This window comes from Leopardus geoffroyi, chromosome C1, assembly GCF_018350155.1.
Source record: "Leopardus geoffroyi isolate Oge1 chromosome C1, O.geoffroyi_Oge1_pat1.0, whole genome shotgun sequence".
Classification (NCBI taxonomy): domain Eukaryota; kingdom Metazoa; phylum Chordata; class Mammalia; order Carnivora; family Felidae; genus Leopardus; species Leopardus geoffroyi.
In genome coordinates this window covers 77,323,065-77,467,243 of record NC_059328.1, presented here as the reverse complement: position 1 = coordinate 77,467,243, position 144,179 = coordinate 77,323,065, and the positions used below count along the sequence as shown (strand labels likewise).

General features: G+C 36.3%; 1 protein-coding gene and 2 pseudogenes across 11 annotated transcripts; 1 reads left to right on the top strand and 2 right to left on the bottom strand.

The window, feature by feature from the left end:
- Positions 1–29,163: 29,163 nt before the first annotated feature.
- HFM1 (helicase for meiosis 1) lies at positions 29,164–121,675 on the top strand. Of its 11 annotated transcripts, XR_006712449.1 has the most exons (40): positions 32,084–32,150; positions 32,986–33,083; positions 37,340–37,452; positions 38,656–38,968; positions 47,817–48,082; positions 48,465–48,512; positions 54,054–54,124; positions 54,589–54,721; positions 55,368–55,519; positions 56,338–56,415; positions 56,875–57,033; positions 59,469–59,669; positions 59,753–59,841; positions 64,463–64,506; positions 64,614–64,715; positions 65,118–65,263; positions 66,157–66,251; positions 66,889–67,022; positions 67,985–68,032; positions 70,994–71,089; positions 72,930–73,021; positions 75,135–75,241; positions 75,333–75,380; positions 75,981–76,078; positions 76,162–76,293; positions 78,792–78,877; positions 79,759–79,842; positions 79,999–80,156; positions 81,574–81,677; positions 82,282–82,428; positions 99,654–99,734; positions 99,952–100,067; positions 102,218–102,297; positions 103,276–103,379; positions 109,534–109,779; positions 111,158–111,248; positions 116,849–116,960; positions 117,053–117,207; positions 117,883–118,036; positions 121,484–121,675. XR_006712449.1 is itself a non-coding variant. In XM_045478250.1 (39 exons), exons 2-39 carry the CDS (start codon positions 33,013–33,015, stop codon positions 117,950–117,952), a joined length of 4,470 nt encoding a protein of 1,489 aa, XP_045334206.1. In that variant the 5' UTR covers positions 29,164–29,261; positions 32,986–33,012; the 3' UTR covers positions 117,953–118,481. The 11 variants fall into 11 exon arrangements, 9 of the variants coding, with proteins under 9 accessions (XP_045334206.1, XP_045334208.1, XP_045334209.1 ...); XM_045478250.1 differs by lacking the exons at positions 32,084–32,150; positions 121,484–121,675 and adding an exon at positions 29,164–29,261 and having other exon boundaries at positions 117,883–118,481; XM_045478248.1 differs by lacking the exon at positions 117,883–118,036 and having other exon boundaries at positions 32,083–32,150.
- On the bottom strand, positions 90,453–91,803 carry LOC123598218 (annotated as a pseudogene).
- A 3,547-nt stretch (positions 121,676–125,222) lies between the features above and the next one.
- LOC123600026 lies at positions 125,223–128,712 on the bottom strand (annotated as a pseudogene).
- Positions 128,713–144,179: the final 15,467 nt, after the last annotated feature.

Here is a 144,179-nt window from a genome sequence, read left to right as displayed (position 1 = left end):
ATTAATGCTCAGGCCCCAAATAATTGCAAGTTCTATGCATGTAAAAGGAAAGAAAATTATATTGAAAGTATTTATTTATTAAAGAATTTTAATGCTTTATCAACTCCAAAGGATTTTTATGAAAGAGACACTGACTTTTTTTTTAACCATGAAGCCTCTTTTCATTTTTTTTTTTTTTTTTTTCCTAATGAAATGCTTCAAAGACAATGAGCGTCTTTCTGATGATTAAGCTGTAACAATGTGGTTTGGAAAAATGTGTGATAATTAGACAGCTTATTCCTAATGATTACCATAGCAAGATATTCTGAGAATTTTAAAAGGCAGTGGGAAAAAAATAGCATACCAAGTTGGAAAAAGATAAAATGGAGAGGAATTAATTAAAATATATTAGTAGAAGTGGGCATAATTTTTTTAAAGAATCAAGTAAAGTCAGAGCATATTTATTACAATAAAAATATATCACTCTCATACAACTACTTGAATTTAGTCCTCTTTCTTTGTAAGGCAGTTAGTGCCAGAACCTCCAATATTAAATTGCTCTTACTCATTTTTTGAGAGGATCAGGCCATCTAGTGGTAAGGGGATTATCACATGGGACATTGTAAATTCACTGGGGTTAACATTTTTGCTAAATGAGGGTGGGGGTTATTTTGAGTCAGTCACTTATCTTTTTACAGCAGAGAACTATGACACAAATATCACCTTAGCCCCAGACAAGATTTTGTAAAAGCATATCATTTTTCCTAGTGTAAAGAAAGGGAGAAATTCATCACAAATATTGAAAACAATACAAAAGTGATATCTGATTTGATAGTAGAAAGAAATTACTTTTATAATCAAGAATCAGTTTCCTGTGGTTGAGTTTCTTTGATCAAATTAAATGTTGGAGCATCCAGGTTGCTGCCCAGTGGCTAAGATTTAGTCCTGACATATTTTTATTTGCATTAATTATTCATATCATCTAATAATTATAATTCCAAATAATCAAGGTTTATTAATCGACTAATTTAGCAAATAGTTCTTATGTGCTGGGGGGTAAAAATGTAACCAATTTATCTAGCAGTTTGAACTCACTGGGAAATAAACATGAAGTGATTTTATTTTTCTCTAATCATTGCTCTCTCAACAGACTCTTAGGCAAATGCATAACTTTGCAGTCAACTTCAGTTAAAAATCCTAATCTCACCTTCTCCCTCCAATTACCTCTGACTTGACTGTGGCTCAAAGGACAAGGATAGAGGGACAGGAGCTGTCTTTTTTACTGCTCTCTCCTTCCCCTCCCTTGCCAAGCTCTCTTGGGCTTGAGGGCAGGGAGGAGAGGCAAAGGACATCAATCTTTTTATTTAGTTGAACCCTTTGCTAAAATTGTGGTACATCACTGCTTCCCTGGTTAATGTTGACTGGGCATTTGTGTCCTCTGTCTGACAGATGTCCATCTGCTGGTTTCAGTGGGGGCACTTACGGTATCCTTCAGAGGAACCCCTTCCTTGACACCCTCAAAAATGGTGTACACCATTGCCTTTTGCTGCTGGGGTCACTTCAACCAGCAGAATTCTCATCCAGCTGGAGTATAAGTGAGATGGCTTAAAGTCCTCCTGCTCTCCTGATATTTGACCCATATGGAACTCAGGCACTGTTGCTAAGCCTATTCTCCCAAGACCCTTTCTCTCTATTACTCTACAATTGTTTTTTTCCTGCTCATGTAAGATCATGTACAATCAAAAAGACCACTGCCTGGGGCGCCTGGGTGGCTCAGTTGGTTGAGCATCTGACTGTCAATTTTGGCTCAGGTCATGATCCCAGGGTCATGGGATTGAGCTCTATGTGGGGCTCTGTGCTGACATTGGAACCTGCTTGAGATTCTCTGTCTCACTCTGCCCCTCTCCTTTGCTTGCACTCTCGCTCTCTCTAAAATAAAAACAAACAAAAAAAGACCACTGCCTAGGAAGATGCCCACTCAGAGAATGTGATTCCGGTCTCTCTGTGTATCATGAGTACCCTGGTCTCTATAAATTATAGAGTTTGTAAGTTATTAACTCCAAAAGTTGTTGTTGTTAGTGATCCATTCATGACTTGGGGGTAGGGTATGCTCGGAGAATTTCCAGGTCACAACACAGGAAGGGGGAACTCAGGTGAAATCTGGAAGAATCCCTGAGATGAGAAAGTAGATAGAACTGAGAGTCCGGGGAAACCAAGGCAGCTAGAGTTCACAAGAAAGAGTATTAGAGAGAAGTGATATACACAGAGAGAACTTCAGACACCTGCAAAGGATCCTCTCAAATATTCAGCTGTGTATGCATAAACACAACCATGAAAGGAGAAAATTTTACCTGTGGCCAGGAAGTATGTGCCTTCGGCTGGGAAAGAATCACCCAAATGGATTCAAAGTAACAGGGCTAGGAATAATGCCCATGCCCCATCAGCCAGACAGGAAAATCTCAAGGTTTAAGGGGGACTAGACAGTGGAGTATATAAAAGCTTCTTGCCTCAATAGTGGGGCATAATTAGCTCTAAACTCAGTGCTACTCTGCTTCTGTCTACCAATCTTGTAAGCAGGACACAAAACGATTAGATTGTTTCCAAGTAATTTAGCCTGTATCCTAGAACACAGCCCCAAAATATTATAGAAATACAAAAGTATCTGGTATCCAAAAGTTAAAATTCACAATACATCTAATCCAACATTACCAGCTATATGGAGAAGCAGGAAGATATAAATTATAATAAGGACAAACTTAATCAATCGAAACTGGCCCCAGAGCTGACAAAATTAGAATTAGCAGACAAAGGCATCAGAATGATTGTTATAATTGTATTTCACACCTTCAAAAAGTGAAATAGGGACATTGAAGATGCAAAAAGACCTGACTCTAATTTCTAGAGATGAAACAGTATGCAAAACAATAACATACTGGATGAAATTATAGAAGATTAGGCACTGGGAAGAAAAGATTAGTGAACTCAAAATTACTAGAAACAATCTGAAATAAAAAAAGAGAAAAGAGTTAAAAAAAAAAAAAAAACAGAGACAATCAAGAAGTCTAATATACATGTTAATGGAGTCCCTGAAGGAGGAGTGAGGAACAGAAAAAAATATTTGAAGACATAGTAGGCAAAACTTTTTCAAATTTGCTGAAAAGTATAAACCAACGGAGCCAAGAACCTCAATGAAGCCAAAGTGCAAGAAACAAAGAAAATTACACAGAGGAACATCATGCTCAAACTGCTCAATCCCAATGAATAATAATAATAATATAAAATAATAAAAATATATAATGTATTATGTTGATTATAAAATAAGTAGAAGTAAAGGGCGCCTGGGTGGCTCAGTCGGTTAAGTGTCTGACTCTTGATTTTGGCTCAGGTCACCGTCTCACAATTCGAGAGATTGAGCCCCACATTGGGCTCTGCACTGACAGCGTGGAGGCTGCTTGGGATTTTCTCTCTCTCCCTCTCCCTCTGCCTCTTTTTCTCTGTCAAAATAAATAAATAAACTTTAAAAATAAATTAAGTAGAAGTAACATGACGGCAATAAAGTCACAAAGGCTGCGTGGGGGAGGGAGGGTAGAAATACATCATTGTAAATTTCTTACACTACATGTGAAATGCCAAATATTGCTGGAAGGTAGACTGTGACATGTTAAAGATGTATACTATCAACGCTAAAACAGCCCTAAAATAACAATACAAAAAAACATAGCTAATAAGCTTAAAAAAGGAGAGGGGGGTAAATTATATTAATATAAAATGTTCAATTAGTACAAAAGAAGGTAGAAGAGGAGAATAAAGGGAAAAAAACATAAATGGAAAAATAGAAAACAAATGGCAAGATGGCACATTTAAACCTTATTATATCTAAAATTGCATTGTAATTTCTTAGTTGTTAGGAGAAAATCTTAAATAATACAGTTATTTTCTATTGTATATTCTGTGAGGAAAAAATAAAGAAGGATTGAATTAAGCCAGCCTATCCAAGTGAGGAAGAAAATTAGGGGAGACTTTAAGCAATGATGTGCTGGGTTGATGTTAAATAAGGAACTCCAGGGAAAACAGGGCAGAAGTTAAAAACAAGGCAGCAGCAGAATAGTATAAGAAAAAGGGAAAGGGGTAAGGATTAACTTTTTCTAAAAAAAATACTTTGGGATAGGGTAATTTTTTTGTCAAAAATTTTTAATATTTATTTATTTTTGAGAGAGAGAGTGCACATGTGAGCGGGAGAGGGATAGAGAGAGAGGGAGACATAGAATCTGAAGCAGGCTTCAGGCTCAGCTGTCAGCACAGAGCCCAACGTGGGGCTCAAACTCACGAACTGTGAGATCAAGACCTGAGCAGAAGTCAGATGCTCAGTCGACTGAGCTACCTAGGCACCCCAGGGATGGGGTAAGTTTAATTACATGTAAGAAAGAAAGTCAGGAGTCAGTATATTAAATTTTCTAGATAATATTATAAGGGTAAGCTGGGATAGTGCTTATCATGGATGCAGGTCTTAGGAAGATTTTTTTTTTTTTTTTTTCTAACTTGTCCTTTGCTTTACTCTGGTTTTATAGCCTTGTTAGGCTGAGTCATTTCATTTAATTATCAAATTTACAGAATATCACTAAAGAAAGAATATTAAAAAGTATAATGTGACCTTCATTTGGCTCTTTCCAATGGATAACTTATTACCTCTGGTGACAGAGAAATGTATTATAGGGTAAAATTTAAAAGCCAGAGGAAAAATTAAACTATTGTTATTTAACCCAGAACCTCAGAAGGATTGAGTGGATATTACATAAGCCTCTGGATTGTTTTTGGTTTTGCATTTCCCCTGTCAGTGCTAGTCCTGATTCCATACACATGTGAATATACAATACATTATTTTTGATAATTTAATGTTTAAATCTGATACTTCAGCATATTCTGTAGAAAATGACAGGTTTCTCATGGTCTTCATACCACATGTAGGAAGTGCTAACTTAGTATGGATACAGATGGCATACCTTTATAAATATATTAACACTTAAGTTCTTTTTCTCCTCTGACACTTCAGTCATTTGATAATAATGGCAATGATAGTAACAATATTCAGTTACAATGTTCACATTGGAAGTTACTGGGCCAAGTTTATTTATTTTTGTATTTATTTTTGAGACAGAGAGAGACAGAGCATGAACGGGGGAGGGGCAGAGAGAGAGGGAGACACAGAATCCGAAACAGACTCCAGGCTCTGAGCTGTCAGCACAGAGCCCGATGCAGGGCTCGAACTCACGGACCGGGAGATCATGACCTGAGCGAAGTTGGACGTTTAACTGACTGAGCCACCCAGGCGCCCCTTCACTGACACTTTTAGAGTTGGTATTATTGCTTCCCTTTTATAGGTGAGGAGATAAAGGCCCAGAGAAGTCCAGTGACTCATCCAGGTGCTGTCGGCTCTAACACAGGTCTGGATAATGCCAAAGCCCACACTCCTAGCCTCACCCTGTGCTCCTCTCTGCCCCCTCCGTATAATAAATGCAATGATGAGTTTGAAAGTCCAATTTTAGAGTATAGTAAGTAATCAGATGCTTATAAAGCATAATTATTTCAGGCCTATGAGAGTTTCAAGGATTACTTGGCATAATACTGATTCTAGAGGAAGAAGGAAGAACCTCCCGATGGCCTCAAAAGAAAGTAATTAATGTGAATCTGTTAAGCACCTACTAGGTTCAAACCTTGGAAAACACTATTTCAAGTTATAGTTTTTCCACAACATAGTTGAGTCTATTTAACTTGAATTTTTAAGAAACCAAAATCTATGAACTTTTCAGTCACAAAGATTATGGATTTTCAAAGCTTTTCCATTGTACTGCTTGGGCCAAAACTAAGCTATAATAGGGTTTCTGCTTATTTTTCATTCACTTTCAATAAGAAAAAAAGGTAGAGGATTTATAAGAAAATTATTTTAAACCCCAAGATAGAACAAAGAAGCACATTCAGAGAAAATCTGCCTTACCCCTAAATCCAACAGCTTGTCAGAAGTATATAGAAATCTCAGCAGGCAAATGTGAAATGTTTTTGCCATACCCAGCAGACCATGTGCTGAAACCCTGAGACACAAAGTAACTCATCAAAGCAGGAATCATCTAGAGAGAGGAAAATAACCAGTACATCACTTAAGGCATTGGGTTTAAAATATTAAAGATGAGGCAATACTTTAGAAAGGACTCTGTGGCTATTGTTAAAATGGAATTTGCTTGGGGACTATGGTTTAGTGTTCCAAAGTAGCTAGTTCCCTGAAGCTGTTCCAGTCTATCCCCACTCTTCTACTTCTATTCTAGGAGCACTATGATTAAAGGGCTACAGAATCACACAGAAAACTTTGCACCCTGTTTACTTCTCTTAACCCTTGAAGTTCTGTATCCAGTGAGCATCATAGTATACTATGGCCAGGCCACAAAAACAAAAAACAAAAAACAAAAAACAACCAGACAACTAAAAAACCTTTTTCAGCATTAATGGTAACAATTTTAGTGGCTTTTAATTTTGAATAAACTAGACAAGTGTTATATAGAATTCTTAGTTTTACTAAATAATGATAGTAACTTACCAACACATTGTTATGAAACATTTAGTTGGTTGGTATGATGTGGCCTGTTTTTCTTTTCTATTATTTGGCATTGGAATTATGTTTACTCTTTTTTCGCAATGATGATAAGGTTTCGTATTAATTTCAGATTACAAAAATTACAAAAGAGATATACATACTTTTCATATTTAAAGAAGTTATTGTCTTCTACTAGGAATTAATGAACACAGTTTTTAGAAAGGTGGTGTATGCTTCCCTCCATCACTAATAAGTCTTGCAGTATAATATACGCTGTGGCTCTGGCTCTGGCCAGAAGTAGCAGGCAGTTCAGAACTCAGTGTTCAGTTTCATCTTCAAAATGGTCCTCAGAGCACAGAACTCATGACATTGGCGATGGCTCCTAATGAATGGTTGACTATATATTGTGGCTCAGAACTTAACTTCCTACAGATAGTCAATCACTTTTTAAAAGTCGATGAGAAAAAGACATCTTTGTAAAAAGTGCTGAAAGTTAGTAAGATGCCCAGAATTTTTTGTTCTCTCTTAAAAACCAGTACCAAAAAGTTTTAAACAGCTTCTTATTCAGAACCTGACCAAATATTTGTCACTATTGAGCAGCGTTTCTCAAGTAGTGGGCAGAGATTCTATATCCACATTCAGGAAAGGGTAATAAACCATGTCCAGCGGTTAACTTACCTACCATGGGAAAAAAAGGACCTAATTTAACTTGATATTTAACAAAATGAAGGGTGCTAAATATTGGTTAAAAGGGATTACCACTTCCTTCCAGTAGGAAACAAATATTCGCTATCCAGGCAAATAGACGTGAATGGTATCACTGATCAGAGCAGCAAACTGGAAGAATATAAATATGGCATTTAAATGAGTCTTCATGGAACGACTAAGACTGCAAGGAATCCCTACCTCTGAATAATTCTCTGGAGCACGAGAAGAGAGACACGGGAAAGCCAAACAATCTGGGTGGCTGGAGTCCTGGGCCCTGGCAATTATTTCTGCTGTACCCTTAGGCAGAGCCACTCTGTTTACTGCTTGCTGAGTATTTTGGGCTTTTACACAAGATTATCTTTGAAAACAGATTAGTACCATTTTTTTTTTTTCTTACAAAAAGCTTGGGAACTATTGGTGCAGAAAACCTTCCCCTATGTGCTGAACAGGAATAAAATGTAAGAAATCTGGTCAATGTTGCCCTCATTCCCAGTCAAGGGCAAAGTTCATTTGAAGTTGAAATTATAATTCACATCATTGCTTTCAGGGCCCCCTATTCTTATCCATATCTGTACCCCATGTTCACACCCTTACTCCCACATCAGTAGTAAGAATTTTAAAAATCAGTATATACTAATTTCTTTTCACTTTTTTTCAATGACGTTTCTATTTTACCAATAGGATTCTCTCACCAATTTTTCAAACAGAATTTTTTAACTTGGTTTATTTCTAGAAATCAATACTTAGACTTAAAATTTATTATGTGTTTGATCCTGTCACTTTTCCCTTTACCCATCTTTTAGCATTTTAAGTTTGTTGAATCAATTTGTTTGATCCTCCCCAAATACTGATACTATGTTATTGGTGAAAGAAAGTATGAATATTATTAGAGATATTAAACATATAGTTCATATTAATAATCTTTTCCAGACATCATCATTTCCTTTCCACTGGCTTGAGTAGAAGGGATGTCAAATCTTTCTGCAAACTGTTATCAATTCAAAATACTTATTGTTCTTTGTTTAAAACTAAAATGTAGCCTTTCATCTGTGATAAGATTCTTTTGATTTCTTCTGACATGTTTGCTAAACTTTTGAATGTTCTTTGCTCTTTGTCAAACTTTTACCAATTTCAGTATTCTGTCATCAATCCTCAAATAACACATCAGGCTTGTAAAAAATATTTAAATTTAAATTTCAGCATTTCACTTGTGAGGTGATTGTTTTGACTACACTTGAGTTCCACTGCATTTTTTTGAACACCATTTTTACTTTTCTAGCCTTATGATATTTTGGTTATTCTGTCTAATCCATTTACATGCTGGTCTGTGTTAGATGATAGGTTCAGCACCTAGATTGAGACCCAAATCAACAATTGCTTAACCAAGGCAGACACTCATTTCTTCATTTCTTCTTATGAAACAGTCTATTGGTGTGCTAGTGCTAGAAGGGTAGCTTTGCTCTATGAGGTTGTCCAGGAATCCAGATTTCTATCCTGTTGCCACAAGGTACTTCCCATGTACATACTACCCCAAATTATTCAGTATCACTTCTGTATTCCAGCTGGCACAAAAGGGTATGGAGGGCATATCCTTCCCTTTTAAGACTAGACCAAGAGGTATGTTTATTACTTCTCCAATTCCATGGGCCAGAAGTCAGTAGCGTGACGATGCTAGCTGCTTAGCCGACTGGGAAATGTAGCTTTTATTGTGAGCAGCTAAAATTCAAAGGTTGCATTACAAAGTGAAGAAGGGGAGAATGGATACTGGATAACAAGCCTCTACCATACAGCCTTAATTGCATGTTTCTAAAAATTGGTAACCAAAATATTTCCTCTTCCTATTGATGAGGTTGTTCTGGATAATTTCTAAGCAATTTCATGTTTAGGGTGAATGTAAATCAGATTTGGGGCTCTCAGTTGTATTTAGGGAAAAAAGACAAAAGGATTTGGCTGTTGTTCATGTTTCAGCCAAGCCCAGTTTCTAAGGTGCGCAAAATCTGGGCATGTTGGTGGCACTAAGGAACCTTAAGTGGCTGTTGGAGCGTACCCTCACATCTGCTCAAATCCTGATGAGATTGGAAATGTTTTAATAAAAACGGTCATTGTCACATGAAAAGATGCTCAACATTGCTTATCATCAGGGAAATAGAAGTCAAAAACCACAATGAGATACCACCTCACACCGGTCAGAATGGCTAAAGTTAACAACTCAGGGAACAACATATGTTGGCGAGGATGTGGTGAAAGGGGAACATGATTGCACTTTTGGTGGGAATGCAAACTGGTGCAACCACTCTGGAAAACAGTGTGGAGGTTCCTCAAAAAATTAAAAATAGAACTAGCCTACAACCCAGCAATTGCACTAGTAGGAATTTATCCAAAGGATACAAAAATGCTGATCAAAGGGGCACATGCACCCCAATGTTTATAGCAGCACTAGCAACAATAGCCAAAATATGGAAAGAACCCAAATGTCCATCAACTGATGAATGGATTAAGAAGATGTGATACACACACACACACACACACACACACACACACACACAATGGAATACCTCTCAGTAATGAAAAAGACTGAAATCTTGCCATTTGCAACAATGTGGATGGAACTGGAGGGTATTATGCTAAGTGAAATAAGTCAGTCAGAGAAAGACCGACATCGTATGATTTCACTCATATGTAGACTTTGAGAAACTTAACAGATTAACACAGGGGAAGGGAAGGAAAAATAAGATAAAAACAGAGAGAGGCAATAAGAGACTCTTAAATACAGAAAACAAACTGAGGGTTGACGAGGGTGGGGGGTAGCAGTGGGGAGTGCGTTAAATGGGTGACTGGCATTAAGGAGGGCACTTGTTAGGATGAGCACTGGGTGTCATATGTAAGAGATGAATCACTGGGTTCTACCCTTGAAGCCAAGACTACACTATATGTTAACTAACTTGAGAATTAAAAAAAGGCAGGGGGGAGGTGGAATAACAAAACAAAAATAAATAAAAAATCCTAAATAAATAAATAAATTAAAAGGGTCATTGTTTTCAAGGCTCCTTTAAGTATTTCCCTCTCCTCCTCTCCTCCTCTTTTTCCTCCTCTTTCTCCTTCTTCTTCCCATACTAACAGTTACCACTAGAGATGTGAATTATCCTGCTCTGAAAATCTTTAATAGAAGATCAACAGTGGCCACACCGTTCCAATCTCTGTCTCTATCCTCATATCACCTTCTCTGTGTGTGTCTTCTCTGTGTATCTCTAATAAAGACATTTATCAGTTGCTAAGAAATATCATTTAAATAAAGTATATTTTGAACATTAGAAATATGAAACAGAAAATGCAAATGTTAGAGCGCTACTCATTGCTGTCCAGACAGTTTTTAAGGAACTCCTGGGTGGAAGTCCCAAGCTGTCCTCGCAGAGGGTCAATATTGGCCTCTATCCACTCACCACACAGGCATAGTAATGGTGATGTCTCTTGTCTTGACACCAGTGATACACTTCTGCCTCTGGAGAAAGCCACTTGCATCTTAATGTGCAAACACAGCTGTTTTTCCAAATAGTGAATCTACAGGGAAGGAAAGTTGTCCACCCACTCAATTTTTGGCGAAAGAAAATAAAGATTTGCTCTGATATAAACATCCATAGTGAATGAAAGGGAAAGAAAAAGTAACCTGATAGACATTTTAATAAGTTTGCAGATTTGTGATGGCCATGTTTTTCCATATGATGGTCTGCTATGGTCTGCATGTTTGTGTCCCCTCAAAACCCACAAGTTGTAATCCTAAGGCCCGATTAGAAGGTGGAGCTTTGGAGAGGTGGCTGGGTCATGAGCGTGGAGCCCCCATTTAATGGGATTAGTGCTCTTATGAAAAAGATCCCACAGAGTTCCATAGCCCCTTTTGCCCAAGAAATCTACATTCAAAAGAGGGCACTTATCCAACCATAGTGGGACTCCGATCTCAGATTTCAAGACTCTGGAACTGTGAGAAGTAAATTTCTGTTGTTTATATGAAAAAAAAAAACACTTATCATTGAATTTAGGGCCCAACTGTGTAAGCCAGGATGATCTCATCTCAAGATCCCTCATTTAATTATACCGGCAAAGATACTTTTCCCAAAAAAGGTAACGTTCACAGGTTCCAGGGTTTTGGAGGTGGACATATCTTTTACGGGACCATCATTCAACCCACTGCACAGGCTCTATAGTCTTTTTCAAAACTACTCAATTATGCAGTTGTAGCACCAAAATGGTTGTAGAAAATATGTAAATGATGGATGCGGCTATGTTCCAATAAAATTGTAGGGGCTGGCTTTGGTTCACAGTTTTGGTTTGCTGACCCCTGATAGCATGAAGGAAGAATTGGAAGGCAACAGTTAAGGTAATTAATCAAGTCAGGAGGGATTTATAATGCTTAACAATAAGGTTGAGAAAGAATGAATAAGACAAAGGCAGTAGAGATGGAGGGAAGAGGATGGAATAGAGAGCTAGTAAATAGTATCAACAGGATTGGGCACCTGGTGGCTCAGGCAGTTGAGTGGCCAACTCTTGATTTCGGCTCAGGTCATGATTTCATGGTCCTGGGATCAAGCCTGGAGACCAGCTCTGCACTGAGCATGCAGCGGCTTGAGATTCTCTCTCACCCTCTCCCTCTGTCCTTCCCCATCTTGTGCATGCATGCACATGCATAAGTGAGCACACTCTCACTCGCTCTCAAAAAATAAAAATTAAAAAAATTAAATTAAAAAAGAATCCACAGGATTGGGTTGTAGACCTCAGGGGAAGGATCGTTGAGGTTCATTACAGCGATGAAAATCATTATTTCACCCTACAGGCTAATACTTTTCAGGTTTCCAAAAGAACATCTCGATAGTTTTCAGCTTTCATTGCTTGAAAAGTGTTAGTTTTACCAAGGCAAAGTTGTGTAACCCAGACAGATGAGTAGTAAATACAGAAAAGCTCAAAAGTGTTGAAAGGTTTTACCGTGCAGCAGAAGAATAGTGTATGCAATGTTTTGAAGTCAGAGAAGACAATAGTTAGCCGGTTGGTTTACTTCTTAGAAGGAACAAAACAGCAACAGGAAGGATGTCCTTTCCCATTAAACACTGCAGGGTGTAAATAGTCCCTCCCATCTTGCCAAGAGTGGGGTGATTGTGGGGTGCCTTGTTGGCTCAGTTGGTGGAGCGTGGGATTCTTAATCTGGGGTTGTGAGTTCAAGCCCAACATTGGGTGTAGAGATTACTTAAAAATAAAATCTTTCTTTTTTAAATGTTTATTTATTTTTGAGACAGAGAGAGACAGAGCATGAATGGGAGAGGGTCAGAGAGAGAGGGAGACACAGAATCCGAAGCAGGCTCCAGGCTCTGAGCTGTCAGCACAGAGCCTGACATGGGGCTCGAACTCACGGACCATGAGATCATGACCCGAGCCGAAGTCGGACACTTAACCGACTAACCACCCAGGCACCCCAAAAAGAAAATCTTTAAAAAAAAGAGTTGGATGATTGAGGTTATCTATTATAGTGACTGTGTATGCATTTATATGGATGCATATATATATATATATATATATATATATATATGCGTATATATATAGTGACTGCTTATAAAATTCTGAAATGATACATCATGTCATTTGATTCTCACAACATTTATGAGGTAGGGAGGGCAGGTATTATTATTATACCTGAAGTGAGAAGTTAAATGATATTTCCAATGTCACACAGACAACAGATTTTGGTTTCCCAGTTCAAAATTCCCTAAATCTTGGGCTATTTCCTTTTTTCCTTTTCAACTGTCTCTAAAGTTGGATCAGAGAACTGAGACAGTGTGTGGCCCCTGTGGCTGGGGTGGTCAGCATGACCAGAAAGATAAAGATGAGATTAATGAGGTTCTTGATTAGGCAGCCAGGGTGGCCTTCTGGTGGTCCTCGGAGAGCAGATGGCCAAAGAGAAAATGTGGCCTTGCGAGCAAAAGCAGAACACAACATGGGTAGTGATGATAAGAGTAACTGGACCCAGAGCAGCGTTAAAAAAAATTGTGGAGTGCAGAGATAAAGCAGCCATGTCATGAATGTGGTCCAAGGGAGTGGAGGCCAAACTCATGAGTGCAACAGTTACTTGCAGGGTTTGTTAGCAATGCAGCGTCCCCAGTTCCAATGTAGGAGTCTTCTGATTCAGCCAATCTGGGATGGGGGCCATGGAGGACCCCCCTCAGGAATTCTGGTAGAGAAGGCCCATCGAACAATCCAGAGGATAAAAACAGCAGAAAACATCTGGAGAGATGTTTGATGTTAGAGTAGAAAAGTGTTGACAATATAATAACTTCTATTTTTAAGAAACAGAAGAGGGAGACTAGGCTTCTTTTAGAAAATAATGTAATAATTTTTTTGACACTGGCCTTGTACAAGGCTGCCAGGCCAGGTACTGGGGGTATAGAAGTGAACAAGAAATTCAGATATGCTTGGTTCTTGTCCTCTCACAGCTTCTATTCTAAGTGGGAGACTGATGTCAAATAACATATAATATTGCATAGTAACTAGTATTACTGTATAATAGTAGGTAGGTAAGTGTTGAAAAAGAAGTGCAGGGTTTTATAACAGGGGAACCTGACCCAGACTGAGAGATCAGAGAAGGTCCCTTGACGAAATGGCATATGATTTCAGATCTGAAGGATAAGTTGAACTGACCAGGAAATGAGGAGAGGAGGACAAAAAAGGTATTCTCAGAACATTAACTAGCTACTTCACAAAACATTCACTGAGAACCTACAGTGTGCCACATATTCTTCTAGGTTCTGGAACACAGTAGTCAGCAAAGAGGACAAAGCTTCTGCTCTCATGGAGTCTACATCCCAGTTTCAGAGACAAAGAACTTTTTTTTTTAATTAAAAAAATTTTTTTGAAGTTTTATTATTATTTCTTTAAGAGACAGAGAGGGACAGAGCATGAGCAGCGGAGGGGCAGAGAGAGAGGGAGACACAGAATCAGAAGCAGGTTCCAGGCTCTGAGCTGTGAGCACAGAACCTGACGTGCGGCCCGAACTCATGAACTATGAGATCATAACCTGAGCTGAAGTCGGATGCTTAACCGACTGAACCACCCAGGCACCCCTGTAAGTGCTTTATATTTATCTGTTGTCTGCTTTAGTTATTTTCACTTAATTACTTTGATTTTAAAGTTTCAATTAGAGGATATTCAGGTATAACGGAGGGAAAATTATTTGGTGTGTTAGGATAAGCTATGCTATGACATAATAAAAATGTTCCTCTCCCCACATGCCCAAATCTCAGTGGCTTAAAACAAAAGTTTGTTTCTTGCTCCGTCAGTCTAATTAGATGTTTGGCAGGTGATGTTTCAGGGGCCCAGGCGCCTTCTGTCTACTAGCTCTGCTTTCCTTTAAGATCTTGAGTTCCTCCTGGACTCTCTCCATCTGGCCAGCCAAGGAGCAAAAACAAAGAGTGTGGAGAACACATACTTTCTCCTAACTGTCTTGGCCCCCAAATTCCTTCTAATTATATAATGAGAATTAGTCACTTGGTCCTATAAAATACAATGGGGCTGGGAAATGTAGGATGCTCTGTGGTAAGGAATAAAAAATGATTTTAGTTATCCTGCAGCCATCTCTGACAGACCCAGAGCCCAAGGCAGACCATAGGTCACTATAGAAGTGCTCAGAAAGGAGCTGCTGGGGATGGGGATTCTAACAGGAAGAGTTACAAAGTGGCATCTTAATCGGCAATCTTGTTGCATTCAAAGTTATAAAAATGAAATTGGAAAAAGAAATCCTTTCACGATTTGAGGGAAAGAGGTTGTTGTAAGAGAGGTATTCATTAGACAAAATTTCAAAATGGAGACACAATTGCATTGGAGGAAGAAGGTGTGCAACAAGGTTAAGTATTTGCAACAGATTCTGGGAGGTTAGTCAGTTCATGAGATACTGTACAGATCAGTGGGTCTTTAAGATGAGACAGATAACACAGGGAGACAAATCAGGCAGGACTACGGAATATTTTGCATTCTTTTGCTCTCAAAAGTAAAGTAAGCCAAGAACATGGTACAAATTTAAGCAAGAAGAGTTAAATTCTCAGGGTGCCTGGGTGGCTCAGGTTGGTTAAGCATCTGACTCTGGATTTCAGCTCAGATTCCTGAGATTGAGCCCCGCATCACATGGGGCTCTGGGGGCTCTGTAGGCTCTGAGCTGATAGTGCCGAGCCTGCTTGGGATTCTCTTTGTCCCTCTCTCTCTGCCTGTCTCCTGCTTGAGTGCCTGTTCCCCTCCGCACCCCCACCCCCTGCAAATAACTAAGTAACTTAAAAAAAAGAAGAGTTAAATTCTCACAAGGAAAGCTGAAACTTACAGCCATCTCCAAATGTCCCAGACAATGGGACTTGAACTTAATGGTAATAACATTATAATAGGGAAAAACACTTGTAGGAAACAGTAATTAGACTCTGATGTAAAAGGCAGCTTCTGGGATTGATGGAAATGGTGCTCCTGAGCCTCTTAGCTTCACTTTGGGAGAAGTCTGGGGAGAAGTTGGGCAGGTTTGGGCCAGAGACACAGAATGAGGTCAGGAGGGGAAGAATGTGAGTTATTTTAAGAAGGTTAATTTTAACTCTCTTATTTAAGAGAGCTTCTGGGAATGAGGCATATCTGTTATTTCTTATGTTGACCTTGGTCAAGTTTCTGTAGACAATAACTTCTGGCTACATTGTTCCACTGCCTAATCAGCTGACACAGTTGCCTGGAAGGAGTCTCATACGTGGAATGACAGGTGCTTTTTCTTCTGGTGCCTTGTGTAAAAGGGAGGGGGGCAGAACAATTGTAGAATCTGTGGCTTAGACTAGTCTCCCTACCTGTACTATTACCTAGAAGATTTGAGACCAAACTCAGGGCATATTAGTTAGGGAAAGGCTGACCTATTGAAATAAAGACACCTACCACTAATTCAGTTTCTTAAAGAAGGTAAACATTTACTCTTCTAACCTATAATAGTGTGCTGTGAGTGTTCCAGGCTGGCAGACAACCTTTCTGGTTGTGATCATTTACGGACCCATGGTCCATCCACCATATAGTGCTATCATCCTGGGGCATTGTTACCATCTGCACGGTCAAAACTGGGTCACTGTGGGTCCTGGCTGATGGGAAAGAGAGTGTATCTTTAGATCTGTGTTAGAAGTGACACACTTCATTTGCATCACAGTTCTTTGGTGGGACCTCAGTGGCTACACTTAACTACAAGTGGGAGTCACAAATGTTGTCTCTAACTAGATAATTCCAGTGGTAGCTTTGCATGGAATGTAGAAAAAATGGGTCTCGGTAGACATGAAGCAGTACCCATCAAAAGAGAATAGAGGGAATAAAATAGAACCAATAAAATTATTTAAAAATGTTTAATGTTTAGTTATTTTTGAGAGAGAGAGAGAGAGAGAGAGAGCAGGGGAGGGGCAGAGAGAGAGGGAGACACAGAATCTGAAACAGGCTCCAGCTGTCAGCTGTCAGCACAGAGCCTGACGTGGGGCTTGAACTCACCAACCATGAGATCATGACCTGAGCTGAAGTCAGAGGCTTAACTGACTGAGCCACCCAGGCACCCCAGAACCAATAAAATTATTTTATAAATATTATTAAAATAACACACCTATGAGCTTTGTTTGTATCTGGGCTACGTATACCATTTGTTGTAAAATATTCTCAAATCCTGAAAATTATAATTGTTTTGGAAGTACTAACATGTACTACAATTTCAGTTTTATTCCTATTTCTGACTTATCTGTAAATAGCCAAGATTTCTAAATCTATATCTTAACAATTTTTTGTCCCTTTCTTTCCAAATTCAAATTGTTAATGATAAGTTGAATAATGATAAATATTCAAATACTTTGAATGTTAGGAGAGGTGTAGTTATTAAAAGAATGAAGGTAGACATTCCTTTTTAGAGTAACTCTCTAATGTAATCATACTGAAGATTGTGTTCTGAAAGTTCATATTAGCATAATGAAAGTGTAAGAGTGTTAGGACAGAATGGGAGGTTGTTGTGATTTAGAGTACATAGAGTAACTACAGAAAAATAATCTTACTTTCTGGTTTTGGTTTTGGGTTGTCACAAGCTCTATCCTAAGAAAGTTTTGTATAAATCATAGTGTATTTAAGGAAATCACATATTTGGGCCCATTATTTTAGTAATATATAAGATTTAAGATGGTAAGTCCTTGTTTGCTTTTGGTATGGAGAATTTGAGTATCTAATGAACCAGTCCTTTCACAAACAATAGTGTAAACTGAACAGGGTATAGAAAAACATCACTACCTGAGTATTCTGTAGACTGAACAAAGCAGAAAGATTTTGGAGGCAAAATTTGGACTGTGCAACTAGAACAAACACTTCATTCATTCATTCCTAGCTTTATTGGGATATAATTTATATGTAATATTGTATAAGTTTAATGTGTATAACATGTTGATTTGATACATTTATACATTGCAAAATGATTACCACCATAGCATTAGCTAACACCTCCATCCTGTCACATGATTCCCATTTCTTTTTTTTTTTTTTTTTGGTGGTGGAACATCTAAGATCTTCTTTTTAAGCAGCATTCAAGTATACAATATAGTATTGTTAGCTATAATCACCATCCCAGAATGTGTTAATCTTATAACTGGAATAAACATCCCTGTAGTTTTGATACTTTGTTCCAAGGCCAATGCAGTCATAGTGGAGGCAGGTGGTATAGAGGTGGATGAAACTTCCTTAGAAAATCTGCCATCTCTCTGGCTAGAGAACTCAAGGAAGGGATCCTGGGGCAACTAGGGCCATAGTAGAGAAAGGAAGTGTCACAGCCATGAGAATGAACTTCACAAACAAATTGCTACATCTTACATCCCTTACCATATCTACTGCCAACTTAAGGAGATTCTTATTAGATACAGAATTACAAGCTTCTAATTCTTTTCTTTCAGCACTTGCAAAATGTTATAACACTTAATTTTGGCCTCCATGGGTTTTGATGAGAAATCTGCTGTCATTGAAATTGTTTTCCATCTATAGATTATATGATGTTCCTCTCTGGCTGCTTTTAAGATTTTTTTTCTTTGTCTTTAGTTTTCAGAAGTTGATTATGATGTGTCTTGGAGGGATTTATCCTATTTGGGATTTCCTTAGCTTCTGGAATATGTGGGTTTATGTCTTTTGTTAAATTTGAGAATATTTCAGCCAGTATTTATTTGATTACTTGTCCAGCTCTGCCTGCTTTCACTCTCTTTCTGCCACTCTGATGACCTAAATACAAGATCTATTAGAGTTCCCCAGTCTCCTCAGGCTCTTCTTCCAGTTCTCCTCCTCCTCCCCGTGTCCTCCTCCTCCTTCTTCTTCAGTATATTTTTTCTCTGTTGTCCTGATTGCTTAATTACCATTGTTCTATCTTCCACTTCAAGATGCTTTCCTCTTTTCCATTTATTTTGCTGTTAGACAATCCAATGAATTTTTTTATTTCAGTTATTATATTTTTCAGTTCTAAAATTTCTGTTTGTTTCTTCTTTATCTTATATTTCTTTGATGAAAAGTTCTATTTTTCAGCTGTTTGCCTTTATTTGGATTTTATTCTATTTGGGCCTTCAGGGGGCGAAATGGTGCCTGATCACATTGGTGAAAGTGGCTCTTCTTTACACATTCTACCAAATCAAATGCTAACCTATTCTAGAAACACTTTCACAGATACAACCTAAAATAAGTTTTACCAGTTATCTGAGCATCCCTTAGCTCAGTTAAGTTTGTGGGTTGGGCTTTTGGCTTTGTCCAGCAAAGCCCAGGATGGCAGAAAGGGTTACTCAAGACTCCATAAGTCAGCAGAGGTGAGAGGGAGGCTAAAGGAAGTCTCCCTGGGTAGCTCTCAAGCTCCCGTATTTATTAGACATACATTATAGGGAAAACATTGTTCAATATGTCCATGGCTACATGCCAGTAAGAACGTGTAGAAAGCATAGAAAGCATGCAAAAAACAAAAACAAACAAACAAACAACAAGGCGTTTCCAAGACTGCAAAAGAGCAGATGCCTAATGCAGGGTAAACAAGATAAGATATTCCATAGATAACATGGTCTAAGGAATTCATGAGCACAGGTAGGACCCAACTCCTAAACATGCATTAACTAGATACTGGTCAGCTGTTTTCAACATGGCCAGAAAGCAGTGTAATGTGTAATCTATACATAATCTCCCTATAATCTCCCTAACCAGGACATAGCTATTTGATTTCCCACACAAATTGACACATAAAATTAACCGCCACAACTGGACATATAGGAATGGAGATGACAGAAGAGTTAGTAAACTAGAAGACAAGTCCACAGAAATTATAATATAAATTTATATTATTATATCTGAAGAAGAGAGAGGAAAAAAGATTGAAAAAGACTGAACAGAATCTCAGGGACCTGTGGAACAACGACAGCAACAACAAAAAGTTCTGATATACGTTAACTGGAGTTAACTGAGCCATCCAGGCGCCCCTAAACTAAATACGACTTTTAAAAGCAAAAATTAGGGGCGCCTGGGTGGCGCAGTCGGTTAAGCGTTCGACTTCAGCCAGGTCACGATCTTGGGGTCCGTGAGTTCGAGCCCCGCGTCAGGCTCTGGGCTGATGGCTCAGAGCCTGGAGCCTGTTTCCGATTCTGTGTCTCCCTCTCTCTCTGCCCCTCCCCTGTTCATGCTCTGTCTCTCTCTGTCCCAAAAATAAATAAACGTTGAAAAAATAAATAAATAAATAAAATAAAATAAAAGCAAAAATTAGAGGGGGCGCCTGGGTGGCTCAGTCGGTAAAGCGTCCGACTTCGGCTCAGGTCACGATCTTGCGGTATGTGAGTTGGAGCCCCGTGTCGGGCTCTGTGCTGACTGCTCAGAGCCTGGAGCCTGTTTCAGATTCTGTGTCTCCCTCTCTCTCTGCCCCTCCCCCGTTCATGCTCTGTCTCTTTCTGTTTCAAAAATAAATAAACGTTAAAAAAACTTAAAAAAAAAAAAAAAGCAAAAATTAGAACATTGTCTTGAGGGGTTTAAAATAGATCCAGAAGTAATACATAGAACAGCCATAACATAATGAATGGTAGGGATAGGAGTAAAAGGACCTATATAGCTGTGGGGTATTATATTAACTCTAAGTGGACTGTGAAAAGTTTAAGGTATATTATAATGCCAAAAGCAACCACTAAAACAATTAAGAGGTATAGTTAAAAAGCCAAAAGACAAGTTAAAAATAAACATCTAAAAAATATCCAGATAATCCAAAAGAAGGCAGGAAAGAAAGCACAGAGAAACAAAAAATTGAGATGACAAAGAAAATATTAATAAAGTTATAGACCTAAATCCAACTTTAACAATAATTACATTAAATGTAAATTGGCTAAACACTCCAATGAGGAAACAAAGATGACCATAACAACTTAAAATGCAGATCTAACCATCTGCTAACTACAAGGATGCACTTTAAATATAAAGATGCACTGAAAATAATACATAGATAAGATAGAAATATAGATGGATGCATTAATGGAATTAGAGGGTCCAGAAAGAGAACCACACACACATATATGATCAAAAATTTTCAGCAAAGTTACCAAAGCAATTCAATGGGGAAAAGAAAATTAACGAACATTGCTGGAAAACCTGAATATCCATATGGAAAAAAAAAAAAAAGAGCATCAACTCTTACCTCACACAATACCCCAAATTAACTCAAATGCATCAGAGATCTAAAGGTAAAAGCTAAAACTATAGAACTATCTGACTTAGAGTAGGCAAAGATTCCTTAGGATACAAAAAAAGCATGAATCCATTTATAAATTGGACTTTATCAACCTGAAATATTTTTTCTTTGAAAGATACTATAAGAAAACAAAAAAGCAAGCCACAGAATGGTAGAAAATATTCTCTATCAAATACATAACAAAGAATGACTGGTGTTTAGATGATAAAGACCTCTTCAGCTCAATGATAAGAAGATGAACAACTCAGTAACATCTCTTGAAAGACATCTTATTTTGTGTACATGAAAAGACACTCAACCTTATTTGTCACCAGGGAAATGGAAATTAAAACCATAGCAAAGTACCATTATACCCGTTATAAGGGGTAAAATGAAAAAGACTAACAGTAACAAGTGTTGGTGAGGATGTAGATTAACTGGAACTCTCATGTACTGCTGGTGGGAATGTAAAATGGCACAGCTACTTTGGAACACAATATGGAATTTTCCTTAAAAAGTTAAACATACCTCTAACGTACAGTCTATTCATTTTACTTCTACGTGTAACCCAAGAGAAATGAAAACACCATGTCCACACAAGTTTTTTACTTTTACATAACTGTTCATTGCAGCTTTATTCACAATAATTCAAAGTTGAAAACAACCCAAAATGTTCATCAGCTGGTGAAAGGGTAAATGGAATGGGGTGTATCCATTCAGTGGAATAATACTAAACCCATAAGAAGACTGAACTACTCATATACAAAACAATAGGAAATCTGAAAATCATTAGGCTGAGTAAAAGAAACCAGACATAAAAGAGTAAATGATGTATGATTCCATTTATATAAATTGCAAACTACTATAGAGTAATAAAAAAGTGTATCAGTGGTTGCCTGTGTTCCAAGGGCAGAGAAAGAGATTGGCTATAAAGAGAAGGAGGAATCTTGGGGGTGTGGAAATGTTCTGTATTTTTATTAAGATGGGAATTTCATAGATGTATGCAACTGTCATAACTCATTGAATTGTATATTGCAAATGGTTGTAGTTTACTGTCTAAAAGTAATTTATTAATACATTTGATAAGAAAACATGGAAAGGCCTTTTCTACATCACTCTTCCTACCCTAATTCTGTGGTCCTGGTTCTGCCCAGTGAAACCACACCTAGAAAATTGTGAACAAATTACTTATTCCACTACAAGAGTCCCTCAAATACTTGAACAGAGCCTGTGTATTCCTCTATGTCTTTCCCCCCTCCCCATATTATATACTATTCCTCTCCAACCTCTGCCCCTTGCCTGTTTCTTTAGATATTCTTTAAGTCCTAGGCTTTTTAACACTCTTGTTTTCCCACTTTTGAGCAAAGTTTAGTTTGTCAACTTTCCTAATCAAATGAGTCATCCAAAACTGAATGTAACACTCTATGTGTAATCAATCCATTGTCTTGTTCAAGGGAGATAGTATGCTTTGTAGAAAGAGCAGGGGACCAGGGGTAGGGAAGCATAAGTTGTCTGGCTCTGCCAGTGAATGACAAGCGTTTTGATCTTAAGCAAATCAGTCACTGTGGATTTCTCAGTATAATGAGGGAGCTGGAATTATTTATTTAGCCTATAAATTTGTATTCATTTTTAGCATCCAGAAATGAAAGCACAGGTAGAAGATCTCTGAGAAACTTTCTCAATTAGGAAATATAAATCAACTGAGACATTCTGCTTACAAATGACTGAAGCTGACAAAAAATGTTTTGTGACTTGAAAAGAATAGTTTAGTTTTGTATCAGATTTGTTTTTGGAGGGTTGTACATTTTTCCATTTGCGTGTGGATCAATGACCCCAAACTTCTGATGTTAGAGATTTTCCAGTCATGTGCTTTAGATCATGTAGGTTTGTGACTTGCTATGTAATCTCTGTGAGTTGGAAAAATTCAAAAAATATGGCAGCTCAGATGTTAGGTTGGGAGAAATTAAAAATTTAAAAATTGCAGAGCTGTTTAGAAGATGCATTGGTATAAACATATATTTTATGTGATTTGTATACATGAATATGTTGAGAAAGATGCCACTTGGGAGGGAAGTCTAAGGAAAGATATATCTTCTTTATACTTTAAGTCTGCTCTAGGTTACAGCAGATGTTGCAGGTAAAATGGGAATTTGTTCAAAGCCAGAGATTTAAAAAATATACATTTTCTAATGACCATATTTAAAAAAACAACAACATAGCAAAAAATCAGCAACAACTGCTGTTCAGAGTCAACCGTCTGGTTTGTAGAAAGAGCCTGGGACCAGGTATAGGAAAATTCAGGCAAAATATCTTCACTATGTTAGATATCAAATACTTATTTCTAGGATATTTCCTGATTTGGGGAAATTTTCAGCTAAACTCTGTGAACAGTACTTTTATCTAGGAAAAAAATAATTTCTTTTTTTTTTTTTTTTTTTATAAATTTTTTTTTTTTCAACGTTTATTTATTTTTGAGACAGAGAGAGACAGAGCATGAACGGGGGAGGGGCAGAGAGAGAGGGAGACACAGAATCGGAAACAGGCTCCAGGCTCTGAGCCATCAGCCCAGAGCCCGACGCGGGGCTCGAACTCACGGACCGCGAGATCGTGACCTGGCTGAAGTCGGACGCTTAACCGACTGCGCCACCCAGGCGCCCCGGAAAAAAATAATTTCTAATTCTCCAGTATTATAGGTCATAGCCTACAAAATAGCTTGTTTAGTCAAAACTTCCCCAAATGATTTGTGATACAAAGCATCGTGCTGGAAAAAGAAGTTTCCTACTGGTTCTTTGCCCATTCTTACACGTGTGGATGGAATAGAAACTGTGAAAACAGGCTGTGGGGTTTGGCAGGTCTTCTTTTTAGAGTTAATTCTATAATTGTTTCCACCCTAGAATAGCATGTTTTAAGTGTTTTGTTAATTAAGAGATACATAAAATAGGTGAATAAAGTTCCTAGTGTTCAATAAGGTCTTATAATTTGACAGCTGCTTTATTCCACAGGTACCTGAAAAAGTTCTAACAGTACACATTAGCTCATTTCACTTTCATATTTATCACTCTCTTAATCTTACTTGGTGTTTCCTAGGTTGAGGGTTTTAATTTCCTTTCCAGCCTCTATGTATTTTCTTAAATCCATAGCCTTCACCTTTTGGGCTGTTTTACCTGGACTTGTTTTAACCCACATGTGTCTGTTTACTAGTGGAAGGACAATGTTCCTTCCACTTGAATATGTAATTTATTTTCCATCCACTTGGTTCCACTGCCCTTCCCTAACACCCACATGCCATGAATCTACTCTCTCCTTCATTCACTCAGGGCCAGGCCCGCACACACACAATTTGTATGAATTATCAGAACTTTCCCTACATCCATTAAATGGATAGATTTTCGTGAATTCTAGAATGCTATGTGAATTTTGTTGTGACACTGGTGTTTCCACAGGTCACTAATCTGAATTATATAAAGTTAGGTAACAATGTAGGTTAACTCTTTCCCCACAGAAGATAATAAAACACATTATTACTCTGAAACTGTGCCTCCTCATTGTTGGAATCCAGCTTCTCTGACGACCCCTGCCCAACAGTCTCCTGTTTCCCAGATGACAACGGGAGGAAGGGGCTTTGTAAACTCTCCTGGCTTCAGCGGTCAGTCTTAGTACACCCTTATAAACAGCATATACTTTTTCATTAGCCAGACTCACTTTCCCGGCTGATTTCACAGTTCCTCCTATGCCACCATAGCCATAATCATAGCTCTGCTGCCCATATCACTGCCTTTGGTCACTGTTCTGATGCCAGCAGATCTTTCCCAAGACAGGACTTTTCCCTTTGGAAGGGAATCTTGCCTGGGGGTGGAGGGGCAGGCTAGAAGCTTGGAGCGGCCTGTGAGCATGGCTTAGCAGCCTCTTTTCCATAACCTGGTCCCTGTGGCTACTTTTTTTTTTTTTTAATAGAGAGAGAGAGGGGCGGGAGAGGGCAGAGGGGCAGAGAGAGAGAGAGAGAGATAGAGAGAGAAAGAGAGAGAGTCTCAAGCACAGCTCCAAGCTCAGCGCAGAGCCCCAGACAGGGGCTCGGTCCTACAGCCCTGGGGTCAGAACTTGAGCTGAAATCAAGAGTGGAAAGCTTAACCATCTGAGCCACCCAGGTGCCCCGCCCTTGGCTACTCTTGCTGCTTCCTGCTGAGTTGGCTGCTCCCTGAATGGGAAAGAATCTTCCTTATAGAGTGCCTAGCACTGAGGCTGAGGGGGGTCCTAACCTGGGCACTGAGCTACTTTTATTCCTTTTGCACTTCAAAATGCCCACTCTACCTCCAGAAAGCTATCCTGTGTTCTCTGAACTGCTGGGAGCCATGAACAGCCAGAATTTCTAAAGAATATCTTTAGATTTAATTTCTTTTCTTCCCTGGCCATTATTAATGGTGGTAGCTGTTGTGAGAAAACTGTGTCTATTTCTCTTTGTGGTGGCTTCAGTTTCTGGGCAGACAGGGATATAGCACTCCCAACTTTGTTCCAGGGATCATTCAAAATGCTAAAATATACGCTATTATCTGCACTGTGCTTTCTCAATACTTTGACATATTTAAACATGAGATTAACCTGTGCTTAAATGTATCATAACTCAACATATATCACAAATGAATAATTATCTGCCAGTTGCAATAGCATCTCTTACCAATGCCCCTACCACACTCCCTTTTGGGAAAGGACTCTACGCAGATGAATTATTCCTGTTTCTTCATGGTGTTTTTTATTTCTGTAATTCTGTCCACACCCCAATCTGCCCAGGATCTTAACTGGTTACTTGTATCATTGCAAATCTCTTTGTTAACTACAAAATTATATCATCTCTAGAAACTGTCTTATTTCTAAAGAACATATAAACAATACTAATTAATCTTTGATCATATTGCTGCAAGATCCTGCCAATTATTTTTAGATAAAAAATAAAACAAAGAATGCTTGTTCTTAAAATTTGTTTTATACTCTGATTCTTGACATTTAAATAACTTGAAAAGTGTTAGAGTGGCTTTAAAAACTTCTTTCAAATAATCTTTTTGCAGGTATAATGCATCCCATGTTTCATTAAGATAACATGTAAGATTATATAAGATTCTGTATGTGAGAACCTTGATTGTAAGAGTCAGGTAAAGTCTACTTTCAGATACTAACCACGTGACAGAATGTGTTAATTCTTATTTACCCACGGATTTTATCATAATGGCAGAAGACTTTGCTAAGAACGGTTAAACAAAGTACATACCACAAGAAAAAGTATGTACAGTTTATTGCACAAATCTAAATACAACTGCCCACAGAGACTATACGCTAGTTAACCAGTTTCCATTTACTCCTCCTGATACAACTGATATTGATTTTTAATTAGGAAATAATTCTATTACAGTGTGAAATACTGCTTGTTGTCCCAAAGTTTCTGTGCTGGGATGTTTGCTTCTTACTTCAGGGGTTATGTTACCACGTTTTAGATACGACGGTGCGATTACACAACAGCTGTTGAATACTGAATCTTTATCAACTGACTTCTATGGCTTATATTCTTTGTAATAATACTCTCTGGCTAGCTGTGGCTGTGGGTTTGGTTCACAGTCTAATTGGAGCACCCTGACAGTCCCATTAGAATTAACATTCTTGGCTTTAGAAAACAAAAGATATTTTAAATTCATTTGAGCTGGAGGAGTCCATTTCTTCCTGAAAAACAAACAGATCTCCTGAAATATGGGTACTAGGGTCTTGTACATCATCATTAAACATACTCCTGAGCAGCTGGAACTCAAGGAATTACTTTCTAATCAATTTATGTCTATTTTCTTGGTTCCACTGAGACTTAATAAATCTTTGCCTAAAGAACAATTATCCATTGATTTGGTCTTCACTCATTTATGGTGTTGCTAGTTTTACACCTACTAAATGCATAGATAACATTGGACTCCCCTACACAGAATTGTACATGACCCCCTAAAGTTTTCTTTCCTCCCAAGTATCCCATCGTACCAGACTACATTTTCTTCCCTTCCCTCCCTCCCCTTCCCTTCCTTTCTCTTTCCTTTTCTCAGACATTAATTCTACAATTTTCAGATTCTTCCAAAATGGTCTCTTTACCTTCTCTTTTTCAAGTCTGACAATAGTGCCACACGGTTCTGGCTGTCACCCAGAGAAAAATAGTCTTGAAACATTTCTTGCTCTAGAGCACTAATTTTTCAATATCAACTCCTCTTGAACAGAATTTAAGCAGAGAGGGGTTACAAAGTAGAAAAAATTTTGGTTATGTTGATTCGAATTTTTGAGCCAGAACCTATGGTATCAGTTGTATTAGCAGAAATGCATCTTGTTCTTGTGTCTCGAACACCTATTATTTGCCTTTCAAGCTCTCCCAGTCTTTCTGGAAACTATATCCTCCCAACCCTTTTGTTTGAAATGGGCCCCTCTACTAACCTTACTCTACATGAATAAAACTTACTAGTCCATTGACAGGCCCAAAATAGATCAAAGACCTACATTTAAGAGTTAACCCTATAAAACTCTTAGAAGACATTTCAGAAAATCTTTATGATACTGGATTTGGCAATGCCTTCGTGGATATAACACCAAAAGCTCAGGCAGCGCAAGAAAAAAATAGATAAGAACCTTTGAGCATCAAAGGATACTTTCAAGAAAACAAAAAGACAACCTACTGGATGGGAGAAAATATTTGCAAATCATGTCTTACAAGGGATTAATATCCATAATATATATTTTAAAAACTCTTAGAACTCAGGGGTCCCTGGGTGGCTCAGTCAGTAGAGTGTCTGACTCCTGATTTTGGCTTGATCATGATCTCATGGGTCCTGGGATTGAGCCCTGCACTGACAGTATGGAGCCCGCTTGGGATTCTCTTCCTCTCTCTCTGCCCCTTCCCTACTTATATTCTCTCTCTCTCTCTTTCAAAATAAATAAATAAATAAACTTAAAAAAAAAAAAACCCTACCACTCCTACAATTTAATAATAAAAAGATAAATAACAAAAAATTGGCGCAGGAGTTGAATACATATTTCTCCAAAGAAGATACTCAAAATGGCCATTATGCACATTAAAAGATGCTCAGCATCATTAGCCTTTAGGGAAAGGAAAACCAAAACCACAATGAGATACTACTTCACATCTAATAGGATGGCTAGACCTTTGTTAAAATGGAAAATAACTTGCGGGCAAGGATGTAGAGAAATTGGGCCCTCTTGCATTATTAGTGGGAGTGCAAAGTGATACAGCAGTTGTGAAAACATGTTTAGTGGTTTTTCAAAAGGTTTAACTTAGAGTTACCATATGACTCAGTAACTGCACCCCTAGGTAAATATCTGAAGCAGCGAAAGCGGGGACTCAAACAGATATTTGTGCATGAATGTTTATAACAGTAGCGAAAAGGTGGAAACAACACAAATGTCTATCCACAGATAAATGGATAAACAAAATATGATACATACACAATGGAATACTCAACCTTATAAAAGAATAAAAAGAATGAAATTCAGATGTATGCTACAAATGGTGAGCTTTGAAGACATTACGCCAGATGAAATAAGCCAGACACAGGACAAATACTGTGTATTTCCACTTACATAAGTTACCTAGAATAGGCAAATTCATAGAGAGGAGAAGTAGCATAGAGGTTATGAGGCGCTGGGGGAAGGATTTAGAGCTTTATTTAATGAGAATAGGCCACAGAACACGGAGAGAGCAACGCAGTCAAAGCTAATAGTAACTTTTGGAGCTAAAAAGTAAGAGGCGGGAAGGGAGAGGTCGGAGACCCCTGCGATCCATTGCTTGGAGCTCGCTTAGCCAGGCTGGGGGTCCTCCGAGGGGCCGGTGAATAGGCGCTCCGCTCTGAGAACTAGGCGTCCGCACGCCGGGTGAGGAGTGGGGTCTGGTCGGACGTCTCCGGGAGGCAGTTGGAACCGGAGAGCCGGGATCCCACGGGGAGGTGGGGACGGCCGGCCGCCGGGGGAAGCGGTCGACCCTCGGCGACTCCGAGTTGCGGGCGGGCGGCGGACGGGCTTGGTGAGTTGAGGACAGCGCCCCCGGCCGGCGCCCGCGCGGGCGCTCTCTCACCGCGTTCCTGTCAGAAGCCGCGCGAGGCCTGAGGCGCTCAGTGCGGGGCGACCCCTCGCGGGGCGGGGCTGGCGGGAGGACTGCCGAGCCGCTGAGCGGACGGAGCTGGCCGACTCCGGTTTTGTTGTGGCGGTTCCAGGACCCGCTGTGTTCATTTCTAGGTGTGTCTGTCCCCCCTGAGCGATTGCAGGTGGGGGCTGCGTGTGTAACTGTGGCCACCTTGCTCTCTTTCTAGCGGAGGGAACCTTCAGGGGAGGAGCGATCGGCCCCGGCGCTGGGGTCTTGGGCCACGCGCGGGTCCTGAAGGCTTCTTCCTTCAGGAGTGTGGGGTGGGGTCTGCTTGGAATTCGGGTATTCCCGGAAGGGTATTTTTGCATCGAGCCCTGATTTGCTTCCGGGCTTGCCCCGTGGGAACCCCAGGGGAAGTGATGCGGGTCAGGGGCCCGGACTGGTAGGGACCCCTCCCTGGCCCAGGCTCCGTGACTTCGACTAATTTGTTTGCTTGTTTATACTCTTACCCTGTCACATTCCCTGCGGTCTCTGTGATGTTTTTTTCCAGTGAATGCTGATTTCAGCTTCTTTATGGACTACTAATTTCTGGTCAGTTAATACTTTATATCTGAGTTTCTGAACTTTTGAAACAAGGAGTTTTTGTTTGTTTTTAAATTCTTTTTTTTAACGTTTATTTATTTTTGAGACAGAGAGAGACAGAGCATGAACGGGGGAGGGTCAGAGAGAGAGGGAGACACAGAATCCGAAACAGGCTCCAGGCTCTGAGCTGTCAGGACAGAGACCGACGGGGGTCTAGAACTCATGGACCGCGACATCACGACCTGAGCCATAGTGGGACGCTCAACCGGCTGAGCCACCCAGGCGCCCCAAGGAGTTTATTTCTGAGAGTACAAATCGTAAGGAATGACTAATAGATCAGAAACGTTTATATAATAAGCATTATAGAAGAGAAGAAAAAGCTAAATTGTCACTAAGTTATATAAAATGCGGGTCATCTCAACAGGCAACAAATGATGTAGTCACACACACAGTTTAAGTATTTTAAGAGTGGTTAGAGCAGAAGCAAACATCTAAAAAACTAATTTTATACCACATGCTGAACCTAAAACTTGGTGAAAAATGATCTAACATGGAAACTTAGAAAATCTGACTCTAGACCTGAAACTTTAATTAATTCAAAGTCTAGCATCTTCTACAATCACAAACTCATATTAAAATGTAGCAAAGTTCCTTTTAGGGCCTGTGTTTTAAAATATTTGTTTATGGTGGTGCCTGGGTGGCTCGGTCGGTTGAGCGACGGACTTCCGGCGCAGGTCATGATCTCACCGTGTGTGGGTTCGAGCCCTCCTCGCACAGCCTGGAGCTTCTTCGGATCCTGTGTCTCCCTCTCTCTCTGCCTTTCCCCACTCTCACTTTGTCTCACTCTGTCTCTCAAAAATAAACAAATGTAAACAAAAAAAAAATTAAAATATTTTTTTATGTAATGAAAGTGTGAAATTAATAGCCTTTTAGAACCTTAAAGAATTCATTGCACGAATCTGGAACTGGAAAAAAAATCACATTTTCTAAATTGAATATTAAAAGTTTGGGGTGAAATTCTAAGTTTCAGAGCTGATGGAAATATATTTTTATTTAAAATTATTTTTATAAGCTGGTCATTGCTAATGCGTATATCCCACAATGAATTCTTATGGATTATTTACTATGTGCCAGGCACTGTTCTGGGTTATTAGAATATGTTAGTAAACAAAAAGTTCCTGCTCACTCAAGAGGGAGAAAAAGGTAAATAAGCTATAATGTAATGCCAGTTGTCAGTTAGTGTTATGAAGAAAAATAATGCACGGTAAGGATGGAGACTTTTAGATAAGTGGTGTTTTCTTTCATAGAGGCACATCAGAACAAAAATGCATACATATTTCTATTCTGAACCAAAAAAGTTATATTCTCTTTTATGCCAGAACTAGAAACTGAATCAAAAGTTCTTTTGAATATATTTGCTGCTTGTATGGGAGGTTTATTGGTTAGTTTAGGAAATAATTGCGTTTCCAAAACAAATATTTTTAATTTATAGGTTTGCTTTGTTTGCAGTTTCCTTTAGAATGAAGAATCGAAACACATACATGTAAGCCTTAGGATTTTCTACTTAAATTCTGAGGTAGCAAAGCCAGCAAAGGCCACATAAAAGTGGCCTGGTGAGTTTTAATTTTCAAAACTTTTTTTGTTGCTTAAAATTATATAGTTCTCCTAAGATGAGAAAGGGAATGTTTTACTTGTTACTTTTTGGACAGTATAGTAAGCAGCATGGTTAGTATTTTCATTTATACTTTCATCAGGTAATTGTTATCAAGTTCTGAAATTGATTACTTACAGATATTAAAGACTCCTTTAGCATATTTCTGAAGGACTCCTTTCCATCTCCTACCCTGTTATCCTAGGTTTCTGTTGTTAATATAGTCAATTGTTTTAGACATTTATGGAACCATGGTAATTTGTTTCAATTTCACTGTGTCTTTTTGTTGGTGACTAAGTGATTAATAAATTCAAAAAAACAAAGAGGGCAATTAAGTCAAACAGATTACAGGGAGAAAAAATAACTAAAACAATGAAAAATCCTGCAACATTCTGGATAACTAAGGACAGTCATAAGATACGCATATAGTTAGTCCTCTTACCAGTAGAATTTTGTCAAGGGGTGCGTGTGGCAACATTCCTCCCTCCTCCACATACTCCCATGTGTATCTTATCCCCACATCGTGGAAGACTCAAAATTGAAGGGGCATTATCTGTCTTGGTTATATGGATTTGCCCACAAGATGGCACTCATATAGTTTCCTGGATTTTAGGTTCTATCCTAAGGAAAGATTTGCAATGTATTAACTATCACAGAATAAATAGAAATGTGATTTGTGCTTTGTAATTTGTGCATCTATTTCATGTTTTGTCATCTAGAATTTTCTATCATGTTTCAGAATTCAGAAAAAAAATTGGGATGCAGTGTTGATGTGCAGGAGAAAGAATGGCAATCTGAATGGAGCAATGTATGTGTCTGTAGACATAGTTCTTTATAGTCTCCTGTCAAATTTGAGGCTTTGTAAAGCCCTAGAATTTTATTATATTCCCAGGTGGCCAATGCTGATTATTTTTATCCTTTACATTTAGATACCATCTATGAATGTAAAAATTGTCTTTCTATATGTTTTATGTAGTGTGAATGTAAATATACATATAGATGTTAAACTTGACAATTTTTTTTTATTTTGGAAAAGTTCAAACATATATACAAAATTGGCAGAACATTATACTAAACTCCATGTACCTATTATATAGCTTAACCAATAGCAACTCATTGTCAGTCTGGTTTCATCAGTGTCCCTCTACATCTCCCCATTTATTTTGAAGCAAACCTTTGCATAATTACCTGGTATATTGTTAGAGACACACACATTCGTGGTAAAGTACATTATCCTAAATAAAAAATAATGATATGAACAAAATATTGTAAGAGCCCCAAAGAAGCAATTAATTCTGCCTCAGAGAACAGGACAAACTCAGAGAAGCCTTTGAAGAAGGAATGACATTTGAGTTACACATGAAGGATGGGTAGGGATTTGCCAAGTAGAGAATGGAAGAAATCACATTGTAAGCATTGATGCAGTATGAAGAGAGGGGTACAAATGTGAATATGCATGAATGAGTGGAGAAGAGGGAATAATGTATTTGAATATTGAGGCACTTTGGAGGAAGCTGCAGAAGATACAGCAGAAAGATGGTCTGTGGTTATTCTGGGAAACTAATGATTATAGTTAATGTGTATAGAAATATTTTTATAGCTTTATAAATAAAATATAAACTACTTTTTCTGTATTTTGGTAGGTTTATGACACAGTCCAATTTTTAACAATGCTGAAATCAAATGACTCCTTGTTTGCTTTGGATACTTTGTCTTTTGAAAGACCAGATGAAGCTGAGAAGTAAGTCTGCCTTAAAGAATGATAACGTAGTATATTATTTTAGACATTTTTTATTTTTAAGGGGTTTTAATTTTTTCTCTGGAAATATACAAATGAAAAATGAGGGATCAACAGAATGATGTTTCAGGTAAACATGGAAATCAGATAAAGGGAGTAACTGAAGTTTAACATCTTAAATGTTATAACTTAAAAAATAGAGTAGATTCTGGCCTGTTTGGCTTTCATGTATTCGCATTTCTGTGTTTTTTTTCAGATTATTTTTGGCCAAGGTAAATACTTGAAGTAATGGTCAAACAGTAGCCCTGGACAAGGAGTGATGGCACCTTTTGGCAACGGAATGGGCATTGTGCCAAGGGCCAAGTGTGTTGGCCAGATTCAGGGCAGGCAGGAAGTAGGGGTGGAAATAAAGATGTGGCACTAAAGGAAATAAGAATGGAGAATAGATAGTATGTTAAATACAGGCTTTTATGGATTTTCACATGTGAATTATTCTCAATTCTAAGTTTTCTGTGTATTCTCTTGTGTTATCTTTTTGTAAAAAAAAGATTTTATTTTATTTATTTATTAAAAAAATTTTTTTTGGTGTTTATTTTTGAGAGGGAGAGTTTGTGTGAACAGGGAAGGGGCGGAGAGAGGGGGACAGAGGATCCAAAGTGAGTTTTGTGCTGACATCAGCAAGCCTGATGTGGGGCTCGAACTCACAAACCCTGAGCCAAAGTTGAACATTCAACTGACTGAGCCACCAGGTGCCTCCAAAAAGATTTTATTTTTAACTAATCTCTACACCTAATATGGGGCTCAAACTCACAACCCTGAGATCAAGAGTTGCATACTCCACTGATTGAGCCAGCCAGGTGTCCCTGTATTATCCTTTTTTTAAAAAAGGAAGCATTGTGTAAAGTATTTATTGCTTTATTTTTTTCATTCATTCAAATATTCAAATATTGATTGAATGCTGAAAGGGGTATAAGAAGGATGAAACAGACTTTTACTTAAACAGAACATAAAACTGAGGAGATTAAGCACACATATGGAAAGGCCATTAATAAATAATGGGACCATGGAATTCATTATCTAGAGTAGGACACTTTGAGAGTGAAAGAATGCATCCATTTGCACAACACGTGTTAATCAGGACTGGCCTGCGCAATCATATGGTTGCCAGGATTGGCAACATATGGTTGCCTTTCTAACAATACAATGTCAGGAAAGGGTGCAAAGCAAATGATAAGCATATTTTCATGCAATGAAATTTCAGATTTTTTTTTTTTTCAACGTTTATTTATTTTTGGGACAGAGAGAGACAGAGCATGAACGGGGGAGGGGCAGAGAGAGAGGGAGACACAGAATCTGAAACAGGCTCCAGGCTCTGAGCAGTCAGCCCAGAGCCTGATGCGGGGCTCGAACTCGTGGACCGCAAGATCATGACCTGGCTGAAGTCGGACGCTTAACCGACTGCGCCACCCAGGCGCCCCATGAAATTTCAGATTTCAAGGGAGACCTGGTACAGACTGATCAGGTTAGGCTTTATGGTAGTGGGGAGAGACGTCAGGAGACTTTGAAGGATTTGATAATTCTGAGAAGCAAAGGGGAAAAGTCCACTTGAAGGCAGAGTTTAACAGCAAGAAAAGAGAATGGAGGTGGGGCAATTTGCAGTACTTTTAGGAGATAGTGTGTAAAAAATTTCCTGGAATAGAAGATTCATAAAGGAGAAACTGTGGGACATAAAGTTAGAAAAGTAAACTGAGGATAGATTGTGGTGGGAGATAAATGTCAGAATAAGGATTTTGGACATGATTGTATGTGTTGAAAGCCACAGAACTGAATCAACAAACATTTATTCACTAATATGCCTAATTATCTAAAGGACTGTGCTATTATTGATGTGAATGGAGGTAAATCAAAACCCTTGTGTGTTTATGATCTGGGGGTGGTATCAGACTGATCTATCTGTCCATCATCAATGTTTTTATTACCTCTATATAGACCTACACACAGACACACACAATGCAGTAGGACTGTGATAAATATTATAGGTTCACATAGTAGTTACAGAGAGAGAAGGGAGACAACCTAGGAGGATTTCATGAGGATAGGACTTGAGCTGGATTTCAAATGAACATAAGCTCTAGAACACAATACTCAGTGAATAATTATTGAATAGGTTAATGAAGGAATGAAACAGTTGAACTTCTATGGGTAGATAGGGCAAAGGGTTATGTACAGTGGCAAGCAGTGTAAAGGAAATATTTTTGAACAAAGATGAGGGACAGAATGTAGCATCTATTTGGCATACAAATAGTTCACTTTGGTCTTGACTTATGGTAAGTAGTGTAGGAGAATTAAAATTGTAAGGTAGCCTAAGGCCACTGGAAGTTTGGCATTATTTGGAAGCCACTAAAGTATTTTGAATGGAGTAAATATGATGAAAACAATTCTAAATTAATGTGACAGGAGTGTGTAAAATATATTAGAGACAGCTGGAGGCAGTGAGGCCAGTGAAAACCCTTTTGTTTTTAAGCAGACATAAGTTGATTAGAGCCTTGATTAGAATGGTGACAGTGGAAAAACAAGGAAATGATGAATTCAAGAAGCATTATAAGAAGATGAAGTAAGACGTATACGTGTGGTTATAGTGGTAAAAGATTTTACTGTGATTTGGATTCTGGATGGCTGAGAGAAAAAATAGGCAAATCATAAAGAAGATTTGATTTTATTGGTGGGGGCTGAATAGTAGAGCTAGATGTGTGCTTTTTGTATCTTGTTAACATCTTTCTTAGATTTTCTGAAATAGTCTCTGTCTAGAAAAGAGTTAATACATCAGGCCTAAACTGCTGTCCTTGAAAAAGTCCTGCTTGCAAGAATGGCCTTTGGCTGGAGTCAGAACTTTAGGAAAGTTCCCACCATTTACTGATAAGAGTGGCTCAGTGCCTAAACTGTTTATACAGATAATATGGTTTATGCTGAACATCTGCTTTTCTTCTGAGAATCTAGAATTTAGGTATGTTCCAGACAGGGGATGCCCACATGATTAGTCCTCAGTAAAAACTCTTGGCATTGAATCTCTAATGAGCTTCTCTCATTGTCAACACTTCACACATGTTGTCACAGATTGTTGCTGAGGGAATTAAAGGTGTCCTGTGTTACTGTACTGGGAAAGGATCTTTGGAAACTTGTGCCTGATTTCCCCTGAACTTTGCCCCATAGTCACGAATAGAACTGAATGATGAGTCCTGTGAATCAGCCCACTGCATCATTGGCTCTGGGGTGATCTTGGGGACCCTCTGACATAATACTAAATTTCAGATGTTTTGGCCTATCATCAGACAGTCTGTCAGACATTGTTAGATAACGTGTTGTAGGTTTTTGATTTGGAAAACATAGTTGTAGTAGCTATGTGTTATATGCTGTGAAAGGCAGAAAAGTAAAAGGCTGGGTCTCACTTTTGAGGGCTTAAAATTCTAAATGAAGAGAGTAAAAAGCAAATCATAAGATCCTTTTAACTTGGTGTAGGCAGTATATGTGATGCTTTTCTCAACTTTATTTCCTGTCGCTTAATACTTATCTTTTTTTCCAATGAAGGACAAATCAACTTTGATTGGAAAGTAAATATTAAAGCATTATATGTTAATAGGATCATGGGTGAAAGATAAGGAGAAGTAGTTCACAGTGACAACAGAGTCACAGAGTGGCAAAAATATCAACAATTACTGTAGGTTTACAAAGGGATTGTCAGTTTCAACTGGTTTCTTGGATTTTCTGGGGTTTGTAGATGGTTCTGGATCAAGAATATTTGGATTAGTACATTAATTTGTAATAATGTTTTAGGAATGTTCTAGAGTACCAGCAGTGGTGTCATTTACACACTGATGACCCATGATTAGTTGTAAGGTGTGTCATAAGTAATTTATTATTTGTGATAGTTAAGATGCTAATGTTTCAGAATGATTTACTATTTTTTATATTGGAGAAGATTTAAGATTCTTGTCACAAGCGTTTGAATTAGACAAAAAGAGACGGAGTTATAGCCATTTTTTAGGTAGCATATCTCACATAGCAGTGCCATTAACCCTATGACACACAAGAAAAAAAAGATTGAGCACACTGCTGTGTACAGGGATACATCAAAGTCACCACAGAAAGTTAATTTATAGGATATTTATCTAAGAGTCTGTAATTGAGTAATGTTTAATTAATAGATAGTTTCTGATGTAACTTTATTAACATATATATTCACACTTTTATATTTTATACAGCTATCCAGACATTGAAAAATCATTGGATTGGTTTCTCCCACCTGCGCCATTGATATCGGAAATTCCAGATACTCAGGCATTAGAGGAGGAAATAGAAAGTCATAAACTGTTAGGTAAACTCTCACATATTTGTTATGAAAGTCATAAACCGTTAGGTAAACTATCATGTAAACCCATGCAGCTTATGTCAGTGTAAAAAATCTAGTAACACACTAAAGTGTTAATTCCTTTATTTTAATGGAATAAAATAAAGGAGACTTCTTTTATTGAAAATAGTGCTCACCAAATCTTAAAATCTAAAACATTTTTCATCTCATTACATACATATACATACATATGCATATTATATGTTTACAATACACTGTTGCACATATACATGTTCTATTGTATGAATTTGTTTCCTCTTACCCTTAAAACTGTCATTGTCATTTAGTTTGTTTCTTCCCCTTTACTAAAGATAAAGGAAACCTTTACCAAAACAGATTCCAAAAAACAATATACAGAATATTATATATAGTTTGGTACCATTTTTATAAAGCTAAAAATAAGCATACTCAATATATGTGATCTAATGTGATATTGTTGATAAAACTTTTATTTTTAAATTAGGTGATAGTTCGTATATGTATATTTTCTTAAGCTTTGTAATTTGTATATATTTTGTATATGAAAATGTACATTATTTATATTCTTGTATGTACCAAATAATATATAGAATATATAGGCTATATATACTATATATAGTATGTATAAAGTATATATAAAGATGGAAAAACAAATTTATGCCCTAACAAGGCCTATAGACTCCTGACTTCTCAAAGATGCTTGTAAAGTCTCTGTAAAGAAACCTTTAACATTTTGTCACCTTGATGAAAGCATTCCTTTATTTTTATTTTAGAAGCAATATTACAAAGTTAAAAGGATTGTATCATGTATTTTAATACTGAATCAAATTCAGTAACATTTTGTGATTGCTCATTGTATTTCTGTGTGTAAATTAGTTATATAAATTTTCAAATCTTCGTAATTGTATAATTATATCATTTCTAGTAGATAAAATACTTAAATATTATAATTGTGGCTATTTCTGTGAGTCAGGAATTAAACCTGTCCTATAATATAGTTTTTATATAAATTTCAAATTTCAGTAATTCCTGATTAATTTCTGAATGCCCTTCAGTGATATACTATACATTAATAGTTACAATTACCTGTGTCTCAAACTTTTGAAAAATTTTATTACAATTTTTCATGGTCATTTTGAAAATTTGTTTTCATGAAGAACATGTATTAATCAATATATTCCATTTTTGTAGGTCAGGAAAAGAAGCCAAAAATGTTACCATCAAATTTAAAGATAACTAATGAAGACACAAATTATATTTCACCAACACAAAAATTCCAGTTTGCCTTTTCCTCAAAAAAATATGAAGAAGATTATCTGAATTTAGGAGGGGCAGGTAATGATGACTTATCACATGTTCCTGGCAAGCTGACGTATGGTTCTTCTCAGAAATACAAAAATCACATTGGCACTGAGATAGCACCTGAGAAAAATGTTCCAGATGATACAAAATTAATTAATTTTGCAGAAGATAAAGGAGAGAGCACATCAGCCTTCCGAAAAAGGTAATTAATTAAATGAAATACACACTATTCAGTGATAAAGTTAAATGTTTATGTGTCTTTCCAGAAGTATGAAGTATGATAGAATCTAAATGGGAAAAACATCAACAACAAATAGAATCTATATACCAGATGCCCTGTTAACTCTGGGATTGTAGTCATAGGTTCTTGCCTTCAGAGTGGTACAACTTAATGGGAGAAGACAGTAAATAACTAAAAATAATTGATTAAATGCTTTGTAGTATGACAATTATTTTGATGAAATATATGGTTAAAACAAAGGTTCTCAAACTTTTTGTTGTCAGGACCTTTTTACATTTAAAAATTATTGGGAATTCCCAACAGTTTTTGTGTATGTGATTTATATCTATCAACATTTAACCATATTAGACATTAAAACTGAAAAATTTTAAAGGCAAACATGTTAGTAATATTATGAAAATTGTTTTGACCTTATGAACTCTCTGAAAGAGTCTCCACCATCCTTGATCTCATGGTTCATGAGTTTGAGCCCCACTCGGGATCTGTGTTGTTAGTGTGGAGCCTGCTTAGGATTCTCTCTTTATCTCTCTCTCTGCCTCTCCCCCTCACACCAGCATGCTCTCACTCTCTCTCTGTCTCTCAAAATATGTAAATAAATTTCACCTTAAGGAGATACAGAATTAAACTAAGGACAAATAAAGAAGGAGAGCATTCCAGGCAGAAGGAATACTATGTGCAGAAAAGACCTAAGGTAGCACAGAGCTTGGCCTATTCTTAGAAAAATTCCTTTTGTTTAGAATCAGAGGGAATGCTGAGGGATAAGGTTTGGAAAGGCCGGGTCATTCAGAGTCAGGTAGGCATGATAAACTTTGTGCTTTTTCTTAAAGCACTGTTTCTTTTTTCTTTTTTCTTTTTTTTAATTTTTTTAATGTTTATTATTTTTGAGAGAAAGAGAGAGACAGGTTGTGAGTGGGGGAGGGGCAGAGAGAAAGGAAGACAGAATCTGAAGCAGCCTCTAGGCTGCGAGCTGTCAGCACAGAGCCTGATGCAGGGCTCGAACCCACTAACCGAACCGTAAGATCATGACCTGAGTTGAAATCTGACACTTAACTGACTAAGCCACCCAGGTGCCCCTTTTAAAGGCACTGTTTGTTAAACTGTGGCCTGTGGACCCACTGTATCAGAATCACTTGGAGTGCTTACTAGAAAGTTGGATTCTTGGATCCTACCATTGACCTATTGAATCATAGTCTAGATAAAGGTAAGGATGGAACCCAGACCATTTTTAATAATTTTTTTAGATGATTGTTGTGCACACTAAAGTTTGAGAACTAGTGTGCTGAGGTCCTGCATTTTAAGCAAAGGAGTAAAATTAGATTTTTAAAAAAAATTTAAAGTCCATCTTGGCATCAGTATGATGAATTAGAAGGGATCTAGGATGCACTGTGAAAAGTTACTTAGAAGGTTGTTTTATTAGTCCAGGTGAGAGAGAGTGGGAGCCTGATGTAGACTGTGGTAGCAAGAATGAGAGTTCAGAGTGATTTATGAGATCATATCCCATAGGACCCAAAGGATTATTAGATATGACACCTGGACTCCTAGTTTTCTGGCTTGAGCCTGAATGATGTAGGAGGGTAGTGCCCTTTCGTGATCTAGAAAACTAAAGGAAGAACAGGTTTAGAAGAAGGCGATGAGTACAGATTCGGACATGTTGGTTTTTTGTTTTTTTTTTTTTGATATGTTGATATTAAGTACCTATAAATTGTCTAAGTAGAGAATTGGATGTATGGGTTTAAGATTCAGAAGAGATCTAGTTGATAGTTTTTGTGTTCTCTGTGACATAAGAGATGAAGTTATTTATGGAGTTTGAGGGGAAAAGGTATTAAGCAAGCATGAGAAGGGTAGAAGAGATTATGGAAAATGGGAAAGCAATTCACTTAGAATAATAACAGGATTGTTGGGTACTCTAAAGGGCCTGATTGAGGTTTATGTCTATGCATTTTTGTATAATAGCTCTATTAACATATAATTACATATAAATTCACTCTTGTGTACAGTTCATTGGTTTTTAGAATAGTCACAAGAGTTGTGCAGTCATCACTACTATCCTCAAAAGAAACTCTGCATTCATTATTGATCACTCTCCTTTCCAACTCATCATCCTCCCCTCTCCCCAGACCCTGGCAACCATTAATCTTTTTGTTTCTATGGATTTACCTATTCTAGACATTTCATGTAGTGGAGTCATACAGTGTCTGGTCTTTTGTGTCTGGCTTCTTTCACTTAGCATAATGTTTTCAAGGTTTATCTGTACTATGTCATATATCAGTACTTCATTCTTTTTATGGCCAAATAATATTCCATTGTGTGGACAATGCCATATTTTGTTTACCCATCAATTGTTGCACATTTGAATTGTTTCCACTTTTTGGCTATTACTAGTAATGTTGCTGTGAACATTCATATACACATTTTTCTGTGAACATATTTTTAATTTTTATTTATTTTTATTTTTTTGAGAAGGGGGAGGGGCAGGGGGAGAGAAGAGGGGGCAAAGAATCTCCTCTTGGAGACTCCCACGGAGGAGCCCCTATGGAGCTCGATCCCACGACTGTGAGATCATGACCTGAGCTGAAATCAGGAGTCAGGTGCTCGACTGACTGAGCCACCCAAGTGCCCCATTTTTAAAAATATTTTGAAATTCTTTTGGATTTATACCTAGAATTGGAATTTCTGGGTCATATAGTAACTTTATACTTAACTGTTTTGAGGAACTGCCAAAGTGTTTTCCAAATTAACTGCACCACTTTACAATCCCACAAATAATATGTGAGGGTTCCAGTTTCTCCACATCCTTCTTAGCAGTTGTCTTTTTTATCATAGCCAGTCTAGTAGGTGTGAGTGCCTCTCATTGATTAGCATTTTCCTAATGATTAATGATATTGGGCATCTTTTCATGTGATTATTGGCTACTTTTATATCATCTTAGGAGTGATGTCTATTCAAATCCTTTGCCTGTTTTTTTTTATTGTTGAATTATAAGCATTCTTTATATATTCTTTATAAAAGTCTCTCATCAGCTATATGATTTCAAATATTTTCTCCCATTCTTTGTGTTTTTTTTTTCACTTTTTAAAGCAATTTTTTAATGTTTATTTTTGAGAGAGAGAGAGAGAGAGAGACAGACAGGCAAACAGAACCAGAGACAGAGCATGAGCAGGGGAGGGGCAGAGAGAGAAGGAGACAGAATCCGAAGCAGGCTCCAGGCTCTGAGCTGTCAGCACAGAGCCTGACATGGGGCTTCAACTCATGAACCATGAGATCATGACCTGAGCTGAAGTTGGACACTTAACTGACTGAGCCACCCAGGAGCCCCTATTTTTCACTCTTTATCAGCTTAAAAGTTTTTAATTTTGATGAGGTCCAGTTTATCTGATTTTTCTTTTGTTCCTTTGACTTTTGGTGTCGTATCCAAGAAACCATTCCCTAACCAAGGTTGTAAAGATTAACTACTACATTTTCTTCTAAGATTTTTATAGTTTTAGCTCTTACATTTAGGTCTGTGATCTATTTTGAGTTAACTTATATAATGCAAGGTAGAAGTCCAACTTCATTTTTTTTTTGTATGTAGATATTCAGTTGTTCTACACCATTTGTTGAAAAAACTATTCTTTCCCCATTGAATGTCATAGCACTTTCATTGAAAATCAGTTGACCGTAAATGTAAAGTCTGGGGGGTTTTCTGAACCCAGCAAGTTCTCTGAATCTCTGGTACCAATGGGTGTCCAACAATTCAATTCTATATTCACACTAACTCCTAGAGTTAGCATTACACCCTATATGTTAAGGACTCAGTTCCATAAGACTGCCCCATTTCAGATGCCATCCACAAATAGGGTGCCAGGCTACCCACATTTCTGCCCTGCAGACTACAAATTTGGGGTTCCCATAATCCCCACACTAGGTTTAATAACTTGTTAGAATGACTTATAGAACTCAGGAAAACACCATACTTATGTCTACTGCTTCATTATAAAGGATACTATTCAGAAACAGTCAAATGAAAGAGATGAATAGAGCAAGATATTCAGAAGGAGGGTGTGTAGAGCTTCCATGCCTCTCCAGGTACATTACCCTCTGAGCACATTGGTTTGTTCACCACCTTGGAAGTTCTCTGAACCCCCTGTCATTTAGGGGTTTTTCCTTTATGGTAGTTTCATTAGATAGGCATGATTGATAAAATCATTGGCCATTGGTGATTGAACTGCCTCTCCATCACTCTCCCTTCCTTGGATGCCACAGGTGAGGCTGAAAATTCAATCCTCTAATCAAAGTTTATTTTTTCTGGCAGTTAACCCCAATCCTGAAACTATGTGGGGGTCCTACAAGATTCACCTCATTAGCATAAACTCAGGTGGGATTGAAAGGGGTTGTCATGAATAACAAATGATGCTTCTCTTACTCCTATTACACAGAAAATTCTAAGGGTTTTGGGAGCTCTGTGCCAGGAACTGAGGACAAAGTGAATACATATTTCCTATTATGCTAAATAGGAAATGTCCTACTATACTAAATAGTTAACTGTATACTAAATAAAGGTTTATTTCTGGACTCTGAATTCTATTCCATTAACCAACATGTCTGTCCTTATGACTTGCATAAGGGCATATCCCACACTGTCTTGATTGCTGTAGCTTTGTTGTAAAGTTTCGGATTGAGATGTGTGAATCCTCCAATTTTGTTCCTTTTTTCAAGAATTTTTTTTGGCTCCTCTGGGTTCTTTGCATTTTCATATGAATGTTATGATAAACTGGTCAATTTCTGCAAAGAAGTCAGCTGGAATTTTGATAGGGATTGTGTCAAATCTGTAGATCAACTTGAAGAATATTGGCATCTTAATAACATTAAGCCTTCCATTATGTGAATATGGGATATCTTTCCGTTTATTTAGTTTTTATTTAGTTTCTTTCAATGATGTTGTGAGGTTTTCAGTAGACAGGTCATACTTACTTTGTTAAATGTATTCCTAAGTATTTTATTCTTTTCGATACTTTTTAAAATAAAATAAAAATTTTTTTTCAGATTGTACATCGCAAGTGTATAGACATCAGCAATTGATTTTGGTATATATTGATTTTTGTATCTGCAATCTTGGTGATGATGACTCTGAATTTTTTTTTTTTTAAATGTTTCTTAGAGAGAGAGAGCGAGAGAGAGCGTGCGTGTGCACGTGAGCTGGAGAGAGGCACAGAGAGATGGGGAGAGAGAATCCCAAGCAGGCTCCACACTGTCAGCACAGAGCCCAACATAGGATTCGTTCTTATGAACTGCGAGATCATGACCTGGGCCGAAATCAAGAGTCAGGCACTTAACTGACTGAGCTGCCCAAGCACCTCCTCCCTTTTTTTTTTTTTTTTTTGTGAATTTTAATGTTCAAGTATTATATCATCCACCTAACTGCTTTTTCTAGGAGTGTTCCCCTGCCTAGCTGCAATTATTTTAAATTTTTTTAATGTTTATTTTTGAGAGAGAGAGAGAGTGAGCAGGGGAAGGGCAGAAGAGAAGGAGACACAGAATCTGAAGCAGGCTCCAGGCTCTGAGATGTCAGCGCAGAGCTTGACGCGGGGCTCGAACCCACGAACTGTGAGATCATGACCTGAGCCGCAGTCGTATGCTTAACCGACTGAGCCACCCAGACGCCCCTCCAGCTGCAATTATTTTATTTTATTTTTTTAAAAATGTTTATTTGTTTTGGAGAGAGAGAGAGAGAGAGAGAGAGAGAGAGAGAGAGAGAGAGGCAGAGTGCAAGCAGGGGAGGGGCAGAGAGGGGGAGGCACAGAATCTGAAGCAGGTTCCAGGCTCTGAGCTGTCAGCACAGAGCTGTATGCGGGGCCCGAATTCACAAACAGTGAGATCATGACCTGAGCTGAAGTCGGACCCTTAACTGACTGAGCCATCTATGTGCCCCAAGCTGCAATTATTTTAAAAAGTACATGGATTCATCCAGGATTGAGGTTTTGCAAGATAAGTATGTTAAAAGGATAAAGGAGAATTGGAGTTTAGAATATTGGTAAAAAAGAGTGGTCAAAAAGATAGGCCATGGAATCTAAGTTCATTAAAGATATATGAGAAAAGAGAAGGGAAGATAGTTTGGGAGAAAATAAAGAGGTTCATTAAAGTAAATTTGTTTTTGTTTTTGTTTTACCTCATTGGTACCTTGTGCAAACAAGCTAAAAGGATAAGAGGTTGTGGTCAGAGAATGATATATCAGAATGATTGATATGAGAGGAGGAGCAGTTCTGGATAATGACAGTGTTTAAGATGATAGAATAGGTGGATGAGATTGTTTGAAGAAGAAAGCCACTGGAGATGAATGCCTAAGAAATGGAGGGGAGGGGATTTTGAATGGTTCATCTACATGAATGTTGAAGTAACGCAGATAGTGGCAGAATTTGAGATTGAGAGGAAAAGATTCTAAAGTGACCAGAGGTTAATATATGATAAATGCCATGAGGAGGGTTGCAAGGTGGTGTAACTAGATAGCATAGATATTTTTGTAAGACAATGGAAGAATAATGATGCAGATTTAGGGTAGAGGAGGCACAGACTCTGAACCTTCAAGTACATTGGATGTGGAAGATTTAACAGTTTCTCCTTAAGATTTGAAGAAGCAAGAGTTTTTTAGCGTAATGCAATATTTTTGTTAAGATCAGGAAGTAACTGTAACAATCAGTGAAGAAGCTGAGAACATGGAGGAGTATATGGATTGGCAGTTCTGGAGGAACTAGGAAGAATCTGAGGTCTAGAGAATTTAGGTAACTAGCACATGGATAATATTTTACTGTTTGAAAAACTTATTTTTAACTTTAAAGTCACACAGCTAGAAAGTAGAGAGCTTTAGATTTATTTATTTAAAAAATTTTTTTTAACATTTCATTTTTGAAAGGCAGAGAGAGAGCGCGGACAGGGGAGGGGCAGAGAGAGAGGGAGACACAGAAACAGAAGCAGGCTCCAGGCTCCAGGCTGTCAGCACAGAGCCTGACGCGGGGCTCGAACTCACGGACCGTGAGATCACTACCTGAGCCGAAGTCGGCTGCTTAACCGACTGAACCACCCAGGCGCCCGAGAGCTTTAGATTTAAACCCAGGTTTTTCTGAGGTGCCGGGGTGGCTCAGTCAGTTGAGTGTAAGACTTCAGCTCAGGTCGTGATCTTGTGGCTCGTGGGTTCGTGCTCCACATCGGGCTCTGTGCTGACAGCTCAGAGCCTGGAGCCTGCTTTGGATTCTGTGTCTCCCTCTCTCTTTGCCCCTTCCTTGCTCATGCTGTGTCTCTCTGTCAAAAATAAATAAACATCAAAAAATAAAAATAAACCCAGGTTTTTCTGACTCCAAAGTCTATGCTTTTAACTGATAATGACAGCATACAGCAAGGAGTTATCCTGTGGCATAAGTTGTTTAAGTTGTTTTTCTTGTCCTCGATACTATTTCATAATCAGATTCTATTATATTATCCAAGGCTAACCATCTGCTTTTGAATTTTCTATCTTCAAAGAGAGCTGCTAACTGAGGGTTGATGGGGGGTGGGAGGGAGGGGAGGGTAGGTGATGGGTATTGAAAAGGACATCTTTTGGGATGAACACTGGGTGTTGTATAGAAACCAATTTGACAATAAATTTCATATATTAAAAAATAAATAAATAAGCATTAAAAAAAAAGAGAGCTGCTAGTGTTGGAGGATGTGTACCTACAGTTTTCTCTCAAATGTATTTCTCAATCTATAGTGTTTTTAAAGACTCATTCTTTCTTATATGGAAACATGTCATTAAAACTAATAGTAGGGGCACCTTAGTGGCTCAGTTGGTTGAGTGTCCAACTTTGGCTCAGGTCATGGTCTTGTGGTTTCTGAGTTCAAGCCCCATATCAGGCTCCATGCTGACAAGTTTTGTCTGCCTCTCTCTCTGCCGGTCCCCTGCTTGTGCTCTCTCTCTCAAAAATAAATAATAATAATTTTTTTTAACTGATGGTAAAAATAATTTAGAAAGTGTCTTTTATTTGCACAATACTTGTTTGGGTGTCATTTCTTACAGAATTTTGATACCTGCTGTCATCCCTATTATTTACTTTGTAAATGTTATATTAAGAAATTAATGGTCACTTCGTCCCTTAGGGCCCTGGTGAACAAATTAGTTGGTGGGTTGTCTTTTGATCAGTTGAATATAATAAATTACAATCCTAAAGATGGCCTGTGTTTTCTAGAACTTTGCAAAAAAAAAAAATGTTTCTTTGCAAAGTATTCTTGACTTCTATACTTCTTTAGTATTTCTTATACTAAAATGATTATTGGATATTTGGGACGTTGATGCAGTTACTGACAAGAGGCCGCAATACCGGTCTCTGTGGGCCTCTCCATAAAGTTGCCTGCGTATTCTCATGATGTAGTGACTAGCTCCTCTGAGACTGAATGATCCAAGAGACCATGCAGAAGTGACAGTATTGTTTATGACCTAGCCTTGGAAGTCACATACTTATACTTCCATCATATTCTTCTAGTCTGATGAGTCAGTCCTGACTTGAAGTCCTAGCTTGAAAAGGGTGTCATAGCAGGAGACAGGGATCATTGGGGCTGTCTTGAAGGTTGGCTACTACAAATGGATTTATTTGGGTTTTAGAAAAGTGAAAAGACATAATTCAGTGGTAAATTTAGCAAGTCATATTTTAGGGGAGTGATTGAATTTTATATATGAATAAACCACAGTCTATGGATATTTTTAAGGGACCAATTTTATGTTAGTTTTTTCCATTCTAAGCAGCTGTTACAAGTGCAAATGTGTTTTTTTTGGTGTTTTTTTTTTTTTTTTTTTTTTTTGCAGATTATTTAAAATATCTGACAACATACATGAGGATGTTTATTCTAATGACAGTACAAACCTGGCCTTTCCTGTTGCTTCAGTGAAAATTGTCCCAACAGAAATGAACAAAGGGGGATCATGGAAATGTAGCAATAATAAGCAGAGACATCAATATTCAGACATTAACATGTTTACAGCAAGTGACGTTTTTTCTCATTCTGAAATCAGAGAAGACATATTCAAAGCACCAACTTTTTCAGTTACATCCCAGCCTCATGAAGTTCAAGGTAATTCCTTGTTTTTTTTTAGTTAATTTTAAAACAGTACAAACAAGTCTATGTTTCTCAGCATAAGGAAAAGTTAAAAAATAGTAAATTTGAGTAGATTATCTATGTGTAGTTTTTGCATTTCTTTATCATACTGTATTTTTTAAACTATGATATAGGGGCACCTGGCTGGCTCAGTCAGTAGAGCATGTGACTCTTGATATCAGGGTCATGAGTTCAAGCCCCATGTTGGGCATGGAGCCTACTTAAAAAATAAAACTACAATTTAATATTTTTTAACTGCGCTCTCAGTAAAAAGTTATGCTACTTTTATTGAAGCAGTTTGTATGGAAGAGGTTAAAAAATACCTATATAAATATGTAGAAGTTTTTTTTTTTTTTAGGAGTAACAGAAAATGATTTAGATTCCTTGAAGGCTGTCACAGAAATCCGTATCCTTTAAGTTATTTTACTACAACAGCTTTATATTTGAAATCATAATTTGTAAACATGCTGTTTCATTGTGTCTATGTGTATTTTGGTTGACAAAGAAAAAGAGGGAAAAGTAAATTTTTGGGGTCATATAAGAGACCCAATGCGTGTGATAGTCAATGCTACTCAGAGTGTGGTCTGCAGACTGTGCCAATTTGTGAACTGCTTGTTACCAGTGACAAGTTATCTTTGTGACAAGATAAGTACAAAAACAAGTTTTGTGTTATTGGCTAAACTCTTAGCATATTTACTTACAAATAGATACACATAATTTCTTATACTTTGGGTAAGGAGAGCATATTGGGATAAACATGGGTAGGGGAAATAAATGAGAGTGGGACATTCTGTGGATTGGGAACATTTTTACAAATCTAGTATTTTTTTTTTAAAGAAATTTGTAGTTTCTACCTATAATCTGATTTACATGTCTGGGCATTTCCAATATAAATATTTTGAGTACATATGTGTGTTCTGGAGGTAACATCCTCTTTGCTTTTTTGATACCCTGTGTGTGTCTGTAACACAGTGTACTTACTGTTTTTTTTAATTATAATTCATCAGCTGTGACTATTGTGTTTCCCTGTGACCTATGAACTCCTTGAAGGCAAGGGCCATCCCTTATTTATCTTACTATCGCCAAATACGTTGAAAAGCAGGTAAAGTAAGGAAGTTGTTCTGGCAAAAAAGTAGTCATGTGTGAGGATGAGGAGAATAATGTGGAATATGTTAGAAGGGCCAAGCATTCCAGTTTGGCTGAAATGAAAGCTATGATTCCAGGACTAGTCAGAAATAATGATTGATATGTATCCAGGATCAGGTTATTTAGTGCCATGGATACCAAGGTGAAGAGGTTTTTTTTTTGTTTTGTTTTGTTTTTGGTTTGTTTTTGTTTTTTAATTAAGCACTTAGGAGAAACCATGCAGTATTTTTTTTTTCATTTTTTTTTAAATTTTTTAAAAAAATTTTTTTTAATTTTTGAGGCACGGAGAGACAGAGCATGAACAGGGGAGAGTCAGAGAGAGGGAGACACAGAATCTGAAACAGGCTCCAGGCTCTGAGCTGTCAGCACAGAGCCCGACGCGGGGCTCGAACTCACGGACCGCGAGATCATGACCTGAGCCGAAGTCGGCCGCTTAACCGACTGAGCCACCCAGGCGCCCCACTTTTGAAGAGTTTTAAAGACTTTCATGCTATATTAGCACAGCTAAAGTTCTGTTGTTTTTGAAGAACAAAAAAAAGTCCAACATAGCTAGAGGAGATTAGTCAGATGCAAGAGTAGTAGGATATGAGGTCAGAATCACAAAGATGGAGAGGAGAGGCAAGATCATGTAGAGCCTTGTAGCCATATGCTTTAAGAGAAAGCAGGGAATTTGAGCAGAGAAGTAATACGTCCTGATTTAACTTTTCAACAAGATCACTTACTACAATCCATCAATTTTTATAGATCTTCATAAAAATATAATTGCTTAAATAATAATGTATTTGTATTTTTAGATATATTATCTATTTTATGTCTCTTAATAGATTATAACAGCCTCCATTGTAGGAACTCACTTTTCTTCTTTATAGCTTCCCCCAGCTTTCTAAATCTAGTAATGTATTTTGCATATAGCGTTTAATAGATGTAGTTGATAGATGTGACTCAGATTGAGAAGAATACCATGTAAATACAAGTATCTTCCAAACTGACAACAGGCTCACCTTGGAGAGGGGACAGTCTATTCTCCATATCTACTAATATTTTTGAGCTTTCTTACAGAGGAAGTACAGTATAAGTTCTTATTCAGCCAGTATGTGATTAATTGCATTTAAATCCACCACTTAGTACAACCAAATTGTTGATAACAAAGGGATTCAGGGTTAGGTGACCAGAAACCCACATCAGGTAATGAAACACAGTCAACATTAAAAAGTGAAATTTGGGAGACACCTGGGTGGCCCAGTCGGTTAAGCATCCAACTTCGGCTCAGGTCATGGTCTCATAGTTCGTGAGTTTGAGCCCCATGTTGGGCTCTGTGCTGACAGCTCAGAGCCTGGAGCTTGCTTTGGGTATCTCATTGTTGTTTTAATTTGCATTTCCTTGATGATTAGTGATGTTGAAATCTTTTTCATGTATTGTTGACCATTTGTGTCTTCTTTGGAAAAATATCTATTCAGGTCCTTTGCTCATTTTTAAATTGCTCTACAGAAGCTTTTTAGTTTGAAGTAGTACACTTGTTTATTTTGCATTTTTGCCCTTGCCTTTTTTCTTTAATTTGAGAGAGAGAGAGAGCATGCAAGCAGGGGAGAGGGACAGAAGGAGAGAGAGAGATAATCGTAAGCAGGCTCCATGCTCAGTGTGGAGCCCGACACAGGGATCAATCCCAAGACCCTGGGATCATGACCTGAACTGAAGTCAAGAGTGGGACATTAAACCAACTGAGCCACCCCGGTGCCCCTTGCCTGTGGTTTTAAATCTAGAAAAATAATTGCTAAGACCAATGTAGGGGAATTTACTCCCTGTGTTTTCTTCTAGGAATTTTATAATTTCACATCTTACATTCAAGTGGTTAATCCACTTTGAGTTGATTTTTGTATATAGGGGTCCGGTTTCATTATTTTGCATGTGGATATTCAGTTTTTCCAGTATCCTTTATTGAAGAGATCATCTTTTCCCAGTTCTTGGCTCCTTTTTTGAAAATTTATTGACCATATACGCACAGATTTATTTCTAGGCTATCTCTTCTGTTTCATTGATCTAGGTGTCTGGTTTTTATGCCAATACCATCCTGTTTTTGATTACTGTAGCTCTGTAATACAGTTTGAAATCAAGAAGTGTAATGCCTCTGGCTTTGTTCTTTCTCAAGGGTGCTTTGGCTGTTCGGCGTCTTTTGTAGCTCCCTGCGTGATTGCTTTTTATATTTCTCTGAAAAATACAATTGGAATTTTGATAAGAATTGCATTGAATCTGTAGATTGCTTTGGCAATTTACAATTTAGCAATATTCTTGAATCCTTGAAGAGATATCTTACCATTTATTTGTGTCTTCACTTTCTTTCATCAGCATCTTCTAGTTTTCAGTGTACAGATCTTTTGTCCCCTTGGTTAAATTTATTCCTTAGTATTTTGGTTTTTGATGCTATTATAAATGGGATTGTTTTCTTCATTTCTCTTTCTGATATTGTTATTAGTGTAAGGAAATGCACCTGATTTTTGTGTATTTATTTTGTATCCTGTAACTTCACTGAATTTATTAGTTCCAATAATATTTTGATGGAGTCTTTAGGGTTTTCTCTATATTATATCAGGTTGTCTGCAAATAGAGACTGTTTTACTTCTTCCAAGTTGGATAACTTTCATTTATCTTTCTTGCCTAAATGCTTTGGTTAGGATTGCCATTACTATGTTGAATAAAAGTGGTGAAACAGGACATCCTTGTCTTGTTTCTAATCTTAGACAAAAAGCTTTCAGCTTTTTACCCATTGAATATGTTAGCAGTGGGCTTGTCATATATGGCCTTTATTATATTGAGGTACATTCTTTACCTAGTTTCTAGAGAGTTTTTTATCATGAAAAAAATACTGCATTTGTCAAATGCTTTTTCTGCATCTATTGATATGATCATGATTTTTATCTTTAAGTTTTTTTTTTTTTTTTAATTAAGCTCTATGCACAATGTGGGGCTTGAACTCATGACCCTGAGATCAGAAATCACATGCTCTACCAGTTGAGGCAGTCAGGCACCCCTATCTTTAACTTTTTAATGTGGGAGTATCTTGCTGATTGATTTGCGGATGTTGTACCATCTTTGTATCCCATAAATAAATTCCATTTGTTCACGACGTATGATTCTTTTAATGTGCTGTTGAATTTAGTTTGCTAATATTTTATACAAGATTTCTGCATCTATGTTCATTAGGGATATTGGCCTGTAATTTTCTTTTTTTGTAGTATCCTGGCTTTGGTATCGTGTAAAATAAGTCCCTTAAGCTATCTTAATTTTTTTTTTCATTCTTTTCTCATTTTGCTCCTTTGACTGGATTAATGTCATTGCCCCTCTTTGAGTTCATTGATTCTTTCTTCTGTTTGATCTGTCTGCATTTGAACCCCTCTATTGAGTTTTTCAGTTCCCTTATTGTACTCATTAGCTTTATGATTTCTGTTTGATACTTTTTTGTATCTTCTATGACTTTGTTGATATTCTCACTTTGTTTATGCATTGCTCTCCTAACTTTGGTGAGCATCTTTATGCATTTTTTAAAAATATTGAGTAAATCACTTATCTCTATTTCATTGAGTTTGGTTTCTGGAGATTTATCTTGTTCTTTTGTTTGAAACATATTCCCATTTCTTCACTTAACTCTCTGTGCTGCTGGTTTCTACACACTCGATAAAATATCTGCCTCTCTCAGTCTTGACAGGCTGAGCCTCATCAATTAACCTAACCCAAGCTCCTAGCTGCCTTTCAGACCTTTTTGATTGCCCAACTTACTGTCTTTGTTCTTAGTGGCTTCTAGAAGTTGAGGGTGTGCCAAAATTTATCAGTGTCCCAAAGGGGAGGGTTGTAATTGGCATCTACGTGCAAACTAATTAGAAGCCAGGACCTGAGGCAGCAGCTGAGAAAGTCTGCAGTGGAAATCCTTTCTAGGTGGAAACTAGGGATGAACATTTTTGCTGCTTTATCTGCACCAAGCCTAGATGTGTACCTGTAGAGGAATGGAAGTTGTTCCTGTGTCCATTTAAGAATTGATTATTTGTGGGGGTGCCAGGGTGGCTTAGTCAGTTAAGCATCTGACTCTTGATTTCGGTTCAGGTCATGGTTTCATGGTTTGTGAGATCGAGCCCCATGTCAGGCTCTGCGCTGGGTGTGGAGCCTGATTGAAATTTTTTCTCCCCCTGTCCTTCTGCTCCTCTCCCCTGCTCATGCGCACTCGCTCTCTCTCTCTCTCTCTCAAAAAAAAAAAAAAAAAAAAAAAAAAAAATTATTTGTTTGCTATAGTCCTATGGGACTCATGAATGCAAGCCCTTTTGGTTTACAGAGTTAGGTGTTTGGGGATTTTATCCTTTGGGTGGGAGCCTTAAAGGTTGGAGCTATAGATGTGTGGTCCGAAATCTTTGCTCCTGAGAGAGAAGCTGGGACTTGAGAGTTCCTTCCCAATTGTATGGTGCTGTGCCAAGGATGGGATTTAGGGTAAGAGTTGTCTCAGCCTTTCCTACCTTCATCATAGGTATTTTCATTTACCCAATGTGTAGAAGTCACTTAAATAATTTTTGAATTTTTTTCAAAATTGCTCCATGTGTAGCTATGTATTTGGTGCATCTGTGACAGGAGGGGAAGTTAAAGAGCCACTTGCTCTGTTGGTCCTTTCCTGTATACCTATTAATTCCTTTCTTATGATGTTAAAATAGCAAGTATTAAAGCCTCATTATTAAATACTGTCAGTTAATTAACTGAATTTTAAAATTAAAAGTAACCAATTCTTAAAATTCTGAAATATTTGACTCCTTAATGCTATTCTAAGCGTCAAAATTTAGAAGTATTTTCAAAGAATTCCCATATTTTAACTATATACAGTCCAAAGCCTTTGATGATGTAAGTATTTTATTCTGATTTTTACTTATCTGCCTCTTCTTACTAGATAGTGTGTTCTTTAAGGGCAAGGACTAGATAACATTCATCTTTATGTTTCTAGTGCTATGCTCAGTGACTGGTACATTACAGGAACTCAAAAACTGTTTGCTAAATGAATGCATGTGATTTTCATAGGTGGGTTTGTTTACATTTATTATATTTCTAAAAATTTCTCTGGAAACAAAAGAAATTATTTTCTTCTAGGTCTGACATATTATTTTCACATATAAAATAAAATGATAAATTTTTAATAGGTTTTTTTGAGAGTTGTAGGTCTAGAACAAGGTTAGAATTTTAATAAGCTTAGAGGTAGAAATAATTTGAATTATTATTCCAGAGAGTCTTTCTTACATATTTTCTAACAAATTGAGAGTGTGAATGAAAAATTCTATATATATCATGATTGATTACATTTTTTTTTTTAGCTTCTTTACACAGATAGAAATTTTGTGATTTGTGCTCCAACTGGTTCTGGGAAAACTGTAATGTTTGAACTAGCTATAACAAGATTGTTAATGGAAGTACCATTGCCATGGTCAAACATTAAAATTGTTTATAGTAAGTATTTATATATTGTAAGAGTGATTAATTATAATAATGAAAAACCACTAAGGCAAAAGTAAGAAATAAATTCAAGTTCAAGCCATAGGAATTAATATTTGGTTCTCCATACATTTTTAATGAAGACACATCACATTTGCTCTTGTCTGTTATATTAAATTCAACACACATTTTCCCAGAGTTGTAAATAAAAAGTAATATTTGAATTGAGTATTTATTTTTAAAAGGACAACAAAATGAACAATAAATTGAAACATTTTGTAATTCTAAAAATTTCCATAGGAACCTCTACTCTCCTTTCTTAGGTATATATGTATTTAAAATTTTTCATCAAAGTAATTTATGTACATGGTTAAAAAAATCAATTATCACAAAAAGGCTTGTAATGAAGACCAGTAATCTCCTGCCTTACCTTTCTTCATTCTTAGTTACAGTTCCCTGAGCACGCACTTCTTTTTCTATTTTTAGTTCAGTTTGGTTATTACATATCTCTAAATAATATGTTTATATTATTAACTCTCAATTAATAAATATTACACAGCACCTGGATGTATAGTTTTATCCTAATTTTATTAACCAATGTTTGTGAAAGTAATTTTAAAACTGTACTGACATTCAAAGTAAATATCTCATATTGTTGTAGTGGCACCAATAAAAGCCCTGTGTAGTCAGCGTTTTGATGATTGGAAAGAAAAATTTGGATCAATAGGATTGAATTGTAAAGAACTCACTGGAGATACAGTAATGGATGACCTATTTGAGATTCAGCATGCCCATATAATAATGACAACTCCAGTAGGTGTTATTTATACTCTTATTTTTTTGGTTTATTAGAAAATATGTTTCTCTTCACCAAGAATAAAAGTTAAAAGAAAATACAAAGTAGAAGAATATATTTGCAATGTAAAACAAACAAACATAAAAAGTACTAGTGTTCAGGTTATATAAAGAATACTTACTAATCAGCAGTAAAAGACAAATTACCAAATGGGAAAAATAAGAAAAAGATATGAATAAGCAAATTGTTATTTAGGATAATTTGTAATGATACTTTTTGCTTGCTTTCTTTTATCCAAATATTATGTATCGCAGAGGGAAGAACTTGGGAGGGCTTAAAAAGGCAATTAGACTAGAATTTTGAATATTTTTGGTTAAACTTAAAAATAAATGGGGGTTTAGTTTTTTAAGCACTTGTAGGACTATCAAAATCCTTTAAAGTGTTTTTAATCTTTACATTTTTTTCAGGATACTTTTTTTTTTTTTTTTTTAAGTTTTTTTTATTTATTTTTGGGACAGAGAGAGACAGAGCATGAACGGGGGAGGGGCATAGAGAGAGGGAGACACAGAATCGGAAACAGGCTCCAGGCTCTGAGCCATCAGCCCAGAGCCCGACGCGGGGCTCGAACTCACGGACCGCGAGACCGTGACCTGGCTGAAGTCGGACGCTTAACCGACTGCGCCACCCAGGCGCCCCTTCAGGATACTTTTAAGAACTAAAAGTTTGAACTAAAATATTGCCCATGATTTGTATCATGTTAAAATTTTTTATTGATGTCTTAATAATATTTATTATAATTCTTTATCATGTTAAGCCACTTGCATTTTTTCTCTAGGAAAAATGGGATAGCATGACTAGAAAATGGAGAGACAACTCTTTGGTCCAGCTGGTTAGACTGTTCCTCATTGATGAGGTAGTGAACACATTTTCACTTTTAGAGATAAAGGTAAAATGATTAGAATGGATAGAAAGAAACAAGACATTTTCTTTTTTTTTTTTTTTTTTTTAATTTTTTTTTTCAACGTTTATTTATTTTTGGGACAGAGAGAGACAGAGCATGAACGGGGGAGGGGCAGAGAGAGGGAGACACAGAATCAGAAACAGGCTCCAGGCTCTGAGCCATCAGCCCAGAGCCCGACGCGGGGCTCGAACTCACGGACCGCGAGATCGTGACCTGGCTGAAGTCGGACGCTTAACCAACTGCGCCACCCAGGCGCCCCGAAACAAGACATTTTCAGCTGAACTATATGTTTTATCCCTTCAAGTGGAAAAGTTTATTTTTTTAAGGAAGAGTGATAATATTAAGGATTTTAATTGATTAAGGAATTTTTTAATTTTATAGTCAATCATTTTTTCTTGATTTCTTTCTTAGGTACATGTTGTAAAAGATGAAAATCGTGGACCAACTCTTGAAGTTGTAGTCAGCAGAATGAAAACTGTACAGTCTTTATCTCCTGCTTCAGAAAATAGCAGCACAATTATTCCAATGAGATTTGTAGCTGTATCTGCAACAATTCCAAATGCTGAGGATGTAAGTTAGAATTTTAGTTTGTCAGATTTTTTTTTAATCACTGGTGCTGGTGGAACATTTTGTCATTTTAATCTTAGAGGAAAATAAAGGGTTTTTTCCTGAAAATTTCAGAACCAGTTTAGTAGGAAAGTATGTTGTAGAAAGCTATGGCTGTATCTCATAGATATGGCAGTATCAATATTTGGTTGATTTGTTTAATAAAACATTTTTGGGATAAGTCTATTGTTTACTAATATCTAAGAGTCTTAGTTTTTATGAGTTTCAGATGCCTCATAATAACTTGACTAATAACTTGTTACGGTTGTTCTAATCAGCTGACGCTGGTTGAATAGCAAAGTACAATAGAGAATAAAATAATTGCTTAAGTGATTACTACCCACCTTTCCACATTCTATGTGAATGGCATTATGGTAAGCACTAGCAATAGATAAAAAAGTGAAAACATATAGACCCTGAACTTGAGGATTTCATGGTTAATGGGGTACACAGACAGGTAAAGAAATAATTGTATGCCATATAATACTTGCTGTAATGAATATATATCCTAATTTTTTTCCTCAATATTTAAGGAAACTTCTTGAAAAATAATTATTATTTCTCCCTCTTACTTACTTCTCAGCTTACTATAGTATAACTGTTTTCTCCCACTACTTAGAAATTTCACAAATTGTTCCCATGTTGTCTAATACAATGGAAAATTTTATCTTTATCTTTAATTTGGCACCATTAAACATTTTTTTGTTCTTAAATTGACAACTTGTTTTGTTCATGCTCAAGAATAATAAAGAAAAATTTTAAGTATATGTAATCAACAGAAACCCAGTGTTTGTCATTCTAGATGTATAGGTGGCATCAAAATGTACATGCTCTTTTGTGACTTGCAAGTCACCTACAGTCTTTTCCATGTCATTAAGTATTCTTTTTTAAAAAAATTTTAATGTTTAATTTTGAGAGAGAGAGAGAAACAGACAGAGTGTGAGCAGGGGAGGAGCAGAGAGAGAGGGAGACACAATCTGAAGCAGGCTCCAGGCTCTGAGCTGTCAGCACAGAGCCCGATACAGGGCTCAGACTCACAAACCATATGATCATGACCTGAGCCAAAGTTGGATGCTTAACCGACTGAGCCATACAGGCATCCCTAAATATTCTTTTTTAATACAGTTTTTGTGGTTTTATTGTAATTTATTTAGCTTTAATGATAGAAGATTATTTCCATTCTTGCTATTGTAAATGGTGCTAAAATTAATATATCTTTGAAAACATGATTATTTTTCTAGGATGAACTTCTCGTGTAGAATAACTGAGTGAAAGGATATATTAAACTCTAAGGACGTAGTGCTTTCAATAAATGGTACAGGCATTTGTACTTCTACCATTAGCCATTTCTCTATTCTAGCACTGGATATTATAATAAGTTATTATTGTTATTATTACATTTAAATAGTTGTCACACTTCTTGTTTAAACGTACTTTACTTTAAAATTTTATACTGCTTTGATTTTTACTGAAGTAAATATTTTAAAAAAATTAATTACTTTAAGTTCTTTTTTGCAACTTGCCAGGTCATGTTCTTTACCCTTTTTCCACATTGGGATAATAAACTTTTCTTTTGATTTGTAAACAGTCATTAAATATTAGTACTCTGTAATTCTTGAAATTCTTTCCCCCTTTGTGATAATTGCTACATCTGTGAATGCTACTTTTCTCTTTGTACAAATCCTCTTCCTCAATTTTCTCCTTCTGCTCCTTTCAAATTAAATTCTTGTGTGATCTTATTTACACCCATGATAGTCTTGAAAATGTTTTTATATTTCCTTCCTGTGCAACTACAATTTCCTGTAAAAGCAATGGTCAGTTTCAGAGCAGGGCATGAAGTCTCATTACTAACCGGGTTATGTGACAATGAGGTCTGGTCACAATAGTTCCAGAAATTAGTGACTTCAGCATTGAGCCTGTAATGTGCTTTTGGCATTGCCATTTCTCAAGTATTTATTTACTCTTTGTTTAAAAATTGTCAGCTCTTGCCAATCTAGGCCAACCATTACTTTGGTATTCTTCGGCTGTTACTTAGCACAACTCAAAAGTTGTGTCACCCATATCTAGGCATAGTTCTGAAAAATAGGAAGGTTATAATGATAGTGAGAAATTCAGTTTCTCTGCTGAAATCAATTTTGTAGGAAGGAAAATAAAACAAAATAATTATAATTAATTGGGAATTTATCATAGTGAAAACGGGGTATAATCTTAAAATACTGCTACTGATAATATTTACCAATATATCAATAGAGCAGTGTCAATGGAATATGTAATACTGAAAAAGACTACTTGATTACATATTTTTATACCTTGACTTTAAGGTATTCTGTTATTCGGTTATTTTTAGCCATAAAACTTCACTAGACAAAACTTTTAATGTATATTTCTGTTATTTAAAGATTGCAGAATGGCTTTCAAATGGTGAAAGACCTGCTGTATGTCTGAAAGTGGATGAGAAACATCGGCCGGTGAAACTTCGGAAAGTGGTCCTTGGATTTCCCTGCAGTAGTAACCAAACCGAATTTAAGTTTGATTTAACCCTCAACTACAAAATTGCCAATGTTATACAAACATACTCTGATCAGAAACCCACACTTGTGGTATGGATTGTTAGTTGCATATTTTTGAGTGTAGTATTCAGTTTTTAATATGATTAATCCAAGAATTATTCATTTATTTTCAGTTTTGTGCAACAAGGAAAGGTGTGCAACAGGCTGCTTTGGTTCTTGTGAAAGACGCTAAGTTTATTATGGCTGTGGAACAGAAGCAGAGGTATTTTTTTTCTTTTTTTTATTGGAGGTAGAAAGACTTTTAGGGATTACCTTGATGAGATGAGAAATCTGGGTTCATTCCTTAACCTTTTGAAGTTACTCAACCTCTCTAAGCCTCAGTTTCCTTGTCTATAAAACAAGGATAATAGTAATTTGGAAGATTGAGAGACTGAATCTTAGTGACACTATGATCTTGTCTTTATTTCATAGCCAAGTTTCTTGAAAAATTACTCATATTGCTGTCCTCATTTTTTTTCTTTTTTTTTTTTTTTGCCCATTTTCAATTCAGCATCTGTTGTAATCTTTCACTAAAACTAATTTTGCTGTTGATCTCTCAGCAGCCTCTAAAACATTTGGTCCCTCCCACCGTATTTAAAAACTCTGGACTCTGTGCTTTCAATATCATCCTCTATCAGATTTCTTCCTACTTTGCCGGCTGCTCATTCTCAGCCCTCTTTTCGCCTCTTCTATTCAGCTCTTAAATGTTGACATTCTAGAGGTTCTGTCCAAGGTTCATTCTTTCGAATTCCACACTTCTGAGTATTTGTATCTATCACATGGGTTCAAAGAATATACATACACTCATATTTATATATGTCTGAATTTATAGCTCCAACCCAGATCTCCATTCTGAGTTCCAGGTCTATGGTCCATGCCTAACTGACATCTCCAATTACATATCTATGGGCATCTCAAACTATTAGAAACTAATAGTGATTTGAACTAAGGAGGTGGCAGTGTTGATGGAGGTAAAATTATATATTTAACATATATTTAGAAGTAAAAATCAACAGGACTTGGTAATCAATTACCTATGTGGAGGAAGGTGAGGGAGGTGTTAGTGTTAGGTTTCTGCAATGAGCAACCAGGGAGTGCTATATAATTCAGCTGGGAAACACTGGAGGAGGAGTTGGTTTGAGAGAAAGAATCATAAAATAGAATTATTTTAGATACATTGAACGAAAAGGAATGGAATGCCATTTTGAGTTGGTGTGGACCAGGGAAAGAGACTGATGCTTACCTCAATTTGCCTTTAACTGCTCACATTCTAACAACTTCTACAAGACTTCTTTTTGTCCATCAATCCCCAGATTCTGTTACTAAGGTTTCTAAGTCTGTCTAACATCCCCAGCTATGACCTATTTTGTACTGTGGTTTCTTTAGCTTTTTATTAAATACTTTTGCTTCTGTTTTTACATATTTATTTAAAAAATTTTTTAAAATGTTTATTTATTTTTGAGAGAGAAACAGAGGCAGAGTGTGAGTGCGGGAGGGGCAGAGAAAGAGGGAGATACAGAATCCAAAGCAGCCTCCAGGCTCTGAACTGTCAGCACAGAGCCTGATGTGGGCCCCGAGCTCACAGACCGTGAGATCATGACCTGAGCCAAAGTAAGATGCTTAACCCACTGAACCACCCTTGTGCCCCTGTTTACTTATTTACTTTTGAGAGAGAGAGAGAGAGAGAGAGAGAGAGAGAGAGAGAGAATGAGAGAACGAGAACGTTGGAGGGGCAGAGAGAAAGGGAAAGAGAATCTTAAGCAGGTTCTGCACTGTCAGCACAGAGCCCAAAATGGGGTTCGAACTCACGAACTGTGAAATCATGACCTCAGCCAAAATCAAGAGTTGGATGCTTAACCAACTGAGCCACCCAGGCACCCCAAATACTTTTTCTGTTGTAGCATACATCCAAATAACAAAATATTTCTGTATTTTGAAATTTCTTAATTAACTTCAGGAAGTTAATTGGTAGTATTTTCATAATGAGAATGTTTCCTGAGCTTTTTTTTTTTTTTTTAAGTTTTTATTTTAATCAACTAGTCTGAGCCTTTGGTTCTAATCAAGAAAACAACTTGGTTGTTTATGTGCCATGATCAAGCACATTGGGAGACTGTATGCATCCATCAGGTCATTTTGCTAGCACAAACCTTTTCTATGATCGAATCACAATTGATAGTTTTCAAACCAGCAGCACTTGGTTTTATAACATTCTTGAGTATTAATTTTCTAAATGTTTTCAGTAAAGATGGTGTTTCAAAAACTGATTGACCAGGTCATTATAAAACTAGTAATAGAATAAATGTAAACTGGGTTTAAAAAGAAAAAAAAGTAGGTATAAAAAGACTCTAAGTAGCAATGACTAATTTGAAAACTACTTGGGTGAATAAACTAGTTGATCAAGTTGGGTCATGTGACTTTTAGTGAGAAACACATGTGGCTGTCAAGCAGTGAAGCTTATTTTCTTGATCTAAAACTAACTCTGAAGGAAATTTTTAAAAACTTATAGAATTTTTTGTGTAGTGGTGGCATCATTAATACAGAATGACTATATAGCCTCCCAAAATGAATAATTAATAATTAGCATTTTGGACCTGAGCCTATTTATAGGAGTAAGGAACTGAAATAGTTAACCTTTCGGCATCCTTAAAACTAATTTCCATTCCATCCTCTCCCTTTTCCTCTGTTGTCTGCTGCACACAAAGTAGCTAATTTTGTTTCAGATAATCATTTTCTTAAACAGAAGCATGTATCATACTTCTCCTTTTCTCATTTCCCACTCTTACCAAGTAACTCAAGAAAAATTGCTCTTTTAATTCCCTGCTGTCTTCACTCTTTGTCTCTCCTTTTTTTTTTTCTTTCGCCCCCTTTTTTATTCCTGTTTTTTTCAGGAATGAAATGGTAGTGTTAGAAACAGCATGAACTTAGTGACCATGATTTGGATTGCAGTGTTGCCACTTTACTGGCAGTGTATCATTGGGCACACCTCTCCATTTCAATTTCTTAATCAGTTTCAATTTCTTAATATGGGAGTCGACTATCTGTATCACTATGTTATTGTGAGAATTAAATAAAGCAACATTTCTAAGACACTTAACAGTGTATAGCACAGAGTTTGTGCTTAATACCAACATGTCTTTTCTTCTTGCCTTCTCTTCATTACATTATGAATCCTTAAAAAAATTGTGAATGTTATATTAAAAATAATGTGTGCTAGTGTCATTATCTGCAACAGTGAAATGGAAAAACACAAATTTGGTGGTTCTTAGACATAAATAAGAACCAAGCCCACCAACCTCCAAAATCTTCTAAAGTACCCAGAATTCCTTTTCAGATTGTCAAGAAACTCTCTTAATTTCCTCTTCTCTTGATTTAACCTAGTTTTCTTTCTTTCATATCTCAGAAGACTATAAACAACTACTTCTTATTTTTATCTTTTTTGGCTTACTAGTAATATAGTAGAGATTTAAAAATTGTTACTCCCTGTGAATATTTTCCAGGCAAATTATGGGAATAGACTTATATTCTGACCCCTGAATGTAATAATCACCATTTATGTTTTTTTTCTGGTGGAAAGTGAGGTTTCCAAATTCCTGTTTTAAAATGAGCTTCAGTGTTACAGCTGATAAAATAGGGACTTGTTTGTGTGTGTGTGTGCACGCGTGTAATTTGTACCCTTTTGGGAACCTCTTCCTGTTTCCCCCAGCTTCAACCTCTGGCAACCACTTTTCTACTCTGTTTCTGAGTTCCTTTCTTTTCTTTCTTTCTTTCTTCCTTTCTTTTAAGATGTCACATGGAAGTGACACTATGCAGTACTTGTCTTTCTTTTTTTGGCTAATTTCACTTAGGACTATACCCTCTAGTTTCATCCATGTTGTCAAAAAAGGCAGAATTTCCTTCTTTTTTAAGGCTGAATAATATTCCTGTGTGTGTGTGTGTGTGTGTGTGTGTGTGTGTGTGTGTGTGTGTGTGTATGTCACATGTTCTCTGTCCATTCATTTGTCTGAGACTCTTGTTTGGCTGTCTTGGTTATTGTGAATATGTTGCAGTGAACATAGGAATACAGATATCTCTTTGAGATACTGATGTTTCCTTTGGATATAATTCAGATATAGAATTTCTGGATGATTTAGTAGTTCTATTTTTAATTTTTTGAGGAATCTTCATACTATTTTCCATAGTGGCCATACTAGTTTACTATTCTCACCAACAGTGTGAAAGGGCTCTCTTTTCTCTAGATCCTCTACATTTGTTGTCTCCTGTCATTTTGATACTAGCTATTCTAACAGGTGACATCTCATTATAGTTTTGATTTGTATTTATCCCTGATGTTTAATAATGTTCAGCACCTTTTCATGTATTATTGGCCATTTGTGTCTTTTCTGGAAAAATGTCCTTTTAGATCCTTTGCCCATTTTTAAATTGTTTTTTGATTTTTGTTTTGTTTTGCTGAGTTATGAATTTAGGGATGTTTGAGTATCAAAGTTAGATATTCTTTACTTCTTGGGGCCCCCGGGTGGCTTAGTTGGTTAAGCATCTTGACTCTTGATTTGGGCTCAGATCATGATCTCGCAGTTTGTAGGATTGAGCCCTCTGTTGGGCTCTTCACTGACAGTGCAGAGCCTTCTTGGGATTCTCTGTCTCCCTCTCTCTCTGCTCTTACCCCCCTTTCATAAATAAATAAACAAACAAACAAACAAACATTTAGATATTCTCTACTTCTTAAAGATGATTTCAAACAATGATATTGTGAAACTGTTTTGATATCTGTACCTTCACAATAATTAATAAACTAAGAGTTTTTATATTAGTGAATAACTTAATAATTTTGTGATTTTTTAAAATAGGTTACAGAAATGTGCATATTCCTTAAGAGATTCAAAACTGAGAGGTAGGTTTAGAGATTATTTTTGAACTGCATTTTCAGCTATAGATAAGAGGAATCAATTATTGATGCAATATTAACAGTGTATAACAGATTATATATTTCTGTTATAGATATCTTAATCTATGGTGTTGCTTATCATCATGCTGGTATGGAGCCGTCAGATAGAAAAGTAGTTGAAGGAGCTTTCACTGTTGGAGATCTACCAGTTCTTTGTAAGTAAAACAAATTCTTGTGGCTATTATAAGATATTTTGGAAAACTATTTATTAAGAGAAAAAAAAAAAAGAAAAAGCCTAATCATTCTGACTTATTTCTGCTTTTCTTCCAAGATTCTAAAATTATGTAACTACCTGTGCATACACATGCTACAGTAAACTTTTTGGCAGTTTTAGTTATCATGTTACTGAACACAGTGCTACTTGAAAAATAAGAATTTAATAGTTTTTAGATGTGTCATTATTTTGCATTGTAGTGTTCTTTTCCTCTTTGTTCTTCATAAATTCCCTATGTATGAGTTTTTATTACATTTATAAGAATATATATCTTATAAGAAGGTATCTACCTGAAGCAATAAAGTTATAAAGCTTGAAAATACTATTTCTTAATCCGATGCAGTTACTACCAGTACTTTAGCTATGGGAGTAAATTTGCCTGCTCACCTAGTAGTTATAAAATCTACAATGCATTATGCTGGAGGAATGTTTGAAGAATACAGTGAAACAGATATTCTACAGATGATTGGTAGAGCGGGTCGACCTCAAGTAAGTGACAATGTTTATTTTTGTAACTTGTTTTAAAACGAGGTAAAAAGCAAAAACTCTTTTTGTGTACTTTTTGTTAAACAGGAGATTAACATTTCCTATTTAGATTAAGTTTAAAAATAAATGTAATGGAAAATCTACTTTAATAGAAGTAAAACAAGTCTTACCAAAGGACACATACTGCTCTACTCCCTCTGAGTTTCCATTGGCTGATAGTTGGATTTATGAATGTGTGTATGCTGTTAATGCTTTTTTTGGTTTTGAGGATTTTTGTTTTTTTTGTTGAATGGGGATGCTATTTGCATTTTAGATGGGACAGTGTTTCATTGTGTAGGACTGTCATAACTTGCAAAATGTGTAGTATCCCTGAGTCTTAGCACAAAATGCCAATAGTGGTCCCCAGGTATTGTGACAATTAAAAATTGGCCCATATATATTGCAAAACATGTCCTACTCTAACAAATACTTATAGAAGTCATTCGTATGGGTAGTAAGGGAACGTGTAGGAAAAATAATTTTTCAAAGAATGTCAAAATACTATGTTATCCAAATCCATGATTTTTATAGGATCAATTAGATTATATGTAAAATACACCAAATCTTACAACTTTTATCCAGTTGCCTAAGTTTGTTTTGATTTTACCATTGCCAAAATTATATTACATTGAAACCAAGTGATAGTTTTGCATCTATACTCTTGGAATGTTTTAAATTACATTTTCAGTGAACATTCAAATTCAGAAGTATTTTTAAGGCCCTTTTGACCTATTGTTTAAGACAGAGACTGTTTAATATAAAATGAAATTCTTGAGTTATTGAAGAGGACTGGTACCAACATGTACTCTTTTTTACTACATTTCTCTGTGTCTGTGTGTGTGTGTGCTTTTTTCCAGTTTGACACTACAGCTACTGCAGTTATTATGACTCGGTTAAGTACAAAAGAGAAGTATATTCAGATGTTAGCTTGTAGTGACACTGTAGAAAGCAGGTAATACAGAAAATATTCTAAAAAGATGTTAATATAGCCTATATTTTTCCTTTTCACATATAAAAGGAAATTTGATTAGGAGATTTTCTAAGGCTATTTTCTTGAAATTTTTCAATAATCTAAGTGGAAAGTTTGTATCCTTTTAAAAAACTGAGTAGTAAAAAAAAAAAAAGACAACATAATATTTTTATCCAGTAGTTTCTTAGCATGTGGTAGCATGTATCCTTGTTATAAAAGGCCAAATTAGTAATAAGAGGAAGACTATAATTTTCACATCTCTTCACATCTTTAAAATTTGTTTAATAATAGATAGGCAATCTGGGACCTTTTAGTAAAGTATATAATTTTAATACTCTGGGAGAAAATTCACTCCCCACTGTTTTTTAAGTAATAATGTCTTCTAGAGGCATGTAGTAGAGAAAAATCTATAATTTTTTAACAGTTTAACTCATTTGTTAAAGTTTTCTCTTATATTTTGAAAATTAAGTTATCTTTCATGAATTTTTATATAGCAATGAGTATATTCAATTATATTATTGAATTATTCAAAATATTATTGAAGCTTTAAAAAAGTAAGTGTTATGGCATTGAAATACATGTTACTAAGGCAAAGTTGTTGTTTTTTTTTTCCTGTTAGTTTACACAGACATCTTATTGAACATTTAAATGCAGAGATAGTGCTGCATACCATCACAGATGTGAATATTGCTTTGGAATGGATACGATCAACTTTGCTTTATATCAGAGCCTTGAAAAATCCATCTCATTATGGTTTGTTACTTTGATTTGAAAAAGTAGTAAATTTTTCAAGCCAGATGGTTCTATATTTATACTATTAGGCATAGTATTAGGTCACAGAATAGATTACAGACACTAGTAGGTAACAAAAGCAAAAAGTAATAGCATTCAGAAATACATTTAGAGGCAAGAGTAGACAAATGTGAGAAATCTTTATCTTTTATGCTTCTAGTCTTTTAATAAGGTTAGAAATCAGCACCATTAAAAATAGATCTTTTAGAAAAAAATTAACTCAAATAAAAATTTAAAATATGCCTAAAATTATTTTTAAAAAGTTAAAATAAAAAATTCCTGAATTTTGTCTGAACTAATGTTCACATCAAAGTGTGTAATACTGCTCTTGCTGCTGGAATTTGAATCCTGCTTCTAAAGCTAATATACATGTGGTTATATTGCTTCTAGAGGGTTCTTCATGTGGTACAGATTATAAAGTAAAAATACTTACAATTGCTGAATATCAAATTAAAACCTGACTTGCTGCAATACTATTCTAATGCACACACGTTTGAAACTTTAAGATCTCCTACCTTTCCATTTATTTGTATCTTCTGTAATTTCTTTCCTCAACATGTTGTGGTTTTCAGAGTAGAGATCTTTAATTAAATGTATTCCTAAGTAAAAAAAAAACAACCCAAAAACAAACAAACAAACAAAAAAAAATACAAAAAACTTTAAGATCTCCAAGGGAAAAAAGTACAGAATGCCTGGTCATGGTTATAAAATACGCAAAAGATAGTCAATTGATATTGAAAGGATTTCACAACAGTGGTTATCTTCTGTGGATAGTTAAGTGTTACTTTAACTCAGTAAGCTATTTTTTTTCCCAATTTAAGATTTAGATTACTCTTTTCTAGTTAACCAGCTGTAAACTGAGCCTATAAAGTGAGTTAAATCCTCTCTATTCTATTTTTTATCAATTTTCATAACTTATATAGGTTTTGCATCTGGATTGAACAAAGATGGAATTGAAGCAAAATTACAAGGTTAGATGCATTTCCTTATAAAAAAGTATATTTTACAAAGTTTAATGAAAAAGGTTGGTTAGAGTGAAAGTAAGAATACTTTTTGGTAAATTATTTTTTAAAAGTATTTTTAATTTAAAATTTAATTTAAAATTATTTTTAAAAAGTAAACTTGTTTCCTCCAGAAAAAAAAATGAACTATTTCTTTTTCACGTGCTAATAAAGTTTAGCACATGTACTTTTTTTCTGAATTAATTAATTCTATCAGAATATCTTCCTTTGTAAAATATGTTAACTTGGTTTGTTTTTATTTTTACAATGATCCTTGACTTTGAAAATATTGGCTGTAGATACACAACTCTTCATTTTTTCTTTTCTAGTTTAATTTTAATTGAAAATATAAGCCTACCTTGATTATGGGCTTCTTGTCCTAATCTGTGCTAATGGTATATTCCCCTCAATCCTTAGCTTCATTCTAATTAATCACTCAATACTTCATGATCTCTCTTTTAAGATGTCAAAAGATAGTTGAGCATTTATTAAGATTAGAAATTGTTACCTTTTCATTGTATTGAGACTCTCAGTAGAAGAAAAAATGTTAGATTCACTAAAAATATTTAGCCATTTTTGGGGTACCTCACTGGCTCAGTCAGTAGAGCATACATCTCCTGATCTTAGAGTTGTGAGTTCAAGCCCCAGAGCTTCATGCTAGGTACAAAGACTACTTTAAGAAAAAAAAAAGGATCAAGGAATAGATATTCATCTACAGAGCAACAATACTAGCCTGGACCCTCACCTGGTGTAGATCTAAAAATATTTAGCCAACTTTTATTTATTCTTTACTTGGATATACACATATGCATATTAAAATGCAGAGATAAGGATGAAGCAGTAAAACTGTATTGATTAAAGAATAAATATATTTTTGAGGCGCCTGGGTGGCTGAGTCAGTTAAGTGTCCAACTTCGGCTCAGGTCATGATCTCAGAGTTCATGAGTTCGAGCCCCGCATCGGGCTCTGTGCTGATAGCTCAGAGCCTGGAGCCTGCTTCAGATTCTGTGTTTTCCTCTCTCTGCCCCTCCCTCATTTGCCCTCTGTCTCTCTCTTTCTCAAACAAAACAAAACAAAACAAAACAAAACAAAAAACCATTAAAAAGTTAAAGAATGAATATATTGTTGAAACAAGGTGATAAGTAATAGCGTATATTCATAATGCTGCTGTTGAGAAACAGATCTATAAAATAGTTGTATTGTCCTTTACTGGGCAATTTTGAATGGAGTTTTTTAAAACATATTTTGATCATAAGGAACACAAGAAATCAGAGATAGTCCAAAAAATGTCTTGCTATATTTTGACAACTATAATTTAATTAAGTTTAATTTAGTTTAATTAAGCCTTAATTTAACTTCATTAAATTAGTAGAACCACAGTTTATATTTGCCTTATCTTTGGTCATTATAGGGTAGTTAAGTTTGCTTATAAAGAATAGCCAAGTTTATTATATAACTGAATATAATGTTTTGGTATCCTTGGAGATCTGCATTAAATCTCTTAGAAAGGATCCTTTGTTTTCCTAAGTTTGTTATGTTTTACTCAGTATGCCCCAATATTGTTATATTGTTAAATATTGCTAAATATTGTTGTATTTGCTCAGTATGCTCCAGTAGCTCCCTCATCACTCTTAGAATAAAATGCAGACTTTCCACCAGAGCCCACAAATCCTTCTTGATATCTCATTGCCTGTTTCTCTGATTTCATCTCTTGTCACTTTCCCCCTCCTTCATTCTGTCTCTAAATTGGATCTCTTGTTGTTCCTTAAACACACCAATACCTGAAATCTTATTGTTGTTAAACTGTGTACTGATTGTTTCATTCAGTAAAATGTAAGTTCTTTTGAGAAGGAACCTTGTCTTGTTCACTGCTTTAAACTTAAAGCTTAGAATAGTGCTCTCAGAATGTAATGTAATAAGCATTCCTTTGACTGATTAACTTACTGAAAGTTATTAGTGAAAAATTAAGACAATTAGCAAAGACCTCAAAGCCTTACTTAAACAAATACTTAAAACTATCAAGCTGCCTAAGCAATGTTGCTTAAACTGAAGTATTTCTCAAAGAATTTTGCCTTCCAAGGGCTGTGTTTTTGTGAGTGGCTACTCTCTTTAAGATTGAGCAGGTTGTGGCGTTTCCACTCCCTGCTCTGAACAACCTCCAGTCTTCTGAGCTTATAGCATGGAACAATGAGAGCACTGTAAGCAGCAGGCTACTATAATTGCTCTGATCTTCATCAGTCAATGAGAGTGAACTTCCTGTTCAAAAGTTCCTTCCAGGTAGCAATAGTGGCATTTTAGAGATGCCGAAGTAAGTACTAAAAGCATCAGCTGAAATGTTCTTAAGTGGCGAACTCAGAAAAGTGGCAAACTCAAAAAAGTGGCAAACTCAGAGGAGGGAAAAGACTGGTGTTTTTTTTGAACAATCTTTATAGATCTATTTGACTCTATACTTCGTGTGTATACATGTTTGATAAAAGTTTAAAAAAAAAAAAAGGAAAAAAAAAAGAAAACCATGCCATATAGAAAGTGGTTGCAAAGACCTTGAGCAAGTAACCTAGCCCGTTTCTTTGTTTCCTAGCTTGTATATCAAATAATATTAATACTTAACCTCATTGTGTTATTTTGATTAAATGAGGAAATACAAATTTCCTTATTAAAATTAAAATTTCCAAGTTGTAAATGTTATTTTATCACTTAATGAATGTTATTTTGATTATTTGTATTATTGTTACTGTTAGAAACAATACTTTTTAGCCTATTAGCTGGCTCTTTTATTTAATGAGTTTTTTCTTACCACTTAAGTAGAGACTATAGTTTTTCCCACAGCAAATATACAGAAACACCACTTGAGCATATTTGATTATCAATTCTATTTTGTGCTACTCCCTTATCTTACTAAAATAGAAAAATATGTTTCTTATTACTGAACAGAATTGTGTTTGAAGAATCTGAATGATTTATCATCTCTGGACTTGATTAGGATGGATGAAGATGTTAATTTCAAACCAACTGGTAATTTTTCCATCAGTTAGTAAATTTAACACTTGCTTAAAACTAAATTTTAAAATATGTTCTACTAAAATTTAGATGATGCTAAAATTAAATTGTGATCGCAGTTAAATATCTCATTAAATATCTCGATGGTAACAGGGTATCATCGTTGTTAGCATGATCTATTTATACTGTATGAGTCCTGTTTATAAAATTAATAGAGCTTCTTTTTCGCAGGCACAGACTTTGTCTTCACTGATTCTGGTAACTTGAGTTGAAATACTCAAATCTTAGGGTCATTTCAAATCTCTTATAACTCTTGTAGATGCTCTTTTTGCCAGTTCTTTGACTCACTTGCTTCATGGCTTCCTTTCTAAGTTAATTTTATCCCTTACCTAGGAAACTTTCATCCTTTCTAATAAGCCAGCAAGTATCAAGTCTTTTCTCAAACATTTCATTTTCTCTGGCAGGGAGAAACCTTTTATTAATTTATAAACATCTAGGATAAGAGGAGCATCTTTAAATGTATCCTACGGGTTAATGTACTAGTTCCCATGGTAACCATAGTCTCTATATCTCACACACTGCTCCCAGATGCTCCCTTTTATGAACCACTGCATCACCTACATTTTGGCTGGACAAATCCATCAGGATCCTAATTGATAAAGTGACTTCTAAGCTGCCCTGGTTACTTCTCTATTCTTGATTCTTAGTTCTTTCTACTCTACCATGTCCTTGATGCCTATATGTCTGATGGGATGTCAAATTCTTCCCTTCTTCAGCAAAACCTGTAGCACATACATAAATGTTAGCCCTTTCCTTGAGAAGCAGTATGCCATTTTTCTCTTCCCAGCTGTTTTCTGTGTGTGTGTTCACAAGACTCAAATTCTTTGTAATGCTTTTAACAACCTGTAATTGAAACCAGTAGCTTTTTAAATGAATTTCATTTCATCATTTACTCACCCCCACTCTACCCATCTTGGTACCCCCAACCAACTCAAAGTTCTATTTCAAAACAATTTATTTTCAAACTTCAGTTTAATTACAATTTGCTTTATAATTTTAAGTGGTCCTCTGTTATTTTACAAATCAAATCCAAAATCTAAACTCCTTTAATAGTATTTCCAGACTCTTCAGGCCTTCATAGTTTATTATTCATCATGGTTTGGCAATAAAAGTAGGCAGTATTTATTTAATGTTAGGCACTCTGCTAAGTACTGTATATGTATTACTGCATTTAATCTTCACAAAAAATCTATGACATACGTACTTCTGTTATCCCCACATTACATTAAGAAACTGGTAAAATAACCTGCACATGATCACCTACTTAGCAAGTGGTGGAGCAGTGATTTGAAGCAGGTCAGTTTGACCTGAACGCATAGTCACTGTTAAGCCATATCTCTCATTACAGTGTTCTAAAGATAGTCTTTTTTATTTTTCTAAAGATAGTCTTTTTAACTTTACTCCTTTGATAAACAAGGCTTGATTTTTACTGAGGTTATGACAGCTTTATTTTCTTTCTACCAAGGCATATTAGTTATTTTAAAATCCTGCTCAAGCCCCATTTTCTCTACCAAGCCGTCCCACACTGACCATTCTCTTAGGTTTTAATTTCCTCTGAACTTAAGGTTGTATATATAAACATTATCATTAACTGGATTTTGTCCTCTAGTCTAGCTATTTTGCATGTAGCCATCTCCCTAGTCAACCTATAAATTCCAGACACTGTGTCTTCGAGATTTTTTGGTGTGTCTTTTTACCTGATGCTGTTATAGGTACAGAATACATGTTAAGGAATCTTTGTTAAACTGATGAAAAAGCAGGTTGCTTCAACTGATGGAGTCAATGTTCCTTTTTTCATCTTTTTCCACAGAGGCAGGAAGATTGATGGCTTGGTATTATATTACATTTGAGACAGTGAAGAAATTTTGTACCATCAGTGGAAAAGAGACTTTATTAGATCTGGTAAATTAGTTGTCACTAGAAAATAAATATGTAATGACATAGTATAAAATAATATTGGGGAAACAACTAATTTGCATATCTCTTGCAACTTAAGATTGAGCAGATAAGAAAGCATTTTTTTTTTTAACTTTTTAATGTTTATTTATTTTTGAGAGAGAGAGAGACAGACAGAGCCTGAATGGGGGAAAGGCAGAGAAAGAGGAGACACAGAATCCAAAGCAGGCTCCAGGTTCTGAGCTGTCAGCACAGAGCTGGGTACAGGGCTTGAACTTGGCCAAGTGTGAGATCATGACCTGAGCCGAAGTTGGATGCTTAACCAACTGAGCCACCCAGGCACCCAAGAAAGCATTTCTAATAGTGCTTATGTCTCCCAACCTTATATACCTTTGATCATTAGATATGGAATATTACTCTTTATAATGTATTTTCAATTGTATTTCTGTATCGGGCTAAGAAAATTTATATACATACCCGAAGTATGGATGGAAACTGCCTTTCAATTTATGTGATAATGCCAATTACCTTGGTAGTGGCTACCAAGTATGCTTTGTTGAGAAGGATCCAGGATGATATGGCATGATATATTAGACCAGTCTGCTGTGAATGACGGATAGTGAGGGGCAAGTGTGCCATGTACTTGTAATTCTTCCCTAAATCTTTTGCATAAGAGTAACAATAATAGTAGAAATAGAATAGTATTGATGATAGACCAGAGAAAAGCAGTGATTGTGGAGAAAATGGGAGTGAAAACAAGGTTATACTGAGATATCAACAGGGGGGACAACTTTGCAGTTACAGCAGTAAATAGTACCATAGTCTTGTTGTTGATACCTGACAACTGTATTGGTCCTTTCTCTCTTTACAGGGGACATGAATATGCAATAAGGCATTTATTTTTATTCTCAAATTTAACCATTATTTTTTTAAGTTTATTTATTTATTTAGAGAGAGAGAGAGTGCACAAGCAGGGAAGGGGCAGAGAGGGAGAGAGAAAAATCCCAAGCAAGCTCTGTACCATCAGCACAGAGCCAGATACAGGGATCAAACTCAAAAACCGTGAGATCACAACCTGAGCCAAAATCAAGAGTCGGGCTGCTTAACCGACTGAGCCACCCAGGTGCCCCAACCATTAATTTTTATTTAAAATATCTACGTTGATTACTGAGATAAGATTATTATATGAAAAAATGCACAAAATTGATGAAAAGTAGAATGCTTGTATTTTATGTAAATATTATTCTTAACTAAGAAGAAATCAAGAATAATATTAAATTCACAATATTTAATATTAAACTAATATTAAATTAACTCATCTTAATTTGAGTTCAGTAAGTGTGGAAGAGAATTAGAAGGGATGTGAGTTTCATGTTACAGATATGAGAAACCAAAGTACAAAGAGTGCTTTGCTCAGTCATCTGACAGAACTAGGCTCTATAACACAAATTTTTTAATATCTAAAGTACTCTTTTCATTACAAAATTAGTCTCAATCAGGATAATGTTTTGCAAACTACAGAAGGGTGAATAATAATGTAATAGTAGTAGAAATGAAAGCTACATTTATTGAGTGCTTACTATGTGGTAGGCATGGGACTGAATATTTAAAATTTTATTTTGTTAACCTTTACAATTTTATTGGCATAGTCCCAGTGTGTAACATAATGTCTACCATATAACAAGTGTTTGTAAACACTTGTTAATGAATGAATGAATGAATCCTTTAAAAAGCAAAATATATAAAGTAAATCTTTAATTCTGTTATGCTAAATGACAAAGCTGTGATGTCCCAAGGCAGCATGAAAAATAAGTAAATACTGGGGTGCCTGGGTAGCTCAGTTGGCTAAGTGTCTGACTCTTGATTTCGGCTTAGTTCATAAATCTCACAGTTGTGAGATTGAGCCCTATGTCAGGCTCTGTGCTGACAGTGTGGAGTCAGCTTGGAATTCTCTCTCTCTCTCCCTCTCTCTCTGCCCTCGCCCTGCTTGCTCTCTCTCAAAATAAATAAATAAACATTTAAAAAATTAAAAAAAAGAAAAAGAAGTAAATACATAGAGTATGAAAGGAAAGAAGTAAAGAATGGACATAAATGAATGAGCAAATGTGAAATTTTATAGGTCACAATGATAGCCAGCTGCAAGGAATTTGTAGATGTGCAGTTAAGGATAAATGAAAAGAAAACATTGAATACATTGAACAAAGATCCACATCGGGTAACTATCAGGTATGGAAATATGTTTTAAATAACTTTTAAAAGGTTTTATTTAGTTAAAATAAGTAGTAATAAAAGTTTTGCCTTGTGTTTTTATTTACAGATTTCCAATGGAAGGAAGAATTAAAACAAGAGAAATGAAAGTAAATTGGTAAAGATGATTGTTAAATGTCTTAAAATACTGACTACTGTTTGTGATTCATATTTCTGAAAGTTTTTTTTTTTAGTTTTAAACCTTTAAATTTGTTTTCTTTAATACAAAAAGAACATATTTACATAAAACAAGGATATATATCAGAATATAGATGTGAAATTAATGTCCAAAATCTCTTAGACTTCAGTTAAAATAGATAATTTGTGATTTTTTAAAATCAACAAACGTTTTTTTGAGAGTGTGTTCTGCTGAAGCAAGGTAAATGACAGAAAAGAAGCTAAGTTTTTCATCATCAGGAGCTTTCAGGTTGGCTGGAATGAGATTCATGTATATAAAGATAACAGTATAGAAACACATGTAATAAATGTGTATTGAATGTTAGTGGCATTCTGGGAGAGACAAAGAAGGGGACTTTTAGACACTGGAAAGAGAAAGTCAGCAATAACTTGTGACAATAATGATATGAGGTATAGAATCATCTAGTGTCACAGAGATTAAGGCAGAGAGATATTTAAGAAGAGATAACTTCAATAAATGATATCAAAAACTATGAGATAATAGTTTGTAAAAGGAAATCATGAAATTTCTTTCCCTCAGCCTTATTCAGGCTCAACTAGGATGCATTCCCATACAAGACTTTGCTTTGACCCAAGATACCTCGAAGATTTTCAGAAATGGCTCACGAATTACAAGATGTATGTTACAGGATTAATGGATTTTTCAGTATTTTTTCCAGTAAACTAGTATACTAGATTTAACATCAGAAAATTTTTTTTAGGGTTGTCAGATTTTGTGGCTGTTCAAGAAAAGAAGTTTGCTGTACTGTTGAACAGTTTGATTTTAGCTAAATGTTTTAGATGTAAACTTTGGGAAAACTCTCTGCATGTATCAAAACAGCTGGAAAAAATTGGTAGGTACCAAATACAGGCAGGCAATTTGTCAATGTCTGCAGTTTATTTTATTTTTTATTGTTAGGAAAATTATTCTGTGGTGTTTATAGACTTTGAGAAAAAATGTGTTTGTAGGCCTAAATAAGTACTGTACTTCTCTTGAAAATCCGAGTTTTGTTTCCTCCTTGAAGGATTCTATTTGAAATCAATTGGGAAACCCAATAAAAGTGAATGCTTTTATTTTTAAATTTGTTCTCAAACTAAGAGTGAAATTTTGTTTTAGTGATTGGGTAACTCTGTGTTGCTCTCTCTTCCACTTTTATGATTATTTTGGTTTGATCTTGATAAGGTACAGAGCTAGCAATCCTGGCTATTCCTAATACATTACAGAAAATTATGCCATCTAATTATATCTTAACTTTTCCTCTTTTTTTTCAGTAACAGCACAATATTTATACTTATCTTCATAGAGACTCTGCAGACAAAAGATTGTGCCTAATTATTTCCTATCTATTGAGATCTAACTTGGGTATGAACTGAAAAACTATGGAGTATGTCAATTACAAAGATTAGGGTATAACTAAAGTCCTCTAGAGTTTTCCAGCTTGGTGCCTTTGACTTTGTGACCCTTACTCTTTCCTAGATACCTAGAACTCTAAGAAGAGAGTTGTTATATTCCATGACTGACAGCTTTGTTAGCTTTATAATTTTACATGCATCTTGGGGACATTAAAAATTATATAATGGGTTATTAGGGATTGTCTCATTATTCCTTAGAACAAAGTTCTCCAGTTATTTTGTGAGGAAGTCCTTTTTTATTTCCTTGAGGTTTGAAATCAGTGGGATGGCAGAGGACTAATTAGTCCTCTGGGGGGGAAATAGAAACTGGGGGGAAATAGGGATTGGCTGGTGAAAGTAAGGTCAAATTAGAGGAAAGGTTCCTGACATTAAGGTTCACCTTTCTGTGGAGGTCCTGGCAAACCAAATGCTGCACCCATCTCACAAAGATGAGTTCTAAATTGAGAAGGATGTTCCATACAACATTAGGAAATGGCAACTTATAGAAAAATTTTGAAATTAGATTAAATGATTACTAATAAAATTACTAATGAAAAAGCCAGCCTGTCTGACTTTCTAGAATATTGTCAATCAGGGATCATTTGCATTCTTTCCCTTCCAAATTGTCAAACACTAATGTATTTTTCATACTTACTTAGTACAGCTGAAGAGAAAGAAGCAAAAATCGCCCAGCAAAACTCATATAATAGAAAAGTGAGGGATTCCAAACAAAAAAGCAAATCTAAGTTCTTATTGAGTATCAGGGGGAAAAAATGAATGCATATTGGTTTTCAACAATGTTTATAAAAAATTAAAATTCAGGAAAAGTTTTAAAGGAAAATGAACATGAAGGAATTATTAATACTAGGAGTTGTATCTTAAGAATGAATAAGAGAAATTCCCAAGGATAGTTAAGGATCTGGAAAAAGAATAGTGTAATATTCCCACCAGTAATGTATGTGCCTTAGACAACATGGTAATGTTTTGGAACTTTGTACTTCTGACAGTATCTCCTATTTGGGGGTTTGGTTAAATTCATTTATGAGTGTAAGAATTTTAAATTCCAGTTTCTTAAAGCATAAAGAAACAGGGAAGATACAAATATGGAAATGAACTTGATGTACTTGAAGAACAAAATTAAAACCAATGTGACTAGAGAGTTAGTCAGCAAGAGAATGGTAGGAAATTAATTAGAGGGATAGGTAGACTGTGGTCAAGTCAGATAGGTAAGGGATTTTGGCCATGGTAGGAAATTTTCACTTTATTCTAAATGTAATGAAATTTTAGACAGAAGAATAAAGTTATCTGATTTCAGTACAGAAACAGAGAACTCTTTCTAAGATACAAATGTTCAGATGGGGCAGCTGGGTGGCTCAGTCGGTTAAGCATCCCAACTTCGGCTCAGGTCATGATCTCACAGTTGGTGAGTTAGAACCCCACATCGGAGTCTGCTGTCAGCACAGAGCCCACTTTGGATCCTCTTTCTCCCTCTGCTCCTTCCTTATTCTCTCTCTCCCTCTCTCTCTCCCTCTCTCTCTCTCTCTCTCTCTCTCAAAAATAAACATTAGAAAAAATGCTCAGAGAACGATAGCTTTATGAAGCAATATTCCCATCCATGAATCATGTTTTTTTCAAACATGAGTATAACAATAGGAATCTCTTGGTACTTGCTCTGTGGATGACATATGATAAAAATAAGGGTTGAGTCATCATGTGGACTAGAGTTCCTTTTCTATAAAATGAATACATGTTTTATTTTAGTTTGAAAAAATAAATATGAACGATTGAATAAATGTCACAGCCCAATTAATCCAACTGAAAACTTAAAAAAAAAACTTTAAAAATTAGTTCTTATTCTAGATCTTTTAAAATATTTTTTTTTACTATTGTTGAAAACTTAAGTATAGATTTAGTTTAAAATGGATTGTTTAAAAACTGCTATTTGATTAATTTTCCACAGGTATAACATTGTCAAATGCAATGGTAAATGCAGGTTTGACCTCCTTTAAAAAAATAGAAGAAACAGATGCAAGGGAGCTTGAGCTGGTATTTAATATTCACTTATTACTAATGTTATATGAATTTTATCTAAATTTTAAAGCCTACCTTTTATTTATTTTTATGTTATATTATTTTTTTAAATTTACATCCAAATTAGTTAGCATATAGTGCAACAATGATTTCAGGAGTAGATTCCTTAGTGCCTCTTACCCATTAGCCCATTCCCCCCCACACCCCCTCCAGTAACTCTGTTTATTCTCCATATTTATGAGTCTCTTATGTTTTGTCCCCCTCCCTGTTTTACATTATTTTTGTTTCCCTTCTCTTATGTTCATCTGTTTTGTCTCTTGAAGTCCTCATATGAGTGAAGTCATATGATATTTGTCTTTCTCTAACTAATTTCACTTAGTATAATACCCTCCAGTTCCATCCACCTAGTTGCAAATGGCAAGATTTCATTCTTTTTGATTGCCAAGTAATACTCCATTGTATATATATACTACATCTTTATTCATTCATCCATCGATGGACATTTGGGCTCTTTCCATACTTTGGCTATTGTTGATAGTGCTGCTGTAAACATTGGGGTGCATGTGTCCCTTTGAAACAGCACACCTGTATCCCTTGGATAAATACCTAGTAGTGCAGTTACTGGGTCGTAGGGTAGTTCTATTTTTAGTTTTTTGAGGAACCTGCATACTGTTTTCCAGAGTGGCTGCACCAGCTTTCATTCCCATAAAGCCTACCTTTTATATCTTTATTTCTTCTAACCTTTTATATCTTTATTTCTTCTAAAAAATACTTTCTTTCTTGTGGTCATAAGTTATTTAAAGTTTTGGATAATAAGCATTTTTAAAACTATTGACTATTTTACTAAAAGAACTTCTGGTGTTGTGGTAAGAATATAATGATATAAATGTTTTTAGATTTTAAATAGACACCCTCCTTTTGGAACGCAAATAAAAGAAACAGTGATGTATCTACCAAAATATGAACTTGAAGTGGAACAGGTAAATATTTTGGTTTTGTTTGTTTGTTTTTGTTGTTTTTTAGGTATTTTCATTGTCTTTTCAGGAATGAATCTACCCCTAGCTGACTTGGAACTGAATATGAGCAGTAAGGTTATTTTTAACACTTTTTATTCCTATCTTTTTTTTTTTTTTAAGATTGCAAGATATAATGATACCATGGCAGAAATATTAGTGACCATTATATTAAGAAACTTTAAACAGCTACAAACTAAAAGAACAGCGCCAGATTCTCACTATGTTACCTTAATCATAGGTGATGCAGATAATCAACTGGTTTTCAAGCACAGAATTATGTAAGTGTATAATTTCTATTTGATTTTATTTTTAAGTGTATACTATTAAAAGAAAAATTCTGAGAAAGAGTAATAAAATCACTGGCAGATCAATTAAATTACATTTTCCTTACACTGTAGTAGGGTTGTTTCTCCACTTGTCCTTTAAGGAAGTTATTAACTCTGGGTTTGTTGTTAGTACTCAAATGAGTAAAGTGTGAAACCTATCACCATGGTTTGAAACAAGTGAATAAATGGCCATTAGGGGTGGCTGTAGTCCATTGTTGCTGAACTTTCTTACTTTGTTGCTTTTCTCCATTCATGACTTTACTACTCTGATTATCTTTCTCCTACTCCTTTAAGATACATCTTCTATTTCCAAATTAAAATGTAACAACCTACTGTAGCTCCACTGTAGGATCCAGGCAACCAGATCAAATATGTAAAGGAGGTACCTTCATGCTAGTTGTCTAGCATGCCATTCTGTAATTCTTACATCAGCCTTTTTTCTAATACTGTTATTTTCTCCCAGGATGTCATAAGCAAACTCTAAGGATATCAGTTATAGCTATAGCTAATAGTTTTTGAGCACTTAGTAGGTTCAGGTATTGAATTATTTAATCTTTGTATAGATAGGTGCTATCATTATCTATATTTAATAGAGAAGGAAATTGAGACTAAGAGAGTTTAATTAATTTGTCCAAGGACATATAGATAGTTTATAGCAAAGTCTAGATTTGAGCCTAAGCATTCTGAGTCCAGAGGCTATGTTCCTAATTATATTGATTTACTTATAAGTTCAGGAATGGCATTGACTCTGAAATGGGAAACTCCTCATTGTTGCCAGAGTACTGGAGGATACGATCCTGAAATGTTCTATGCAAGATTCCTATAGGAATTACAGTGTCTGATAGGATATCCCTTTCACTGTTAACTACTCTCCTGCAACTAGCCATGGCACATTTGTAGAGAATATGTCATTATGCAAATCTTTGTTCTCTGTGAAAATTAAATCTGATTATAGTCTTGACTATTTAAGGCTAAAATAAGTTCAGTCACAATATTGGTTGCTGGTTTGTGATGTTACTGGGTATGAGCTATTTTATATTAATTTTAAAGATACTAAAGTTCTCACAAATTTGTGTAACCTGTGTATAGCCATTTAAAAGTGGTAGTGATTTAGGGGCAAGCTCTTGTGTGGTTGACAGCAGCTATGTGTTCAGGTGGGCCTGAAATGAGGCAATGCAGTTTGGAATCAGCTGTTTGGTCAATGGTTGTGGTATCTCCATTGCACCCCATTTCTCCCCTCAGAATTTGTAGCAAGTGATTTTCAGTATTGACTTTAGTTTACTATGAGATAGGACTTATCTAAGGGTCAATAATATTATTTCATTTAGTATTTGGATCACTATTTAAATGATAACTTATTCTTTTTCAGGGATTCTGTTTTGCTAAGAGCTGGAAATTGGACTAAAAAGATTGATGTGAGGAGAGCTTTTAAATCTGAAGATCTTAGCATAAATCTAATTAGTTCTGAATATGGTAGGTTCATCGAAGTAATGAACACATGAATGTAAAGCATGTGATAGCATTTAAAAGTTATTTCTTTCATGCTGAAACAGAAAAACAATTTAAATGATATTGTGTAAAAATAATTCATTTAAATACTATGAACAATTTTAAGGGAAGTTTCATGTATTTAGAGATATAAAAGGTAGCATGGACTAAGATAACAAAATTAAAATTTTATTTGTTCATTTATAGGTATTTTAATTTCCAAGATAAATTTTGAACTTGTAGGAACTTTGATTTTTATTTTTATGATGATAGATGTATAAATTTCATTATATTTTTAATGCCTTTTTTTAAACATTTTTACTTCCTGGACTTGTTGGCTCTTTCATTTCAAAAGGTATAGAAATGGGTGATGAGTATTAAGGAGGGCACTTGTTCTGATGAGCACTGTGGGTCATATGTAAGTGTGTAAATTCTACACCTGAAACTAATATTACACTGTATGTTACCTAACTAGAATTTAAATACAAACTTGAAACCAACTCACCAACAAATAACAACAAATAGATGGTCTCATGGCTAGATTTATACAACTTAAATTAGCACTTGTATACTTTTTTCCTTTTTCCAGTTGGACTTGATATACAGCAGAAATTTACAGTCTTTTACTTAGGACCTAAGAGGTTTGGAAATCAAATAATTATGCAAAAAAAATCAGAAACAGAGATTTCCCATTCTAAACATTCAAATAGATCTACTATAACAGGATCCAATAAAGGTAAATAGCTATATTTATTCTTGTTTTGCCTTAAAGCAAAGTTATGGCTAGGGAGGAGTATCAGTGTTACAGTTCTGTTCCATTCAGATGTGGATACTCTGGAATTAGATGTTTAAGCTTCATAATAATTGAGTTAATAATATATAGCGGGAATTCTTTCTTATAATTAATATTTGTCATATTGGAGTGATATTTGTAGCACAAATTATTTGGCTAGTTTTTTGATATACAGTGCCTCTTTTTTATACCCACTATATTGTTACAGCCATTGTTGGGGGAGAGCAAGTGATTTACAAAACTGTAGATTTGATGAGGTAAACCAGATGACAGTAAACTCAAAAATTTTTATTATGGGACATTTCAACTATGCACAAAAGTAAACAGACACGTATAATGAACCTTTATATGCTCATCACCCACCTTAAACAATGATCAACTCATGGCTTATATTGTCTATACCTCTCTTTAGTTTTCCCCTTCTGTAGTTTGAAGAAAATCAGGTATCCTATCGTATCCTCTGTAAATGTCTTAGTATATATTTGTAAAAGGTAAGGATTTAAGAACAATTATCTCATAAGTGCAGCTTTATCATCTTAATACTATCTAGATATACCAGATTGGCTCCTGAATCCTTTTGGTCTGTCCCTAGTACTTTTGAGAGCTTCCTTAATGTATGGGATGCTATGATATTCCAGGCTTATCATGTATATTTCTAGCCCCAAATCTGTAATAAGCCTTTTCTCCAAGGATCCTTGGTTTCTTTTAGTGATAAATACGTTTCCAAGATCACAGTCTGTGGGCTAGAGGAGCTCATTGCTATTATGTGATCTTTATCTCTTGGCTTTTTTTTTTCATGCACAGAATTAGGAAATATGTGATTTTTGTTTGTGTTTAGAGATAAAATACATAAGTAACCCATGCTTAAATGTCTAAGTCAAATTCAGGGCTATAGGGTTTATCCTTAAATGCAATTATTAGTATAACCTTCTTGCCATGCTGAGAAATTTGCTTCTCAGTGACTCCAGAAATGATGGAATGTCACTCATTTTCTTTATTCCACATTATACACACAACAAATAGTCTCAGAATAACAAACCAAACTACCATTCTTAATATAATTGTTAAAAATAGCTTAAGATTTTTGTGGAGATATTTTTGTTCTTAGAATATAACTCACTAGGCATGTATAATCAAATTACTGTGTTTTAAGTTACTTAGAATAGATCTGTATGTGGCTGTGCCGCTAACTGGATACATTTTGTTTTGATTTTATTTATTAAAAAATTTTTTTTAATGTTAATTTTTTTGAGAGAGGGAGAAAGTGTGCTCAAGCAGGTTAGGGGCAGAGAGAGGGGGACACAGGATCCAAAGCAGGCTCTGTGCTGACGGCAGTGAGCCTGATGTGGGGCTTGAACCCGGGAACTGTGAGATCATGACCTGAGCCAAAGTTGGGTGCTTAACCAACTAAGCCACTGAGGTGCCCTTGTTTTATTTTATATTATATTTTATTTTATGTTTTTAGAATAACTTTTAGGAATTTTCTTTTATAGTAATGTAAAGCATTTACATGGTTCTATAGTTAAATCTATAAAGCAAAACTGAATGTTGTTAACTTGAGGCATCCAGTTCACTGCTTTGGCACAGTAAGGGGAGCAATTAATAGGTACTGGGAACGTGAGAGCAATGGCTCCTACCAAAGTAACCTAAACAACTATGCTTTCTGAATAGTATTGGTAGTTATGAGAAATAGTAACTGCAGAGAGGGGCACCTGGGGGTGGTTTAGTCGGTTAGGTTTCTGACTTCGGCTCTGGTCATGATCTCACAGTTCATGGGTTCCAGCCCCACACACTGGGCTCTGTGCTGACAACTCAGAGCCTGGAGCATGCTTCAGATTCTGTGTCTCCCTCTGTCTCTGCTCCTCTGCTGCTCATACTCTGTCTCTCAAAACTGAATAAACGTTAAAAAATGATTTAAAAAAAAAAAGCAGAAGTGAATGAAATATAGAATGCAAATGTGCAGCAGAAAAATCAACAAAGCTAAGATTTGGTTCTTTGAAAAGAATAAATTTAAGAAGCCCTTATCAAGACTGATAAAGAAATAAATATAAATTAACAATATTAGGAATGAAAAGGGGGATACCATTACAGACATCAAAAAGTTAAAGATATTATGAATAAATTTATACCAATAAGTCTGACATAATTTGGGTAAAAATGAATAAATCCTTGTGAAGCAAAACTTACCCCTCACAGAAAAAATAGAAAATTTGAGTAGTCTAATACTTCTAATGAAATTTAAGCAATTGAAAATCTTTCGACAAAGAAATCCTAAGCGTCAGATGATTTCACTGGTAAATTTCTGCAAACATTTAGGAAAAAATATCAAACTTACCCAAACTTATTCAGAGAATAGAAAAGAAAGAATATTTTCTAATGTTTTAATTTTTTAAAGCAAGTCCAACATGATCTTTATTTCAAAACCTGACAAGGACATTAAAAAAAAGGGGGAAATTATTCACCAATCTTTCTCATGGATGTACATCCAAAAGTTCTTAACAAAATATTAGCAAGTTGAATCCAACCATATATTTTAAAAGCATAATATAGCACTATTAAGTATGGCTTATTCCATGTATGCAAGAGTATCTTAGCATTCAAAGATGGATCAGTGTATTTCACTACATTAACTGGCAAAAAACAAAACAGAACAAAACAAAAAACCCCCAACCAACCATGTGGTCTTCTTGACAGAGATCAGAAAAGTTTGACAAAAATTCAGTGCTCATTTTTTTTTTTTTAATTTTTTTTTTTTTTCAACGTTTATCCATCTTGGGACAGAGAGAGACAGAGCATGAACGGGGGAGGGGCAGAGAGAGAGGGAGACACAGAATCGGAAACAGGCTCCAGGCTCTGAGCCATCAGCCCAGAGCCCGACGCGGGGCTCGAACTCACGGACCGCGAGATCGTGACCTGGCTGAAGTCGGACGCTTAACCGACTGCGCCACCCAGGCGCCCCTCAGTGCTCATTTTTATTAAAAAATATATACATGTAACAAATGTCATACACAGTAGTGAAATAGTTTAAAATGTTTCCTATTTAGATGGAGAATGATACAAGAGTGTTCTCTATTACAATTTCCATTTAACGTTGTGCTAGAAGTTCTGCTCAGTACAGTTATATAATAAAAAAATAAAAATGGCAAGGATTGGGAAGAAATAAATAAGCTGTCATTACTTGAAAGCAACATGATTATGTATCTAGAAAATCCAAAAGACTAGAGACACACTGTTAGAATTAACATGGAAGTTTAGAAATACACTGGATACAGAGTCAATATTAAACAAACCTGTGCAATAGCATTAAAAAGAATAAATTATTTAAGAATACATTTAATAAAATTAGTGTAAGATATGAATAGAAACTACAAAACACTATTGAGAGAAGTTAAAAAAGACGTAAATACATGGAAAGATATCCCATGTTCATGGATTGGAAGTCTTAATATTGTTAAGATGGCAACATTTTCCAATTCACAGATTCAGTGCCATCTCTGTCAAAATCCCAGCTGTGCTTTTGGAAGAAATTCATAAGCTGGTTTTAAAATTCATATGGGAATGTAAGGGTCCAAATTAGCTAATCAGTCTTGAAAAAAAAAAAGAGGACTCATAATTCCTGGTTTCAAAGTTTATTTATGTGTTTTGAGAGAGAAAGCAAGAGAGCACAACCAGAGAATGGGCAGAGAGAGAGGGAGAGAGAGAATCCCAAGCAGGCTCCACACTGTTGGGACAGAGCCCAACATGGGCTTGAACCCATGAACCATGAGATCATAATGAGCTGAAATCGAGAGTCAGATGCTTAACAGACTAAGCCACCCACACACATTCTTTGTTTTTTAAAGTTTATTTTGAGAGAGAAAGCGAGGGAGCAAAAGCAGCAGAGGGGCAGAGAAAGAGGAAGAGAGAGAATCGCAAGCAGGCTCCACACTTATCAGCACAGAGCCCACATAATTCCTGATTTCAAAACTTATTACAAAGCTATGGTAATCAAGACAATGGGGGACTGGCATAATAATGGACACAGATTAATGAAATATAATTAAGAGTACAGAAATAAACCCATACATCGGTGGTCAACTGATTTTGGGCAAAGATGTCAAACCACTCAAGGGGGAAAGAATAGGCTTTCAACAAATAGGGCTAGGCAACTTGATATTCAGTTGCATTAATTATACCGTAATTACTTTATATCATTTACAGTATTACTTCATACCATAAATACTTCATACCATATATAAAAATTAAGTCAAAATGGGTGAAAGACCTGAAAGTAAGAGTTAAAATTATGAAACTCGTAGAAGAAAACATAGGTTTGTATCTTCATGACCTTGGATTAGGCAGTGGTTTCTTAGATATGATACATGAAGCTCAAGCCGCTAAAAAAATGAATTGGACTTTATCAAGATTAAAAACATTTTTGCTTCAAATAATACTATCAAAAAAGTGGAAAGACAATCTAAAGAATGGGAGAAAAATATTTGCAAATTATATCTGATTGCAAATTATGTATAGACTAGTATAATCAGAAGTCTTATAACTCAACAATAAAAAAGCAAATAACCAAATTCAAACAGGCCAAAAGATGTGAATAGGTATTTGTGCAAGAAAGAGCTACAAATGGCCAACACACACATGAAAAATTGCTCAACATCATTAGTCAATATGGAAATGCAAATCACAACCACAGTGTGATACTACTTCCCACCTACTTTAGTCAAAAAGGTGGACAATTAAAAAAAAAGGCAGACAAAAATAAGTGTTGATGAGGATGTAGAGATACTGAAACCCTCATAACACTGGGAGTGGGAATGTAAACTTGTCCAGCTGCTTTGGAAGACAGTTTGCCAGTTCCTCCAGAAGTTAAACATAGAATTACCATGTGACCCAGCAATTCCTTTTCTGGGTTTATAATTCCGAAAGAATTGAGAACATACAAAAACTAGTACATGAATGTTATAGCAACATTATTCATAATAGCCAAAAAGTAGAAACAACTGAATGTTCATCAACTGATGAATGGATAAGTAAACTGTATTAGAACTATATAAGGGGATATTCAGCCATAAAAAAGAATAAACTACTGATGCAAGGATGAATGCTAAAACGCTATGCCAATGAAAGAAGCCATTCAAAAAATATCAGATAGTGTTAGATTCCATTTATATGAAAAGTCTAGAATAAATAAATCTATAAAGATAGGAAGCAGATTAGTAGTTGCAGAGGGTGGGGTAGGAAGAAATAAGGAGTAACTACTAATAGGTATGTGATTTTTTTTTTTAAAGTGATAATGTTCTGGACTTAGATACTGATAATGGTATACAACCTTGGGAATATACGAAAAACCTACTGAATTGTACACCTTAAAAGGGTGGATTTATAGTATGAATTATATTTCAACTAAAAAATTTGAAAAATAATTACCACATACCAGCAAACAAAAAAGAGATAGAAATCATAATTTTAAAAATACCATTTATAGCATCAGAAATCAGTTTAAGAAAGACAATTTAGAATTAGAGCTGCACAAAGATAGTATAAAGTCAGAGCTGTCAGTTGGCCATCCTTTACCACATGCAGGATCACAGACAGCTGGACTATGGAAGAGAAGACGAAAGTAGAGATACAGAGAGGTGCAAAGGTAAAAATGCCAGAGCTAGGTTTCTGATGACTTTCAGTTTCTTGGTTTCAGTCCCTTCTGATGCCTAGCTGAATTGCTGCTTTGGATTCTGTGACGTATCTATGTTCACGTAACACATTTCCCCCACTCACCAGCTGTTTTTCTTTAAAATAGCTTGAATTGTTTGTTACTTACAATGTAGTGAGAAGTTGGAATGTTTACTATACTTCCTGCTAGCTTGAGCCTTTAAAAAAAAATTTATTTTTGAGAGAGAGAGAGACAGAGCGTGAGCAGGGGAGGAGCAGAGAGAGAAGGAGACACAGAATCTAAAGCAGGCTCCAGGCTCTGAGCTGTCAACATAGAGCCCAACTTGGGGCTCAGACTCACAAACTGTGAGATCATGACCTGACCTGAAGTCGGATGCTTAACCAACTGAGCCACCCAGGTGCCCCAAGCATGAGCCTTTTATGAGGGCAAAAGTTCCCCACATATTTAGAACAATTCTGTGGAAAACAGATAAAAGATGCTTCCTATCATACAAATAATGTTTTATTACACACACTCACTTACACATGCACCCTTCACATACACATACACATAACCATCCCAAATCTTATGAACATTCCAATTATAGTAAACCCTTGATTTGTGCACATAATTCTTTCTGGAAACATGCTTGTAATCCCAAGCACTTGTATATCAAAGCAAATTTCCCCATAAGAAATAATGGAAACTCAGATGATTCATTCCACCACCCAAAAATAGTCATATAAAAATGATTACAATGCTATAATATAATACAAGATAATAAAGAAAATACAAAATATAAAGAAAAATAAACAACCTGCACTTAACCTCTGAAAACCTTCATGGCTGGTGTGAGGGAGACGAGAGAGGAAGGTTTTTGTGCAGGATGACTTTCACTGTCACTAATGAAATCATTGCTGTCTGTTGACTCAATGGAATCTTTTTCTTTTCCTGCAATTTTAACAAGGAACCTATCCAATGACACTTTTGCCTCCTTCTGAGGAGGAAATGTGACATTGTGTTGTCATTAAACAGATTCATTGCTCGCATTGATACAACCTTAGGGGGTGCTTTTCTGTAAAATTTTGTACTGCTTACCACATTTTACACATCTCTCTAGTCTCATTTTAAGTGAGGGATTCTCTGCCTTTTTCTCCTCCCTGTTTGCAGATGAGATGCACATGTAGACCCTCTTATAAAATCTTGGAATTTCGGCCACTTGCATACCTCATTTGTACTTCTCGATTATTTCCTTCAACTGTAATCATCTCCTTCTCACTGCCTTTCTTTTCAACCTTTATCTGCATGGGGGCCATTGTATACGCTCACACAGATGTTGACTACAGTACAGTATTAACAAACTCTTGTCATATAGTGTACTTAATGTAATTGGCATTAAGGCAGCAGATGAAAGGGTCTATGTTTGCAGGCAGCCTGACCTAGAATGAAGCAAAGCATTCCTAGGCTTATTCTTTTATGGAAAAGCAAAGGACTGTCCATAGGTGCTTTGACAAAAAAATACACTGGTGCCTGTATGGGCATCTTCCAACATTCTGAAAAATCACTGATTCCTGCCAAACTGAGCATCTGAGCATGGGAGATGATCACCCACAATCCCGCAGAGAGAGAAAGAGAGAACCATTAGCTCAGTTGTGATCATGCAACATTCAGTGTCACGTACTACTCGTATTGCAAGACATTGCTCATTTATCAAGTTAAAATTTATTAGAAATCTTTGCTCATCTTGTGGAACACTCGCAGAGTAAGTTACAGTCCAAGGTTCTACTGCATATAAAAATAGAAGTATGCACCTTAATTTACATAATATAGTTAAAAACTATTTTCATGCTTCCTGTAAGTCTTTGAAAGCATTCTTTTCTTTTTTTTTCAAGATAAAGTGGGTATTTATTTGTACTTAAACCTATAAACCACCAGCCAAACTGGCCCTATTATCATGATACATTAAAATATAAAACAGCTTTCTACAAATACTGGTTATAATGAACAGGTTAGGAGTTGGGGCAGAGAAAATCAGTGACACACATTATAACTTAACCCTCCACCATTAACAACTGAGGTTGTTAACAAGCCTCACAATCTCAGAAAATACAAATAATCCTTCATCACATGTCTGTGTTTTTACTTTCTATTCTTGAGGTTAAATTCTGGAGCCTAAAGATATCCAAATTAGTATTATATCTAGTTATCTATAGCCAGAAACATCTTTTAGCATGTTGTCCATAGCAGCCAAAGCTATGGAATCCTCTTTGGTTAGACTCCAACTGTACTCCCTTGATTGACAGAATAAGCATAATGAAAAACAATATCGAGGCAGAGATACTGGACCCTAAAAGACAAATCCCAGGAGAAGTAATATAGCCACCACCCAAATGGAGATTGGCTAATATACTCATCCTCTCGCATCTTCAGGCTGTAGGTTCAGAGGTATTTGGGAATAAATCTATTATTTGCTGAACATTAAAATACTTAGTGGTTTGCTGTATTACACTATGGCTTTCCCGAGCAGTTTCTAAGATGGACTACAAATTGCTGACAGAATTTTGCTAGAACTGGATCTGGGGCTGCAAGGATTCCTCTCCACAGTCATGCAGCTGGTTGTTCCAGGCCTGGTCGTTCCAGGCTTGGGGGCACCATGCCTGACTGTTTCAGGAATGGTTGCTCCATATTGGAAGGTTTCCAGAAGTGTTCATCAGGTATCCCTGGTGATAGGAATAGAAGCCTGGGTATTCTGGAGTTGCAGAGCTGTTCTGAATCACACTGTTATTATTATCTGGACAGTTGCTTTTCTGCCACCTCTTACATTTCATTTTCTGGTTCTGGAACCAGATCTTAACCTGCTTATAGCTAAGGTTCACAATGTTGGAAAGTTCTTGCATCTGCTGGAGATTGAGATATTTCTGCCTCTGAAATCTATCATTGAGTACATATAGCTGGGTCTGAGAGAAGATGGATCTTATCTTCTGTTTCTTGCCCTGACCTGGATCTTCCTTCTTCACCATGATCTTTGCAGAAGTGGGTAGCACTTTTATTGTTGGACTGGTGAAAGAACCTGGGTTGTCCTGAATAAACAGATCCATGGAGGAAGGAAGAGGAGAGACAGTCTCCGGGGGAGGGGGTGAGGGAGGGTCTCAGCAGATGACATTTGCAAGGATGCATAATTTTCTTCAGGCCCATAAATCTCAGGCATTGGAGAAGACTCCCTAGAATTGGGGGCTTCGGGGCAAGGCAGGCATTGGGGCTGAACTGGATCCACGCTCATATTGGTGAGCTGAGGGTAGAGAAGAAAAAAAAGAGGGAGATACAGGCTTATGTATCTAGATGGAAGAACTTAGAGAAATCTGAAGATTTCCAGATATGAGAGTATCAGGAAAGACAGGATGAAGTGGCATCACCACTGAAGTAGCCAAGCGCCACCCAACCCAGTTTAGCAAAAAACCCGAAAGCATTCTTTTAGCAGTAGTTTCTCATATGTGACAGTCCAATAGATAACTCTTTTGTTAAAGGAAAAATAATTTTGCTCTTTTTAAGATATAGCAATGTGAAAAATACACTTTTTGGTTTTAAAAAGTTTTAAATATTTTCAGGTCAATTCTTTTTTTTTAGTGCTTATTTTGAGAGTGTGTGTGTGCATGCAAGCATGCACTTGTGTGTGAGTGGGAGAGGGGTAATGGGAGAGGGAGAGAGAGAGAACCCCAAGCAGGCTCCAGACCCATTGCAGAGCAGAACCCGACTCAGGGCTCAATCTCACAACCAGGAGATCTTGACCTGACCACAATCCACAGTTGAATGCTTAAGCGACTAAGCCACCTAGGCGCCCCAGGTCAATTCTTTTTTTTTTTTTTTTTTTTTTTCAACATTTATTTATTTTTGGGACAGAGAGAGACAGAGCATGAACGGGGGAGGGGCAGAGAGAGAGGGAGACACAGAATCGGAAACAGGCTCCAGGCTCCGAGCCATCAGCCCAGAGCCTGACGCGGGGCTCGAACTCCCGGACCGCGAGATCGTGACCTGGCTGAAGTCGGACGCTTAACCGACTGCGCCACCCAGGCACCTCAACCCAGGTCAATTCTTAATATATGAGGTTTAAGCATTTAAACTTCTTATTCTTTAAATAGATTCATAATAAGAAGTATGGACTTTGTTTAATTTGAAGAAAATTGATTTGACACTAATAAATTCATTTGCATTTACTATGCCATTCTGAGTTGAAAATTTAATATATTTGAAAAGTGCAAGGATGAAACAAATGCCTGAGCACTGTGAAAGTATGCAGATTTAAATGCTAGTCAAAATGCATTTAGTTGTTCTTTATACCTTTTGGTGTATAAATACATTAAATTGCAAAACCAAGGACTCCAATTCATAGTGTTAACCTTTTCCTGATAAATAACAAGATGATAGTATAAGATTTGACAAAAAATTAAGAGGAGATGTTCTCATTTAAAAAGTGAAGTTATAAAGTGCATAAATCTGATTAGCATAAATCAGAAACTGCAAAAGTCAAAGTAATATTCTTTTAGAAATACTAACTTCAGTAGCTTAGGCACAGACCACTTATTAAATTTATAATTAGGATGTGAAGCTAAGTGCATCAGGGATTATGTGCCTACTATTATCAGTTTTCCTTGAGATTTTTTTTTCAAGCAACTAACCCTTGCCCCACCAACCCTTATTGATCCTCTTGAAGTCATTTTATTTTATTTTTTAACTTTTTTTAAAACTTTTATTTATTATTCAGAGACAGAGCATGAGCATGGAAGGGGCAGAGAGAGAGGGAGACACAGAGTTGGAAGCAGGCTCCAGGCTCTGAGCTATCAGCACAGAGCCCGACGCAGGGCTCAAACCCATGAACTGTGAGATCATGACCTGAGCCAAAGTTGGATGCTTAACAGACAGCCACCCAGGCGCCCTGTCTTAAAGTCATTTTAAATATTTTCCTTAAATACTGTTCTAGTTGACATTAATACATTTATGTTTTAAATAAATTTATTTTACTTTAAATACTTAGAATTAGAGGTTTAAAAACATGTAAATTCATATGTGACAAATCTGTGAAAATGTATGTATTTCAGATTATTATAGTGATGGAGTTAATGGGTCTCTTTAATTTTTTTTTTTTTTCCGTTTATTTATTTTTGAGACAGAGAGAGACAGAGCATGAACGGGGGAGGGTCAGAAAGAGGGACACACAGATTCTGAAACAGGCTCCAGGCTCTGAGCTGTCAGCACAGAGCCCGACGCGGGGCTCGAACTCACGGACCGTGAGATCATGACCTGAGCCGGAGTCGGTGGCTTAACCGACTGAGCCACCCAGGCGCCCCATGATCTCTTTAAATTATACCTGAGTACAGCATAGGCCAGTTTTCTTTGAGAACCTAATTAATTTTTCCAATTATCAGTCTCTGTAAGCTTAAGTTTATATTTGCTAACAAGACAAATTCAGACAATTCTCAGGATATGGGAGGTGGGTGGGGATGGGGGAGCACTTACAGTTTCTAAGTACCATTTCTAACAGAAATAAAGTTTTTCTCCCTTAGATAATTAACATCCATGTGCTAATATTCTATAAAGAAATTTGTATACAGTCCTTATTCCTGACAAGATTTGCCAACTCTGCCTTGAATTTTTTGGGATTCTCCAGAATCTCTAAAATTCAGCTCCCAAATGGTGGTTTGTAACCACTGGGAGTAAATATGTGTAGTCATTGTGCACCATCTTGTGGTGACATTTAGAAATACATCTATTAGGAGTCCTTGGATTAAGAGACGAAAGCAATTCCTTATCCCTTATTGCAAAACAACAAGCTATAAGGCACTTCCTCTTACTTTTCCCATCTCCAGCTCCTTCTATTCCTAAAAAATTTTTTTTTTTACATTTATTCATCTTCGAGAGAGAGAGACAGAATGTGAGCAGGGGAGGGGCAGAGAGAGGGAGACACAATCAGAAGCAGGCTCCAGGCTCTGAGCTGTCAGCACAGAGCCCCGACGCGGGGCTTGAACTCATGAACTGTGAGATCATGACCTGAGCTGAAGTCGGACGCTCAACTGACTGAGCCACCCAGGTGCCCCTCCTTCTATTTCTTTACTAAATAAATTAAATGCATTATTTGGAGAAGAACTAAGGTAGCTAGTATAACTAGGGAGGCAGATTGGTTGAGAGATAAGGCTCTGGAATTAAACTACCTTAGTTAGAATCTCAGATTTGATATTTATTATCTGGATAGTCTTGAACATATTACTTAATCTATGTATGAACTACTTTTCTCATCTGTGAAATGGAGATATAATAGGACTGCCTTATAGACAGATAACCAAAGATGAGACATTTGAGGAAAATCTGGAGTATATGAAAGAAAGCCCAAAATAAGTAAACCAAAAATGGATAAAAGAACAACAGGATAATTCAGGAATGTAATAAAACATCATATGAACAAATTAGTAACATCAGAGAAATTAAAGATTTAATTGCAAACATGATACAGAATAGGATGCCATGGGGAGGGAGGAAGAACAATTAGAAAACAACAGTGAACACAGGGAAGTAAAAACTATGGGAAAAAAAAAAAAAGCTGGAGAACCAGAAGATAAAGTCAGTATGATCTAAATGAAAGGAAAAAGATGAGACAGAAAGTGTAGGAGATAAAGGGAAATATAAGAGTCTGATAGCTGACTAATAACTGTTCCAGAAAGAACGAACAAATCAGAAATAATTTATGAAAATTTCCTACCCTTGGAGATATAAATCTGCAGATCAAAAAGGCTTACTCAGTGCTAGTTAGGATAAATGAAAGAATATCTACAAAGGGGGAATAATTGCAACATTTTAGAACATCGTGGATAAATCATAAATACTTCCAGGGAACAAAAATTGAAATTTTATTAATCTTTATCAGCAGCACTGGATGGTAGAAAATTTAATAGACTTAAAAATCCAGGGGGAAATGATTTTCAACCCTGTGTTCTATACCCAGCCAAACTAGTAAGTGTGAAAGTAATCTTAATACATTCAAGGATTTGGAATGTTTAACTCATAAACATCTTTTCCAAAGCAGTTGCTTGAGGATGAGCACAAGCAGTTAACCAAGAAAGAAAAAGTCAAAGAGGGGTGCCTGGGTAGCTCAGTCAGTTAAGCGTCCGACTCTTGATCTCAGCTCAGGTCATGATCTCATGTCTTGTGGGTTCGAGCCCTGCATCGGGCTCTGCACTGATGGCATGGACCTTGCTTGAGATGCTCTCTCTCCTTCTCTCTGCCCCTCACCTGCTTTTGTGCTCTCTCTCTCTCTCTCAAAATAAACTTTAAAAAAAGTCAAAGAATCCAAGAATATTGGATTCAGTCAAGAAGCTAAATGAAAGGAAGTTCCTGGATGACAACTATAGGACAGGCCTAGATTGCATTAGGAGGAAGATACAAGGCTCAAGGAAGGAGGTATCTATGAGGGGGAGAATAAATGGCTGGTGTTTCCATGTATTTGTCTTTGTCTTTAAAATATCAAATACACTTAAAAAAAAAAACACTTTAGCTATTGCTAGACTAAAAGAAAGGCAGTAAAACTTGAGAGAAAACAATGTGCTGCTCAAGAAAGAAAAGCACTTCACTTGGTTCTGTATTAAAAATATTTTTACTTTCTGTATAGCTCTTAAATCAGTCCATTCTCTGACTCCACTACTACCATCACTCTAGACTGAGTTACCATCATTTTTTTTTTTCCTTTTGCCTAGACTCCTATGGTAGCCTTTTTTCAAAATGCAGATTCAGTTATGTCCCTTCCTTGGTTGAAGCTTTGTAGTAACTCCCCATAGGTCTTAGAATAAAAGATCCAAATCATTAACATCCCTACAAGGTTCCATACTGGGACGTGTTTGGTCAGTTCCTAAGCAGCAGTAGGGTGGCAGCCGCTAGGTAATCTCGCCCCACCTCCATAGAATTGCCTGGTAAGGACATAAGAAACCTAAATGGATCTAGGTAGTGTATTATTTACATAAACAGCAAAACAAGATCATAATGTTCTCAACTGCTTACATTCCTAACCCCACAGGATAACACTGAACTGGAGGGACCAGATGACAGAAATGGTGGTTTGCTTTGTTTTTGAGACATCAACCATAGGCTGTACCTGTACCTTGCAAGATGCAAGGTTGAAAGTCCAGTGTCTTAGTGGAACCAGAGGTGGATGGGAAACTGCTTCATGGCAGTCTCATGCAAGATATGGAGCCTCTTGCAAGCTAAGGAGACAGATGAGAAATGGTTTTTAACACCTCCTTATAAGACTGCCTATCTAGAAATATCCCAAAGAGGATCAGGAGGCATTCTGAAAATGATTGAGTCTTACCAATGTGGCCTAGGTGGAGACCTGGAATTCCCAGGGTACCATGGTGGAACCATTCTCCTACAAATGTAGCCTGACCTTTCTCCACTAATCTCATTTTGTGTACTCTCTCTTAGATGCTAAGCATCAGCCACACTGACCTTTCAATTTCTATGATATGCCATGCTTTCCCTTGTCATAGGGCTTTTGCATATGCCATCCTCTCTGCCTGAAGTACTCTTTCTCCTACCTCTGCCTTCTTAACTCCCATTCTTTTTTTTAATCCTCAACTCTGTTGTTGCTTCTTAGGAAAGCCTTCCAAGACATCCCCTAACCAGAACAGTGCCTCCTGTCGTCATATAGCATTGTGTCCCTCTCCTTCATAGCACTCTGAACAATTTTAATTTTATAGTTACTTGTATAATCTTTAAGTAATGATAGTAAAGATAATACATACTCTAATATATTAGTTTATCACTTAATTTAAACATGCTTTCAGAGGCGCCTGGGTGGCTCGTCAGTTAAGTGGCTGACTTCAGCTCAGGTCATGATCTCATGGTTCATGAGTTCGAGCCCCACATTCGGCTCTATGCTGACAGCCCAGAGCTTGGAGCCTGCTTCTGATTGTGTTTGTCTCTCTCTGCTCCTTCCCAACTCGCGCTTGTGCTCTCTCTCAAAAAAATGAATAAACGTTTAAGGGGCGCCTGGGTGGCTCAGTCGGTTGAGGGTCTGACTTTGGCTCGGGTCATGAACTCGCAGTTTTTGAGTTCGAGCCCTGCGTCGGGCTCTGTGCTGACAGCTCGGAGCCTGGAGCCTGCTTCCTCTCTCTCTGCCCCTCCCCCACTCATGCTGTGTGTGTTTCTCTCTATCAAAAATAAACAAACATTAAAAAAAATTTTTTAAATGAATAAACGTTTAAAAACTTAAAATGCTTTCATATACTTAATTTCATTTTATCTTTTCATCTCTGAGATGAACAAAACAGGTATTATTTTTAATGTTTTTTACAGATAAGAGCCTATATTAAGACTCATGTTTTCTATTTATTTATTTGTATATTTATTTATTTAAAAGTAGGCCACACCCAACATGAGGCTTGAACTCATGACCCTGAGATTGTAAGTTGCATGCTCTACTGACTGAACTTGCCACACACCCCCCAAACTCATGTTTTCATACTTTAGTTTAGGGTACCTTGTACTTCACCACTGTGCTTTTGTGTAAATACATTTCATGTAAGGCAGCATGCTGTGAGCCAGAGGGACAAAGAAAATGCTGGAGGGGCTCAAAAGGAGGGAGAAATCACTTCAGATGGATAAGGATAGATCATGATAAAAGTGCCATTTAAGTTGGCCTTGAAAGTTGATAAACCTCTGATGGATGAAGAAGTGAGGGGCTTCTAAGACGAGGTAATATCAAAGGTACAATCATAGAAAGTCTTGAGACTGTTTGAATAATGGCAAGCGAATGTGTTCTGATGAATTAGGGTTAATATGGGTGCCAGAAAGGGAGGCTAGAATTACATTGTGGAAGACTTTAAATATGGAATTAATTTTGTTGGCAGTAGGAAGTAACTAACATTTCTAAGTGGGCAAATGATCTGATCAGAGTTGAACTTTAGGAGGACTAATTAAACAACAGCATGGAGAATAAATTGTAGCTTGGTAGGACTAGACAAGGAGACCAGGTGACTGAGAGATGAAATTATGAACGGGGGCAAAACTTCTAACCAGTAAGCCATGGCATATCTTGCAAAGTATAATATTGAAACCTTTCAGCCAAAGACCACTGGGAATACACGTATATTTGAGGAAAGTTGATTAAGTATTTTTAAACTTGCTATAGCAAAAGAGCACAGCTGTGGCAGAGCTGTGGGTTATCTCAGGGAGTTGAGAGGAGCTTATTTATAGGATTTCAGCTTGTGCTGGTGATTCTTGGGAGAGTTTAGGGAGAGCAGAGGTCAATTGTACATTGGATATTTTCAAAAAGTGGAGTTGGATATTTTGGTATCTTATCTTAGAGATGGGAGGATTAAGGAAATAGTAGTCATTTGTGTTAGCCAGAAGAGGGGGATGTTTAGTTATTTTTGTGGTTCGTGAGTGTCCTTGCCTCTAGTTTCAGAAATAATTACACAGTAGTTTTTATCTCTGTCTTTACCACAGTCACAGAATGGTCTTATCTGAGTATTGTTTATATTCTGCCAAAGTTGATTGTATTCAGTTGGGAGCACTATGGTCCAGCTGTCAGCTTGCAGTTTCATTACTTTATCACTACCCAATACATTGATCTGCTGGCCCTTAAGGCATCTAACCAGTTCCCTCTTGTGGTGAGTAGACTTATCCATGTAGTCCAGGATGCTATACAGATGTTATCGTTATCCAGATATGTCATGTCTTGAAAATTAAGAGTAAAGGACCAAAAAATGATTGTAAAGGTTTTCAAAATTCTTCACTATCTTCAACATTTCTAGTTAAAATCTGTGCTCCAGCAAAAATAAACTTATTTCTATTTCTACAGTATGTGGTTTGCCCTCTTTGGGTATTATGCCCTCTATGTGAACATGTTCCCCTGGTCCCCTTCTCATGTCCAGATCCTGTCTATCAATTCAGATGTCTGTCCCTTCCCCCATGTTACTAAGATCAAGAAAAAACCTACTTAAAACATTATGAAGAATAAATTATGTATTTGGATATACTAGCTCAGTGGGTCAAGCAGGCAGCAATCTCTTTTCTTTATGAATTCATATAGCAAATTTCTTATACCCCTAAAACACTTATTTCAATGTTTATTAAATACGTATGGTGTCCTCCCTACTAGAAACTATCACTGATGCCATTAAAATGACATGACGTTTGCTTCTTTCCAGGTTCTTCTTAAGTGTAAGTATAAAGCAGCAGAGAAGTTTAAAAACTCCACCCTCATTCTTACCTCATTCAAGATAAGAGTTACTGATATTCTGTGGTATTTGGCTCTATTTATGTCAGGGAGGTTAAGAGAAGCTTATAGGTGGGTCGATGCTCCTTGCAAAAAGCTGGGATTGGGCAAATAGCCCAATAGGGACTAGCTGTTATCAGAAATACCATTTTAAAATATTAAACGGGTTAACACTTGAGGAAGTGTAAAATCATAATCTTTTTGTACTGTCTGAAAGGAAATAAATTCTAGTAAAAAACAGGTTTTTTTCTTATATTAATTTAGGAATGACTGCTTGCAAAAAACCTGGGAACCGAGAATGTAATCATCACTGTAAAAATAAACATACATGTGGACATGACTGCTGTGAGTTCCATAAAAGATGTTTATTTCAGGTTTTAAAAATTGAAAGGTCTTTGAATAGTAATAACAGCCTAATTATCTATGTATGATATTTATATTATGCAGTTTATAATTCAAATGATTTTCTTTCATGAAAAAGATTAGAAATTATAAAGAAATTTGGCTTTACATGAACACTACCTAAAGTTTAACCTAAAGGATCTAGAATTTCTTCTCATAGGTAAAACTGGAGTTGCACAAAAGTCAGTAATGAAAGAGTCAACAATCTCTTCATATTTATCTGATTTAAGAAATAGGAATGCTGTTTCATCACTTCCTCCAGTTAAACGTCTCAAGGTTAGTTTTAATAACATTTATTCCTTGCTCTGTAATTTAATATATATGAATATTCTTTTATATTCTTTCTGTATATCAATTAGGTAGGTATCTGCAGTGTACTTTAGTTACTTCAGGGCTGTATTTTCAAAATACTTCTTCTGAAGGAAAATATACTTCTTAATAATGAATCTGTAAATCTACTTTTGGGACACAGTTCTACATAGTCCCTTATTAGTCTTTTTGTTGTTGTTAATCAGCAATTGAAACTAGAGACACTTACCCTTTCCTGTGTTCTGTTTGTGTTGAAACTGGTGTGGAAAGTCTGAAGTTGATTTTGATTCATGTACTTGGATGAGTACTGAGCAAGAGCCTGCTTTCCAAGTCATGAAAGAATGGTAGCTTATACAATTGATAGGCTAGTCAGTAGCAGACTTATTCTGAGCCTGCATCATCATATCCAGGGCAAAATAATTGATCAGGCCACAGAAGAGAGGCAAGAAAATAGCAGAATGCCTGTTTCTTCTGTTTCTCTTCTCTTCTTTAACAAGAATGAAGATTTTAAGTCATGAGGCTTAAACAAGGGGAATATTGGGAAACAGGGAGTGACATGCAGTTTGAAACAGCTACCACCTTCTCTGAGATAATTTTTTAGTAGCCCAAGCTTTTCCTCCCTCCCTTTCTCCCTCCCTTTCTTCCATCTTTCCTTCTTCTTTCCTTCTCCATTCCATATTATTCCTTCTTTCTTTCCATATTAATTTTTTAAGTTGATTTATTGTTTTTAGTAATATGTACATCTAACATGGGGCTCAAACCCACAACCCTGAGATCAAGGGTCTCACACTCTTCCAACTAAGCCAGCCAAGTGCCCCCCTTCCGTATTCATTGAGCACCAAGAATATGCCAAGGACTGTTATAGATGTTAAGATACTGCTGTGAAAAAGACAGCTTTAGTCCCAATCCTCATAGAGCTTATAGCTGAGTAAAGGATATAGATAGCTAAATAGGCTTTTTCAATGTAGTGTGATGGATGATTCTATGACAGAAATTTAAGATAACTTGAATTTGGATAGAAAGTGTACTCATTCCACATTTGATAGGCCAGGAAGGGATTCCGAACAAACATGCCTGAGACTTGAAGCCAAGTATGGAGAGGGAGGCACCATAGTGGTGGTGGAGAGGGATAAAAAAGTATTCCAGACAGAAAATGTGCAGTGGTCCAGAGCTAATAAAGAGCCAGAGGAGATCTTTTAAAACACTGAAGTTATACAGTACGTCTGGAGTTCAGTTACACGTTGGGGAGTGGAGAGATGAGGGTGAAAAGGCTGAAGAGGTAAGTAAGAGCTGGATAATGAAGGCCTTTTTGCTATTTTAAGGATTTGGACTTTATCCTGAAAGTATTGGGAAACCACTAAAGGGCTTAAAGCAGTGACATTACCAGAATTGCATTTTATAAATTCACTCCGGATGCAGTGTAGAGAATGGATTAGAGGATGATAGAAAAGGAACATGAAGACTCATTAGATAGGTTTTGCAGTAATCTAGGCAAGATTGGCCTACTCTAATGTAATGGCAGTACCAGTGGAGAGTAGTGGCTAGGTTTAAAATATTTCTCAGAGATAGAATCAACTACCCTGTTACTTAATTGCTTATGAGGGGTGACGTAGAAGGATCAAGATGATGACCAGCTTTCTGGGTTGAGCAGCTAGGAACAAAGTGAGGCTTCACTAGGGTAGGAATTCCAAAGGAAAAACAAGTTTAGAGAAGTAGATATACATTAATTTCAATCTGGTAAATGCTGAATTTAGAAACCTGCAAGATGTCTAGGTAAAGATGTTCCACAGACAGTTGAATATAACAGAAAACCAGGAGAAGGAGCTGAGTAGAAATACATATTTGAAAGTCATTCACATGTAGATGATAATTGAAGCCAGGGAAGTAAGTGAGGTGTTTGAAAATGTGTAGAGGGAGAAGAGAAGGCCTAGTAAAGAACCATGAGGAAATACCTACGTTTAAGAAGTGCCTGAGAAGGAGATTTGATTTGAAAACTAGCCTGAATTTCTCATAATTCATTGATTTTGGGACTTTATGTACTGGCAGGAATTTTGCTGTTTGGCTTGTTAAAAAGTGTTGCTATGAAATTGATAGTTGAATTTTTTTTTCATTAATAGATGCAAATGAATAAATCTCAAAGTGTGGATCTTAAAGAATTTGGTTTTACTCCAAAACCTTCTCTTTCCAGCATATCAAGGTATAAATATAATGTTAATATCCAAGGTAGAATAGTCCTCATAAATTCTTTGTTTCTCCAAATAATCATGTGTTCAGAGAAAGGTGAACACTGGCTACATTCAAATCACAGTAATCATGTAGTTCTGTAATGAAGTAATGGCATCATAAGAGTTTGGTTATCTAAATTTATTTAGAACTCTGTAGTTATAGAATATTTTAACATTCATTGAATCATCTCTTTTGTGGGAAACTACCCATCCTATATGTCATGCCCTCAGGCTTTTTCTGCCTTCTAAACTTAACAGGAGACAAAAGTATATTTTAGAAAGAGAAATCATGTTGCTGTACAAAGTCTAATCTTTTCCATTTAGGGGCCCACTCTATATTAATAACACTTCAGATTTATAAAATAATTTACAATTTAAAAATTGCACATTGTGCATTATCTCTTTTGACCTTAACAACAACCTAGCTCATAAAATGAGGTATTTCTATCCCATCTTATAGATAAAATAACCGAAACTCATATTCCTGGTTTTAAGGAGAAGACCCTAGATGATAACTCAGCATTCTTTTCCTATATCATGATGCCTAGAAGGCAATCGTATATGTCATTTCCCTTCCAGATAAGGGTATTCTATATTCAGGGATGACATTTAATATACTTAACAAACAGTACAGAACAGCCACTGACCAATCAGAACAGATGCCAACACTACTTCAAGATATCCTAGCTTTTGTTATCTAATTGAAAGTAGCATTAGCAATAGATTTTTAAGGCTGTACACAGATAGCAGATATCTACCTATTTGGGACATGTAAAGATGACTAAGTATCTTGCTTCCATTAAACACCTATTTTTTTTACCCTTTACTACCCAGGCTAATGCAGTCTATCATAAAAGTGTTGATTTTAATTTTAATTGTTGATCTAATTTTGATTTAAGTGTTGATTTAATTTTAATATTTAATATTTTTATGGCTTTATCTTTATAAAGGTCAGAGTGTTTAAATATACCTGAATTGTCTATAATGGAACAGAGGGATCAGCATGAAATCTGTGCAAAAGTTCAACAAGAACCATCTGAATATCAAGACAAAGGTAAATTACCATTGATACTGCCTTGAAAGAGAAAATTATTTATTATTACTTCAGAATGACAATGTTATTGAAAAACCAGCATCTGAAATTACTATGATTAACTTGGCAACATTTTTCTCTTGGGTTATTGGACCAGTTTCAAATTCTTAGGTCTGTTATTTCAGATGGTCTTGCTATATTTGTCACAGATTTTGAAAAAATCTCTGCCCTACATAGCATTGACTATTTTTATTTAAAGATAATATGAGGAAAAGCTGAGAAAATAAGGGATCTCAAGATACACAAAGTTTTAAAATGCTGAACTATTACTTTTATATGTCTTTAGAATTATTTAAAATAATTTTATGTTTATAAAATTAGTCCAGTTTTACAAAATATCTGTGTGACCTTGGGAAAATTATTTAACCCCTTTAGGTCTTAGTCTTATCTTTTAAATTAGGGGATTAAATTAGGTGTCCTTTAATATCTCTCCAGTTTCTAAACCTATGATTCTTACAACTTCCATGATAATAAGAGAATATAACCTAGTTTGTGGAATATAGCTTGTATGTAGTCTAGATTTGCTTTTCATCTGTGTCCGTCATTAAATTCTTTTTCAGCATTGGGATTGGTTTATCAATACTCTGGATCCTGATATTAATAGCATCCTTTGTCTGGGTCATGCCATTAATAGCCAGTCTGTTAAAATGTGTGAGAAATAATCCTGGCTATAGAGTTGTTTGTTTGAGTTGCTGTATATAGAAATGGTAAACTTGGGGTTTCCCACAAATAATTTCATGTGTGTGACCTTAGCATCTGTTGACACTCTTTCTTTCATGCTGTCACTTAATGCTTCCTCTGGCCATAATTTAAGATCTTAAGTAGGCAAGGGCTGGCATACCAATCACCTCTTATGACATGGCAGTCATTAGGCCCAAATAAGAACAAGAAAAGTCCCCTAATCTCACTTAGAGTATCAGAGCATTTATCCAACTTCCTCAAAGCCTGAATATCATTACAACAGGGAGAGAAGGTATGAGATTATCAACTCTTATTTTTATATCCCTTCAACCTATAGCCCTCTAACTTATTCCTTGTTCTGCTGCTCTGTTCCCTGCACTTCTGCTTACTTTAATTATCCCTCTTTACTTACGTATCCCTCTGTTTACTTTCATGCTGTCTTTACATAGTTTCCCTACTTTGATTTCTTTCCCACCCCCATTCCAAATCCAGTTTATATTATAATATTAAAGTCTCATTAGACATCATTGATAATTGTATCCCTGTTTTACTGAATGGGCCACTTTTTTTTTTTTAATAGAAGAAGCTGTGTAGTATAGTACTTAAATTCACAGGATCTATAATAATCTGTCTAGTGGTGCCTAACTGAATCAGTTGGTAGAGTATGCGAGTCTTGATCTCAGGGTTTTGAGTTCGAGACCCTCATTGGGCTTAGAAACTACTAAAAAATAAATGCTTAGAATAATCTGTCTAGGTTCAAATTCTAGGTCTGCCATTTATTAGTTGTGTCACATTTCATAATATATCTAACCACTTTATCTCAATTCCCTCATCTGCTTGTGTTTTAGGGATTTTACAATTAAATGAGATAATGTACACAAAGCTCTTAGCATAGTATCTGGTACTGTTAGTAATTGAGTATATTCATTATTCCTTTCACATATTAATTTTGCATGGCAAAACATACTTTATATGTATTCAAATATTGCTCTTGAGAATGTTTTAAGAAAAACATGCCAATTTTTGTCATCCTAATTCCAATTTCAAGAAAGGAAAAAGAAAAATGTCAGAAACTATATGAGAAAGCATGTTGAATCATAAAATTTAAATTGTAAGGGACCTTTGTGTAATTTTTCATTTTATCGTGAAAGAAACAAAGACTCTGGGAGATTAAATTACTTGCCTAAAATCACATATCTAATTAATGGCAGGACCAGAAATAGATTCTATATCTCTTGATTCCCAGTCCAATGCCATTTCTATAAAATGAAATTGACTTTTAGTTGTCAGTGGAGAATTGAAAATTGAATCTATATGAACTCTTTCAACTTTCCACTGTACAACTATATATTTCTCTATTTCTGCATCCATCCTTAACTCTGTCTTAAAAGAAGAATTATCTTTTATTCTATTCAAGGCTTATCTCTCCAGCTGTAGTTTTAATCTTTCCAATCCTGCCTCCCCTTAGAGAGGGCCTTAGGAGACCAGTATCCATTTCCTCTTTCCCATATTGTCCATCTCTCTTCCTTATTTCTTTCTCTTCAACATATAAATATGCTCATGTCTCTTCCTTCTTCAGCTCCCTGTTCTCATCTAGCTACTCCTGACCATTTTGGTGGTAAGTGGCAGAAATGCTACTCAAAGTGACTTAATCACAAAAAAAGAAGACCACTCATGTAAACTTGTAAATCCAGACATGCATCTGGCTTTAATCTTGCTAGATCCAGGCACTATGATTTTAGTCATGCTTCTAGTTTTCTCTCAATCTTTTAGATATGCCTGTTACTACTTGGCTTTATTTTTTTCAATAGTCTTTCTCACATGACAGGTCACCCCTAACTCACATCTTCCCAGTTTAACAGACTTGGTAGAAAAACAGTCTTCCCCTTTTACCTTTGGTAAACCAGAGTTCATTCTAACTGGCCTCAGCCTGGGGATTGGGTCATATGTTCCCCCGCTGTAGCCCTAGGGACCAGGGTACCATGAAAGACATCCTCACCAGGATCACATGGAATGGGTGGAGGCAGTTTCCCCAAAGGATGAAAAAGATACTCCTATTAAAAGAAGTGAAAAGGGGCACATGGATTGCTCAGTTGGTTAAGCATCCAACTCTTGATTTTGGCTCAGGTCATGATCTCACAGCTTGTGAGTTTGAGTCCCATGTCAGGCTCTATGCTTACAGCCTGCACGGAGCCTGCTTGGGATTCTCTCTTTCCCTCTCTCTCTGCCCCTTCTTGCATCTCTCTCAAAATAAATAAACTTTAAAAAAAATTTTTTTTAAGGGAAAGCATGTCAGGCAGACAAAAAAACAGAATCACCAGAGTCTTTATGTACTTTAATGTCTTGCTTTCCACATCAAAACAAAAATTCTTCAAAAGGCAATTTATACTCACTGTGCTCATTTCCTTACCTCCTAGTCACTTTTCATTCACTAAAATTTGGATTCTCCATCACTCCTTTGAAACTGGTTTCATTTAGACCATTTAGTGATCTTCTAAGTTCTGAATTCAGTGAACTCTTTTCAGTTTTTATTTTCTTTGACCTTTGTATTTGACACATTTGGTCTTTCCTTCCTTTTGGAAATCTCTCCTTTGGTTTTAATTAAGCCATTCTGCTTCTCCTACTACTTCTTGAATTGCTTGGGCTTTTCTTCCTTTTGATATTAGAAAAGTTCCTTTCTTGCTTCTTTATTCTTCTTGCTTTGTAAACTTTTCTTATTCACTGCCACTCAAGTCCATGTCTACAATTACTAACTATATTTAGATGATTTCTACATCTGCATCTGTATCTTTCTGTCTAGCCCCTGACCCATCTATACAATCACCTTCCTGGACATATCCACCTAAAAGTTAACATATCAGCCTCTGAACTCTTTCTGTCTTCTCTGTATCTCACACTGCTCCTTTTCTTTTCTCCTTAGGTTGGTGAATGAATTCTCTTCTTTTCTAAGCTGCTAAAGGCAGAAAAAGAGTCATCCTAAGTATCTTACCTTACATGCAAGTAACCGCCATGTCCTATCTATTTTGTCTCCTAAACATCTCTCATATCTGTTCTTCTTCTCTCTCCCTTCTGCTGATACTCTAGCTTAGACATTCAATGTCTTTCCCATTATAATATGTCTTACTTTTCTCTTTGCTTTCAGTCTCATTATCATTCCATCTGTAACTATTCTGAATGATCTAACAGGCATCTCCCATCACGTAAACCTCTTGCTAAAATATCTTCAGTAGTTATCCATTGCCTATATGGAAAAAAAATTAATTCCTTAACATTGAAGTTAAGCATCAACATAATTTGGCACTTAAATGCTTGTGCGGTCTCAGTGAGCCCTTTTCTTCTACTTTGTGCTCTAGAAATCCTGAAAACATAGTTTACCAAACATTCTCTGGTCTCCCATACTGCTGTGTCTTTCACATGTTGCTCTCCCCTCACAGAGTATCTTGCCTTCCCCTCTTGCCCATTTCTGCAGGCACCACTCTATCAAGCTCAAATTCCAACATTAACTTCTAAGCATTTTCCCTCTTAGAGGTGTCCCCTCTGACCTCGTTATAGGTTTAAGTCCTGTTTCCTTTGCATTCTCATTGCACTTTGTGCCTACTTCTATTTTTAGTATGTATTATATTGTGTATGTATATCAATGAACAGAAGTAGAAAAATGTGAACTGGAGTTGTAGAACAGTTGAGAGATAATGTAAGATTTGGCTAGGTGAAGAAAAGTGTAGAGGATATTTAAAAGTGAAGGAAACTCAGTGCACTGGAGCAAACTTGTGCTGGCTTGTGAGAGATGATTATTCTTGGGAATCGTTCAGCCATTATTAAAAGTTTAATTATATAAAATTTCAATTAAATAAGTTATACTAAAAACAAAGACTGTATTCAGAACTAATATTCTACCATATATTACTGTTTTCTGTGTTCTTGAGATTATTTACCTCTATATTTGTATCTGTATGGTGGAAATACTATATTATGGGGTGCTACTATGCATTTCTTCTCAACTTTACTTTTAGAGATATTACATTGGAAGCTTGAAATTAATCATAATGGGAGTGTTTATACCGTAGAAATCAGCAAACACTACAAATTAGGACTTGATTTATTGTTTTGTTTAGATTTATGAAAGTGATGGATAAAATGTTAATAGCGCAGATTAGAGGCACCTAGGTGGCTCAGTTGGTTGAGTGTCCACCTTTGGCTCAGCTCCTGATCTCATGGTACGTGAGTGTGAGCTCCACATTGGGCTCATTGCTGTCAGCGCAGAGCCCGCTTTGGATCCTCTGTCCCCCGCCCCCCTCCCCCGCCCCTTTTCCACTCATGCTCTCTCAAAAATAAATAAACATTAAAAAAAATCATGCAGATTAAATTTAATAGTATGTTGTGTACATAGCTATTACATGGAGAATACCATGAAAAATTGAAGGAATATTGTAGTATTTGAAAACCATTGTCTAATTTAGCGAAGAAGTTGCCTAAGTCAGTGAATGAATGAGTAAAATCCCAACCTCTGTCTTTGCTATTTTACTTTCATCTTAGTTGCTAAAGTCAACAAGAATGTTAAATAGCATTTATGTGAGAACTGTATTCATTTGTTAATTGTAATGATAGGTTGGCTATAGATGTAAGAGTTTGGCAAAACTCAATGAAAACATTCAGTGAAAATCAGATATATGGAATTTATAATTATGCATGTTATATATTTTATTATTATTTGTAAATCATGTGCTACATATCTTTTACCTATAATAAATACATATAATAAACACATGTATGTATATAAATGCATACATGTTTTGAGAAGCAATTTATTAAACATTTATTAGCACAATTACTTTGGAAAACTGCAAGAGTTAAAGGCATTTATTCCCTACAACAATGTAATGAAAAAGGTACTTTTATAATTCCCATTTTGCAGAGGAGAAATGAGGCTCAGAGACTTTAAATTGCTTGTCTAAGATTATACAATGAGAGAAGTGGAATTTTTCACCCAGGTAGTCTGGTTCTAAGCCCAGGCTGTAAATAATAGATAACACTGAGGATTTTTTAGCAGGAGAAAATTAAGATCTATTTTGGATAAATATATTTCATAACAATATTCAAAATTCACCTGTAGGGAAAAGAGCTGGGGGGAGGAATACCATTTTAGAAATTATTCATTTTTAGAGTATGGCTATTCTCATCTAGAAATTAATAGGGAAAATTAATTCTGTCTGAAAGAATCTATTGAAAATTCAATTTAGTGCAACTATCAATATATGTACTACAGTAAATAGAATTGGTTGAAAACAATATTCAACAATATTGCTTGACCCAATACTTTTGAAAACTACTGTTCAAACCTCAGTTTAGTAGTTGAAAGATGTGTTTGACATATCAATAGAAAATGATGTTAATGGTTTAAAAAGTACCTATACTCTTTTATACGTGCACATGACAGATTTTTCTAGATGGAACTCTTCTACAACTTCAAATGAGAAAGCCCCTCAAACAGTACTGTTCAACAGACATCTTAATGCATCTGGAAACCAGAATTTGACAGATGCGGATAAAAGTAATTCTCCATTGTTAGAAGTTACGAATGTGAACTTTGAATTGGGAGATGAAGTTTGGGATGATTTTGATGATGAGAACTTGATAGAAGTTACTGATTTGTCAGCCGGTACTGAGAAGACAAATACATCAGGTAAAATTGTATCTTAGCATGAAATAATTTCATGAGAAATTCTTTGAATATTTTTCAGTTCAGTTTCTGGGACTCATTTTCTTTGTCTTTTTTATGCGCGTGCTTAACTAGCTTTGGTTTGTTAAGATTATGATTTTTAGCGAAACTGAAAAAGTAACCCTTCCATAAATTGCATTTCCTCCTCTAAGGACAGAGGTCAAGGTTATTCCATGATAATGATGCAGCAACATGAGCTTTTTCTATTCTATTGCTCCCCTATATTGTTAAAAACGCTATTCAAATTCAGATTATTTATTGAATTTTCCCTTATAAAACACACTATCCAGCTCTCAATTCTGTGATCACACATAATCTGCTAATGTTTGTGAAGGACAAAAAATACTCCATTTTTAAAAGTATTCATCTGTTAGCCAGGAAAATGAAAGACACCTTTTATTTCTAGCAGACATAACTGATTTTTTTTCAGGTATAAGTAAACAAAATTAGAAAAAAATTAATTTCTTCTGTATTGGATATTGTATTTAAATCATATACAACCCCAAAATAATGGGACTGAATTTTCTGAATTACTGGCAGATTCACTCTATCTCACTAAAACAGAAAATGAAAATCTTGGTAAGTATATGAGAAGACAGCAAAATGGAGATACTGATGGATGACAGAACGAAATCAGTCCTTCAGAACTATAGTTGCCTCTTAATGTATCCCACCCCAGTGGTCTTTAAAAAAAAAAATCTTCTTAAGGGAAGCAATTAGAAGTCAAAATATTATTGTTTTAGGGCTCTAAGAATTGCCTAAAGAGCTATTATTCCTTCCAGAAGGAATAGGATTTGACCACGTTCACAAAATAGGTCAGGAGAATATATGATGTGGAGTTAGTAGGCACAATTTCCTGTATTGCTGTACAACTACTAGTCCCTACCTCAAAATTAATAGTCATGTGTATTGCAATTTAAGTGGCAATTTGTACTGATTCTTTGAGGTAGCTTAATCCTGTGAGGGCATAGCTTTGACACTGGAAAAATCAGTCTCAATAAATGTCATGTATATAACACTTTAAATGAACTTAGCTACATGCAGACCATTGAAAATATTGAATGAAATTCAAACTGATCATTTACATGAGTTAAGTAAGTAAGTAAAAGTGGTTTGGGACCTTTTAGTATAGTGACTAATAAGCTAACCCGTGTGTTTATAGTTTTACTCCCTTAGCTTTGCTCCCTTATTTCTCTGTGCAAATTAAATGTGATTAGTGAGAAGTATTCATTCCTTCTTTAATCAGATCATATCTGTTGGAGACAGCCCTTGTAGAACTTCTGAAAAGATCCATTCTTCTGTTTCCTGACATTTTACTTCAAAATGTTATCTCTTTACATAGGATTTAGAAACACTTTGAGTTCAAGTATCCAGGGAAGTAAGCTATCCCTTCAAGAGTCAAAGAGCAAATTCCAAGGAGAAATGTCAAAAAGGCAAGTTTTGGAATTTTGGTTTGAAATACTTTACAAGTGTATATCCTCCTGACATATAATTGGAGAATGGGGATCAAATCATTAGATGTCAGAGAAGCTATAAGGTATTAGCTAACCTGAACTTTCTTACTCTTAGAGCTGTGTTTCTCAAAGATCTATTGACAGACCAACTACTTCAAAAGTATTGAAATATATTGAAAGTGCACATTCCTAAAAAAAAAAACACAAAAAAAAAACAAAACACATTCCTGGGCCCCACACTAGACTTACTATGTCATGATCTCTAGGGCCGGTGCGCAGGAATTTTCACTTCTCAAAAGACTTGAAAACTAAATAGTAGGAATTTGACAGGTAGAAAAGAGGAAGATAAGGCATTCCAGATAGAAGAAGCATGTGTGAAGGGATACGGCTTGAAAAGGCATCTCATGCTCAAGGGTCAATAAAGTGTTGTCTGTATGGTCACAGCATTGAGGCTGAGAGTGCTGAGGTCTGATTGTAAAGAGCCTCAAATGCCATATTTAAATAACTTTACCATATCCAGTAGGTCAGGGCTCACAAACTGAAACCACCTTCAAGATGTAGTGGGCCAAGGCCAACCACAGAGTGTTCCATCTAAAAGGCACAACTGTAGAGATATCACAATTACAGATTTCAAGGTATACTACAAAGCTGGGGCACCTGGCTGGCTCAGTCTGTAGAGCATACAACTCTTGATCTTGGGTTTGTAAGTTTGAGCCCCACATTGGGTGTAGAGATTACTTAAAACTAAAATCTTAAATGGGGCACCTGGGTGGCTCAGTTGGTTAAGCGTCCAACTTTGGCTTGGGTCATGATCTCACACTCTGTGAGTTCGAGCCCCGCGTCGGGCTCTGTGCTGACAGCTCAGAGCCTGGAGCCTGCTTCATGTTCTGTGTTTCTCTCTCCCTCTCTCTCTCTCTCTCTCTCTCTGTCTCTCAAAAATAAACATTAAAAAAAATTTTTTAATAATAAAATCTTAAAAAAAGATACACTACAAAAAATATTAATCAAAATGGTATGGTACTGGCAAAAAAATAGACACAACCACTTTTTTATACCATATACAAAATAAACTCAAAATGGATTAAAGCCCTAAGTGTAAGACTTGAAACCATAAAACTCCTAAAAAAAAATACACAGGCAATAATCTCTTTGACATCAATTTTAGCCATATATTTATGGATATATTTCCTCAGGCAAGGGAAACAAAAACAAAACTAAACTATTGGGACTAGGCCAAAATAAAAAGCTTTTGCACAGCAAAGGAAACCATGAGCAAAACAAAAAGGCAACCTACTAAATGGGAGAAGATATTTGCAAATAATATATCCAATAAGGGGCTAATATCCAAAATATATAAACACTTTTACAACTCACACCAAAAAACCAACTTGATTTAAAAAATGGGCAGAGGGCCTGAATAGACATTTTTCCAAAGAAGACATACAGATGGCTGACAGACGCATGGAAAGATGCTCAACATCACTAATTATCAGGAAAATGCAAATCAAAACCATGCGATATTACTTCACACCAGTTAGAATGGGTGATATCAAAAAGACAAGAAATAGTAAGTGAGGAGGTAGAGAAAAGGGAACACTTGTGCACTGTTGGTGGGAATATAAATTGGTGCAACTACTGTGGAAAACAGTATGGAGGTTCCTCAAAAATTAGAAATACAACTATGGTAATACCACTGCTGGGTATTTACCCAGAGAAAAAAACACTAATTCAAAAAGAAAATGCACCCCTGTGTTTATTGCAGCAGCATTTACAATAGCCAACATATGGAAGCAGCCCAAGTTGTGGGTATCGATGAATGGCTAAAGAAGATAATGAGATATTTATATATTTGTATCTATAATATTACTCGTCCATAAAGAAGAATGTGATCTTTCCATTTACAACAACATAGATGGACCAAGAGGGTGTTATGCTAAATGAAATAAGTCAGATCATGTGATTTCACTTAGATGTGGAATCTACAAAAACAAAGCAAATGAACAAACAAACACAAAAACAAGACTCTTAAATACAGAGAACGAACTGATGGTTGTGTGGCGGTGGATGACAAAATAGATAAAGGGGATTAAGATGTACAAGATTTCCACTGGTAAAATAAATAAGTCACAGAGATGAAAAGTACAGGGGCGCCTGAGTGGCGCAGTCGGTTAAGCGTCCGACTTCAGCCAGGTCACCATCTCACGGTCCGTGAGTTTGAGCCCCGCGTCAGGCCCTGGGCTGATGGCTCAGAGCCTGGAGCCTGTTTCCGATTCTGTGTCTCCCTCTCTCTCTGCCCCTCCCCCGTTCATGCTCTGTCTCTCTCTGTCCCAAAAATAAATAAACGTTGAAAAAAAAAAAAATTCAAAACATTTAAAAAAAAAAAAAAAAAAAAGAAAAGTACAGCACAGGGAATATAGTCAATAATATTCTAATGACATTGTATGGTGACAGATGGTAATACACTTGCTGTGGTGAGCACTGAGTAATGTGTAAAATTGATGAATCAGTAAGTTATATGCCTGAATTTAATATAACATTGTATGTCAATTACATTTCAATAATAAAAAGTAAAATAAATAAATAAATAAATAAATAAATAAATAAATAAATAAATAAAAGGAGCAACCACTACTCAGGTCCAGCCAGTTGTTGCTGTGCAAGAAGTAAGTATCTAGTGTTGTCAAATATTCTGATTTTCAAAAAAAGCTAGGTATCTAAAATTCGGTGTGACATCTCCTGACTTAAATTTTGAAAACTAATTTTTAAAAATGTGATATAATCTATAGCAATCCCCACTCCAGGTATAGTCTAGTTTTTAGTCTCCATAGTAAGCAGTAGGAAGCCTTCCAAGATACTTACGCACAGGATAAACAATTTGATGAGACAAAATTATTTGTAGATGAGATATAGGTATATGATATTACAGATATATATATGTATATATGTGTGTGTGTATATATATATATATATACACACACACATATATACATATATATATATATATATATATATATATATATATATATATATATATATATATATATTGAATTGTAGAAGGTGGGACCATGAGAAGCATGTAGAAGGTGGGACCATGAGAAGCATGGTGGCCAGCACAAAAGACAGGTTATGGTAAGGCCTAAACTAGAGCAGAGGTGATGGGAACTGAGAGGTAGTTAGATTTTTGAAACATTTCATAGATAGCACATACTACAGTAGTTGAGGAAGAGGGAAAAAATACATGGCAAATGAGTACACAAAGATGTTAATCTGAGAATATAAGACACACAGACATTTGTAAAAGTAAATAGTAATTTTAAAAATGTTCAATTTTGGGGAACCTGGCTGACTCAGTCAGTCAGTAGAGCATGAGACTTGTGATCTTAGAGTTGTGAGTTCAAGTCCCACATTGGGTGTGGAGCCTACTTTAAAAAATTGTAAAAAGAAAAAAAAAAACTTCAACTTGAAGTATTTTTGCAGAAATGCGAAGTGCATCTGGATAGTGGACTTGGCTAGAAGTCATGAAGAGTAATTATAGCCACAACCAAAACTTTCCCCAAAAGAAATACTGACAACTTTTTATTCAAGGTCTAATTTAAGGATTATTTATTTCTCCTAGTTTAAAAAAATACGAAATTTGTGGTGTCTCTTGGTATTTTTGCTCTTATTTAGTCGTTTTACTTATCAACATCATAGAATCATAGATTTCAGAGAATTCCAGAGCTGAAGTGTGCTTACTTTAAGCATCATTTAGTTTCTCCACTGCAAGATACTTGAATCACCATCCAACGTCATTGCCATAGGTATTCATGACATCTCTACTAAAACAGCTCTAGTGACCAGGAGCTCATTCACTTCAACATGCCTGATCCATGTTTGGGTCTCTCAGACCATTCAATAGCTTTTAAGAATATTTGTCTAAAATTTGTCTTCTTACTATTTCCATTCATTGGTTCTAACTCTGAGTCATACAAGATAAATGGATTAGAAGCATCAAAGTAGAACAAAGCTGTGGGTGTAGAGAAGCAAAAAATAGGTAGAAAGTAGGAAGATAACAAAGCACGTAGACAGTTTGGTGAGCCATACTTTTAGAAGCTATAAATAATTTGGGGAGAGTTTAAAAGTGATGAACAGAAAATAAGTGGATTTAAAAGGGAATCCTTATCAAGTAGCCTCTAAAGAAAAAATTGTGCCGTAAGTTGGAACTAGAAAGAAGGCCTGTGGGACCTGAGGATTTGGGGTGGGAAAGAATCATGCTTTTCCTTTTGTACCCTTTTTGACTATTTTAATTCCTTGCTTTTGATCAAAAACAAAAAGATTCAATCCTATCAATACATGTACTTCTCTACTACCGGTATCCACTGCTTATTACTCTTTTTTTTCTTTATATGAAATTTATTGTCAAATTGGTTTCCATACAACACCTGGTGCTCATCCCAACAGGTGCCCTCCTCAGTACCCCTCACCCACCCTCCCCTCCCTCCCATCCCCCATCAACCCTCAGTTTGTTCTCAGTTTTTAAGAGTCTCTTATGTTTTGGCACCCTCCCTCTCTTTTTTTTTTCTTTTTTTTTTTTTGGTGGGAATGCAAACTGGTGTTTATTACTCTTTACATGGCTATCATATTTTAGCCTTTGAGTGTCATCTTAAATTGTCACCTCCTCAGACATGCATTCATGTCTACCTTTTTAAAGTGGGTTTATGTCTTCACACTTTTTCTTGTAATATTAATTAATTTCCTTCATATAACTTCAGGATCTATAATTATGTGTATTTATTGTTTACTCATTGTCTGCTCCTCTACTAGATGATAACTCCCTCAGGATTTGTTTACCTCTTCATACCTAGCTCCTAGTACAATATCTAGCATATGGTAGTGAATAATGAATGTTTTTTAATGAATAAATTTAATACAGAAGATTGAAGGTGAATCCTAGTGTAGTTTTAGATTGGAAGATAAATAAAGGTGTCTATCTACAGTGAGACCAGAGCAGGGAAAGGAGGTAAAAAGTTGAGCCAAGTGAGATTTAGGAAAGATTTACAGACTGCTAGGTAATAGAAAATTAAGCATGAGACCCAATTTTAAGGAAAATTACTGAATGATTACTTCTGTAGCCTTTTAAAAATAATATTTTTATCTAATTTGAAATATATATAGATTGGGGGACACCTAGATGGCTCAGTCAGTTAAGTGTCCAACTCTTGATTTCTGCTCAGGTCATGATTTCACAGTCGTGAGATCAAGCCTTCCGTCCAGCCCTGCCCTGAGCATGGAACCTGCTTAAGATTCTCTCTCTCCCTCTCCCTCTGCACCTCCCCTGCTTGTGCTCACACTCTTCCTCTTTCTCAAAACAAAAACAAAAACAAAAACAAATTAAAAATATATATATAAAGTGGTATTTTGTCTAAAGGAAAGGAGATAACACCAGATTTTCCATGAGTCTAAGAAACAGAGCATCTTTTTTTTTTGTAATAAATATGACAGACTATAATCATCTTCCCCAAAGAATCACTATTGATCTAATTAAGATGGTTTGTTTCTCTTATTCCCATATTTTAAAAATAATTAATTTTGATTTTTAGTGTTGTTTCATCACATGAGAAGCCAGATATTTATTTATCAGATTCTCCTGTGTTCAAGTTTGATGCATCCTCCATGACAAAATTGCCTCCACAAGCTGGAAATGCAGATATTGTAAGAAGCACTTCATTGTTTTTCTTTTAAATTCTGCCTGAAGAGTTAAACTTTCAGTGATTGCCTTTTTTTCTGTTTTCCTCAAAATATAGGTCTGTTTACAAGAAAGAAAACAGCAGAGTCTGTCACCAGAGATTGAAAAGCTGTGCTTTACTCACTCTAAAAAAATACCAAATTCTTCACATTTTATTGAGAAAGTGGATTTCTTTATTAGCAACAATGAATGTAAAAAGGAAATTGATTTCAGGTAAGAATTCTTTAAAGTCTTTCAAGACTATACCAATAAAAACTTTCTGTGAAGAAATTCAGCATTCCTTTTTCCTTGATTTATTTTAAAGATAACCTAAACATTTTATTTACTTAAAGACATTGAAAACTTATACCCCTGGTGACCTAAACCCTTAAGACAATTCATAATTTTAAGTATGTCAGTTTTTGAGAATATATGTTTGATACTTTTAATGAAAATATATTTTGTTGCTAAACTTTTTTTTAAGGATTTGAACACAACATGTTGATAATGTAAAGTGTAAAGTTACTAAAATCCAAATGAGATTTGCTTGTTTTTCAAAAGTTCAAGTTGTATTTTAGCCATGGAGCTTTTTCACAATTGTACAGGTTCGATGAAAAGTCATATTAAGTCAAATTAGTGCCCCCATGACTGGTCACTTCTATGGCTAACTATAGCAATTTCTCTATCTCTCTTTAATAGTCAAGGTTTACAGACTTGTTCACATATTGATTAAATATTACTTTTTTAAATGCTTAAAGAAATACCTAAGATGTTTGATCCCTACTTCTCACAGTTTATGAAATCTGATTTCCCCCCAACAGACTTCTTAAGGTTATGCATATTGAAGTTCATTTGATATATTACCTCTCAGCAATCTATATATATTTCTATATTTGCTTTCCCCCCCAGTAGGTATCATCCCGATGATGAAGCTGAGGAAATAAAGTCTTTTCTGGGAATATTTGATGGTATTTTCTAAAACAAACCAAAAAATTTTATCTTATATTAATAAGACAAAGTATAAAGACATCCAGTTATAAAGCAAGCATTTTATTTTTTAAAGGTAGTTCATAATTGTTCAATTTTTTTTTCTCTTGGATTTGATCAGTTCTGTTGACTGATTTGCAACAAAATATTTGGACAGATTCATTTTCCTATTGTAACTTCATGAAAAGCACTTTCACAGCGGGTTTGTTTCAGTAAGCTGAAAATTAAGTTGCTCTTAGCAATTATTTGGTTATTAAATACATCTTGATTGGATTTTGACAGGAACCAATTAAAAATTTTTTCTTCAGAAACAAAAAACAAAAAAAAATTATTCTTAATTTTCTCAACAAGAAGAAAGGTATTCTATGAAAAGAAATGATGCTAGGTTACTGAATCTGTTTACTGTATGGATTATTCACCAATATTGTTTTGTTTTACTAAAGATTTTTAAGAATCTGTGGCTGTCTGAAACTGTTGTTATATAACTTCAAATAATAATAAATGAAACATTAATCAACATAGATTGTTTTCCTTTAGCTTGTTTTCCAGTATGGTGAATCCTAAAACTTTGTTACGTTGACCTTTAGCAAACACTATTTCATGTTATTTTCCCATGAATTTTCTCTCAAATTTATTGACATTTATTGATAAGTAGTGTATAGGCAGTCTAAGAAGCGTTTATTATTCTATTTATTTATAGATACAGGTGAAGTTGAAGCCCACTTAAGAAATTTTAGGAATTTAGGGGCATCTGAGTGGTTCAGTTGGTTAAGTGTCCGACTCTTGATTTCAGCTCAAATCATGACCTCACAGTTAATGAGTTCGAGCTCTACATTGTGCTCTGCACTGACAGTGCAGAACCTGCTTAGGATTCCCTCTCTCTCTGCCCCTCCCCCTCTCAAGCTCGCTCACTCTCACTGTCTCTCAAAATAATAAATAAATAAATAAATAAATAAATAAATAAATAAATAAATAAATAAAAGAAATTTTAGGAATTTTTCTTTAAGCATAGAAGCCTTAGAGATGAGAAAAGTAGAGACGAGAAACTTCCAGATGAGATTGTTGTTATTATCATTGATAAACATTTATGAGGCATCATATATTAAGCATAGAGAAAAAGCTTAAAACAAAACTAAGAAGCTTTATTACCATGTTGAAAAATAAGAGCAACCAGTTCCTTTATTTTAGTCATCTTTACAATTGGCATGTTTCTGCATCTGAATCAATCATGCTACAACCTTTAAAGGTTATTAAACACCATTAAAATGAAAAATTGGTGCACTGCAATCTGCTCATCTTGCATACATAGACTATGACACTAAAGAAATAGCAATTTAATTCAACGAGACTTATTATGATCTGCTAAGCAAAAGCACTCTGCTTGATACTGCAAAGGAAGCAAATGATGAAAATACTGTTTTTGCTCTCATGGAGCCTACTTTACATTCTGGGAGAGAAACTAAGACATATAGTAATGCAATAATAAAATACAGAATACATTAGAGAAGTGGTTCTCAAGCTTCAGGGTACATTGCAGTCATCTAGAGGGCTTGTTTGGAAACAGAATGCAGGGAACCATATGCAGAGTTTCTGACTCAGTAAGTCTGGGCTGGGACCTGAGAATGTGCGTTTTTAACAAATGCCCAAATAAATGCTGATGTTGCTGGTCCAAGGATTGCACCTTGAGAAACACTGCAATAGAGGTTTAAAGAGCTCTGGGAGTTCATAGGAGAGAGAACATAATCCTGACCATAGAGTCGGGGAAGCCTTTATACAGGAGTTAACTTTTTTTTTTAATTTTTTTAATGTTTATTTTCGACAGAGAGAGAGACAGAGCATGAGCAGGGGAGGGGCAGAGAGAGAGGGAGACACAGAATCCAAAGCAGGCTCCAGGCTCTGAGCTGTCAGCACAGAGCCTGACATGGGGCTCGAACTCACAGACTGTGAGATCATAACCTGAGCCAAAGTCGGACGCTCAACCGACTGAGCCACTCAGGTGCCCCTATACAGGAGTTAAAATTTGAGCTGAGCTTTAAAAGATGAAAATGATCTTGATGAACAAACACATGAGAGAAAAACATTCTGGCAGAGGAAACAGCTTGAGCAAAGCTCCTAGGGAGGAAAATATCTATTTGGGGAATAATGAATAGATAATATTAAACATAGGTTAGTGTTGTAGGAGGTGTTTGAAATGTATCTTAAGGCCAGACTGTGGAGGACTTTAAATGCTAAGAAACCTGAGCTTTATTCAGCAGACAAATGTTTCCCAAACTTGCCTGATCATAAGAAACATATGGATAATATATTAAATATAAAAATTCCTAGACCTTACCTGTTTCAGAATTGCCAGGTGAAAGGGACTGGGAATTCTATAGTTTTAACAAGACTTCAGGTTGTTCTTTATTATCAAGCCAATTTTGGAAACACATGGGTAGGTTCACTTCATAAGTAAAACAAATGGCAAATTAACAGCTTTATCATAGACATGCCTTATTTTGTGCAAGTGTTTACCTGGAAAGTTAAGTGTAGTAGTTCTTTTTTTTTTTTTTTTTAATTTTTTTTTCAACGTTTATTTATTTTTGGGACAGAGAGAGACAGAGCATGAACGGGGGAGGGGCAGAGAGAGAGGGAGACACAGAATCGGAAACAGGCTCCAGGCTCTGAGCCATCAGCCCAGAGCCCGACGCGGGGCTGGAACTCACGGACCGCGAGATCGTGACCTGGCTGAAGTCGGACGCTCAACCGACTGCGCCACCCAGGCGCCCCAAGTGTAGTAGTTCTTAAGAAGTAGACTGATCTCTTAAAGGAGTCTAGTCACTGGGTATTCTTTCCATGAGTGAATAACCCTACGGTTTCCATTTTGTAACATAAGGTTTAAATATATTTCGATGAACCACACAACAGAGCTTTACACAAAAATCTTTGTTGGATTCAATTTTTTCATCTTTTGGTTTTTTTTTTCAGTTAAAAAAGTCCTTAACAGGCTGTATTTTTCTCACAGTGTTGGCATAATGGCTCCTACCTCATAGGTATGAAACAAGAATTTAATAAGCCACTGCGTAGGACGCTCTTAGTTTAGGGACTGATGCATAATATGTTCTTAGTAAGTGGTAGTTGTTCATACTTAAAAAATATCCTTAGCAGTATTTTATTTTATTATTATTTTTCAAAGTTTATTTATTTTTGAAGGAGAGAGAGTGCAAGTGGGCCAAGGGCAGAAAGAGAGGGAGACACAGAATCCAAAGCAGGCTCCAGGCTCTGAGCTGTCAGCACAGAGCCTAAAGCAGCCCACAAGCCGTGAGACCATGACCTGAGCCAAAGTCGGACACTTAACTGACTGAGCCACCCAGGCGCCCCTACTGAGCAGTACTTTAAATAGCCCATGGGGAAGGGGTGAAATAATACAAACAGACTGTCCCCAACTTCTGTTTGGACTCATAGTTTTTTAACTTTATGATGGTGTGAAAATGATATGCATTCAATAGAAACCATACTTGGTCTGTGAATTTTGATCTTTTCCCAGGCTGGTGATATGATATGCATAGGATACTCTGTGGCAATGTTGGGCAGGAGCAAGGAGCTGCAGCTCCCAGTCAGCCACAGGACCATGAGGATAGACAACCATACACTGACAAACCATTTTGTACCCATGCAACCAAACTGTTTTACTTTCAGTACAGTATTCAATAAAGTACGTGAAATATTCAACACTCTATTATGAGATAGGCTTTGTGTGAGATGATTTTGTGCAACTGTAGGCTAATATAATTGTTCTGAGCATGTTTAAGACAGGCTAGGCTAAGCAATGATGCTCAGTATGTTTGGTGTGTTAAATGTTTTTTAAAAGATGTTTTATTGGGGCGCCTGGGTGCCTCAGTCAGTTAAGCATCCAACTTCAGCTCAGGTCAGGATTTCATGGTTCGTGAGTTCGAGCCCCACTGACAGCTGTACTGACAGCTCAGAGCCTGGAGCCTGCTTCAGATTCTGTGTCTCCCTCTCTTTTTGCCCCTCCCCCACTCATGCTTGCTCTCTCTCTCTCCCTCTTTCTCTCTCCAAAAAAAAAATAAAATAAAAATGTTTTATTTATTTTTTTGAGAGATAGAGAAAGAGAGAGACAGAGCGTGAGCGGGGGAAGGACAGAGAGAGGGAGAGACAGAATCCCAAGCAGGCTCCACACTATCAGTGGAGCTCCAGTGCAGGGCTCGAACCCATGAACCGTGAGATCATGACCTGAGCCAAAATCGAAGAGTCAACACTTAACTGACTGAGCCACCCAGGCACCCCAAATGCATTTTTGACTTAATGGTATTTTCTACTTATAATGGGTTCATCAGGATATAACCTCATCGTAAGTGTAAGTCAAGGAAAATCTGCATTCATTTGTCATATTTGAATTGCAGTAAGTTGCATAGGACTTGACAAATGAACTCTTTGACTTTCCATAGATGAATCATCCATAGAAATTTTCTCTTGGACCTCCCTCCTATGTACACTTCCTCATGCTTTCAGGTAGATTGCTCTATCTCTGTCCCCTCCTCACCAGCATTCTTAGTTGTTTTATGGTCAGAGCATATATATCTATTTTAGTATTACCTTGAGTAAAATGTAATTAGAAAATAAATCTTCTGGGGCACCTGGGTGACTCAGTTGGTTAAGCATCTGATTTCGGTTCAGGTCATGATCTCATGATTTGTGAGATTGAGTCCCACATCATGTTCCATACTGACAGCATGGAACCTGCTTGGAATTCTTGCTCTCCTCTCTCTCTGGTCCCCCCAAATCATGTGCACACGTGCAATCTCTCTCTAAATAAATACACATTAAAAAATAAATCTTCAAATTCTATTATAATGCATTCCAAAACCAGATAGAAATGATTGCTGAATTATTCACAGTTTACTCCTTAGCAGGGTCACACAAAGTGTCTCTTTACTTTGACCCCATTTCTAGAAAACACCCTCATCAAGGATAGTTAGGGAGCTACTCCTTGAGGACCTGTAGCCTAGGGGTTATATGGATAACACCTGTGGCATCTTACATCGGAACAGGTGTCGATATAAAGAACCTCTTGGGGTGCCTGGGTGGCTCAGTCGGTTGAGTGTCTGACTTTGGCTCAGTGTGAGTTCGAGCCCCGCGTGGGGCTCTGTGCTAACAGCTCAGAGCCCGGAGCCTGCTTCAGATGCTGTGTCTCTGTCTCTGTCTGTATCTCCCCTGCTCACACTCTGCCTCTCTCTCTCTCTCTCTCTGAAAAATAAACATTAAAAAAATTTTTTTTAATTTAAGAACTTCTACTTTTGTGGGACTAGAGAAGATACCAGTGAGGAGAAAGTTAGGACAAAGAGAAGTAAACTAAACTAAGTTTACTAAGTTTATTATGTAAATAATCTAAGAATTTCATTGTGGGTTTTGGTTAGTGGAACAAACAAAACAAAAAGAATGGAAAATACTGGCACTTCTTATCCTTTAGCTTGTCACTTCCTGGCTGCCAGTAGTTAAAGGCCTTGCCACTCGATGTCTGATCCAAAGACCAGTAATAGGAGAAACTCCTTGGAGCTGGAGTTAGAAGTTCTCAGGCCTCACTCCAGAACTACTGAACCAGAATCTGCATTTTAACAAGATCCTGGGTTGGTTACATGCACGTTACATTGTGAGAAGCACTTATTTAAGGTGGAAAGGAAAGGAAAGGAGGCAATATCAGAATTTTAAAAGAATCCATTCCAGAAGACAAGTAGAAGAGTAATGATGATTAGTTGGTTTTCTGCACATATATTTCCTATTTTAAATGTAATATGGTGATATCACTCTTGTTTAATTGCCTTTCAGTATAGGTTGTTTTCTTCACCAACTGTGTAAATTATCTTTATAATTCCCATGCATCAACTGGGTATTTTTTTTTTATGTAGCTTGAGAGGCACTTAGATGCTCTATAGAGTTTTGTTTTAATTAACATAATAAAAGCCGATAATTCAAAAGAGCAATCTTTGTCTTGCTTATTTTCACATTTCAGTTGAGAAACCTTTCCCTAAACTAACATATGCCTTAAAACTTCTTACATATTTCAGCAAAACAGAATGAAACAAACAAACAAACAAAAAAACCCAAACCCCATACTATTCTGAAAGATTTAGAAAAATGTGCATAAACCTGCACTCATATATGTTGTAACTGTAATTTTTTTTATCAAAAAAGGAATGAAAATTCAGCTGATATTAGCATTTTGCCCATTGAAGCACATCCTTATGACAGTAGGTGGCTTCAATCCTTTAGAAAGTACACACACAATGAAGTCATTATTCTGGGGTTTGTTTCTGTATTGATCAGTTTGGAAATATAAACCTTTTACCATTTAGAAATTTTTAAAAATTTTGAAATTTAAATGAATTTTACTACAATATTTTTCTCATTTCAAGTTTATTAAAATATTAGCAGTACAAATTATTCAGGTTGCAATTTATCAAAAGATCAACTCAGATGAAGTCCAAATTAAAAAAAAAAAAAAAAAGACATAAAACAAACCAAAAACAATGAAAAGAGGAAGACAACAAAAAGATTTATCAGCAAGACTCTACAACTTAAAATTTGAGACAAGGGGCGCCTGGGTGGCGCAGTCGGTTGAGCGTCCGACTTCAGCCAGGTCACGATCTCGCGGTCCGTGAGTTCCAGCCCCGCGTCGGGCTCTGGGCTGATGGCTCAGAGCCTGGAGCCTGTTTCCGATTCTGTGTCTCCCTCTCTCTCTGCCCCTCCCCCGTTCATGCTCTGTCTCTCTCTGTCCCAAAAATAAACGTTGAAAAAAAAAAAATTAAAAAAAAAAAAAATTTGAGACAAAATGGAAATGAACTTTCCACAACTCACTCAGCCACTATTGTCTTCAAGTGTTCTAGAGCTGGACTCATAGTCAACTTTTTTATGGTCAAAGTTTTAATTTTTATCATGTACATGGTCATTTTGTTAACCCTTTGATTTTTGGTTTTCCTTTTCCACTGAGGGTATGGACTTTGCATGCTCCTTATTTTTCAATGTGAAGAACTTTAATTCTTTGTCCTACTTTGTTCTCATTTTAAGAATGACTTTGATCTCTATCAGCCTTTCCCCCCTGTTATTATTTGGGCTGTTAGGATGTTTTTAAGAGTAGATTCTTTTCAGGGCACCTGGGTGGCTCAGTAGGTTGAGAGTGAGACTTTGGCTCAGGCCATGATCTCACGGTTCTGTTCGTGGGTCTGAGCCCAGTGTTGGGCTCTGTGCTAACAGCTAGGAGCCTGAAGCTTGCTTCGGATTCTCGCTCTCTCACTTTCCCTCTCTCTCAAAAATAAATAAATATTAAAAAAAAAAAAAAAAGATACATTCTTTTCTGACCTTCAGCATTTTCTTTCCAGTGTGAACTTTCTTGGTTTCTGTATTTTTTGTTGTTTCTGCTTTGATTTTCTTCTCTCTCTGAGCTCCATAAACCTCTCCTCCTTCTCCTATCTTTTTTTCTTGATGTTACTTTTCTCTGCTTTATGACCTTTCCCTCTTGTACCCTGTTCTCTGTATCTGTGGGACTCCTTGCTTCTGCTGCTAGTTCTATCAGGGCTTCTAGGTTGCACCCTTCCACTCCAGCCCTACTGCTTCTTTCTCTCATTCTACCATTGTAACTGGCTTTCCTTTGGGGATGCTTTATTTTATAGTTTTACCCTGTACACCACTTTCTTCTCTGACAACCACAAGCACTTTAAAGATAGTGTATACATGTTTCTCATAATATCCCTTTGATTTTGGGGTCAGATAAAAGAACCTCACTTTATGGGTGACAAAATTGAGTTGATTCTCCAGGTCACATGTTTCTTAAACTATTAAGAAGTGGCATCTGGTTTACAGTCTCTTTGTAGCTGGTAGAATTAATTTTTGTTGAAAAACTGGGACCATTTTATTGTATTTCAGCCACACCTCAACTATGGAAAAAGAAGAAAAGCTCTTTCTTTTCTTTTTTAGAATCCTGCTGGGCACCCTGTCTCCTATGTGTTTGTTGGAGCCCAATTCCTTCCTGATGAGAGTGAGGTACTAGGAGGAGGGCTGAGGCCCCACGACGAGTGAGGACAGAGGAGTAACTGTTGATGAGTGATGACCATGTAACTGTTCGCCTTTGGTTGTATCACGTTCCCTTCTAGACTATGTGCATCTGTTATTTGTCTCACTTTTATTATGATCATGCTCACTTGCTCTTTGGTTTCTATTTAAACTTCTCTTTAATTTTACCCCTTTCCTGATCTTTTCCTTTAGACTTTGACTTTTCTTTAACATTCTCATGATCCCTTCCTTTACTCCTTGACCCCATATTCTTTTCTTCATGTCCATTATACTTTGTATTATGTTTTTTTTTTCTTTTTTTGTATTATGCTTTTCTTAACTCTGATTTCTGTTTGCTCTTATTGCCTCTTTTAGATTTGGCCCCTTTTTCACCTTGTTTTTATTATATTATCTTTTTTTCTGAATTTCTTCTGATGTCTCTCTCTTTGCTGTTAGATTTATGGTCTTAAACTTTCTTTTCCTCTTTACTTTTTGTTTGGACTCTTGGACACATGCCTATGGTCAGTTATATTTTTCTCTTTTACTCCAGCTGGGCTTCTTTGATTTTCTTTTGTTTCAGTTTTAGCTAACTCATTCTTAAGCTCCTTTGATTCATCTTTCACCATTGGATACCCTCATTCTTTGAGCTTTCTGAATCTCGTGCCTCCACTGTAAAGTAGTCTCACTACATCTGAAACGATCCCTTGAACTGGATCTGGAAGGAGTTTGATAATGTCATAGTTCTATTCCTTTAATTTTATTGCCAGACCTAGTAACTGAAAGTCTCCTCTGCTGTGAAGTAGGCTGGAAGTTAGGTAGATCAATCTCTCTCTCTCTCTCTCTCTCTCTCTCTCTCTCTCTCTCTCCCCTCTCTCCTCTCTCCTCTCTCCTTTCTTTGCCATCAGCTCTGGGAGCACTTTTTCTAATTAAGAATCAATTTTCAGGCATAGGAGGGAACTCTTCTGGATAAACAATATACTTGTGTTATGCTTTAAGATTTTCAGCCTCACTTTCACTAGATGTGATTTTCTTTTCTTTCTATTGTGTGTGTGTAGGGGAGCATTTTTCCTATGTTTCTTTTTTTTTTAAAGAAAATTTAAGAGAAAATTTAAAATTTCTTTTCAGAAGCACTTTAAAATCAGAATAGGACTGAGAATCTCTTGAGCTATATGAATCACTGGATGGGGAGGGAGGAGGAGGAGGATTTATGCATTTTTTTCTTTCTTTAGTTTGGGAATTAGCCCTCCACAACTGAGTGTCTACCTCAGCAAATGGTTTGCTCACTGCATCTGTTTTCTGGTTTTCTCTCTTGCACAACTTCTTGCAGAGAAGTCATTTGCCCCCAAAACAACATGATACCCATCTAAATGAGGAGCTCTTTTTGTTAGGAAGAACTATGAACCATTTGTATCCTTCCTTCTTTCACTGATAAGAGAGATTCTGTCTTGTGTTTAACAATGAAATTCTCGTCTTCAAAATATCCTCCATTTTCTTCACTGAAGTCACCACCTGAACCATAATATCTTTGACAATGCTGTGAAAAAGAAAACTCTTATAATGGCCCCTGAGTGAATATCCCTGACCCCTTTTCACTTGTAAAAAAACAATGAAATTCATCCCATGTTTGGGGGAACACATCAGAAAAAAATTCAAAGACGACTCTTCCAGCAGGTTGAGTATTAATGGCAATGTCAAAAAAAAAAAAAAACAAAAAACTCATAAAACATTGAGGATGCTGAATCATTGTTCCAATGGCTCCAATACTTAAATCTTTAAATAGAGAAAAATCAGGAACAAACTGATTCAATCAAGGACAACTGATCCAATCCTTTTGCTCCTGTACTGGTAACACTCTCTTCTCCCTGGGATCCTGTCCTTTAATGTGCTTCAGAACTACACTGCCCAGAAAAGGCACTAAAGTCCACTACTACAATCACCTTTACTGATTAATTCACTACAAAAGTTTCATTTTACTTTTAAAATTAATTTTTTCTTTCCGTTGTTATCTGATACATTTTTAAATAGGGAAATAATTGAATGGTACAATAAAACAAACCTTAGATTCTAATTCAGAATTTCAACTTACAGCACTAGAAAACAGCCCACTAAAATACTAAATTACTTACCCGCAGTAGAATTACTTGCCCTTGGCAGAACCAGAATTGAACCCACGTTGGCATTATACTTTTCCTACTTTAATTCCTATTCTTAAGCAATGAGGTTATACCTCATACTTACTTTTGTAAACTTTTTATCTTTTATCATAAATGTAAAATGTACTTCACTCTCTTCTTCCCTAAATGGATTAAGGAATTCTTTTCTAGCTATGAGGCAAAATAGTTAAATTCTAAATACAATTTAGATAGAAGTACAGCTATTGCTATACTTATAGTTTTGGAATATTGCACACGTATAAATTTTAGTATATTGTATTGTAGATTAGAATGGTCTTGCTATGCATCACTGTTTGAAAATGACCAAATATCTTATGGTTCTTTCATTGAACATAGTGATTGAAGAGCTGTTTTATACTACCTATATTAGAAAGATGAATATGAGCAGGTCATGTTTCAAGGGACCCATAGATGATCCAGGTAACAATGATCAAAATGCAACAAAAACATAGGCCTTTTAAAGTTATCAAGGTGTTTGTTTTTTTTTTTTAATGTTTGTTTATTTTGAAAAAGAGCAGGGGAGGAGCAGTGATAGAGAGAGGGAGAATCCCAAGCAGGCTCCACACTGTCACTGCAGACGCCCGACACGGGGCTCGATCCTATGAACTGCGAGATCATGATTTAAGATCAAAAGTCAGACGTTTAACCAAATGAGCCACCCAGGTGCTGCTAAAGTTATCAATGTTTTTAAAAAATTAATATCATCACCATCAAATTACATTACCGACATGTTTTTTTCTAGACTCTACAAAAGATTTATAGTGTCTGGACTTCTTATGGAGGTAACATGCAGACATAGTCAAATCTTTGAAAAGGAAGGCTACACATTCTTTTAGATAGTGGATTATAAAAAGTTAGAGAATGGAGTGACTTTGGAAAGGAGCAAGAGATCACAGTACAGATTGACAGATTCTGGAAGAAGAAGGGAATAAAGGGACTGAAGAAACGAGCCATGGGCATCTGACAGATTGGAGTCAGGATCATTTACATGCATATATGGTATGTAATTAAAATGTACAATTTGGGCTGAAAGGAAATTACAAAGTCAAGAACTTATTATCAGTGTATAAAGTAACCCATGTTTCTAATGAAAGAAAAATATTTTAGTTGGAAGACTTATTCATCATGGGAAGTTAAAGTATTTAAAATTTAAAATAGTTTTAGATGGGAACGATAAAACATATATCCTTCCCTACTTTAATGTATTTTTGAGATATTAACAAACGTTGTTGTTGTTATTTTGTTTTGTTTTGTTTTTCCTGTTGTCTCCTTCATTGAGGCAGCTAAACTATAAATTAGATGTTCCTCAAGGAAGGGTTATCAAATCCTTGAATTTTAAAATTTCAAATCTAAGATCCAGACTTGAGATAAAATAATTTGAAAAATACCTGATGGGTCAAAACCTATTTTTCCTGCCCCCAAGACTGAAGATTCTCTAGACTTGGAGAAAAAGAGAGAAGTCAGTGGAAAAGAAAAGAGCTCAGATGCTGGGTACCTGAAAGAAGACCCAGGCTCAGCTTTCTCTTGGATTTATTCTAAAGTCACGTGTGGTAAGATTGGGGGAAAAATAGAATACTCCTCTCTGCTCAATTTTAGAAATTTAAGAGCAGAAGGAATGTCACTATTCCTGTGTACTTTGAGAAGGTGGCAAGACCCCAGAGTTCTCCCTCACTCCTGCATGCCAGTGGCACGGAGCAATAGGGTAGAGATGGTGGTGTGGTAGGTTAATGTTAAAAGGGGAGACTGAGGTAGCCCTGTAGAGTCCCTGTGGGCATGTAGAGCAGCAGAAGCATTTCCCATGAGCCAAAGGCTACTATAGGGACGAGATAGGGCCTGTTGGTGCCACATTCCTTTTCTCACTCTCCCAGAAGTCACAGAAACTAGTGTCCAACACAAGGAGTACACAGCTGTAAATTTTGTGGACTGCCAATCAGGACCAGGATGTGTGCCTCATCAGATAGTAGCACAGAGAGGATGACAACTAACAACAGGAGATGGTCCCCTGGATCATAAACACAATCCCAGCATGAGGGGAGGGGAGACCGCATTGATGGAGATTGATTCTCCAACATCTAGTGGAATGGGGGTTTGCAATAGAAACTAAAAGTTGGCATTTCTTGCATACTTGAGTTTATGATCTTAAACTTGGACCCACTATATTATTAACAGTGATAGGTTTGTGAAAGAAGTCTCATTTTTAATATCATTAGTAACAAGTAACATCTTCAGATTCAATATGATCTACCAAAAGCATTACAACATACTAATGTCAACTGGTGTAGAAACTCAGATCTGAATCTCAGTCATCAGGTAGAGATTTTGCTCAGGTGCTAAACATATCTTCTCTTTTTAAAAAAAGCAAAATAGAACAAAACAGTACTAGCTAACATTACTAAGTATATGTCCTGTACTTTGTCCTAAGCCCTATGGATGGCATATTTAATCCTTTCAATAGTCCTATGAGGTAAATACACTCATTATGTATGTATCTTATGCATGTAAAAGCTAAATGTATTGCCAAAGGTTGCAAATCTTGAACTTTATGTGATTTGAGAACGCTTTGCACAATCATTTTGCTGTTCTGTCTAGAATGAAGTACTGAAATACTACATCTTTAAAGTTACATCCAATCATCAAAATCCATGTTTTTCTAATCTTCAGAGTTTTCCTGTTGGAGAATTTAAAGCAAATTCAAGGAGGCTCTTAGTCAAGACACATTCTACAGTCTCTTTCTCTGGTTTCCAGAGAAGCAAGATGACCATGACCTTCTCCATAGATGTCCCGATCATTGAACCAAGCCTTCCCCTTTACACGTCACCTATCGACACGAGTAGACATCTTTTCTTCCCATTTGGCTCTGAAACTTCAAGTCTCTATTTTGATTTTTAGTTTTTACACTTAAGCTACTGTATTTTAGTTTGTTTCTCTGACCTGCCTCTCCCAAGGCTATTTATCTTCCCTAGATCGATGACTTTTCCGATGGGTTTCCGAAACCCAGTATTTTGAAAAGAGAGGGGAAAAAAGGAGGCCCTGTTTTTAACAAAATACTCTTAAAAAGGGAAACTTGGGTTTTTTTGTTTTGTTTTTGTTTTTTTGTGTTTTTGTGTGTGGTGTTTTACTTTGTTTTGTTTTGTTTTGCCAGTGCTGTGTTATAAAGCTTCCCTGCTGCTAATCCGTGAAAACTAGCCTAAATAAGAGAGGAGACACAGCTTTTTGTGACCTCTTCTGGGATTATAGTACTTCAGTCATATCTGCTTGGAATATAATTGTCATCTGGCTATTTTTCTCCATAATATATAGTTACATGTGATTTTTTTTCACACCTCTCATTTAGGAATATATTGTTTTGAAGAAAAGTTTGAAAGTTAAACACAAACCTTTACTGAGAGTATTTGATTATCTATCTTATAAAAATATGACTGAATAAAGTTACACCTGAAGTTCTATTTTTATCCTTAAATTAAAGTTTAAAGAAAGAAAAGGGATTAGCAGTTATTATTAGATTTTTATGTTAAAAATTATGAACTTTCAATATATAAATTTCAGGTTTTTCCCAATAGGCTTTATTACTTCTTCTGATTGTCTTTTCATTTTCATGTGCTGTCCATCAACCAACTGTTTCCTATCCTTTTGGGATTTTCCTCAATTTCTGTTTGCATTACAATGTCATATTTCTTTTATTTTAAATGACTTTAATTTCATTTTTAATATATAGTGAGAACACACTGTAATAAGTTCATTTCACTACTTTTCAGTTTCAAAATAACTTTGTCTTTTGAAATTTCTGCCTCCTAAATTAAGTCAAGCATTTCAGAGACTTCATAGAAAGAAACATTCTCTTTTCTCTTTAAAAGAATTCCATGTGTCTAAGCACTTTTATAAAGTAGAGGTGTTTAGTAACATAGAATCTCCAGTGTAATAAATATTTCTCCATTGGGATATTTCTATTGGCAAAATTATGTAAAGCAATTTATAGCTTCATGCTCTTATAAGAAAGATCGTTTTCTTTCTCTTCTTTCTTCACAATAAAAAGAGCTTTATTAGATTTTTTCTGATTATGAAAGCACATGCTTATTTACAATAACTATACTATAAAAATAATTCAGCAGTTACATGCAGTAGACTTGTACACATAGCAACATAGATCTGAAACACATAGTACTAGGTGGAAAATGTAAGAAACAGGATGAGAAACCATCTAAGTAAATTTAAAATATCTGTACAAAAAAAAAAATTTTTAGGACTATACAAACAAAATAAAAGATTTATATTAAATGCATTAGGATAGTTGTTAGTGGGGGTGGTTTGGGTGATCTAAGTAGGAAATGGGGTTCAAAGATAGTAAAAGAAGAAATTTCAGATAATTTAAAAGTACGAGGAATTTAAAATCACCTTCAATTCCACTCCTTGATAATATCACAGCGCATAGCTTGGAATATAGACATCCAGATAACACACACATACACATGCATACACATACACATGCATGCACACACACATTTTAAAGTGGGATTATAATCTGCTTTTAATCTTATTTTCATTAAACAGTATAATATAAATCTGTTGATATAAATCATTTTTAATGTAGTATGTGCATGGATCTGCATAACCTATTCAATGACTACCCCATGGATGTATATTTAGGTTTTTTCCAGTTCTTTTTAATGACTAATGTTACAATTAACATTCTTATACATATATCTTTATTTACTTGCCTTTCACTAGAAATGCCCATTTAAATTATTGAAACAGGGGCACCTGAGTGGCTCAGTCGGCTAGTCGTCCGACTTAGCTCAGGTCATGATCTTGCAGTTCATGAGTTCAAGCCCCACATCGGGCTCTGTGCTGACGGCTCGAAACCTGGAACCTGCTTCAGATTCTGTGTCTCCCTCTCTGCTCCTCTCCCTCTCGTGCTCTCTCTTTCAAAAATAAACATTAAGAAAAATTTTAATTATTGAAACAAGTTGTCAAACTGCCTTCCAGAAATACCATTTTCACATTCATAATATGAAACTTTCTGATTCTCACAAGGTGTTAAAGCTTAAAACACTTGTAAAACAAACAGCAACAAAATTATCTCCATATTCCAGGCCATTCAAATGTCCAGATCTCCTCAATAGAATTAATTTACTCACTTAGTACCTTCTGTTCAGTGGGAGGTCAAAGACTACAAACCATGTTAATGGCGTTACACAGCTGACTATTTAGCACTGCCTTGGTCTGACCTATACATCAGGGACTGAGTGAACTACCAGAGAAAAGCAGAAAGAATGCAGATTCACTTAAGTAGCACATCAACTTTTTTGCACTTGTACATGCATCGGAATCTTGAATGTCAAAAAAATTAAAGTCTTTAATTACTAATAGTGGGATCTATATTCTAAGTAGTTGTGAGTTGTCTGTTTTTCAACTTCATTCCTAAAGTGGCTTTTATTGTGTTTTGAAGTTTCTGACCTCATTGGCAACAGTCAAATTCATTTTCAAACATAGCCTCCCAATCAGACAACAATTCCAGCCTGGTGGGGTGGACAGAGCTGGGCTGTAGAGCCAGGCTGACCCTGGGCTGTGTGCAAAGTCATGTGGCCGCAGGACCTTAGGCTAGTTACTAAACTTGTCTATTTCCTCATGGTATTACACAGAGGTAAGAACCTCCATTGGGTTGTATCTCCAGTATCTAGAACAAATATATCAACAAATATTTGTTCGTTCATTCAAGGTAACAATTAGCAATAATGAATGTGAAATGTCTGGAATCTAGAAAATACTAAGTGGTAGCTATTGTCATATTAAGATAAAGTAAAGGGATGTTGTTGAAGGAGAGAAGCTGAAAGCAAAGAATTTCAGATAGTCTGGATTGCTGGTGAGAGCCCAAGATCAGGTTCTAGGACCACTGTGAGTTTGGAAATGTGGAAATTAATATTGACAGCTTGGAAGAAGAAAAGGAGTTGCTCTGAATTAGGCTCAGCATTCAGGGTTACCAACAGCCCGTCAAAATGGAAAATACCTACGTGGCTTTTAACCAGGTTTGAATGTGAATAATCAACTCATCAAGGTAAAGTCTTTAAGCTTTTTCTACCCAGTATCATTGCTATACCTAAAGCCATATTGCAGGAAGAACTGCTAAATGCAGGTTTTCTTAATGCCGCTATGTGGCAGGAATTTAAAGTTATAATCTCTTTTCAAGGCACATCTTTATTAAAGGGGAATCATTCAAAGCCATCTGAGTGCAATTACTATATAAAGGCTAATTGACCTAATTAATCTAATGTGGGTCAATGGCTCTATACTACCCAAAGAACATTTTCAAATGAAAAGGGGGAAAAAAGCAACTCCAAAAGGGATTTCTTTAAGTGAACATCCTTAAATTTAGTGAGCCTGATTTATTCCTTGCACACAGATATTATATTGCTACATATTATATTGCTGGAGTGGCTGAGCTGGGATAAAAAGAGATAGACTAATTCTCTGAGGATCCTGAGGAATATTCTGTTTGTCACTCAGGGGAAGGCACTATATAAATTACATTATACCAATACTGCCTCTTTCTGATAAGGTAGCACTGAAAGAATTCAACATGACAAGAAGTCAAATTTACTATCATACTGTTTTGATTCTCTTGGTGATGTGATAAAGTGCATGCTGATACCTGCTTTTTATTTGATTAACTTACAGTTCCTTTGAATGTCAGCTTGTTCCATTTGAAGTACTGGCTGCCAAATATAAACTGGGACTGATAATATCTGAGCCCTATGATTGAGGAAAGAATGTATAACACATGCCTGTGGTAGGCAAAATAAAGCCTCCCAACATGTTCACGTTTTAATCCCCCAAATTTGTAACTATGTCACATTACATGGCAAAAGGGACTTTGCACATGTGAAGTTAGGGATCTTGAGATGGAGAGAATATCCTGGATCATCCAGGTGGGTCCAATGTACTCACAAGAGTTCCTATAATGGAAAGAAGGAAGCTGGAGAGTCAGAGAAAGAGATATAAGGATGGAAGCAAAGGCCAGAGAGAAAGAGAGAGAGAAGGACAAAGGGAGATAGGTTTGAAGATGCTGTGCCTCTAGCTTCGGTGATGGAGAAAAAGGCTGTAAGTCAGGGAAGGCAGGCAGCTTCTGGAAAAGTCAAGGGAATGGATTCTCCCCTAGAGCCTCCAGAAGAAATGTAGCCCTGGATTTTAAAATCAAGCAACCTTGATTTTATCCCAGTGACATTAATTTTTGGACTTCTGACCTCTAGAATTGTCAGTAATAAATTTATTGTTTTAAGCCACAGAGTTGGTGGTAATTTGTTATAGCAGCAAGAGAAACTACGTGCCACTTTTGGGGCTCATGGCATAGAGCTACACTAGTGTCATTTTAGTTGGATTGAAATGACTTTCCCAAACTGGACCTATAATCCAAGACAAAGCTAGGGCAAACCAGGGAAGCACACAGCAGAAGCTCTTGCTTGGCCTTTTATTCATCACAAGCTCACTTTGTTCCCATTTATTCTGAGGCCTTTTAGAGAAATGGAGTATTAGTGAAGGTTCCTAAGTGTGGGAAGAAATCAGTCCTCTTATGAGTTAATTCCCCTTTCCTCAGGTTTTAAACTCCAAAGACATTTTCTAAAATGATTTTCAACTATAAACAATGTCTTGTAATCAACCTGGCCTCTGTTCTGGCCAAAACCTTTAGAAAGTGGTTAAGCATCTTCACTGGGAGTCACTGGCCCTGGACATGGCCTTGAGCTAATAGGGTAGAAAGGGTAGGAGTTTTGGGCAGCTGATCAAAATCTTACATGGGGTCAAGGAGTTTTAAAAGATAAATGGGGCACATGGGTGGCTCAGTTGGTTAAATGTCCAATTCGAATTAGCTCAGGTCTTGATCTCAGGGTTGTGAGGTTCAAGCCCCATGTTGGGCTCCACTCTGGGTGTGAAGCCTACTTTTAAAAAATGATAATATATACAGCCACTGTGCTAAGGAGCACTTACATCCATTAAGTAACATGTGCATTATCCTATTATCCCATGCTTATTATCCCTACTTTCAACTGAGGAAAGTAAAGCTGAAGAAATGGCACCATGCCCACTGTCACCTATAGCAGGCTTACTCCAGGGCTGGGCTGTTAACCACTACTCCATGTCCCCTCTCCACATCAGAACTTCCCTGGAAAATTCTTGGAACTCTTGGAAAGTGTTCTATAGACAGAATCATGGCAGATTTGTTGTTTTCTTGATGTTCTGAGTGTGCCACCCCAGCAAATTCTTGAGAACACAGGCAGAGTTTGCAAGAGGAAATGTATATATCACTACAACACCAAGCAAAGTTCTCTTGTCAAATGCAGTCAAAGAATGGGTAGGTTGTGCAGTGCAAGCTTGGCTTTCTCTGAGGCACACTAGTTCTTATGGGCCTGATGGAAAGGCCTGTTAACTGATGGCATGATCATGACTCCATTAGAAGAAAGACAAACAGGGCACCTGGGTGGCTCAGTCGGTTGAGCGTCCGACTTCAGCTCAGGTCACAATCTCACGGTTTGTGAGTTCGAGCCCCGCATCAGGCTCTGGGCTGATGGCTCAGAGCCTGGAGACTGCTTCCGATTCTGTGTCTCCCTCTCTCTCTGCCCCTCCCCCATTCATGCTCTGTCTCTCTCTGTCTCAAAAATAAATAAACATTAAAAAAAAAAAAGAAGAAAGACAAACAATGAAAATGAATAAGTGCACAGTTTGATTCTGACCATTGCAATGGACCCAATGAGGAAGAAAAGCTGGAGGAATCCAGTGAGACCATTTAGGTTGGATAGCAAGCTTTCTGATGAACATGGGTGAAAGTGAACAGGATGACACATACCCAAGGTCCTGGAATAACTCAAGTCTTAGAAGAAGGTTAATGGTCAGAAACAGGTAAAAATGCTAAAGAAAATAAAAAATTTAGAGCAGGAGGAATTCTGGGAAGGGAAAAGCCCCAGCTTGAAAATAATGATGCTAAGTTAGTATATAATAACAATGAGGAAAAGAACTTCTCCACTCCTATTTTACCATCTTTTTTTTTTCTCTTGGTAAGAAGATTGGAAGATTGACTGGAAAGTGTGGACAAGTGTTAGCAAAAGGAAGTGGCACCCCAACTTGTCCAAGAATCCACATCTGAACCATTGCATCCCAAGGGAAGGTAATATAATAGATTGGGAAAATAGGCTTTGGGGTCTGATACACCTAGCATCTACTTTATTCTCCTGGCAAGTTACTCAGCAGTTCCAAATTTCAGTTTTTTCCCCTGTAAAATTGGGATAATAGGCTGCCTCATAGGGGAGGGAAACAATGCAGCATAGAGCACTTTAGCCAGCACCTGTCACATAATAAATACTTGATGCACAGTGGCTACTCATTGTATCATTATTATTTTTATAGACTAAATAGTTTACATGACATCAGAAATCTTTAATTGTGAAGAATAAATATTGTGAATGAATAGTTAATAAACCTAGAACTAATTATTTTAAAGATAGTTTCACCTCTTTCCAAGGTAAATAGTGATCTCCAGGAATAGTGTAGGTTCAGTAAGGTCATGCCAACCTAAATGCATTTTCCTTTCTCTAAAGGGATATATACTGGAAACCAGAGGAATTTTTATAGACCAAGATTATTGGTATTACAGCCTGACCAAGAATCTTGTGATACCCTTATGAAAGAACCTGCACTGGTTGCTACAGGTAGGAAAACTTTTAACTTGTTGAATAATCCTAACATTGCTACTCAAGAAATATAACTCCACTGGAAGATTTCTGGGAGGAATAACTTAGAGATTGGCCCCTCAGTCCTAAATTGTTTGACGTTTTCACTAATGACTTTTATGTTAGCATCTACAGCTTGCTGATTAGTGAAAGAATGCTAAATTGTAACATTAGGATTCAAAAGATTCTCATATGGCCAAAACAACAGACTAAATATAACAACATGGAATTTGCCCACGAAATTCTAGTCTTTGACTTTAGTGTAACATCAAACCCTATAAGTAGAGTATGGGGTATGTGTCTAAGCAACTTGTATTATTTTTTCAAAAGTTTTATTTGAGGGGAACTTGGCTGGCTCAGTTGGTAGAGTGTGTTTTGATTTTGGGGTTGTGTGTTCAAACCCTGCATTGGGTGTAGAGATTAATTAAAAATAAAATCTTTAAAGAAATAAAGTTTTTATTAAAAAACAAGCTGAGTATAAGACAACCATAATGTTTTGCTTCCATCCCTGGTAATGTTGAAACACAGAGAAGACAACTACTTGACAGAACTTTATTGAAGGGATTCCACTAAATTTGATGGGATGGGTTTGGATGCGATATATATATATATATATATATATATATATATATATATATATATATACCTTCTTAGGTATCACTATATGTGTATGAGTTATATAATTAAGCATACAAATAATTTGGGGGGGGGACAAATTTCTATTAAAAATACATAATACAGGTGCCAGAGAAGCTCCTAAATCACTCTCTACTGTAGTTGTAAATATACTTGGCAAATTAATATTTAATCTCTCGTTAAATAAGTCATTCAAAATGTGAAAAATTTCATGATGATGTCATAAACAATTATTCTTGTACATCATTGTATTAAAAAGTAAATCAATGTGTGCCACCTTACCCCTATGAGGATGATTACTATAGAAAAAAAACCAAAATAAGTGGTGATGAGAATGTGGAGAAATTAGAATCCTTCATACTGTTGGTAGGAATGTTAAATGGTGTAGCTACTATGGAAAACAGTATGAAGATACCTTAAAAAATAAATAAAATTACCATATGATCCAGCAATTCTATTTCTTGGTATACAATCAAAAGAATTTAAAGCAGAATTTCAAAGAGCTACTTGTTTATTCATGTCACAGCAGTATTACTCACAATAGCCAAGAAATAAAAGCAACCCAGGTATCTATCACTGGATGGATGGATTAAAAGCATGATATATACATACAATGGAATATTATTCAGCCTGAAAAAGGAAGGAAATTCTGACACATGTTACAACAAGGATGAACCTTGAGGACATTACATCAGTCACAAAAGGACAAGCACTTGTGTGACTCTACGCCTGAGGCATCTAGAGTAGTCAAATTCATAGATACAAAAAGTAGGATGATTATTTCCAGAGTCTGGAGGGGTAGAGGGGAATGAGGAGTTATTATCTAATCAGTGCAAAGTTTCAGACTTGCAAGATTAAGAGTTCTGGAAATGGATGTTGTGATAGTTGCACAGCAATATAAATATACCTAACAATGAAGTGTGCTCTTAAAAATGGTTAAGATGGTAAGTTTTATGTTAAATGTATTTTATCACATTTTTAAAAAGTATACCAACGTAAAATCTTAAATATATCAAGAGCAAGCTATCTCCCCCTTCTGACTCCTCCCCTGCTACATGTGGCTCCTATTGGCTGGATTTTGAGGGTGTGTATATGATTTCAGTTATCTGCATTAATATCATGCTAGGATGTTGTTGCAGTTATAAACCTCTCTGCTAGTTCGATGTGGTAGCGATGTTTGTCTCTTTGCCAAGCTGGTGACAATTTAATGATAGTATTGTCAACCAGTGTCTTTGATGGTTATACACATTTATCAGACCGTATAATCATCTCTACTACACCGGTTGCTCACACACCAGAAATGAAGCTCCAGTAACAGTCTATTACTCTGACAAGGATAATAGGTCATTATTACCAAATCAGCAACACAGTGCTTTAAAAATAAATGACCCTGCTTCCCATCATTATTTATTTTTCATAAGTGCCTCAGATTTGTCTTAGCATCTAACAGCAGGAGACAATTATCCCATAATCATCATCTTCTTCTTCATCGTCGTCGTCGTCGTTGTCGTCTTCTTCTTCTTCGTCTTCTTCTTTGTCTTCAGCCTGTCTTAAATGGTTTTAAGTGGTAAATTAAATGTTTCTGTTGACCCTAAAGTAGAAACCTGGGTGGTTTTATAGGAGCATTAATAAAAAAATGGGTGGAATTCATTCCAAATGCATACAATCCTCCTTTTTCATCCAGTTCTGTTGAACAAGAATGGCCAGCTAGGAAGATGGTAGTGAGAGGAGAAAAGAGAGCTACTGTGTGCTTATCACATGAATGAAGGCATTTTTAATGTGGTCTTAACACTGTTTGATTGGGCCAGCAGAGTGTACACACAGTCCCCAAATGTTGCCCCTTCTCTATGTAGAGTGTTTTCAAAGGGAAACTCGTAACTCCAAAAAGGAAAAATTCCTCTCTGCTGGCCCGGAAGTTCTCCACCGCCACCTCCCCTCAGACAGGACAGCCCGAGGGAGCCTGAGAGGGTCTTCCCCAGCTGGACACCTGCTCTGACCGCCTGGCAAGAGGCTCTGCTGGCAGGGCCGCCCTTCTTGCACTGAAGTCTGGATTAAATCACAGTCCCTGCTGGAGATTGGACGTTGTCTACAGCTTCAATGGCAGAAGGCCCCAGGAAGGACAAGAGATTTGTATTCTAAGGAGGGAAGGAGGAGAACTGGCTGGGAGAAGATCGTGTTTCTTTGGCAACTGAGAACCATCCTTTTTAGGGGTGGCCGCTAGCTTTCAAAACAAAAAGAAGCTGGTAACTGTAAAAGGCTACGATGGGTTTCCTGCTCCCCCACCCTTTTAGAGGCAAAACCTATTTATGAGGCTTTATTAAGTGCAAATAAGTCCCTCGGCTTCAACGGAGAAGCAGCAGCTGCTGAAGATGTGGTCATTTGCATATAAATGACATGATTTCAGCTCAGAGAAGAATATTGAAAAATATACATGTCGACAATGGAATCCTGATAGATTCACACATATTAAGGTCAGATATTGTAATTTTTAAGGCTGCTGCATGCTGATGACTGCATCATATAACACATTCAATTCTGTTTGGGTTATATGAGTTTTATCTTCTATGAAATGGAGGATTTTTATTGTGAATTAATTAAACTACTTTTTTTTTCCTAAACATGAGAACATTTAGGTCAATAAGCTAAACGCTCTACAAATGCAAAGCCTTTGTGACAGCCAAAGTTACCAACTGCAAACTTGGGTTTTCTGTACAGCTAACAAAGAAGCATGTGTGCCTAGGAGTCTCCCGTGGAAGAGACTGTGTGGCGCTTTCTCTAATTTTAGTCTGTCCGCTGCAGGGACAACCTGTTTTTTGAAGGGCTAAAGGAGGCTCCAGTTTTTATATTCTAAGAAGTTTTCGAACAGCCTGACTATAAGATGAGTGGGGAAATTACTGTAGCCCAGAAATGACCACAAATTTGCCAAGTGCCCACTGTTGTTTCATTGCCCCATGACCTGTGGCTTGGAGTTCACAGCTGGCAAGAGACACATTCTGGAATCATCCACACTGCTCCCAGGCAAGCATCCTCCAGGCTGCCTGGAGGAAGTAGATGGGTTTCTCTCAAATATGCCCCAAATTTTGGCCCTGCACCAGTCAGGCTGCTTGTTGACTCCTTTCCCATCTGCAAAACAAATTTGTTTAGAAACTGCTTGTGGTACCTTGGCTGCTAAGAAGGCCATAGGAATACTACCTTCACCATGTAATCCAGCCCACGGCTCCCTCAGGGAGAACATTTTCCTCTAAATGATGATCACTTAAGTGTTAACTTTAGATTTGCTCATAAAAAATAGTAACTTTAAGTAACAGACTTGATTCCTATTGACTCAGTATTTGATCACTGAATTACTTATTAAATAAGTCAGGTAGCTAATTCTCAACATATTTTTAAACCCTACATGTGAACATTTACTAGATGAATAAAGTCCTTGGTCTATACACACTTTCTAAAAGAGATGATTAAAGATGACTAATAAATAATGAAATAGCTATCAAGGAACAAGGGAAATTTAGAAACTCACCATAAATGTATGTTTTTTATAGAGAACCTGAGAGACTTTATAGAACTCGATTATGCTAACTTGAAAAACAATCCCAATGTCAATTTGCTGATGTATTCAATATATTCTCTTAAAATAATTTGTGGAGATACATATGATGCTTTAGCTTTAAGAAAGATTTTAAAACTCAAAATTTTTAAAAATTAGTTCTGGTCATTGATCAAATTACACACATAGAAGGTGATTATATTATCCAAAGTTAGGAATCTGATTAACAGAGAAGGGTGATTAAACCACCCAGGGGTGGAGCCAGTAATTGTGGGGCCTGAAGCTTATACAATTTGGAGGGCTCTCTTTAAAAGAATACAAAATTACTGATACAAAATTGGGTAAATATGAATATTAATTAGGTTGAGAAAAAAAATCACAACAAAACTACAAACTAAAATCACAGCAAATTACAAACCTCACAAAAGCCACAAAACTAACCTGCCGTGATCGATTAGCTGGCTACACACCTCAACACTTTTCCCTACAATTGACTACCTCTAATATGACTGATTAAAAAAGGGTTTTTTATTAATGCTAGTTTTTTAAAGTTTATATCATTTCTGCAACTTGCTACAGGAAATGTCACATAAGGTTTTAGGATTGTTGTCAAATTGGGGAAAACTTCTATTTCTTTCACACATGAGCTGTAAAATTCCAGGGAATTTCAAGTCTCCTTGTGGAATGACTGATCCTAAACACTTCCATGTTTTCAGAGTACCTACAGCCATAGGCCACACTGGTTTCCATGGTGATGTGCTCTCAAGCCCTTTGGTGTCCCTAGAAATAGTATTTATGGAAGCTGTCCTTATATCAGGACAATTGGTAATATCTTTACAGTATATGGAATTGACTGTAACATATATAATTAAATGAATTCGCAACTCAACTTTGGCATGGAAAACGAATCTTATTAGAATGAGCCGTGCTGAAAGATTCCTGGCCCCCTCTGCCCTTGGAGAGTCTCATGTTTCCTATGTACCTGGTCATTGCTGATTTTCATTGCCCAGAATCTGTGGTGAGAGAAGAGGAATAGAGAAAGCAAGCAGAAGACAGTTGAACAGTTTCTCTCAGCAGTACAAGCCCCTTCGAGGGAAAGAAAAAAGTTGTTTTCCAAATTCATGAAAACACTGCCCTCCAAACTCCCTCCTATCAGCATTCTTTGTTCACCAGTTCAGTTTGGCCAGACTAGACTTAAAACCACAAGAAATGTCACAAGAAATAGAAAGATAAGAGCCCCAAGTGGACGTCAGTCTCCCTGGGGTGTGATTGACTGAACACAACCAATTCTCTAGTGGATCCATGGTCCCCATCTTCTGGAAGAGCTTTGCTAAAAGCAGCGCATCCTGGATGAAATGGACACTCTGTTCCATCCTAGGAAGAAGATGAAGCTGGCAGTTTAGATTGCTGAAAAACAGTTTGAGATAAGCTTGTGGTTCCATAGAAATTAATCCATGCCTCTAGATAGCATGTAAGCCTATTGGAAAGCTTCTTCAATTCAAGCAGTTAATAATATATCAAGTCTTGTAGCTTAAGGGATACAATTTTCAAAATTATTGTACTGAGGGAATCATAAATTCCACCAAGAGGAAGGTTGTAGTCCAGATATTTTATTTTAGATTTCCATCTAGGGTGCATTATGACACGCCACATGAAAGTCAAATCGTCCATGTAAAATGGTTTCCAGGTGATAAGTTTACCCCAAGGGGTCCAGTAAAGTAATACATTCAGAGTTATATCTGACTTTCACAATCTATAAAGACTAGTTATCAATTTTTTGAAAGATTTGATAAGCAGGAACAAAAAAATAGCTTATGGATGCTGACATTTGTCTCATTAATGGGAACAGCATAAGAAGTACAAGCTCCTTCTGGATTTGGCTGTAAATACACCACTGACATACATTTTGGAAGGTTGCTATTTTGTGCTGGTGGGAATGTATTTGTCTAACCTTGCACTGACTATAATAGACATAAGGAAGCAGTGATATTACTGTCAGCCACATTCAGCTTTTTAAAACAGGGGCACCCACTCTGCCAATATCTGTCAGATTCCAGGCCACTGCATATTAAAAATTATGTTCCATCAACACTGTCTGGCCTAGTG

Bases quoted from the DNA above. Each gene is read 5' to 3' on its own strand.
- HFM1 (XM_045478250.1), top strand. From the start codon at position 33,013: ATGCTGAAATCAAATGACTCCTTGTTTGCTTTGGATACTTTGTCTTTT. The intron at 66,252-66,888 runs GTAATACAGAAA...TTTTCCTGTTAG, and splicing joins AGTGACACTGTAGAAAGCAG to TTTACACAGACATCTTATTG. The intron at 71,090-72,929 runs GTTAGTAAATTT...CTTTTTCCACAG, and splicing joins AACTGGTAATTTTTCCATCA to AGGCAGGAAGATTGATGGCT.